The sequence below is a fragment of the Mustela erminea genome, chromosome 1, assembly GCF_009829155.1.
Source record: "Mustela erminea isolate mMusErm1 chromosome 1, mMusErm1.Pri, whole genome shotgun sequence".
In the NCBI taxonomy this organism is placed as follows: domain Eukaryota; kingdom Metazoa; phylum Chordata; class Mammalia; order Carnivora; family Mustelidae; genus Mustela; species Mustela erminea.
Genome location: NC_045614.1, coordinates 5,135,098 through 5,269,514, shown reverse-complemented (window position 1 = coordinate 5,269,514; position 134,417 = coordinate 5,135,098). Strand labels below are relative to the sequence as shown.

The following is a 134,417-nucleotide window of genomic DNA, read 5'->3' as shown; positions in this document are numbered from 1 at the left end:
TTACAGGAGAACAGGCCAGGCTTGAAGGGGGGCGGGCGGGGCAGGACCTCCCTGACCAGACATGGGGCCCGCCCTTGCTGGGCACCCAGCCAGCATCGGGTGTCCCGGTGGGAGCCTCCAGGGGCCCAGCCCCTGCCACCATTTACCCCCACCCCGATGTGATGGGGGTGCCCCACAGAGTAAAGGGGGGGGTCCTTTGAGAGGAGGTTTTGGGCTCCGCCCAGGGGACTATGCTCCCTGGAGGCCAGATGGGTCACCCCTCATTCCCCCACCTGCAGAGATCTACCGCATCGTGTCTCAGAAGCAGATCGCGGACCGCGCAGCCCACGACGAGTCCCCCGGGAACAACGTGGTGGACATCAGCGTGCCGCCCACCACTGACGGACAGAAACCCAGCAAGCTGCAGTGTTGCCAGAACCTGTGAGCGCCCTGCGCCCCGCCCGAGCGCGCCTGCGCGTCCTCATCCTCTGCCCGCCCCGCCCCGCGCTGCGCTCCCCGGCCCCGCCCTCTCCGTCCCTCCGTGACCGTGACCGTCACCGGCTCCTGCCCTCACATCCAGCTCCGCATGGCTGGCGGGGGCCCAGGAAGAACAGGAGTTGAGTGGCACCTGCTCTCCCGCTCGAGGAAAGCCAGACGCCCGGGTCGCCACGCCTGCTTTTCTGGGGTCCCGGTGTGCATCTCGGCGGGCCAGGGAGGGTGGCAGCCTAGAAGGGCCGGTCAGAGGCAAGGAGGAGGGGCGCGCCAAGCGGGCTTCTCCAGCTTTCCACGGCAGACTCCAGGGAGCGATTGCCTCCCTCCCTCTGTGGCCAGTTGGCCCCACCGGTCCCCCGATCCCCATCCAGAACCCCCTTCCGAGCTGATGCTCGAAGAGCAAGGCGCCAGGGGGCCGGGACAGGCGGACACTCTTGGCTCCCGGCCCCCCTGCTCCCCCACGCACAGCCAGCACCGGCACACGCCTTCGACCTCTCCCGTGCGTGCGCGACTCCAGCTCCTGCCTGTAGATTTATGCTGGGGGAAGACCCCTCTCCCCCCTCCCTCTTTTTTTGCACGCAGCGCGCTCTCCAGCCCCTCCCTGTGCCCCTCTCTGTCTTGTCTCCCGTCTGGTCAGGACCCCGTTTGCAAGTGAAGCAATATCTCCGTGTTTTGTATATACAACCGCTCTTGTAGCCTTTGGTTTTTTTGTTATTGTAGAGAAACACAGATTCTTTATACACTTTGTAAGATTGACGCCAAACCCCAGCTCTCCATCTCTTCTTCTCCCTGTAGCCCCCCGCACTGTTGCCCTGATGCCTCATTTCTCCCGCCCGTTACTAAAAATGTATAATCCGACTTCCTGTACAGAAACCTGCCGCTGCGCCTTTGTCTTCATTCTCTCCGCCAGGCGGCCACGTCTGGGCCCCTTGCTCCCCGAGGCACACGTCCTGCTGCGGGCTGCATCCACCTGGCTCAGCCCTGCAGGGAGCTAGAAGACCAGGTCCAAGCACCACCTGGGACAGTGTGGAGGCCCACGAGCTGGGCGCAGGGCCAGCGGGGGAGGGGTGGGTACCCTCTCCTAGCTGACCCTGTGGCTGGGGGATGTATTCAACTTCTTCCCGGAGATGAGGGTGCCCCTTGGCAGGGGCTGAGCTGTACCTACTGCTCCCTGTTCCCAGCCCTGGGATTGGACTGTCCCCGCTTCCGTCTGCTGCCCATGGCCGCTACCTCCTCTGGGGTCCTGCCAAGGACAGGCAAAAGGGGCTCATCCAGGGGACGTTGGTCATGCCGCTGCCACCCCAGCTCACCTGATCCCAGGCTGACCTTTAAGGAGGGCCCAAAGGGAGGATGCTGGTGATGGAGGGGAGGCAGGTGGCCTGGAGTTTCTCTGCCTCTGTCCAGGATCCAGCTTCTCCCCTGGTCCCTGTGGGCAGAGATGGCCTGAGGGCCATTTGTCACTATGGAGGAAGTGTCGCTATGCCCCCCCACCCCGATCCCTGCCCTGACCATGTGACCCAATGTGTCCTCTCCAGAGGACACTCACCAGAGTGCCTGCCCCTGTTCTAGAAGCTCTACCTTCTGGCTGAAGCCACTTATACCCTTGACCCCTAGAAGAACCGGCAGAGACCGGGGTCTCCTCCCTCCCAATGCCAGGCTTTGGCTGTCCTGCCTGGCTAGCTGGGCAAACCCAGGCAGTGTTTCCAGAGGAGCCCTGAGACACAGGGGGCTGTTCTGTAGGGAAGCTGGAGTGACCCAAGGTGTGTGCTCCAGGCCAGGGGACATCCTGAGCCAAGGCCAGCAACAGGACAGCGCGGGATCTGGTAGGCCAAACGCACTCCAGTGGCCATTCACTCAGATCCTGGGGGCGCTGAATCTGGATTTGGGCAGGGTGCGCATGGGAGGGCAGAGAGAGGGCAGAGGCTTCAGGGAGTCCCGGTGAAGTAATGAGGCACCCTGGAAGGTTTCAGGCAGTCCAGAGACTAGATCTTTCCTGCACCTCCGTGGACTGGCCAGGCCCGAGGCACATACAAGGGAACAAGACTGACAGCAGCACTGTCCCCCTGGGGGTCACAGTCCAGCCATGTCATTTCAGTTACTCTGATTTCCGTGATGTAGGAAGCCCAGCATGTCCCTCAGTGCCAGGCCCTGTTCGTAAGTCTTTCCGTAGTGGCAAAATAGACAATATCATATTGGCCATCTTGACCATTTTTCAGTGTACAGCTCAGAGTACATTACATTTTGAGCAACAGCCCCCACCATCCGTCTCTAGAACTCTTTGTCTTGGAAAACTGAGACTCTGGCCCCGTGAAATACCATCTCCCCACACCACCGCCCCCGCCCCATCCCTGGAACCCACCATCTACTTCCTGTCTGTGAATCTGACTCCTCGAGTGGACCTCCTGTAAGTGGAATCATACACCATTGTTCTTTCGTGACCGGCTTATTTCACTTAGTATCATGTTTTCAGGGTTCTTTGGTGTTGCAGTGGATGTTAGGCTTTCCCTTCTAATCAAAGCCTGAACGATCATGCCTTGTACGGATGTCCCACTTCCCATTTATCCATTCATCCATCAGCGGGTATTTGGGTTGCTTCCACTTGCTGGGGGTCGTGCACCATGCTGTGATGAACGCGGGTGTACTATAGGTGCTCAGGTCCCTGGTTTCCATTCTTTTGGGTAGATAGTCAAAAATGAGATCGCTGGGTAACTCTGGGTTTAATTTTTCCATAAACTGTGTTAACCTAAATCTATTATGTCATTTAAAAGTGGAGAGAGGGGCGCCTGGGTGGCTCAGACGGTTAAGCGTCCTTCTTCAGCTTGGGTCATGATCCCAGGATTGTGGGAACCAGTCCCACATCAGGCTCCTCGCTCAGTGGGGAGTCTGCTGCTGCTGCTTCTGCCTGCGGCTCCCCTGGCTTGTGCTCTCATTCTCTCACAAATAAATAAAATCTTAAAAAAAAAAAAAAAAAGTGGAGCGAATGGGGCGCCTGGGTGGCTCAGTCAGTTAAGTGTCTGCCTTCAGCTCAGGTCATGTTCCCAGGGTCCCATGTCGAGCTCCCTGCTCAGTGGGGAGTCTGCTTCTCCCTCTCCCTCTGCCCTTCCCCGCTGCATGATCATTCTCTCTCTGCTTGCTCACTGTCAAATAAATAAAATCTTAAAAAAAAAAAGGCAGAATAGTCTTAAAGATAAGCCCACTACCCAGCTTCAACCAATCTGGCCCATTCTCTTCCTGTGCGCAAATCCCAGACATGATCCCCATCTAAATATTTCTTTTTTTAAAAGATTTTATTTATTGGGGTGCCTGGGTGGCTCAGTGGGTTAGGCCTCTGCCTTTGGCTCGGGTCATGCTCTCAGGGTCCTGTCCAGTCCTGCATCCGGCTCTCTGCACGGCAGGGAGCCTGCTTCCCCCCTCTCTCTGCCTGCTGCTCTGCCTACTTGTGACCTCTGTCTGTCAAATCAATAAATAAAATCTTTTTTTAAAAAGATTTTATTGATTTGACAGAGAGAGAGAACACAAGCAGGGGGAGCAGCAGGCAGAGGGAAAGTGAGAAGCAGGCTTCCTGCTGAGAAAGGAGCCCGATATGGGGCTTGATCCCAGGACCCCTGGATCATGACCCAAACCACGCAGGCACACCATTCATTTTAAAATGCACATCCAGTGGTTTTTAGTACCTGCACAAAGTTGTGCAAACACTACACTTTAATTCAGAATTTTTTTTCACCGCTCCAAAAAGAAACCTCATATCCATTTAGCATTTCCTCCCTATTTCCCTTTCCCTAGGTCCCAGCAACCACCAATCTGCTTTTGGTCTCTATGGACCTATGGTGTTATTTCCCTTGGGCCTTTGTCCCCTGCATTTCCTGTAAATGAACAGCTGGATCTAGAGTTTGATCAGATTTAGGGCTGAGCGCTCCGTAGGAGTTGTGTGCACACATCAGGAGACAGACGATGCCAGCGGGTCTCTTATCTGTGTTGTTTGTAGCGGCTGCAAAACATTACCTAGATTCACAGTCCATTAGGGGTTACAAAACAGTTGTATTCAAAATCTAGCCTTCTGCATTTATTTCTGGAATATATCTATAAAGAGAAGTGTCCCTTCATCTGTGTGGTTAACCTGAGGTCCAGATAGATTGTAAAGGTCAGCATAAATACTTAGTTTGTCCCTTTCTTGTCAATTTCTGAATTTCATAAGTTTCAAGATTTTGAACTGGTTCCCATGAAGGCTTCAAAAGTGACTTTTTTTTTTTTTGAGTTAAAATGCATGGATATACTCCTTCGTTGGGGACAAGCTTTCAAACAGTGTGCCGGATGGGAATGGAATTGGTTAGGAGGTATATGTTTGGGACTGGGTCTTGACTAGTGTGTATCTAGGAGTTAGCTTTCACATGGGGCAGGGGAGTGGAAAATGAGTAAATTTGGGACGCCTGGGTGGCTCAGTCATTGTCTCCCTTCAGGTGGGGCCATGATCCCAGGTCCGGGCTCCTTGCTCAGTGGGAAGCCTGCTTCTCCCTCTCCCACACCCCCTGCCTATGTTCCCTCTCTCAATGTGTCTCTCTCTGTCAAATAAATAAAATCTTAAAAAAAAAAAGAATTAGGGATATTGGTGTGCACTCATGGTTTTAAAGATGGGTGGATGGATGGATGGATGGACAGATGGACACATGGTATATAGGTAGATAAATGTATATATGTAGGTACATACGTACACATGTATTACAATGAGAAAAGTAAGAATTGATAATACAATAGCTGTGAGCACACCAGCACCCAGATCTTGATTTTTAATGGGGAACCAGGGCTTCCTGGAGAAATGGTTGCTTCCAGAGCTGGGACAGGCAAAAATGCAAGAAAAATCCACTTTGGAACACTTTGTTGAGCTAGCATATAAGGAAAAAAAAATCAACATTTGGCAACCATTATCTGATTTAAAAAAAAAAAAAAAAGACAGGCAAGGTAACACGTCCATGCCACTCCCTTCTTCCTGCCTTGACTGAGGATGTGATGCCTGGAACCACAACAGCTGTCTCACTACCATGAGAAAAAGGTTAAGAGCCGGGCGCCTGGGTGGCTCAGTGGGTTAAGCCGCTGCCTTCGGCTCAGGTCATGATCTCAGGTTCCTGGGATCGAGTCCCGCATCGGGCTCTCTGCTCAGCAGGGAGCCTGCTTCCCTCTCTCTCTCTCTGCCTGCCTCTCCATCTACTTGTGATTTCTCTCTGTCAAATAAATAAATAAATAAAATCTTAAAAAAAAAAAAAACCTGAAGAAAGGAAAAAAAAAAAGAAGAAGAAAAAAAAAAAGGTTAAGAGCCTCTCAGACCAAAGCATTTGATCACTCATGTGACCAAATCAGTGCCAGCAGCCATTCTCCTCCAGAATTCTTGTAAGTAAAAATAAAACCCTCTTTGTCTGAAGTAACCAGCACCACAACAAAATTAAAACATTAATTCATTCAAGTGTCATCAACAGTTAATTAACCTACCAGGTGGGGCACCTGGGTGGGCTCCACTTTTGGCTCAGGTCATGATCCCAGGGTCTTGGGATCCCCCACATCCGGCTCTCTGTTCGGCAGGGAGCCTGCTTCCCCCTCTCTCTCTGCCTACTTGTGATCTCTCTCTCTCTCTGTATCAACTAAATAAATAAAATCTTTTAAAAAAATAAAAAATAAACCTACCAGGAGAAGATTTGTTGAGGAACCAGATATCCAATCAATTTCAAAGAATTTTCCCATAAAGCACTATTGACAAGTGCAACATACTATCTCAGGCTGGAGACCGGGCAGACACTTTTTAACCAGGCTGGCGTACTCAGTAATGGAAGAAATCAACATTCTATGCTTCCTAACATCTGCACTGGGAACACTTTATCGCTTCTGCAGTTCCTTTTCCAAATGCACAAATCCTAACAAAATATTAGACAAACATAAACTGAGGAACTTTCTACAAAATAATTAGCTTATACTCTTCAAAACTATCAAGGTCATGAAAGACAAAGATGGAAGAACTATTGCAGCATGAACGACACCGGGCAGTAGAAAGACACAAAGTGTGATCGGGAATGGATGCCGGAGCTTTAAAGGACTCTATTGGAAACTTTGAATGGGCTTTGGGAATTACATGGTAATATGGGATCAATGTTAATTTCCTGGTTTTGAAGGTGGTCCTGTGATGATGTGGACGAGCGTGCTTACACTTGAGAAACCTACACTGAGAAACAAAGAAAAATAGACACTGAAGGGGTGCCTGGCTGGCTTAGTCGGCAGAGCATGCAACTCTGATCTCGGAGTCATGAGTTCAAGCCCCACATGGGGGGGGGGGTAGAGATTACTTAAAGAAATAAAATAAAATAATAAATAAACTTGAGACAATATTAAAAAAATATAAAGGGGGACTCTTGGATGGCTCAGTCAAGTGTCCACCTTCAGCTGAGGTCATGATCCCAGAGTCCTGGGTTGGAGCCCAGTGTCAGGCTCCCTGCTCAATGGGTAGTCTGCTTCTCCCTCTCCCTCTGCCTGCTGCTCTCCCTGCTTGTGCTCACTCTCTTTCTCTGACAAATAAATAAAATCTTTTTTAAAAAAATAAATTAGGGCGCCTGGGTGGCTCAGTGGGTTAAGCCGCTGCCTTCGGCTCAGGTCATGATCTCAGGGTCCTGGGATCGAGTCCCGCATCGGGCTCTCTGCTCAGCAGGGAGCCTGCTTCCTTCTCTCTCTCTCTCTGCCTGCCTCTCAGTGTACTTGTGATTTCTCTCTGTCAAATAAATAAATAAAATCTTAAAAAAAAAAAGGGCATTTATTAAAAAAAAAATAAATAAATAAAATAAATTAAAAAAGGAAAGGATTTGGGATGCCTGGCAGCTCATTCCATAGAGCCTGTGACTCCTGGTCTTAGGGTTGTGAGTTTGAACCCTACATTGGTGTGGAGCCTACTTAAAGATTTTTTTAAATTTTATTTTTACTAAAAATAAAGGATTCAGAAATGCTAACAATTGGGTAATTTGGGCAAAGGGTCTACGAGAGCTCTGTGTATTACTTCTGCAACTTTTATGATGTAAATTTGACATTTTTTTTAAAAAAGTAAGCTCTAGGGGTGGCTCAGTGGGTTAAGCCTCTGCCTTCGGCTCAGGTCATGATCTCAGGGTCCTGGGATCGAGCCCCGCATCGGGCTCTCTGCTCAGTGAGGGGTCTGCTCCCCGCCCCCCGCCTGCCTTTCTGCCTACTTGTGATCTCTCTGTCAGATAAATAAATAAAATCTTTAAAAAATAAATAAATAAAAAGTAACCTCTATGCCCAATGTGGGACTTGAACTCACAACCCAAGATCAAGAGTGACATGTTCTGGGGCGCCTGGGTGGCTCAGTGGGTTAAGCCGCTGCCTTCAGCTCAGGTCATGATCTCAGGGTCCTGGGATCAGCCCCGCATCGGGCTCTCTGCTCAGCGGGGAGCCTGCTTCCCTCTCTCTCTCTGCCTGCCTCTCCATCTACTTGTGATTTCTCTCTGTCAAATAAATACATAAAAAATCTTAAAAAAAAAAAAGAGTGACATGTTCTACTCAGAGTCAGCCAGGCGCCCCAATGTTATTTTAATATATTTTTTAAAGGATTTTATTTATTTGACAGAGAGAAAGACAGAGAGAGAGGGAATACAAGCATGGGGAGTGGGAGAGGAAGAAGCAGGCTCCCCACTGAGTGGGGGGTGGGCAACAGGGGGCTCAATCTCAGGACCCTGGGACCAGGACCAGAACCAAAGGCAGATGCTTAACGACTGAGCCACCAAGGCACCCCAATGTCTTTGGATCTACTGTAGTCATTACTTTTACTGAAGGGCAAATTATTCCACTTGTGGCCAGTGAGAGCTTTTTTTAGTTGACTCCCATTACTAGGTAATAATGTCTTGGAGAACACCTGTGCTTTCTAGTGTATCATATTGTGCCAGGTTCATCTTGTACATTTCCTGCCCCAGACCCAGAACCAGATATTTCCCCAAAGTTCCCTGGTTCATTCAACTGGAAGTGATATTTAGAGACTATGATCTGGGCTTAAGGAGTGCTAATGGCAACAAAGTCAGTCTTTGTTTCAGATCTTTTCGGTGGACAGAGCTAGGAAATGTTTGCTTTTTTGCAAAGATAAAATATACTGTGACACTCCCGATTCAAGTTCAAGGTTACAGGGTTTTTACTAACATAATTGACTGTATATCTGTATCTCCTTCACTCCCTCTTAAAATCCCAGTCTTTGACATCATAAGTACTTCTTTGCTTTTGCTTTATCCCATACTAAATATGAAACACACTCAGGATAACAACTGCAACATCACCATCAACAATACAGTAGTGGTATGTAGGGTCAAACTGTTGTGTTTTGAAATCACTAGGTTCATCTCTCTCTTGTTTCGTCACCAACTGGATACAGAAGTTCCTTTGTTTTATTTTCATTTTTAGGGCTATCTATACATTTTCAACTTTGTTTTATAATGATATACCATATTTTACGTGGTTGTAAAGCCAAATATTAAAACAAGGTACATTTTTACAAGTCTAACTTGTATCTCTGTCCCCTTCCTCTACTTCTGCTAACCTTTTAAGCAATGTTATGATTTATCTTTTCACTTTTGAAAAGTAAAGCTAGTACAACACAACAGAATGTAACTGAGGTAACTGAATTGCTCTATATATTCCATAGAGGGCGGGCAGGAGGGGAGAGGAGTGCTGAGGCAATTCTCCATCCTACCTTGGACTCTGCATGTACCTGAACTCTCTGCCTAGGATTCTTCTACCCTCTTTCTCTCTTAGTTCACCTCTATTCTGTGTCAGTTGTGAGTTCAATTGCTTCATCCTAAAGGAAGTATTTTTGGACTTTCCAAATTATTCCATGATATGTCCTCCCCACACTTAATACAATTTATCATTTTTGTCATTAATAATTAATTACACAATTGGTTAATTCCCTAGATTAAGGCAACAATATTTGTCCTACTCAACCCTGTGTCCCCAGAGCCTAGGACAGTGCCTGCCTCATAACAAGTCTCTCTCTCTCTCTTTTTTTTTAAGATTTTGTTTATTCATCTGACAGGCAGAGATCACAAGCAGGCAGAGAGGCAGGCAGAGAGAGAGGAAGGGAAGCAGGCTCCCTGCCGAGCAGAGAGCCCTATACGGGACTCGATCCCAGGATCCTGAGATCATGACCTGAGCCGAAGGCAGAGGCTTTAACCCAGGCGCCCCCATAACAAGCCTCTTATTGATGTTTACTACACCGAGTGAATGAACTTACTGCATGAATGAATGAGCAAGTGAATGATGAGTGGCGTTAGCTCAGGCTTTTCCACGCCCTCTAACCTCTCTAGACTATCGTTTTTCCCTCTGTAAAGTGTGATCATACGGTTCCTCTCTCTTCCGCTCCCAGAATTAATGAGAAGCATAAGGGAGGTAATGGACACTTACAAATCCCTTAGCTGGGTGTCACGTTCAAGTCTGTAACGGTTAGCTAGCACTGGTCGTCGGCAGGTGGCGCCACCAACCCCGCTCGTGCCCCCTGCCGGGATGGGGCGGGGTCAGGGTTGGGGGTGGAGCCGGATCTGGGGGCGGAGTTAAGACGCGGCGGGGGCGGAGCCAGCAGCTGCGGCGCCGCGGGGCCTGTGCGGCCCAGGACGTCCCTGTCGCCTCCGGCCCCGCCTTCCAGGGCGGGACGTGCACGGTGATTGGCTAGTGCGGGCGAGAGGCAGTAGCCATTGGCCCGTGGCACCGTCGGCTCGGCGGGCGGTGTCCGGACGCAGGTGCCGGCCGGAGCGGAGCTAGCGGCGCTGACGGGACCGGCCGGGCCGGGACCGGGGCCGGGGCTAGAGGAGGGGCCTGCGCGGCCGCCCGGCCCGGCCGCGGGTCAGGTAGGCACGGGCGGGTAGGGGGGAGCGCGGGTCCGCGGGCCGGCCCCGGGTTCGAGGCCCGAACCTGGCTCTCGAGCGGGACGCTCAGGCTCAGACCCTCGGCCTCAGCCTTCCCCGGAACGGGGGATCGCAGTTCCCGTCTCGAGCACGGCCGGAGGTCCCCGAGGCCCGGCACACAGTAGGTGCCTCTCCGAGCCTCGGTTTTCCCTTCTGTGAAACCGGGTCATCCCAGCGCCCACCCGGTGGCGCTTGTTGGGAGAATTCAGAAGGTGGCGGGCGAGGAAAGACCCTCGCACACGGGAGGCTGTCCGGAAGCGCCTTCCCCAACCTCGTTCCCAGCGCGGCTCTGCCGGGAAGATAGTAAATATTACAGGGACCCAGGTACTGTCTACAAAGGACTTGCTTAGCGGACTGCCTGGCTGTTAGTGGGTGCTCAGACCAGGGGAGCCAGAATTTATACGATTCGCTTATTTAGTCTTCTAGGGACCAGAATAGGTGGAAGTACTAGAAATGTTCCCTGTTACACAAATGAAGGAATCGAGACACAGAGGTCTTTTCCCTTGGGGCCATACAGCAAAAGAGGGCAGAGCTGGGCTTCAGCCTGGCCTCCAGCGCAGGGCCATGCAGGGACTGAAGGACACCCAGGAGCCTCTCTCCGGTGAGCGAAGAGGAATGAATGCATTTCACAGGCTCCACATTTCTTCTAAAAATAAGAGCAGCATTTACTGCGCACTTACTGTGTGCCAAGCACTGGCTGTGGCTTGTGTCCTCAAAGCCTCTAATAGCTCTGTAAGCTGATGACAATAACTGTGAAGAAGAGCTAATATTTACTGACTTCTTAGTAATTAGGGGTGAATGAACTGGGTTTTGTTATGACCTCCATTTTACAGATGACAAAACTGAGGCCCAGAGAGTGAAGCCGTTGGCGGGCCTGGGCACCGTTACGGCCCTCTGACTCCTCTCCCTATAGTTTCTTGCTCCGAGGGAAGCGAGGCTGAGCAGGTTGCATTTCCCCAGCGCCCCCCACACCCACCCTCCGTGGGCCTAGACAAGGACAGGCTTTGCTGGGGGAAATGAGCCTCAGGGATCCTTCTCAAGAAGTCCTTCAGCACAGTCCACAAGGTCCATCTTAACTTACTTGACAAAAGAGAAGGATGAGGCCCAGAGAGGCAAAGTGGCTTGTCCCTGGACACACAGCATCAGTGACAGAATCAAGACTTGAAGGAATCCAGGTCTTTGGAGTCCCAGAGCCACTCACTGGACTAAGTTCAGATCTTGCTACAGTCCCTTCTTCATGGTGTGATCTTGGGCAAGTAGCTGCCCCTCTCTGAGCCTCGGTCTCCTCACCCATCAAAAGGGGGTAATTACTAGACTTATGTCATAGATTAGTTGTGAAGACTCAGTGAAATTTATCCTCCAGGCACTGGGCCAAGTTCACTTGAGGCATCGGCTCACTCGCCCAGCCCAGCAGCCTCAGAGCTGAGTCCAGCCTTGAGTCTGGCTCCCTTCAAGCCCCAGCTTCTGTGGTTTGCGCAAACCTCTGGCCTCCAGACATCCCTGATTCCCACCACGGGCCCCGGAAGACCAAGGTGTGGGGGTTAGGAGGGTTCTTCTCCCCCCTTGCTCTTACAGAGAGTAGGGGCTGAGAAAGGAAACGCAACAACTTTGTGCCAGCGACGGCAGAGGGCACGTCCAACTCGGTCCCCCCTTCCCAGAGCTCGTCCCCCCTTCCCAGAGCTCACTGGGGGTGAAGAAATAAGAGCGCTTCAGGGAGGGGCACATTCCATGAACACAATAATGTGGTCACCAATGGCACTTTGGCCAGTGTGGTCATGGAAGAGAGCCTCTCCGGGCAGGTGATCTTTGAAGGGGACACTTAGGGCAAGTGTTTAGAGTTTAGCATTCAGCGAGCTTCTCATACTCAGCCTGCGGTAGTCCTTAACAAACTGTGGTCGCTGTCATAATTCTGGTGATTTTCAGTCCTTGTTTTAGCAGATTTACTGGTGAGTTCCCTCCCCGACTCCCAGGAACAGAAATGGCAGAACTCAATATACAGGAGCTGTGATGATCTTTGGAGCACCCAATGCCCTGCAGTAAGGTTAAGGCTGATGCTTGGGGGGTGGGCAGAATGGAGTCCCCACTTCGTACATTCTATTGGAGAGCCCAGAGGCTTCCCTGTTGACCTCTGAGCCGGAAGTTGCTTGGGAGAGACAGCCGCGTACACAACACGCCAGGCTCCTGCCACTGCTGCCCTGAGGATGTTATCTGGGCCGTGCAGTCTTCCTCCTCGCTTCTCCTGCCTCGGGGCTGATATCTGCTTATCTGGCTGGCAGTGACCCAACTGTGGAGGCTCCGAAGGGCACGGTGGGCCAGGAAGGCTTCTGGCTGAACTGTTCAGACGGTACTGATCATTGCCAGATGATGGCCTTGGTGCAAAGAGTTAGTGAATCACTTAGGCTGGCTATTCCCCCTTCTCTCTTAGGGGTCAGATTTGGCCAGCAGGGGTTGGTAAATCTGCCCAGGGGTGAGTTTGCTGGTGTCTCTGGACTGCAGCTCTTGGAGACAGAGGCTGGAGGATAAGACAGGCTCAGCCCAGGGACCCTGGCTGCAGGTTTGCTGCTGCCTCTGTTACTTCCAGGAAGTTCTCAAGGGAAACACACAAAGTCTTACTGGCTCCTTCTGGGTTGGGGGTGAAGGCTGCCAAGGGTTCCTTTTGGTGGAGCAGACCCTAGGTAGGGGATAGGGGGAAGAATAGTGCTGAGGCCCCCCCACCCAGAGCAGACTTGAGGTTGCTCCCTAAGTCTCTGGTCATCTTCCACTGCTTCTCCACGAGGACATGGGCACGTCTTGGAGCACCTGCTCCATCAGGAACAGAGGCTGCCGAGAGCCCCCCAGCCTGCACCATTTTCCTGATGGCCTGACGAGTCAAGGAGGTATCAGACGATGTCCTGTCCTGGTCTGTTCGGCCAGGTTTCTAGCTCGGTTCTGCCCCACTCCAAGGCAGGCTCACAGGCTCTGAGCCCAGCCCCAGAAATCCAGTCCATGGAGAACAAGTGTCTAGGTTGTTGGCGGGCATGGTTCTAGCCCAGGAAAGCCCCAAGCAGAGGGCCTGGCACACAGCAGGCACTCAGTACCTGTTCGGGGCTCTCACCATGTCTGGAGACGTGGTGCTGGGGGTGGCCTCCAAGCCTTGAGGACTGGACCTGGCTGGCCTTTCTCAGGAGGCCCCCTCCTGTGCATCAGGCCTGGGCTGAGTTGCAAGTAGCATCCCATTGAATCCCCCATTTTACAGATTGGGCAACTGAGGCTCCGAGACCTGGATTCGAATGCCAGTTGGTGTTTGGCTTGATAAACTTGCCCTTAACCTCCCTGCCGGCCTCTCCCCAGGCTCCTGGGACCATGGGCCTCGGGCCCTGAGGATACAGGGCTCCTTGTGGCCATGACGACGGGTGACTGCTGCCACCTCCCTGGCTCGCTGTGTGACTGCTCTGGCAGCCCTGCCTTCTCCAAGGTCGTGGAGGCCACTGGCCTCGGGCCACCCCAGTACGTGGCGCAGGTGACTTCAAGGGATGGCCTGCTCCTCTCAACTGTCATCCGAGCCTTGGATACGTCCAGGTGAGTGGCAACTGAGCAGGGCTCTTTGCTGTCACTCGCTTTACTCCCTGGGCCAAGTGATTTTCTCCCGGTCTGCGGTCAGAAATCCAGTTGTCTAGAGGGTCCAGGGGGGGCAAACAAGCCAGAGAAAGGGGCCTCAGTCTTAACTGCTGCGCAGACACAGAGGCCTGGCTGGCCGGGTCCGGTTCTCCAGGAAAAACAGAAATCCCAGGTTGCTGGGTGAAATCTGGAGATTATACCGTGGGCAGCAGCTCCTAGTTTGGAGAAACATGATAAGGGAGCGATTCACGGTGCAGGCTGCTGATTCACAGCACCAGGGGTCAAATCCTGCCCGGCAGCCCCCTCCTTCTGGGACCCTGGACAAGTTCCTTTACCCTAGTCTCTTGGAGATGGGGACACCTTCCTCATTGCATTGTTCCGAGAGTCCCTTGCCATGTGGTCCACCTCCGGTGTCTGTCCACGGGGTTTGCCACCTCATCTGCCTTTGATAAAAGTAGTTAAGCCCCAGTGTGGGCCTTCCAGACCCCCTGTGAGCTACGCCTGCCTGGTTCGCCAATCTGTCATCACTTCCAAGGAAAAGAGCTTGAAGTAAACCCTTCAAATCTGAATCTGAATCCATTTTAACTCGTTCGGATTTCAGACACAAATCGGAATCCGTTTTCCCTCATTTGGATTTAAAACAGCCACTAGCTTGGCTAAGAGAACGAGACTCTGGGGGATGTCTTTTTCTTTTTAATTTTTCAAGTGTTCTGGTGTTGCCATTAGGTTTATCTGCTGAGATTTCATTCCTAAGTTCTTTTCCAGGTTTTTTGTTTTTTGTGGGTTTTTTTCATTATGGTAAAATATAGATAATCTAAGGTGTGCCGCTGTAACCTCACACTGTTGGGCAACCGCCCCCCACCACCCGTCTCTAGAACTTTCTCGTCTTCCCAAACTGAACCTCTGTCGCCCTGAAGCACGAACTCCCTGCCCCCTCCCCCACCCTGTGCCCACCATCGCCTCTCTGTCTCTGTGAATGGGACTCCTCCAGGGAGCTCCTGGGAGTCCACAGTATTCATCTTTCTGCGACCGGCTTGTTTCACCGAGCTTTGCGTCATCAGGATTCACCCGTGTTGTGGCTTGTGTCAGAATTAAGTCATAAGCTGTTCATTCCAACATCAAAAGAAGCCCCTGGGAGACCTCGGAGTGCTTTGGAGGGAGCTCACTGCCATTCACCCTCCAAGTCTTTGCCGGGCGTCACTTCCTCCAGGAAGCCTCACTCAAGCCCAGATGATATGGCGGGTCTCCTAGGCCTCCTCTGGGGTGTGGGGTTTTATGCCCTCATCCCTGTCAGTGCTCTTGAAGGCAGGACAGCGTCTGTGCCGGGTAAGCCAGGCTGGGAGCGAGGGAACATTTGGTGGGGTAGGGGGCCTGGGAAGAGGCTGACCAAAGCTAGGAGGGTCTCCCTACATGGGGCGTCTGAGGGGCACTAAGTGCCGTCCCCACTTCCCTACCGTCCCTTCTGACACCTGGGAAAACCAAGGCCCAGAGGGAGGCAGATACCTGCTTGTGTCCCTGAGCATTGCTGAGGCTTAAACCTAGGGCTCCTGCTGGGGTTGGAAGTGGGGAAGCTCGTTCAGTCCCACCAACTAGTCTTGCAGTCCTCAGAAACAGGACAAGTGGCAGGGAGCGGAGAGTCCCTCTGTGACCCCACGGATGGTCAGGACAGCCATGCCCCCGAGACCACTAGGCCCTCTCAATCTGCTTCTTGGCCTCTTTGCTCATGGCTCCTCCCCTCTGAATTTTTTTTTTTTTCCCTTTCTTTTTAAAGTCATCTGTCCCCAGCACGGGGCTGGAACTCATGACCCCAAGATCAAGAGTCACAGCCTCTGCAGGCTGAGCCAGCCACGGGCCCCTCCCCTCTGAGTTTTGATCCTGCTCATCCCAAACCGGCTGATGAGGCTGAGGACCCGGGCAGATCCACCCTCCCCGAGAGAAGGCTGCTGTTTGCCCGCTGTGTTCTCATCCTTCAGCCTTTGGCGCTCTGCCCACCAGTGCCAGAGCGAGCCCAGGCCGTCCTCGAAGCTTCCCAGAGCATTTCTGCACCCCTGACCCTTCCCCTGCTGCCTCTTCCACGTGGCTTCTGCCGGCTTCCTTGCCCGCACTCTCCTTTCTCTTGCTCTTGGAGTGTGCCCTGGGCGGCCCCACTGACGCTCCCCACCTCCACCCCTGGCCCATTTCCTTCTCATCTGTGCCGTTTGCGCTATTAACCTGCCAGAATTTCATGAGTGAAGTCCGTTTCTCTTGTTCTGCCTCCTGGAGCAGGCAGCATAGTATAGGCCGTAAGGGGGCCCCAGAGCAAGACATCCTGGGTTCACACCCCGGCTTCGCGGGCTACTAGCAGTGGGAGTTCACGCACACGGGGTCACCCCTTGGTGCCTCAGTTTCCCCATCGGTGAAAGGAGGGCAAAAGAGCACCTTCCTCGCAGGTTCCCTGGGAGAGTAACAGAGTCGTCCACGTGCTGCACTTGGAACAGGGCCCGGTCCTTAACAAGTGCTCCGCAAGAAGTCAGGTTTCATTTTGTCTTGTTTTCTCTGAAGTGGCTTTTCCAAAAAAAGTAGGGTTCCCTGGGACAAACCCCAAACTGACATGGCTCTTCCTCAGAGTTCTCGTCCCTTCCACTTCCCGGGGTTGGCTTCCGGAGCAGGGATTCCTTTCCTGTTAAGTCTGGGTGGGGGCGTTATGGGATCAGGGTGGAGCCCCGTACAGCCTTGGACACGCTGGAGGACAGCAGAAGGTAGCCGGGACGGGTCCGCACGTGGCTTTGGCTTCAAAGCAACCACGCTCTGCCCCACAGCAGGAGACGCTGAGGAGAGGATAGAAAATAGTTTCTGAGGGGAAACTGCTGTTATCTGGGAAGCAGCCCTCCTGGTCTGCCTCCTTTGAGTGTTCCTGCAGTCCACTCTCCGGGAAGAAATGTCTGGAAAACAATGACTCATGTGCTGGACAGCCTCTGAGCCCACCGAGGCCACACCCCCAGCCCTGAGCTGCCCCAGGAAGGACCCGGTATCCCCAGAGACCAGGCTGGGGCTGAGGCTTCCCTGAAGCGGCTTCCTGTGGACATTTGTTATGTCTTCTGAGCCCCCCTAAAACATAAGAGCAGGGGAACTACTCTCCTTGGATGCACAGGTTTCTCAGGTAGCGTGGCCTTCAGGTGCGGCTAGATCCAGAGCCTGTGGTGGTGTCCTTCAGAATCTGTCTTTCCCTGTTGCTTGGCTCTGCTTTTCTCTGTTTGGCACCATTCACAGACTCCACGTGGGGACCAGACGCTGCCATCAGCTCCTGACTTACATCAGCCTTGCTGTCTCTAGTTCTGGAGTTGGAGGGTGTGGGGGTGGGAAGAATTTCAGGAATTAATTCACAGTGACTCCGATTGCTTCGCACATGCCTTTCCCTGAATCAGTCCCGGTGACCAGGGGTGTGTGGTGTTCTAACCGGTCAGGCCTGAGGTCATCAGGGGTGTTGTCAGCTCTGTTCTAGTCCTCAAGGACCGAGAATTGTTGGTTGCCCAGGACAGTTAAGGGAGTATTTCAGGAAAAGGAGGAGCAGACGTTAGATGGGCGGGTATAAGAGGTGCTTACCCTGGGCCAGAAATGGGCCACAGGAACCCAGGGAGGGAGCACATGGCTACAGTTTTGGGAATTTGGGAGAGCTTTACCAAGGAAAGGAGGTCTGGAGCTGGGCGTTGAAGGATGAGTAGGAGTTTGCCAAGTGGCAGCATAGGGGCAATGCTGCGCCTGTGATCCAGTGGGTGGCGGAGCAGGCATAGGCAGGAGGCTTGCTTATTAGTCATGTGCTCTGTCTCTGTGTCTAGCGATGGTCCCTTCTGCCGGATCTGCCACGAGGGAGCAAATGGGGAGAGCCTGCTCTCTCCATGTGGTTGCACTGGCACGCTGGGTGCCGTTCACAAGAGCTGTCTGGAGAGGTGGCTTTCCTCGTCCAACACCAGCTACTGTGAGCTGTGCCACACGGAGTTTGCAGTGGAGAAGAGGCCCCGACCCCTCACAGAGGTATGCTTGGGAGCCCCAGGTTGGAGCGGGCAGAGGGAAGGCAGACAGGCCTAGAGCCGGAGGAGGGGACTGCCCAGGAATATCCTTCTCTATAGAGTCGACCTCCTTCCCCACCACCTCCCGCTATGGTAGTGGGGGTGGGGAACCAGGCCCGAGACCCTGTGCCCCCTCCCTGTTCAGTCACCCCTAAAGTTGAGACCTGAAGAATGAGGAGTCAGTAATGCCAAGGACCCAACCTGGGGAAGGGCTGTCCTGGCAGAGTGCACAAGTGCGAAGACCCTGAGGCCAGGAAGAGTTTAGCATTCCTGTTGAAGTCTGGGTGGCTGGAGTGGAGCGAGTTACCAGAGATGACCGTGGCAGCTACTCCGGGCTTTGTGGGCTCTGCCCAGGAGCTTAGACCTCAGCCTGAGTGGCATGGGTCAGGACTGAGATCAGCATTCTCGGGTGTGGTGGGTGCTGCACTGCCCCCCAGAGCTCTGCTGGCTGCATGGATGCCCTCTGGACTCCTCTGGGCCTGACTTAGAAAGGCCCCTGGCCCGCCCAGGGGGACAGTGGGGGGGCCCTGGGGGTGGGATTTAGGAGAAGAGTGAGGTGTAGGAGAGGCAGCACCCCTCTCCCTTTGCCCTGCCGTCCAGCCACACGGGCCTCCTCCCTGCTGTACTTTGCCCAGGCCACACACTCCCGAATCAGGGCCCCATATTTGCTGCTCTGCTGCCTGGGGTGTCGTCCCCCCCCACACCCCCCGCCCTGTTCTTCATGTGGCTGCTTCTGCTCATTCGGTTCAACTCATGGTCCCCTCCTCAGCAAGGCCATCTCCTCCCCAACCATGCACCCCATTTCATACCTCTTGCACCAGCGCAGGAGCTCCAGAAGGGCAGGGACCCTTCTGTTCTGCTCACCCGAATTACCATCAGTGAAGCCCACTTCTCTCGCCCTTCCTCTGCGGCGGGCTGTGGAGCACAGCATCCACGGGTGCACGGGCCCTGTAGCCAGACCCCCCTGCTCCCCAGCTTGCAGTCCTGGCTCTGTGGGTGACTAGTTGTGTGACTAGTGGTGTAAGCTGGCACAAATGTGTCCGTCCCTCTGTGCGCTCTCAGTTTCCCCCATCTGTACAATGGGGGCACCTAGCAGGGCCGGGGAGCTCATTGTAGGCTCAGTAAGTATGTAAAGGAAGGAGAGGACAGAGGGAAACACCCGGGGTGGGGGGGACGCTGGTCCCGCAGGACCCACCCAGCCCCTTGCCGGGTCTGCAGGCAGAGACGCAAGGCCTGGAGGTCCCGCGCCCCATCCCTAGGCCGGGGGTCTCATGGGAGGGCCATATGAAGCCCACTTCAGCAGCTCCTCCCCGCACCCCCCTGCAGTGGCTGAAGGACCCAGGGCCTCGGACAGAGAAGCGGACGCTGTGCTGTGACATGGTATGCTTCCTGTTCATCACGCCGCTGGCTGCCATCTCGGGCTGGCTGTGCCTGCGCGGCGCCCAGGACCACCTCCGGCTCCACAGCCGGCTCGAGGCTGTGGGGCTCATCGCGCTCACCATTGCCCTGTTTACCATCTATGTCCTCTGGACGCTGGTGAGTGGCTGCCGGCTGGAGGCATCTGGGTGTCTCTGGTTTAGGGCAGGCAGGCCAGGGGTTTGGGCAATGGCTTGGGGGCCTCCCTGCCTCCCTCCGCCTCGCTGCGCCTCTGCCCGGGGCGAAGCAATTCCTGGCATCTCATGGAGCTCCACCTTCTGAGCCCGACCAAGGGCCAGGGAAGCCAGGGGTCAGGTGTGAGCTCGGCTCCTGAAAGATGAGGGCGCCTGACTGGCAGTGTCGAGCATAGGTCTGGCCTTCCACAAGGCCAGCAGGACCAGCTGGGGTCAGGGGACAGGGAGGGCAGGAGGAGGAGAGGAAGAGCGAGCCCAGAAGAGTGGGAGGGAAAGAGCAGGAGAAGCAGAAGGACAGACAGACAGGAAGCGAAAGACGTGAAGAGGGAAGTCCACTGGGTTCGAGAGGGACTGGACTGGCAGCCATTAGGACCTTCGCCCGGAGAGGAGCCCCCAGTCTCCCCTCTTAGGGATAACCACTGTTGTCTAGCTGTGGGAGCGATCCCTGCTCCAAAAGTAGTGGGTATCCATTAACAGTTTTTTTTTTTTTAATGCAAACAGCATGAAACCATACCTACGGCTTCATAGTCTGCTTGCTTTCACTTTGCTAACGTCCTTTAAAAAGAAAAGGCAGTCACCCAACAGTTATTCATGGTCTGGATGTACAGTATTTATTTAACTAATCCCTTTTGATGGACACCGGGATTCTTTCTCATGTTTTCTTCCCCTTCTTTTTTTTTTTTTTTTTTTTTGCTGTTATGAACAGTGCATTGAGCACCACCTGTGCAAATGCCTTCTTGGAACTTGTGATCAAAGACTACGAACCACTGACATTGGTTTAAAAAATATTTTTTTTTATAGACTCTATTGGGTCAGTTTCAGGTTCACAGCGACACTGAGAAGAGGGTACACAGAGTTCTCGTGTACCCCCAACCCCATCCTGTGCCACCCCATCAGTGTGCCACCAGAGGGGCCCCTTTGTTACAACAGAGGGACCTACATTGACACATCACTGTCCTCTAGAGCCCGTGGCTTCCATTACGGTTCATACTTGGTGCTGTACATTCTCTGGGGTTTGGACAGACGGAGGATGAATGTAGCCACATTATGGCATCCTACATAGTAACTCCACTGCCCTAAAAGTCCTCTGGGCTCCATCTGTTCGTCCCTGCCCCCCACCCTCCAGGTCCTGGCACCACTGGTCTTTGTGTCGTCTCCATAGTTTCATCCTTACAGAATGTCACAGAGTTGGAATCAGATAGTGTGTAGCCTTCCAGACTGGGTTCTTTCCCTAGTAACCTGCATCTGAGGTTCTTCCATGTCTTTTCACGGCCAGAGAGCTCATTTCTTTTTAGCACTGGCTAATCTTCGCTTGTCTGGATGTCCCGCGGTTTATCTGTCCATTCATCTCCTGAAGGACTTCTTGCTGGCTTCCGAGTTCGGGCAGTTCTCTGACCCGGTGACATTTAAACCCTTCCAAGAAGCTGTCCCACTTCAGTCCCACTCTAAGACAAACAGAAAGGGAACTCCTTGCTCCGTGCCGCTGGCCCCTGCCCTTTATAGGGTCCCAAATGCCGGTGGGGAGTTTTCCCTGGAGAGTGAACGGGTGTGTGTACGCAGTCCGAATGAGAAATGTATGAATGCAGTCTCTGTTTCTGGAAGCAGGAGCCCGGCCCTGGTTTGGGCCAAAGCAGGTGCCACCTGGGCTCAGCTTCCCTCCCCTGGGGGCGGAGACCAGAGTCTGGCATTCCTTCCCCACTCCCCGCTGCCCTGCAGGTCTCCTTCCGCTACCACTGCCAGCTGTACTCAGAGTGGAGAAGGACCAACCAGAAAGTTCGCCTGAAGATCCGTGATGCAGACGGCTCTGAGGGCACACAGCACTCCTCACTGGCAGCGGGACTCCTGAAGAAGGTGGCAGACGAGACACCAGTGTGAAGGCTGGGCTGCCAGGGCCAGAGGCAGCTGGTGATGCCCTGGTATTTGGAAGGACGAAACTGCCCGACCTTTCCTGCACGGCCGGAATGCTTCTTAGGCCAAGAGACACCAAGCGGAGCTGATTTCTGTGATCCCACATGAAGACATTCTCCAGTTGTTTTGCACACTGTGGTACATGAGAACAGATGGACGTGGTCCTGAGCTTCGGACAGAGCAGGCACCCTGATCTCGTTCTGAGCTCCACCCGGCCCCCTAGGGGCCAGCAGCCACGGCCATAGGTGAACCAGGGCGCCCACGGGGCTGGGAGGTTCCGCAAGCTTCTTGCACTTCTCTGCACCTGGCAGGCTCGCTTTCCTGGCACCCCTTGACTTTATAAAGTTGCACTGCGTTTCAAAAACCCACCCTGAATGAATAAAAGGAGCCCTTGCTGGACAAAATGGACTTGTCAGTTACATTTCTGAGCCGAGGCCTTGAAGGGAGGCACCTGGGACCTACAGGGCGTCAGGTTAAAGAAACAAAATGGACCCTCACTCAGCTGGTTTTGAGGGATCTGTTGTGTACGCCCGGAAGACACAAAGCCGGAGTTTTTGAGCAAAGAGCAGGTGGTGGCAGGGTCATATAATAAATGATTTCAAGTAAATACACGTAAGAAGAACAGTTTCCATCTATTTTGCATCTAGAGCGGGCCAGTTATCATGCCGGGCCCTTTCACACTCCGAATCACTAACGTCTGTACTTAGCGAGGGTGACCCGTGTCTGAGTCTTCATAGGTGTCTTCCCTCTGCCCATCCTCAGCGGCAGGAATGGCTCTTACCCCCATTTTACAGAGAAGACCTAGGCTCAGAGCAGGGAAGCTTTTGTCTGAGGCCCCAAGGCTCTAGGAAGTATAGTTAGGGTTGATCCCCGGGGCCACACAGGTCTAGTGCTGAGCATTCTGCATAAAAGCAGCAGAATACAGTCATGCTAGCAGAGGCATCCACTTTTTGAGCTCTTTCTGAGCTTTCTACATTTGAGGGTTCACTCCATGGAGCCACAGTTATTACTCAGAGCAGATCCAAAAGGTGGGTTCCGGGGCTCTCTTGTGAATCCCATTTGCAGATAAGCAAACAGAGGCTCAGAGCAGTGGGTTACTCACCCAAGGCCACACATCCCTGATGGGCTCAGCACAGTGTCTGGTGTTTTCTCGTTTGCTGCATGACTGACTGTGGGGTCACCCGTAGAGGGAGGAAAACCCTTTCTGCCCTAGGTAGATAATGGGGAAGCCAGTCTGGCCACTGGGCCGGGAGGAACAGCAAAGGGCAAAGGCCTGAAGGCTGGAAACTATGCGGCCCCGGGGGAGGAGACGCAGAGCCACTGAGCCATGCTTGGAGCCCTGTAACTGAGGGGCAGAGGGGCAGGAGAGAGGCAGACGGATAGATGAGTAGGCCTCTGCAGGCTTCTGGGGGCCTGCAAAACAGGTTCATACCCAAGTTCCTCGCTCGGCTGGCAATCAGGGTCCTTCTAACCTTCTGTAGCTTTTTATGCCATGCATTTCTGGCACCCACCTCTCACGGGCTGACTTTGGAATGTGCTGTCCCTGGAGACAGTGCTGAGGCCCCAGGATGTGCCATCATGAAAAAAAGATCCTTTGCAAATCTCTTCTAACACTTTTATTTTTGTTAAAGATGTATTTACTTTTGACGCCTGGGTAGCTCAGTCGGTTAAGCAGCTGCAGTGGGTTCGGGTCATGACTCCAGCGTCCTGGGATCAAGTCCCACATCTGGCTCCCTGCTAAGCAGGGAGCCTGCTTCTCCCTCTGCCTCTGCCTGCCACTCTGCCTGCCTGTGCCCCTTCTTTCTCTCTCTGACAAATAAATAAAATCTTAAAAAAAAGATTTATTTATTTGAGACAGAGAAAGAGAATGCATGCGCACACGAGCTGGGGAGAGGAATGAGGGGGGTCTCATGCAGATTTCCTGCTGAGCAGGGAGCTCGACAGGGGGCTGGATCCCAGGACTCGGAGTTCATGACCTGAGCCAAAACCAAGAGCCGGACACTTGACCACTTAACCATCCGAGCCACCCAGGTGCCCCTCTTCTGATACTTTTAATTATAGTGAGGAGAAAACTGCAGTTTGGTGCTAGGCAGTCTTTTTTTCCTTTTTTTTTTTTAATATTTTATTTTATTTGACAGAGATCATAAGTAGGCAGAGAGGCAGGCAGAGAGAGAGGAGGAAGCAAGCTCCCCCCTGAGCAGAGAATCTGATGTGGGGCTCAATCCCAGGACCCTGAGATCATGACCTGAGCCAAAGGCAGAGGCTTTAACCCACTGAGCCACCCAGACTCCCCTAGGCAGTCTTTAATGACCCTTAACTCTAGCAAAAGAGAGAGCAAGTCTTGGGCTCAGAGCTGTTGGCAGTACCGCATGACTGAATTTGTACTTTATTTTTTTTTTTTAAGATTTTATTTATTCATTTGAGAGAGGGAGCATGAGCAGGGGGAGAGGCAGAGGCAGAGAGAGAAGAAGACACCCCACTGAGCTGGGAGCCCGATGTGGGGCTCCATCCCAGGACCTGGAGATCATGACCTGAGCCGAAGGCAGCCACTCAACTGAGCTACCCAGGCGCCCCTGAATTTGTACTTTAATGGCATCACCCTCTTATTTTTTATAATGAGCTATTTATAGCAAGTTTCCAGTATGCAGTATGATGTAAGGTGACATTTAAAAACATATTTAGGGGGAAAAAGTGTCAATTAAAGGAAAGTATGAACAAAATCATAGTTCAGGAGATGGTAAGACCCAGGAATGTGGGCAGCATTGGGTTAAGTCAACTAGTCCATAGAAACCTAGCCTGGAAGTTTGTCTCCTCAACCAAGGCCTGGCTTATTCCTGATTTCCGATTACACTCACTGCAGGAGAGGGACTGGATAGACAGGTGGCCTCTTGTCCCCGCTGCTTTGCATTTGGACTCTTCTCCCTCATTCTGACAGACTACTGGGGTCTCTTCCATCATCCCTGAGCCTCGCTGAGCAGGCAGATTCAGAGGTTGGTGAGGCTCCATCTGTCCCAGGGATCCCTTGAGTCTAGGAGAGGTCTAAGGGTGAGGAAGGTAAGCTTAGATACCTGTGCAGCCCCGGGAGAAGACCTGGTGTGCACAGGGGAATTTAGTAGAGCAGGGAATTCAGTAGAGCAGTAGAGCGGAATTTAATTTAGCAGAGGTGGGTGTGGGGTGAGGAGATCCTTGAAGATGGTTGATAGAAGGAAATTCTATGAGACAGAGGAGTTTGGGGAGTACGTGGGAATGGGGCCTACCCTCTGTGTCAGGCTGGGCTGTTGGAGTTCGTCTCTGGGCCTGGAATTCTCAGTCTGGGTCAGAATCGCCAGGCCACATTAAGCAGCTAGGATGGTGTGGCAGATGAGATATTCCCCCAGAGCCTGTTAATGCAGCCATTCTGTGAGAGAGGGGGTAAAGAAAACGTAACCTTTGTAAACCTAGAGAGAGTTCGGTGGTTGAATGGGAGCTTCTCCAAGATCCGGTGAAGCATTTCAAAGTTCCAGAGACACTGGGGAGCCAGGTGCTGCGGGGAAAGGGACCTGGAGGCTTCTGAACGTTTTCCCGGGCTCTGGCTTCTTCCCAGGCCAACATGGTTGCCCCAGGACACAACCTTTAGCGCCCTTAAAAACCTGTTTCTGGGCAGAGCCCAGTCTTCAGGACAAAGGGATCCAGGGGCAGGCAGAAAGGAACCACCCTTAAGGTTAATGGGCTCGTCTGGCCAGTGACTAATTTCTTCTATCATGTTGGGATTCTTGCCTATTCATTCACTCAAGAAACATCCATGAGCACACACTAAGTCCTCAGCTACGTGTTTCGGGGTTTGGTTAATGCACTCAGTGAGAGGAACTTAGACCATGAACTCCGCACCCAGGAGCTCCCAACCTGGCAGGGAGACAGTTCGGACAGAGCCCAGGTATTCTTGGTGCAGGATGATACCTGCTTAGGCAGAGAGCATTTTGCACAGCAGTCTTGTCTGGCCCGGCCGGGGTCCTAGGGAACTCCTTTATATTCTAGTAAACAAAACTTTCGCGGCTTCTCTGTGCCAGCTCTGATCAGAGTGGAAGCTGGGAGTGAGTAGGTCCCTGTAGGGAGTTGGGGGGGTGCCTCCCCTCCCCGACTTCGAGACCGGGGGAAGTATCGTAGGTACCTAACGCAAATTGTTTGCGGTAATGAATGAATAACAGCTGCCGGTCCGCGCTTGCGCGTGGCGGAGGCGTGGCCCCGACCAGGGGCGTGGCCCGTGGCGGGAGGGGACGAGGCGGGAGCGGGCCGCGGCGCGCGCAGGCGTTACTGGTCGCGCCGAGTCACGTGAGCGCGCAGGCGCAGCGGCTCGCATCCAGCTCCCTCACACAAAGCCCAGACGCGGAGAAAATGGCGGCAGGGGTCGAAGCGGCGGCCGAGGTGGCGACGACGGAGACCAAAATGGAGGAGGAGAGCGGCGCGCCCGGCGTGCCAAGCGGCAACGGGGCTCCGGGCCCGAAGGGGTGAGTATTCCACGGCTCCCTGTCCCGGGCCCGGCACCTTCGCGGGGGCCGGCGGCTGCTGGCGGCTCCGTTAGGTCTGTTGGTGGCCTCCCACCGGCGCGGCCGCGGCCCGGGCCTTCCTAGCCCGGCCGGCCTGTGGGGGCGGCCTTGGCCGTGAGGAGTGAAGCCGGGCCGCCCCATGAGCGCCTCAAGGATCGCCCTCTCCTCCCAGGACGCGGACCTCGGCTCCGCCGGCCCGTGTAGGCCGGGCCCGACGCCGAGGCCTGAGGCCGGGCCCCTGCGCATGGGGATGATGGCGCGGGTTCGGGAAGCCGGGGAGTCGCGGAGTCCGCCGCCCGCTAGCCTGTCGAGTGACCTTGGGTTGAGTGGTTTCACAACTCCCCTCCCCTACCGCCCCGGGTCTCAGTTTCGCGATCCGTAAAGTGGGGGGAGGGGAGGGCGTGCGCGCGCAGCAGTTCGCGCGCGGTGAGCCCCGGTAAACGGCAGCCGGGGCGAGGCGGTTAGGTTTCGGCAGGCACCGCGAGGCCGGTTCGGGGCGCCACCTCTTCCTTTTCCCCTCCCCCGCCCCGCGGGGAGTTGCCTCGGTCGGAACCGCCGCTAGCCCCATGCTCTGGCCCCGACTCGAGTCCCTCGCGGCGCCCCTCGCGCCTCCCAGGTGCGCAGTAGGTAATTGTAGAGTTCGCATCTGCTGCTCAGGGTTCACCCTTAGAAACAACCAAACAAAGGGTGGGGGCGGCGGGAAGAAAGCTCCTCTTCCGTGTTCCAGGGGTAGATTTTCCCCTCTTTAGGCGGGCTCGCCGACTTGCGAACTTCGTCACCTTTTCTAGTGCAGCGTGGGGCTCTGTCTTGGGGTTCCTGGTTTTTCAAGTTTAATTAAAGATTTAACGCATCATCTTGTGTCCCCGTGAGACCCAGCCATTCCGATAGCAGTCACCTGAAAGACGCGGAGAGACGTGGCTACAACCTACAGCTGGGAGGAGAGGGGACGCCGGGGCGCACAGTTGATTTTCTACAAATTGTTTAAAAATTGTGGTAACACACATAACCTACGATTTACAGCTTTAACCGTTTTTGATCGTGCGATTCAGTGACGTGAAGCGCATTCACAGTGTTGTGCGACTGTCATCCCCTGTCCCCGTCCAGAACTTGATCATCTTCCCAAACTGCAGCGCTTACACATGAACTTACTCTCCCTCTTTCCGCAGCTGCTGGTCACCTCTGTTACAAGTTTGTCTTTTATGAATTTGCCTTCCCACAAAGTTTTAGTGTGCATAACTAGAGTTTGTGGAGATTGAAAGGTTATGCGGTTAAATTGGCTTTTTGTGAATGAGCATTCAGTAAATACTGGCTTTGTTAAACTCTCTCTCCTTAGGTGGGGAGGAGCAAAATACCATGGTTACTGGTCCTGAGAAATCCACAGAAAGGCATCCTGGAAGTATTCCCAACACTTTGCTATTGAAAACTGGGAAGAGATGTGCTTATGTGCACTTTCTTCATCATCTTTTGGGGAGCCTATGGGATTTGAGGGCCATTTTGGGGGGCCTTTAAGATATATTTATTTCCGGTGTTTATTTTTCTTTCAAAGCATTTATTACAGGATGAAGTACTGCTAGAACCGGGTTAGGTGGTAAGTTTGGTTATAGATTATAGCGGCTGGGGTACGTTTTTCAGATTTCCCTTTTTCCACTGTTCATTTTCAGGTAGTCATTTTGTGGCTGATTCACTTAACATGTGCACAGTTAGAAAGAACCGGAAGATTTTAGAGATAAAATAGCCCTTGTTGAAAAGAACCTAGAGCCTAGGACTGCCTAATCCTGGATAATTTGGGAAGATAGTAACATTTAGATCTATTTTGTAGGGCTTATTTGTTGTTGTTGTTGTTGTTGTTGTTGTTTTGTTTTGTTTTGTTTTGGTATGAGGAAGCTCTTTAGAATAAAGCCCTGACCCAGAGAAGGAAGCAATTTACATTTCTGTAGTAGGGTAATTTGGCTGTGATAGAAGTAAAAGGAGTTACTTGGTGGGAAGCCTGGAGGGCCCAGGTCCCTCCAACCTAACCTGCTGGGGGGCCCCGGAGATGTACCTTTGGTTGGAGAGGGATGAAAAAACGAGGATTGGGGAGAGGCTGAGAGGAGAGGGCCCAAAGACAAGGGATTTAAGTATATGCTTTGCATATTTGTAAAAAACTGAAGCTGCTGTGGCACTTAATGCTAAAACACTGGGAGCCCGCTGGTGGGCAATGAATTCCAGGCTAAAGAATCTAGATTTTTATCTTGAAAGCCTTTGAGGGATGGAAATGGAGTGAAACTTAGTTCTTCTGCCCCTTGTGTCCCAGGAGTGGAGCAACGAGCAAGCAGGCTTGATTGAGGACCCCAGATAGGAAAGCTGATTGTTCAGTTCATTTTTTTCTGGGTGCAGAAGGTGGATTTGTTTTATTTTGATGAGAAATCTTCCATCTAAAAGGCAAGTAAGATTCAGAGTTAAGAGTATATTTAGTTAGAGAAGAAGTATTCATTTTAGAGGACTATTCGAGGGTTTAGGTGTGTGTCTGACTGCCCTCCCCGTAAATGTAGGTTGTACCATATATTTAAAATCAGTGACTTAACCTATTCCTTTTCTAGATTAAACTTGTGACCGAATCAGAAAATTGAGAGATGGAGGTTATTTAAAAAAAAAAAAAATTATATTTGGTATAGATTGCCAGGAGGTAACATTGTGATAGCTCTGTTTTAGAACTGAAAAAAATATTTTTAAGCAATCGAGAAAACTTGGGTTAAGGAAATTGACTCAGAAACTAGGGGTGACCATCTAGACTCTTAGGCCCTAGTTGCTTCCACAGTACTATCCTGGTAACCTCTTTAAACACTGTCATTGAAAGTGTTTTATTTAAACCACATTCTCCACTTTGTAATGATCTGAGTGTCTGCTGTTCTTTAAAAAGTGACTGTGTACTTGATACAGGATTTTTGAAGCACAGTAGATTGTGAACTGAACTTCAGAGAGGGTTTTGTATTATTTGAATGAATGCTGCCAGCTCTTGACTTTGACTCTTTGGTTTTATTCATAGCTAGGCAAAGAGATACTAGTCTGCGAAGATTAGGTTGTTTCATGGACTCTCCCATGATCATGTTTTACAGTCACAGAAAGCATTGAATTGCTCCTTTGGGCAGTCCGTAATGAGTACAGTGCCTGAGCCTCCTCAGCCACCACCCTGGTGGGCTTGTTTTAATCACTATGTCAAGGTAGAAGACTAGGAATGGATCAGTTCCCCTCAAGAAAATTACTGGTACAGAGATATATCCGTGCCCCAGTTACTGGGTGCCAAGTTGTCTTTAAACCTGTAGGTGTGGACGGTCCTCTCCTTTTACAGAGGAAGGAGCTGAGGCCCAGCAAAGACCGTGGTGTTGCTGTATAGACCTGGATGTGTGGTGATTAGTCACCTGTAGTGCTTCCCCTTTGGATATTGTGCTGGACATTGACCAGACTGCTTTTTGTTAGGTTGTTTGTTGATTCCCATAGCATCCCTGGGGGCTACCCTGGATTCAGGTTATGCTGGTTTTGCTGGTAAAGAAACAGGTACGGAGCGTGAGTTGCAAGGGTGGTTTAGTGGTGGATCTGGAGCTAGAAGAGTGCCAGGACTAGTGCTCTGTGCGCTAAGTGCATTAGAGAGCTCGGGCCTAACATAAGGGATGATGATTCTCAGGGGACTTGTTGGGGGAGAAGGAGTCTTTGCTCTTGGGACAGGTGATCAGGATTTCAGGGTGTTGGGAGTTGCCATTTCAGACTATACTCTTCATTGAAAAACAGAAAGTGGTGAGAGTATTGAACTCTCTGAAGAGTAAGAGGGGTTAGGGATTCAGCAAATGGAGCAGTTTTTGTGGAGCAGGAACTGTCCTTACAGTTGTGCTGTTTAGGTACAGTATAATTCTCGTTCGGTCGAGCAGTGACGTGAAAAAACGGATTTTCAAAGAATGCAGTCAGTGAGCGAAATAGTTCCCAGGCCGTATTAGATATACTTCATTTTCATGACTCGGAGGTATTTACAGATATTTTAGGCTTGTGTTTTGATGTATCATGAAATAGGTTGATAGACTGTTAGAAAAAATTTTTATTTCTGTTCGGTCTACTTAGACCTTAAGGTGGATGATTGGGTGCCAGAATAGACAGTGTTCATTGGCAGTTGGGAATTGAGAGCCAGTTAGCAAGGAGAGCATCAGTAAGAGATTTAGCTGGCCTAGGTAGGTCTCTTATTGTGGTTTCCGTTGCTTTGAAGGATTCCATATTTGATACTTTATGTTGGAGTTACAAGTAAGTTATTGGGTCAGGTTTGAAATTTAATGAACATAAGTGGAAACTTAAAAAAATGTATTCTTGGCACAATAAGCTGTACATAATGGAAATGTGCAGCACAAGTGTCAATATTGTGAATCCCTCACCGAGTCAAGGTAATAAATGTGTCCATGACCCCCAGCAATTTTTTCTCACTCTGTAATCTTCTCAGTCCTCTGTTTCTCCATCCCCAGGCAGCATTTCTGTCCAGGGGACATTTGGAAGCGTCTTGGAGATATTTTTGATTTTTACCTTCAGGACTGAAGGATTGATTGAGTTGCTACTAAGATCTCTCGGGTAGAAGTCGGGGATGCACGTGGCAGACCCACAGAACAGAGCTGTTGTCCCAGAATGTCCGTAGTGCTGAGGTTGAGAAACCCTGCTGTGGATTAATTTGCCAGATTAGATTTTCTCAAACATAAAATTTTATATGATGGTATCATACTGTATTGTAACCCTTTTGTTTGGTTTCTTTGAGTGTTTCTTGTTGCATGTAGTTGTTAACGTTTTGTTGCTGAGAAGTATTTCAATTTACGGATCTACTACAACTTCATTTTTCATTTACTTGTTTAGTACATAGATAGCTGGGTTTGGGACATTACAAATAGTGTTGCTGTGAACACTTAAGGTTCAAGTTTTTGTATGGATGTACACTTTCTCTTGGAAAAGTATCTAGCTGCAGATGATTGAGTCATATGTTAGGTGTGTGTTTAACCTTTTTAATGTCTATAATTCAATTTGGCGTGTTTGGGATTGAGCAATTTTGTCAGTGTTGTCAAAATCTTAAAAAAATTTACTTCTTGGGGGCACCTGGGTGGCTCAGTGGGTTAAGCCTCTGCCTTCAGCTCAGGTCATGATCTCAGGGTCCTGGGATAGAGTCCCACCTCCGGCTCTCAGTGGGGAGCCTGCGCCCCCCCCCCCCCACTTGTGATCTCTGTTTGTCAAATAAATAAATAAAATCTTGAAACCACATGGAAACAAACCAAAGAAAGCCACGTACTTTTAAAAAGCTTTTGGAGTTAAGTGTTATAAATATCTTGGGGCTAGAGAAGAGTATTCCTGAAATTTTATCCTGAAGACAAATGAGAAAATGGGATTGGATATTTCATTTTATTTTATTTTTTTCAGATTTTTATTTATTTGGCAGAGAGAGAGAGAGAGAGCAGGAGAGGGAATACAGGCAGGGGGAGTAGGAGAGGGAGAAGCAGGCTTCCCATTAAGCAGGGAGCCAGGGGAGCCTAGTGCGGGGCTTGATCCCAGAACCCTGAGATCATGGCCTGAGCTGAAGGCAGATGCATGATGACATTTTTATTTTACTTTAAAAAAAAATTTTTTTTTTTTTTTAAGATTTTATTTATTTGACAGGGATCACAAATAAGCAGAGAGGCAGGTGGGGGTCGGGGGGAGGAGGACCCTGGGATCATGACCTGAGCTGAAGGCAGAGGCTTAACCCACTGAGCCACCCAGGCGCCCCTGGACATTTTAAAAAACTTTTCAAGATACCGCTCTTAGAACTCTGTTAGCTGTATTTGAATATGACATTGAGTGAGATATCTTTGAGGGTGGTTTACAATTCTGTGTTAAGAAGGATTAGTGGTATAGAGATTATTTAAGAAAAAATAAAGTTTTAGAAAGGGGCATTTGGCTGGCCCAGTTGGTAGAACATGTGATTCTTGACCACAGGGTTGTGAGTTCAAGTCCCACATTGGGCATAGAGATTACTTTAAAAAGAAAAAAAAAGAAAAAAGGTTGATGTTGATTGCTGAGTTTATGAAAATGTAAATTTTTTAAGAAGCTGGAAGTGACGAGATAGTTCGCACTCCATTTACTTGGGATGAAACTTCTCAGACAGTGGAAATGATTAGCCAGAGGAGGATTTGGGTAGAGTGCTGTGCTCACATCTTGGACATAATCCATATGAGCTGCTTTCTTGATGGTGAGCCATGTGATGTGGATTAACCCCAAACCAGATACCCAGCTTCGGTGGTTAGACTGGGTAGCTAGCCTATTCTTAGCCATAATTATCTGCAGAATATGGGCTGGACACTTTGTTACCCGCTTTGACTGTAATTAGTTATTTATATATTTTGTAACTGATAGATGAGGTAAGCAGGTGTGTGAAAACATGGACAGGGACTATTACTGTGTCATGGACCTTGTGTCAGAATAATGGTTTTTAATGTAATTATAGAGTCTGTGGGTTTCAAAAGACCAGTTATATTAAAATATGTTTCTATCCACAGACCCTCTCTGGAGGTCCGTGGTTGGTGCTCTGCATTTTATGAATTTTTACTAACACTTGCCTTCTTATCTGCCAGGAGCAAGAGACACGTTGGCAAATATGCTCTGTCTGGCAGACTTCGGTGTGGAGCTTTCATACGGAGTAGACAGGTGGCCTCTGTGATGGTTGAGGGTTTCCTTTGAGATCTGCTTGTGCTGTGCAGCCAGACTGAGGAGGATCTGTTATTAACTTGGGGTAGACAGAGTAGAATTCTAGGAATTTGCGGATTACGGTAGCTCTATCCCTCCATATCTGCTAGCGTCTGTGAAGGAAGTCTGTTTATTGCATGTTGATATGTGTGAAATCATGAGGAAACTGCCTTCCTTACTTTTGCCTAGGAGGATACCTTCACTGGGTTACCACTTGGAACCCTTGTGTTTGGATTGAAGGGACCAACAGGGGAAAAATAAAAACCCCAAAACCTTAGGGCTACAAAAAGTTGCTAACTTTAAAAATTTTCCAAGTGGAGTGGCTGGCTGACTTAGTTGGTAGAGCATGTGACTCAGGGTCCTGAGGTTAAGCCCCACATAGCTTACTTTAAAAAAAAAAATTATTTTTTAGATCCAAGTAAATAATGTTATAAGAACAAAGTCCTCTAGCTGTCATCTCGTATTTGAACATTACCTCTCCCACACAAGGAAGACATATCCTAGAATAAATATCAGCCCTTTAATTAAATAAAGGTAGGCGTATAAATCATTAATAACATAATCTTGGCTTCTTGTTTTTCCATTTTTGTCATGGATCACAAAGTCTCTGCTAGGCTCTGTGGTTTGGGAGTTGCTGGATTTTCACTGGTGGAAAGCATAGGGGTTGTTAAGCAGAAAGTGCAGGGACTTCCTGTGTCTGCCAGATCCCACTTGTTCCTGGTCCCCTCTCACTGATGTCTGCCTGTGGTCACTGCACCTGAGTGGGCAGCTCATGGAGTAGCTTCACTTGGCCCGCCCATGCGTGGTCCGTGGGCCGCGTGCAGTGATCCGTTTCTCTGTGCTGTGGCCTAAGCTTCCAGCCTGACGTCTGGTTCTGTGTTTTTGGAAGTTTGCTTTTCTTCTGAAACTTATGTCCTGTCCTAACTTAAACCGAATTTGTATCTGTGGAGCTTAGAAATGAAGTGTTAGTGTGGAGATGCCGGACACACAAAGGTAAAGAATATTACAGGTAAAGCCATGCTGAAAAAGCAGGCAGCCTTAGCTGAAGGTGGGATCTTTTCCTGGGTGTTGTCTTACCTGTTGGGTCTGTTAGACTTTAGTTTTCCTAGGGTTGTATAGAAAATGGCTTTTTTCTGGTAAAAACAAAACAGAAACTTTCTTATTGTGGTAAAAAGTATAAATATAAAATTTGTCATTTTAACCATTTTAAGTGTCTAGTTTAGTGTCAGTAAGTGCTGTGTTGTGCACTGTACCACTATCCATTTTCAGAGCTTTATCATCCCAAACAGAAACTCTCATCCGTGAAACAGTAACTCCCCATTCCCACCTCCCCTAAGCTTCTGGTAACCTCTCTTCTGTCTCTATGCCTGGCTTATTTTGCTTAGTATAGTGTTTTCAGACTTCATCTGTGTTGCAGCAGCTATCAGCAAGCATTTCATGCCTTTTGTGGCTGGATAATATTCCATTGTATGGCTATACCACATTTTCTTGATTCTTTTCATCTGTTGGTGGGCACTTGGGTTGTTTCCACCTCTTGGCTATTAAGAATGCTGCTGTGTGGCGTACAAGTATCTGCTTCTTCACTTCTTTTGGATCTGTACCGCCGGAGTGGAATTGTTGGGTCATATGGTAATTATGTGTTCTCACTTTTTGAGTGACTGCCCAAATTTTCTGTAGTGGCTACACCGTTTTATATTCCTATTTAAAGAAAAAATTTTTCCCCCAGAACAAAATGATAATTTTCTTTGTGAGGTTAAAATTGGTTGGGCCTATAGGCACCAGCTCATTTCTGTTCCATATAGTCTTGCAAATCTTTCCTTCTCTTTTCCTGTTTCTGGCATGAAGTTAAAGCACTTTGGGCCAGGAGTTGGCCTCTTTTTCCCATCTCTGTTAAAGCCCCTAGGAATGTATGAAGGCGTAGGAGAGCAGTTTCTCGGGAATGGCTTCTTGATAAGTGGGTTTTAAGGAGTGCACTACTGTACCTTTCTGTTCTATGAGCACTTGAGTTTGAATGTGTCAGATCAAAGTCAATATTAGTCTTGTGTTGGATGTAACTGTGTGGAATTGTAAACCTGGCAAATCAAATACTGTCTTTCATATTGTGCTAACATATGGACCCTTTTTTTCCCTTCGAATTCAGTGAAGGAGAGCGACCTACTCAGAATGAGAAGAGGAAGGAGAAAAACATAAAAAGAGGAGGCAATCGCTTTGAGCCATATGCCAATCCAACTAAAAGATACAGAGCCTTCATTACAAACATACCTTTTGATGTGAAATGGCAGTCACTTAAAGACCTGGTTAAAGAAAAAGGTAATGGTACTGGTGGTCGAGTAGGGTAAGAAGGTTGATGTGTCATCTTTTCTGTGGCTAATTCCTTGGTTATTTTTTTGTCAGTGGAAGTTGATCTGGGTAGAGCATGTGTTCTGTCCATGCTTGAGAGTTAAGCCGCTTTACCCACCCTACTTTTTTGTGTGGTCATGCACCCGTGTGTCAAACAGGGTGGTTTGTATGGTCCTTTGGCCTACAAATGATTTTACTGGCTTAATATGGTTAATAGGGCTTTGATTAAGCTTGAGGGGAACCTCTTTGTGTTGAGGAAATTTTTTGATTTCTTCATATTAGGTGGGAGAGGTTTTTCCTTTAAAAATTTTTTTTAAAGCTTTTCAATTCTGGAGGGAAGGTAGTTTGTTTAAATTTTGTGGATGTCTTCCTGGGATCAAAATTTGGTAGTTGGAACTTGTGCTGCTCAGATTCTAAATTCTAAACCATTAGCTTGTATTTAAACTGTTAGGCTTTTTCCCTGGGCAGAAACCTGGGTTAGATCGGCAATCGGAGAGCTCCAGATAAGGCATCTGCTACATGATGCTTTGCTTTCAGGTGCACTTCGTTAGTGGCCCAGTGTCCAGATTCTGGCCTCGGGCAGGGGAAGCAACTGAAGCTCTGCTGCCACCAGGAGGTCCTAGGAGGCTGGTTGTCCCCGTGGTCCTCTGCCTCACCCCCTGTGCACACCATGTGTATCCTCTTTCTTTCCACATTCTTGTTCTGTGCTTTTGTCTTCCTTTCTTTCCTGATTCTTGGCCCTGCTGGTGGCACTCAGGGCTAAAGAGATTGCTCAGCCCTGGTTTAGACAAAACTACTGATAGAGAACAATGTGTCTGATGCCTTGAGGTCTCCAAGGGAAACCTAGAATCAAATTACCCTTAAATGGAGTCTTTTTGAAGGACTGAAAGGTATTGGTTTTCTGGAGCATTCATAATGAAAAGAGATTCAAGCTTGAATTGTCAAATGATTAACATTCAGTGGCAGAGATGCCACTTGGATAGGCCATTTTGGTATGTGTACTGGTGCTCCCAGCATTGGGTTTTGAAATTACGACTGGCCCATTGCCATCATTGTCCCATCACTTAATTTGACCATGACATGCCAGAAGTACTAGGCACCGTGAACTTCTCTGTACATTCATGTAGGCTGCTCCCATGTAGTAGTTTTCCAGATAACATGGATGGAAAAACGTTTGGTGTGAGATTTGTTTTCCTGCCTTGATCAGCCAAATCATTCCTGCCAATGCTCCTAGGGCAAGAGTGAAGTTTCTTCTTTTCGTCTGAAGGGCGTGTCATGTGGCATCCCAGATGCAGTGTTCTTGGTTTTTGGGACTGCTGCTTCAATACAAGCTTAGAATTTCTGTACAGTACAGTTGGGTCTCATTCGAATTAGTTTTGGAATAACCCCCAAATTTGTGTTCTCGTGATTTGGTTGAACCGCTGAATTGATACTTCCATTGATAATAAGGTATAGTAGTTCCAAGAACCAGGAATGTGGCTTTGAAAACGCAATTGTTAGAATTTTGTACGAGATTGCAGGCCAAATTATTTTTTTATTTTTAGGAGTGTGTGAACCAGTTTTGGGACATGATGGATAAAGTAGGTGACATTTTTACTGCTTTACCATTCAGTAATTCAGTTTTGGAAGCCTTAAAGCTGGTAGCAGCAGCAGCCATGACGTTTCTGGATGTAGAAGCAGTTCACCTCAATTTCCTATTAAGTGTGGGGCCAGCCTGGTGGTTTATTTGGATCCTTCCAAACTGGTTCTCATATTCCCCGGCATACTGCTACGAATGCCCTGGCTCAGCCCTTTCAGTGTATTTTTTGGTGGTGTAATTTAGAATTACAGGTGTGCAGTAAATAAGTTATTTTAAACAATCTTAAAATGTTCTTGTTTAGAGCTCCCCTTTTTAGGTTAAATTAATTATTTTTGTTTAAATTACTTGTATTGTGGGTGAAAGAGTTTCATAAGAGAATTTTTTTACGGTAATGCTTCTGTTCAGCACGTGAGGTCTGAAGAAATTTACTGTTCACATACACAGGTCTCTTCAAAAATGTCCTCCTTTTTTTGTTAGGTTTAAAATTGCATTTATTCATGTCTTGGCATACAGATAATATGTTTAGTTGGTTATCGGAAATCTGAAGTATTTACTTGAATCCTGTTGTAAGTTTTCGTTTTTTGAAGACTTGTTACTGCAGCTGGGGGCACTTAGCACCCTAAAAGTCTCAAGGTCACCTCCAGAGTGGGCCAGCTATGGATACCTGACTTACTACAACTCTGCCACTTTATTGGTCTGCATCTTAAGAGTTCTGTTATTTCAGGAAACCAGCGGAATAAGCTAGAATTAGTTGTCTTCAACTTAAAGGTCTAGAAGGTGTCTGTTAATGCCACACTGTCTAACTGCTGCCTCTCAGAAGTGGACTAGTAGCTTCCAAGTGGCAAGACAGGAGCTTTTCTAAGGCTAACCATGCCTAAGATGCCTCATGGACCCCTTCCTAATTCCTGATCTTTCCCCCCTTCTTGGCCACCGAGTGTATATACTCTGTTTTAAATTTGAACATTTAGCAACATTCTAGGAGATCCTATTAATGCTATAGTGATTGTGTGAATTGGTCACTTTATTTTTTCTCCTGGATGGGATCACAGAGCTTGTCTGGGGCCCACCTGTTTGGTGGCAGTATCATGAAATTAGCACTGATGAATTTAAAGAGAAAAATAAAAAATAAGTATTGAGAACTTTGTTCTGTTCTGAGCCAGACTACCTCTGCCCCCCCTTTTTTTTTTGGCTCATGCACTGCCCCCTCCCTCCCCTGGCAAGTTTTGGATGTGGATTAAACAGCTTTCATAGCTTGTAGAATCACGTGAGCTTTGCCCTTCCTGCCCTAAGTGTCCTCATGGAACAGAGGAAGGGTTTCTGTTGGCCTTCCTTTTGATCATGCTGATTTTTTAACGGAGATAGTACATGGGACAAATGGTTGCTGTGAACACCACAGAGTTGCTAAATTGAAAAAAAAAAAGTTGAGAGCCAGTGTAATTGGAGATCAGGATTGGAGATTGTCACGTCAAGTTTGCAGATGCTTTCACAGTCTCACAGCCTCCCTGATTTTCATCACTGGAGACAGATTGGGATCACATGAAAAGTGTTTGACCTTAAGGACTAGGTGAAAAAGGTGACCTTGGGAATTTTAAACTTAAATCATGTTGTGCTGCATTACTGCAAAGTCTTCTGTGGGTGAAGAAAGCTCATTATTGGGCTGCTTATTCTCCTGACCTAGCCAGGGAGTTGGCACCATGGAGGTGGGGCATTTGTAAAGAGACAGGCCTGAGCTGGACCTGCAGTGAGTAAACATGGGAGCACCATGTGAGGAATAAAGGAACATCAGTGATGGAGTTTGCTCTCAATCCCAAGTTGACCAGCAGTCAGTTTAACTTGTGTAAGCAAAGATTTCTTTAAGCACTTAATCCTCTGTCTTCATTTAATAGATCGCCTTTTTTTTTTTTTTTTAAAGATATATTTATTTCGAGAGTGCGCAAGAGAGAGTGCGTGTGCTGGGCAGAGGCAGTGGGGGAGAGAGTCTTGGATGGACTCCACATGCGGAGTGTGGAATACTAATGTGGGGCCTGGTCCCTTGGCCCTGTGATCATGACCTGAGCCAAAACCAAGAGTTGGACACTTAACCCACTGAGCCCCCTGGGGGCCCCTGATGGGATTGTTTTAAGTAAATTTCAAATTCCAGCTGATTAGGAAACTGAGGCTCAGAGAGCAACCGTAGTCCAAAAGAAAGTGTCTGTTGGCTCTTGAAGACAACCTACATTGTGGGGTTGTGGAGCTAAAGTTTCTTTTCTTTCTTTTTTTTTTTTTTTTTGGAAAGATTTTATTTATTTATTTGAGTGAGAGAGAGCTAGCGCATGAGCAGGGAGAGGGTGGGAGGGAGAAGCAGACTCCCCGCAGAGCTGGGAGCCCAACGCAGGACTTGATCCTGGACTCCAGGACCATGACCTGAGCCAAAGGCAGAGGCTCAACCAACAGGCGCCCTAAACTTTATTTATTTTTTATTTAGTAAAAATCCGTATCCAGTCTCTTTGTTCCTTCATATTTTCCTTTTTTTGAAAATTCAGCCTGCATTTTGTGAAGACCTGTTAACGCTAACACATTTGTGTCTGTGGGCAACTTGGGTTGTCCCTGCCCCACCAACCTAGTAGTGAGTGCTCTTCTGTCACTGTGGAAGCAGGAGCAGGAATGGGCTCACTAATTTTCTAACTCGTCCATAAATCAAGTAGTCCTTCTGTAGAGTAATTATTTTGCCAGGTTTCAGGTTGTCTGTATTAAAGACACAAGCTTTCCAAATTAAAATAAGCATCTGTTCTGTGCACCCCTCTAAGCGTGGCCACCTAAGGGGTGTGTTTGATAACGTGCCCTGCTCTGTGCAGCCTTCCGCCTCCACCCTCGCCTTTTCACATATGAATTCTCTTCAGTGAAGCTTTGTCCTCTGTCCTCCCTCTCTTTTTTTTTTGGTCCATTTCAAAGGAAATGAGAATACAGACACAAGTAGTGTTTGTTACAAAAATATGTGCAGGTGTGTTAAATCACAGTAGCTCCGAGTGACCGCCTGACTCTTTTTGGGTTACTTGTTCATTCTGCTTATCCTCTTGATGTGTTTTATGCTTGAGGCGGTGTTTTTAATCATGTAAATATTGGTTAAAGGTGATTTGTTGAAGCATTTTAAAATCAAGGTAGGTGAAAACATTGGGCATTAGATTTTACAGTTTTAGTTCTTTCATTTAGATGTTTTGATATTCAAAGCTGCAGTAGAATTTCCTAGAGCCTTCTTTTGGAAGATCCCATCCATGTCTAGGAAGGGAGAGGAGCAACAGTAGTTTTCCATCAATAACCTGAGAGTTCCATTTGGGCGAGACTGTTGCTGCTACCAGTTTATTAACTGCCTCTCAGTCCTAACTCGTGTGCTCTGGTTGATTTGGTCTTTTAAACTTCCTTTCTTTGGATATGACCAGACTAGGTGGCAAATTTCACCTTCAGTGTTTTGTTGCCAGTTGTACTGACTACACTAAACAGGTCTTTTGTTTTAATATTGTAGAACTAACAGAGAGGTGGTCTGCTAGTATCTTCCTACAGGGAAGTATGAACTAGCACTTCCTGCAGGTCCTGTAACCCTGATTTGCTTACATCTCTGAATTGATGTGGACTCTCAGGGTAGCGGTTGGGAATGTATGAGGGACCTGGTTATTATTGATACTCCCTTGGGAGCACTACTACTCCAGCTAGAGCCACAGCAGCTGCCCAACCTGTGGCTAACCTGATAGGATGGAGGGGTTTTTAAATGTAAATTTGTTGTTTTTACCAAACAACGATGCCATGTGGGGAAACACAAAAAGGGATATTTTAAGCAAAGTTTTGGTGCAGAGGATTGAAGTTGGATGTGTGCCATCACTAGAATGTTAGATGGAAAAAGTTCCAATTTCTAAACCTAGCTTTTTGGAAAAAAAAGTTTGGTTTGGACTTGCTTGGTGTCTAGGTTGCAGTCAGTGACAGCTTTATGGACACAGACTAGAAATTTAAAAATGCAACAGTATTTGAATTCGACAACATAGTTACAGTTGTTTTGAGTTAGATATTGTGATGATTCATTTTTAAGGTTCCTAGATGGTATTTAACAGCTTGTAGAAAATAAATTTGAGGTCTCTTCACTGTATTGACACTATTTGGCATTTTATCAAAGTGGAGATAAGGCTGTTGGTCCTCTAATGGCTGCTGCTGTTGAAATGAATGGCTTTTTAAAAACATGGCCTCAGGAATGACTGCACCTTTTTTGGAATCGCTTTACTTTTGTAAGAGTAAAATAAAGCCAATTTGTATGTCTGTCCCTTGGCTATAATCATTTTCTTTTTGCCCAACTGGAGTGCATCCTCCAAAAGTTAAATTATACCAGTCCCTATTTCTTTTTTTTCCCATTTCTTTGCACTGATTCTCTCTCCTTCCTGTTTTGTGCAAAGTGCTGGTTTGGTTCTGTAACAGTCCAAGAAAGGACAAGGGGAGGTGACTTTGAACACTTGTCCTTCATGTTGTCAACTGCAGTGCAGATATATTAGTAATAAATAATGCCCTTAAAATTGTTAATTTTATTTTAAAAGTAATTTTATCTTACATTTAAATCTTCCCTTCCTATTGTTTTAAAATCCTCATAATTCGAATTCCTTTGAGCAAAGGAATTAGAATAGTTGCGACTTGAGGCCATTAGGAAGTTTAGTTTTACCCTTGTACTGTTGAACCAAACTTGAATACAGAATTGGAGAAGGCATTACTACTATAAAAATAATCCTTAAAAAAAAAAAAAGGGATATTCCTGAGGACAGAAGCACTTTCTTGACTCTGGAGAGCCTGCTTAAGGGATTTTCTCCAAGTTAACACTAAATCTCTGTTCTTTTTGTGCCATCTTCAAGTTCAGCAGCCATTTTGGTGGTTGTCTTCTTGATGGGTTCTAACATCTGGTCATGGTGGTCATGAATTGGCAATCCAAACCTTGAGGAAAATCTGCAAAATCTTTTGAAATTCTTTATTTTCTGCTCCTCTCCCCCTTATGTAGTTCAGAATTACGTGAATCTTAACTTGTCTAGTTGCAAACTGAGCTCTACATTTGCATTTATCTGTGTCTCTCAATGGGGAGGTTGAGAAAGCAGGAAGAAAAAAGCCTGGCTTATTAATTCACTGAAGAGAATCCAGATGCTGCTCTGGTTTATGATCAGATACTGGAACTTCTAACTTCTGGCAGTTCTGGAGCTTGGGGCCGTGTGCTGGACCCGCGACAGATTTTGTGGAGCCTCATGTAAAATGAAAATGGGAGGCCTCTTGTTAAAATATTAAGGATTTCAAGATTAACATCAGAGGATTAAACCAAGTGCGTGGCCCTCCTCTAAGTGCAGGGCCATGTGCAGTCGCACGGGTTGTACCTGTGTGGCTGGCCACACCATGTGGCGCCTTTGAGCATATACACGCTTGAACGGCCTTGTAGTTAGTATCTGAGCTCAGTTCAGTGGCTTTGCAGCTTGTGTGCTGCTTACCTGCTTTCACCATGGAAGTATATTGTGTAAAATGTTTGCCTCCCTTCCTCAAAAAAAGTGAAGCACGCAGACTTCTTTCCTGTAGATTTGGATTGCCTCTAGTCATGAGTGAGTATTTCAGACAGGGAAGGTGATATGGAAATCTGTGGTAATAGCTTGTTTGTGGTGGGAGGAAAATCAAGGACATAATTGTTAACGAGTCTCACCTACTTTTACTGCACACCTGTAATGCCTAGTTTGGTGGTTTAGAGAATATGGAGTGTTTCTGGGCTTTCTTATAAGGCAGAGGCTCCATACAAGGTTGCTGATGATTGTTCTAAATTCCCATTGTTTTCTTGGCTTTTCTCCCTTGGTTTATGTGTCGTCTGGAAACTGATTTGTAGTTGGTGAGGTAACATACGTGGAGCTCTTAATGGACGCTGAAGGAAAGTCAAGGGTAAGTGTCTGAGAGAATTTCTTCTGTGGATTTACTACTTGAAAAATGTAACTGTATGGTGGCGTGGAATCGAATGAAATCAGGAAGGCAGTGAGTGCTCACGTTACAGTAGCTATGTTTGACTTTGCCAAACATTTGAGTGGGGTGGGGAGGGGATTTGCAAACGGGAGTCCCGCTTCTCCAAATGGCTGGCCAAAGAGCTTTTTGGTATTCTGTTTGGATGCCCAATTTGGATAACTGGGGACCAATAGCAGCATTGTCTCTTTGTTAACAGAGGAATTGGCTGTGTGTGAATTATGCATGGAATTTTAGCGGTGGTATATTAATGTAAAACGTGTGTTTTTGTCTAGAAAATGTTACTCTTGGTCGTTTGCTGAATTTGAAAGTTGTGTGAACCAAAGATTCCGAAAAGTCGCCTTTGTGCCAGTAAATTGTAAAACAAATATTAAAACCTGAACGTTTAAAATTGGCCTAGTTTAAAGAGAAAATAAATTATTTTGTTGTGCAATAGAATGGCTTAGAACAATCAAAGGATGAGCTTTAATTTATGGAAGGGATGGATTTAGGAGGAGTATGATAAGGAATTGATTTGAGTACAGAGAAGCAGATCTAAAGTTTGTGTGATTTCTTGGAGAACCTGAATTTAGGTCTGCTTATTACAACTTCAGTAACTATAGTGCAATGCTGGTAATGTGCAGGCAGAGGAGATAATGAGGAGTCCAGCTTTTAATGAGGAAGGCGAGGCAAGACATTTCCTGTGAGCTTCCCCTTAGAAGGGTTAATTTAAAAACTAACTTTGTTACATAAATCATATTTGTAATTTATGTAACTGTCATTGATATTTACTATGTTTTTCTTTTCTTTTTTCCCCCCTTTCCTTGCTCTTCTGACTGGTCTGTGGCTTCCTCCAAAGGGATGTGCGTAAGTATTGTCTAGTTACTTACTGGCAATTGAGCCTCCTAAATTGTAGGACTGGTTTCACTCATCTCCTTTTGACTCTTCATAGCGTTGTTGAATTCAAGATGGAAGAAAGCATGAAAAAAGCTGCCGAAGTTCTAAACAAGCATAGTCTGAGTGGAAGACCACTGAAAGTCAAAGAAGTAAGCTCTTGAAACAATGTGGATACCATTTATAATTGTCGAGTTGTCCCTGTTTGGAATTAGGAAAAGACAGAAATATGCCTTGACTACATTTTATGGAGCAGACCAGCTTGTTATTTTTAATGAAGAGGGTCAGTCACAGGCTGCGGTAGTCACTCCTGTAAGAACTTTGGAATAGTGGCCGAGCACATCCTCAGCGACCGCTTACTGCCTTCCTAACGTCTCATTTGTCTTAGAGCAGCCTGCCTTGTTTTTTTTTCAGGGGTGCTCAGACCGAGCCCATGGGGTGTGTGTATGCGTGTTAAGGGATTCTGTGCCTCCAGTTTTACCCATCCTGAACCCTGCTCTTACTTAGCCAATCTTTTTTCTTCTCTAAAGTGAATTTATCATTAATCTACTTTGATATCTAATCCAAGCCAGATTATCTTTTCTCCCTTGAGGGAGAGGGAAGTTTTTGTTGATTAGAGCGCTCCCTGACTTAATGTTGACATCTTAAAGGAAGATGAGTATATTCAGAACTCAGGAGAGCGTGATAGGGTTTAAGGTTTCTGTGTGTTGAAGAGACACATGAAAGGGCAAAAAGTTGAAGACTAGTGCCAATGCCAGAGTTTCATAAACCTGTTGAGACCTTAACACGAGTCAAACGCCTGAAAAACGTGAAGGACCGGAGTACCTCGGTGATGTAGAACTGCGTTTTCAAACTTTTGGAAAAAAAATCACTGATGGGGTTATCAGAAATTACAAAATCCCATTGAAAATTAGTGAGATTCAACTATACCAAGCCTGTGAAGATCTTATTTCCATCTGGAAGTGTTCTATGTTCTACCAACTAATTCTGTCATCAAACCACTCCCTTCGCCCCCCCCCCCCCTTTTTTTTTTTTAGTTAAGTTGAGAGCTAAATTTTACACATTTCTTTCTTCCTATTCCTTTGGCTGGAACTCTTCCTAGCCTGCTGGTTGAGTTCTTTTGGATTTCTTGTTATAGATTTCGAGACTTGCTTTCCACCGACTTCTCAATCTCTGGAGTTTTGGGAATATCACTTTTTGTGAGATCATGGTCTTAGTTATCACTGGGTCAGTTGAATCTAACACTTCTGTGCTTGTTTTAGGATCCTGATGGTGAACATGCCAGGAGAGCAATGCAAAAGGTGATGGCTACGACCGGTGGGATGGGTATGGGACCAGGTGGCCCAGGAATGATTAATATCCCACCCAGTATCCTAAATAATCCTAACATCCCAAATGAGATTATCCATGCATTGCAGGCTGGAAGACTTGGAAGCACAGTATTTGTAGCAAATGTAAGTAAATGGAAATACTGTCTAAACTAGAAAATCAGAACTCTATGAAATCATCTTGTCAATATGTTGTGAAAGTCGTTCTTCTGTTTGAGAGGAAAAAATTTTTAAAAAGAGGGTTATGCTTGGGGTGCCTGGGTGGCTTGGTTAGGCATCTGACTTTGGACTGCCGCTCAGGTCATGATCTCTGAAGGCCTTGGGATTGAGCTCTGCGTTGGGCTCCTTTCTTAGCGGGGAGTCTGCTTCTCTCTTTCTCTCTCTCTCGCTCTTGTTCACTGTGCTCTCCCTCCCCCAACTCTCCTAAGTAAATAAATAAAATCTTAAGGAAAAAGGGTTATGTTCTCTTCTTGATCTGTTAAAATTAGCTTTGAGGTTAGACTTTGTCCCATAGTGACCACTGCAGTGATACGTCACAGGCCCAACCATGGTCCTTTTGGGCCCATGTTTACTGAATTTGCTGGTTACAGAAGTGGCAGCTGAGTCTGCATTCCCTGTGGGTTTATTTAGGTGCCGGTCAAAAAAGTACATGAGCAAGGCTGACATTTCCCTCCCTCTTGTGTCTGGGGTGAAAGGTGATATCCTTGCCATTTGCAAGGGGAACTAAAGGAAAGTGAGTTGGGGAGGATGATGGTAAACCAAAAAAAGAAAAAAAATTTTTTTTAGGGGCGCCTGGGTGGCTCAGTAGTTAAGCCTCTGCCTTTTGCTCAGGTCGTGATCCTAGGGTCCTGGGACTGAGTCCCGCTTTGGGCTCTCTGCTCAGCAGGAATGCTGCTTCTCCCTCTGTCACTCCCCCTGCTTATATTACCCTCTCGCGCGCTCTGTCAAATAAGGTCTTAAAAAAAATTAAAAGTTTTTTTTTAATGTTTCACAAAGTAAGCATTAATTTGAAAAGTGTGAGGTGAGTTGACCTGTTCTTTTAGAGAAAAGAGACAGTGAATAGCAGTTAAGACCAGGCTTCATAATCCTGTCTAAAAAATTGTACTGTAGGTGATAAGTTTTTGTGACATTTTATTTATTTATTTAGATTTTATTTGTTCACGAGAGTGTGATTTCCGGGTGGGAGGGCAGAAGGACAGGGATAAGCAGGCTCCCTGCTGAGCGGAGAGCCTGATGTGAGGCTCGATCCCAGGATCCTGAGATTCGACCTGAGTGGAAGGCAGTTGCTTAACCAACTGAGGCACTGAGGCTCCCCTATTTACTTATTTTTATTTACTTATTATATATTATTACCTTTATTAAGTACACTCTACACCCAGCATGAGGCTTGAACTCATGCCGCCCAAGAGTAAGAGCCGCATGCTTTGTTGGCTAAGCCTGTGCCCGGTGTAATAAAAATAACGTGTTATTTTTAGATGTTTGTTTCCAACCAAAGCATATTGTGCTTATACAGTGGAAATGTTTTTTTCTAAAGATGTCTGTATTGAGGATTTTCTCTCCTTTCTCTTGATCAGCTGGATTATAAAGTTGGCTGGAAGAAACTGAAGGAAGTATTTAGTATGGCTGGTGTGGTGGTCCGAGCAGACATTCTTGAGGATAAAGATGGAAAGAGTCGTGGAATAGGCACTGTTACTTTTGAACAGTCCATTGAAGCTGTGCAGGCTATATGTATCCTTTTATCAGAATTCAGCTCTTCGGTGAACAATTTGGCCTAAATGTTGTATTAACAATATAGGTTTTTGGGGGGAAGGTGGTCACTTTATGTATTAATATTTCCTGAGTGGCTGGAGGGAATGCGTTACTGTGGAGTTTAAAAGTTCTTGTGATGGAATTGATGCAGTCAGTATCGCATAGAGAGAAAAGAGGCGCATGTCCATTAGTGATCTTTTCCAGTGTTCTCTTTTAGAGAAGTTTGGTTTGAAGGGAGATGTCTATAAAGAATGTGCCTCTGGAGAGAAATTCCATTGTTATTTCATGTATAAGTCCTAGGCCCTATTTCTCCAATGAGTTGACCTCATTCTAGAGGCAGCATTTCTCTCTGACCCTAGAGTTACATCTTTGTAGTTACAGCGGAAAATGTCACACGTGAACACAGTCACTAAACTCAGATAAGGCTGTTACTGTGTATCTTACCCAGAAAACATGGTAGTTCAAGAAAGGGTGGGGTATATGGCCCAGTGGACTCCTCCAGAAAACTCATGCCAATACTGAAGAGGATGGCCCGGTGAGAAGTTCAGGTTATGCAAACAAAGCTCTGCACCTGAGGCATAAGCTGACATTTACTCCCCTGCCCAGCCCTGAGTTCTGTTTATTGTTGCATTTATGCTTATTATAGAAACAGATATTTTGTAAGTATAATGAAAAATCAGAACTCATAAGTTCACTGTTTAGAGGGGCTATTAGCAGTTGGAGTATTTTTTCCTTCTGTATTTCTCTCTTGCTGCGCATGTTTTTAGAATTGCAAGAAATAACCTTAATTGTAATATCAGCTATGTTTAATGGTCAACTGCTATTTGATAGACCAATGCACGTGAAAATGGTAAGTTACTAGGGTCTCCTCCTGCACAACATATTCAGACAAGTCTAGCAAAAATACAAGATAACTTAGAGCAGACACAGGCCTCCTGCAGTAGTTGTGGATCAGTCTGCTCTAAATAGGGTGTACGGTATGATGAGCAAATTCATGAACACTTTTTGCTCACTTGTGCAGCTCTTGGGATGTTTATCCTTTGTGCACTTGCCTCTTTTTGGCATGGGCAGGTTGAGTGTCCTGCTTTAAGCAAGTGATTGGTTTCAAAGGACGGTTTGTACGTTCACTTCTACTCTCGTAGTATTGCATTAGGACGTTGAGCCAGTGTCATGTGTATTGTGACCGTACTCAGTCTAATTCAGACAGCCTTTGAGCTGCCTTTGAAGCACTTCAGTGATCACTTTTAGCCCTGCCGTGGCTGTGCCGTGGGGCATAATGAATTCATACAAGCATGACTGGAACATGCTGAGGACTGTCTAGGTAGGGCTCAAATTCACAAAGAAAAAAGGAACTGTAAAGAGGTAATTGTAGTTACCTTAAACATCAGTTTGGTTTTTTGAGTATATAATTGCTTTATATGACCCAAAAGTCAAAAAGCATGAAAGGGATCCAGTGTGAGAGTCTTGCCCTTCCATTGTACCCAGTTCCTAGTCATTCCCCATAGAAACGTGGGTGTATATTTTTATCCTTCCCTCCTTTACACAAAAGGTATTTCTCTATAATTTTCTTTTTTATGCTTCCATGTTATTCCATGGCATAGGTGGACCATAATTTTCTAGCTGTTTCTCTCTTGTTGGGAATTGTTTCCATCTTTTGCTCTTGCAAAGCTATACTTCAAGGAATACTAACATTCATTACCTTTCTTTTCAGGATGAGAGGGCCTTACCAAAGGGAGATTTTTTCCCTCCTGAGCGTCCACAGCAACTTCCCCGTAAGTAGTCTCAGTGTGGCTTAGGTTTTGAATTTGATTAGTATCAGCCAGAAAGGGACACCCGAGTGGCTCAGTAGGTTAAGCATCTGCCTTCAGCTCAGGTCCAGGAGGAACCCTGCACCAGGCTTCCTGCTCAGAGGGGGAGCTGCTGCTTCTCCCTACTTGTGCTATTTTTTGCTATCTCAAATAAATAAAATTTTAAAAAAAGCAAAAAACAAAAAAACCAAACCCAGAAAATTACATTTACCCTCGAGCTTGTACAATGTTATTCTGTAGTTCTCTTGATGATTCTTGAGGGAAAGCTTCAAAAAGGGTTTGGTTTTTGTTTTTCTATAGATTTCTCAGGGTACAAAATGAACAGAGTCACAGCTTAGGAAAGGTTGTTAGGAATACTTTGTGGTAAGGCAGACAACATCCTAGAGGGTGTAGTTGGGCGTTTTTAAAGTGTTCTGTGGAAGGAAGAACCAGGAACTTCAAAGGAAATTAAAACCAAATTGTACTTGGGCTCAGAAGAGATTGGTTATACTTTATGGCCCAACAGTGCCATTCTTAGGTATACGCCAGAGACCTGAAAACTGCAGCCCCAGAGAGCCTGACATCCAGGTGTTTCTAGCAGCGTGATTGCAGGTGGTCAGTGAGTAAGTGGTAAATTTATAGAACGGGGTGTTAGTCCTACAGAGGAACGAAGTACTAGAGATCGCCAGAGCGTGGCTGGACCTGGACCCCATCTGCAGGAAATCCTCAGGGTGGGTGAATCCGTGGACAGAAAGTAGGTTAGTGGTGCCTGGGGAGAAGGGTAACTGGAGACTTGTTTTCGAGGCGATGACAGTGTTTCAGAACGAGGTGGTGGCGATAGTTGTATGCAACTCCAACTAAACTAGACCCCGCCAGCTGCACACCTCGGATGCATCTTACGGTATGGGAAGTACAACAGACTAGGTTTTTATACAGGGTCACTCGAAACATGCAGGGGAAAATCTTCAACAGGGAAGACTAGGTGACTGGTCACCTCACAGATGGAGATGGTGCATGTTAGTGAAGCCTTAGGCACGTTTTCTGGCAAGCCCACAGGGCTGAGTGAAACCCGAGCATAGGCAAGCGGCGAGAGTGAGTGCTTCTAGCAGCGAGTGTGGGGGACTCAGGACGAAGCCTGGCGGTTAAGTGGCAGGAGAGGAGGGCTTGCTTATGCTGTATTGGGAGAACTTCTTCCAGGTGGGGCAGTTGGGGTGGATCTGTTTGGGGGCCAGGGACTGTTTCTGGTCTGGAGAGGGACTCAACGCTTAAGGCCCAGATCAGATAGAATTGGATGGGAGCCTAGACTAGAACACTGACAAGAATCCCTTTGTCGGCGGTCCCGGGGTGGGGCGGAGGGAGAGCGGGCCGTGCCTGCCTGGCTCAGTGGGTTGAGCCTCTGCCTTTGGGTCAGGCTCGGGGTCCTGGGATCGAGCCCCGCATCGGGCTCTCTGCTGGGCGGGAAGCCTGCTTCCCCCTCTCTGCCTGCCTGTCTGCCTGCTTGTGATCTCTCTCTGTCAAATAACATCTTAAAAAAATAAACAAAAACCGAGTGCCTTTGTAGTTTACCATTACGGAAGCATAATGGAGGTGGGTTTTGAGGGGATGTCAGTGGCTTCAAGAGTAAAAGGTTGAAATTTTCTGTTGAAGATTAACATTTTTTAGAGAAGGAACACCTTTCTTTCTCCTAATTAGTGTGGCCATTTGGCAATGATCACCCAAGGATCAAGGTGATGGTTCTTGTTGACTTTTATGCCTAGAGGAGGTGGGACGAGGGCTCTTTGGGAGCCTGGGCTGGCGTACCCTGGGCCCCAGGGAGCCTATTATCCATGACTTTTGGTCTCCTAGCACATTTCAGAGATTGCTTTGGGGAGTAAGTAACCTTGGTGATCTCTCTGATCCCTTGCTGCTGTTTCTATGCATTTGAAAAACAGAGCTGTTAAATAGATTTTCTGGGAACTGGTATCAGGATTTTTTGTGGGTTTTTTTTTTTTTTTTTTTTAATGAACTTGGTTTCCGTTTAAAAATATCTCACCCAGTAGTGTTTTAAGCCTTTGACCAAGGTGCAGGTGTCTTACACTATCAGGTTTTATTGGCTGTTTAGATACTGGTCTGTATTCTTGCTTGCTGGCTTGTTTGTGGAGCGTGGAGTTGAGGGTGGGCGGGGTATTGAGCCACAGGTTAGGAAACTTTCTGGGCAGAAGAGAACACTAGGCTTCACTCTTAAGAAAATGGCCCATGGCCACAGGGCGCCTGGGTGGCTCAGTGGTTTTAGCCTCTGCCTAAGATGATCTGGGGATCAAGCCCCACATCCAGCTCTCTGCTCAGCAGGGAACCTGCTTCCCCCTCTCTCTGCCTGCCTCTCTTGTCTACTTGCAACCTCTTTCTCTCTCTCTGTGTGTCAAATAAATAAATGAAATCTTTAAAAAAAAAAAAAAGAAAGAAAACGGCCGACAGTGGAGTCAGAGAATGGTATATGACCAGTACGTTAATTGGCTGGCTTATAGCTTTGTTTTTTCTTGGGAAAGTCCTTCAGGCTCCAGGTTGAGAGGTGGAGATTGGGCACATTTGTGCTGCTGGCCACCCGATGTCCTTAATTGCCTTTTAAATTTTATTTTATTTTTTTAAGATTTTATTTATTTGACAGAGATCACAAGTAGGCAGAGAGGCAGAGAGGGAGAGGGGGAAGCAGACTCCCCGCCTAGTAGAGAGCCCGATGCGGGGCTCGATCTCAGGACTCTGGGATCATGACCTGAGCCGAAGGCAGAGGCTTAACCCACTGAGCCACCTAGGTGCCCCTTAATTTTATTTTTAAAAGATTTTATTTATTTGTTTGCCAGAGTGAGAGAGCATGAGCACAAGCAGAAGCAGGTTCCTTGCTCGGCAAGGAGCCTGATATGGGACTTGAACCTACCTAGAGCCGAAGGCAGATGCTTAACCGACTGAGCCATCTATCTAGGCAGCGCTTTAATAGCCTTTTTTAATCAAGCGTTTCTCATTTCGAGATTTAGGGAAACAAATAAGTATACGTGATTCCTACGTTTGGGTTGTTCATTATTCTCTGTAATTTTCAAGTAACTGATTTTCACTTGTCCTTGTTTTATACATACCACAAACTCCAGTCTGCATATGAGAAGTTCTGTCTTGGAAGGGATAGCTCCCAAGTATGAATTAGGTCCTGGGTTTGCTTGTGGAGGTGGGAGGTTGGGAACGGAGTGTGACATTTACAACACAGTAGAAGACTTTTTCCCTTGGAAGGTTACGGTTTTTTAAGTGGACTCTACAATTAGAACTTTCTCTTTTCTTTTCAGATGGACTTGGTGGTATTGGCATGGGGTTAGGCCCAGGAGGACAGCCTATTGATGCCAATCACCTGAATAAAGGCATTGGCATGGGAAACATAGGACCCGCAGGTGAGAACGACAGTGTGCTTTGGAGGTGTCTGGGCAAGTTAGTTAACTCAAGTGAACTGTTGGGATAATTGGACATTGAGTACTTCAAATGGAATAAAGATTTCATTGGGGCAGAAGTCCCTCCTTATTTATCTGATTCATTTTGATAGAAGAGGTATTTTGTATTTTTACTGAATTGAATCCTTTTTTCTAAAGTTATTTATATGTTGCAATTTAGCCATTCATGACCTTCGGAGCCGAGGTAGTTAAGCTGTTTGGTAAGAGGAGACAAGCCAGAGAGTTGGTCTTGCTCAAGGTCACACCATCAGTTAGTGACAGACACTATAGGTGTCTGACCATGGGACCACAGCACTGCCAGTCTGTTACGTTACGCAGTCACCCCTTGGGCTCTTGCCTGGTGTGGATACAGCTTCTAGACTATGGTAGGGGCATTGATGGATATAAAAAGGTGTGGAGGGCCTCATTACGAGACAGCATAGCTGTCATAGGCTGCAGAGGCATGGTGTTCAGTGTTGTCTTTGTTCAAGAAGGTGAGCAATAATTGGTGAATGAAAGCTCTGTGAGAATAGGCTTTAAATTCTGTTTAGCATTTTCATTCTGTGCAATGAGGCATTTATATACTATTAAGAATTATTTCATTTTTATGACCACAGCCTTAGGTCTCTCTTGAAATCCTTTGAGTTGCAGGATGGATGTCCCTTCACCCTGCTACTGTTCTGCTATCCCTTGTCTCCCTCCCAGGTTAAACTCTGGGCTTACCTCAGCACCCTGGACCATCATCTCACATGGCCCTGAGTGTGTCTCTCCCCCCCCCCCCCCCCCCCCCCCCCGGCCCCCACCCCTGAGCCCTGACTAATGCCTAAGAAGAAAGGGATGGTGGGGAGGGAAGCCTCAGTGTCTTTAGGAACTGCTTTTTATTTAGGGAATTTTATCTTTAAAAAAAGATTTTTAAACTTAACGTTCCCTAAAATAAACTTCTCAAAAAGTGAGTGTTCAGTTTGTGATTATATATCATGTTTAAAGTGGTCTGACTTGGTTATTTATTAAAACTGTATGTGGGCCCTAAAGAATTTTGAGTCATGTGGTGATTATTTTGTTAAAGTCTTTTGTTAAAGACATAGTTTCTTGGAACATGATAGTTTGACAGGTGACATGGTAGACCCCCTTCCGTCCCCCTTTTCCTTGACAGTTAAAATATATTCATAACCAGGGTATTTTTTGTTCATTTGCTGATTTGGAATTTCTTGTGCTTTTTAAGTTCAAACGTTACTGCTTTGACATAATTTTAGTTTGCATTGACTTTTTCTTTTTAAGGAATGGGAATGGAAGGCATAGGATTTGGAATAAATAAAATGGGAGGTAAGAGATTTAAAATGAAGTACAAATGTAATCACTTTTAGGTATGGTTTTCTCTCACCTTTCTCTTTTCCCTTAGCCTTGCATGAATTCTCTGTTTTCCAAAAAGTCTGAGCCTAGAAATACCCATCAGTCTTTCCAGTGGGTATCTTGGCCTTTGGTTCTGGCTTTCTCACTAACTAGCTCTGTGACCTTGGGCAAATCACTCCATCTCTCTGGGCCTCTCTCTGCTTGTCTGTTAAAGGGGTTGGATCAGATTAGCTTTTTGATGATGGCGATTTTCAGGCAAGGGACTAGCATTTTTTCCCCAAAAGCCCTTAGACTACGTAAGGAAATTCCTGGCAGGAAATGCTCAAGGTGAAACTTGTGAAACATCTTTCTTCTCCTGGTGAGTGTAAGCGGTGTCATTGGAATGGTACTCAAATGGGAATGTCTCTTGCAGGCATGGAGGGACCTTTTGGTGGTGGTATGGAAAACATGGGTCGATTTGGATCAGGGATGAACATGGGCAGAATAAATGGTAAGTGTCCTGCTTCCACCTGCCCCTGCTCGCAGTTGGCTCTTGGGTTTCCTTGAGGCAGCACACCCATTTTTAATGAATAATTGCCCCATTCATTTTTCTATTGAATTAGATGTCTCTGAATTGCTTTAAGTGTTATTAAAATCACAAGTTTGTATTTCAGAAGCCAGACTTCCTAGGAGGTAAGTGTTAATCCCGTTAGTCACTAAACTGTGTGTCCTGTGTTCCGAACCTCCCCAATAATTACCCAGTAAAATAGTAAAGCTTTTCTCTTGTCTCCAGCACTAGCAAGCATCCTGTAGATACCTGTGGTTATGTTTTGCTCACTTTAAAATTGTCTTCAAGTGTAAGGTATTAGTTTTAGTTTCTTTGGGGTTTTTGAGCAGATTACTGTCTTTCCCAGAGTGCTGGATGGCGTCAGCTCTTGATTATCGGCTCTGATAACTCTTGAGTTGTGAGCAGATACATTGATTTAATTCAGCAGTTACGTAGTGCACATTTTGGTGTACTGTCCTTCGCATCTAACAGAGCTTTCGACTTAGAAATATATTATCATAGTAACTGGTTTTTCATTTTGTCCTTGCAAGAACCACATGATTTGTAGGTACTTTTATCACCATTTCATCAGAAACTGAGGCCCAGAGAGTGACTTGCCTAAGGTCACATGGCTAGTAATAATGGGATTTATGTGGATCCCGGCTCTCTGGCTCCAGAGCCTGGCTCTTAGTCCCACTGTGATCCTGCCGTTTCAGGACTGCCTCCAGCATGGACGTCAGCCCCTTCTCAGCGGGGCTGGAGAGTGTGCCTTGAGAAACCCTGCAGACTGTGTTTCTGAAATCCTTTGGGGTTTGGCTGACTCTTTGACCCCACCCCCCCCAACCTCTGGGGATGTTGCTTAAACTTCCTTAAGGATCCTTAAACTTCCCTGGGATCGAAAGTCCTTAATGTTTTGCATTTAAATGTTTCTTTGCTGACCTGCGGTATCCTTTAATGTGAAGACAGAGAGCAAGGGAGCATTTATCTGCCTAGGATAGACTGGAACTGTCAGACTGGAAAGAAAAAATTCCGATGATTAAACTGCCCTTCATGGGTTTGCCTGGTTCTAGATGTTGATAAAAAGAAGTAGGGAAGTCCTCACCATTAGGAATGGAGGACAAAGGTCTGCATTTCCAGTGTACTTTCAGGCTAGCCTGTAGCTCATAATGTGTACAGGAATTCTAATAAAAAGTGAGAGTTGGAGGAGTCTGACTTGGTAAAGTGTTTACTCAAAACAGATGAGTCATTAGGAGGTGGGGTTAATGCTCAGAGGAGTGGAGTGATGTGATTAGATGTGGATGGGGGTGGGGGTCGGTTGGGGCTGTGCTGAGCCCGTGGGCAAAGTCCCCCGTAACCTGGCAGGTGGAATGCCACAGTCACAGTTCTCGGCTTGGTGATCAAAGGTTCAAAGAGCTGATTCCCTTGGAGAGCCACACTGAGAGGATGTGTTTTGATGCCTTGTTCTTAGATGTTCTCAGATACAGGTACTCTGAGTCCTTCTTCATTACCCTCTGCAATAGACAACAGGGACTTCTTTTGCTTGAGCTGTGTTCTGAGCTTTGAGTGTAATCAACTTTATCGGAGGAAAAGTTGATAAGATGTTTTGGATTTAATGTTTAATTGGTGACCAAAACGTATCTACCACGGTGGTAGGTGTTGACATCAGACTAATTAGAAATCATTCTCAGGGCCAATCATCAGTAGAGGTCAAGTCCTGATAGAATGCATGTTAAAAATTGCAAATTAAAAAGTCATTGAGCGCCAGACAGTGATAGGACACAATATTTGACTAGGAGAACTCTCTTTCTGGGTAGTTCGTTGGACTTCACAGAGGGTTCCCTGTATTGTAGAGCCTGTTAACAGTTGGGAAGACAAGTTCTGTTTAGTTTTCTTTTTTGTTTGGGAAGATGAGTTCTGAGGCGTTTGCTGACAAATGGATACCTACATGTGACTTCCTTATCTCAAGGGGGCAGAGTGCTGCCTTCTTTTTTTTTTTTTTTTTTAAAGATTTTATTTATTTATTTGACAGAGAGAGATCACAAATAGGCAAAGAGGCAGGCAGAGAGAGAGAGAGGAGGAAGCAGGCTCCCTGCCGAGCAGAGAGCCCGATGCGGGACTCGATCCCAGGACCCCGAAATCATGACCTGAGCCGAAGGCAGCGGCTTAACCCACTGAGCCACCCAGGCGCCCCAGAGTGCTGCCTTCTTTATGATAAGGAATTAAAGGAGTAGAGCAGAGCATTGTCCGTTAAGAGTGCCACTCTGGGATTTCCCTTCTGCGGACTGACCACATGCAAGCTTCTGCAAGGTGGTTATGTTTTCGGCAGATGGCATGGCACCAACCTTCGAGGTTCTGTTGGGTCGATTCAGACTGTGATAGCAAGTTCATCATTGCAAGTGCACCGTTGTTTTTTTTTTTGTTGTTGTTGTTTTAAGATTTTTACTTTTATTATTAGGGTGAGCACGAATGGTGAAGTGCAGAGGCAGACAGGGAGAAACAGAGTCCCTGATGAGCAGGGAGCCTGATGTAGGCCTTGATTCCAGGACCCCAAGATCATGACCTGAGCCGAAGGCAGACGCTTAAGAGACTGAGCCATCCAGGTGCCCCTCTGCTGTGTAATTCGTGGTGGCTAGCCTGCTTCCTCCCCATTGGTAGACACGTTCACTTTGAAAGTGTAGGGACTTGAGCTGCATGTAGCCATTTTTGGTAGTTGTGCAATAAAAGGTGGTCATTATATAGCACTTGTTTACGTGATTTCTAAGGAGCAACAGTAATTAACTAGATTTTTCAAGGACCTCTCAGTGTGGGAGGGGGAGACACAGTAAGATACACATCTTGTCTTGATTTAGAGGAAAGAAGTAGCCAATGATGGGATCATCAAAGGCTTTCTCCAGCAGGTGACAGCTGTGGTAAGGCTTTCCCCACAGAAGCTAAAAGACCTTTGTTTTTATTTATTTACTTATTTTAAAGATTTAACTTATTTTTTTGACAGAGAGAGCACATGCAGGGGGGGCAGCAGGTGGAAGGAGAGGGAGAGGCAGAAGCAGGCTCCCTGCTTGGGGAGCCCAGGACCGCAGGGCAGACACTTAACCCACTGAGCCACCCAGGCGCCCCAAGACCTTTTTTTTTTTTTTTTTTTTTTTTTTTTTAATTTAAGATTTTATTTATTTATTTGACAGAGATCATAGGTAGGCAGAGAAGCAGGCAGAGAAAGAGAGAGGAGGAGGCAGGCTCCCTATCAAGCAGAGAGCCCGATGCAGGACTTGATCCCAGGACCCTGAGATATGAGCTGGAGGCAGAGGCTTAACCCACTGAGCCACCCAGGCGCCCAAGACCTTTGTTTTTAAGAGACTTTTGCAACACATAAGTGTTGATTTCAGTGTAGAAAAAAGTAATGAGGTTCCTACCAACAGCTGTGTGTAGATGACCCCACCTCTGTTAGAGAAGGCCCAGTACATGCAGGCGTGTTTCTGTGTTCTGTGTGGATGTGCCTGTGTCAGTAGAGCGTGGATTTTTGCCAGCTTTTTCCTCCCCCCTTCACCAGGCATGTGGCCTTAGACAAGTTACTAAGGCATTTGAGCTGCTTTTTTTGTGAAGGGGCATGATGTTGCGGGCTGGTGTGAAGATTCCGTGCACTCCTCGCACCGTGGAGAGCCCAGGGTGGGGCGGGCCTGGGGGAAGTACCCGCAAGTGCGGGCATCCGCAGCCTGCCTTGGACGCCCGTGCGCCCGTGTGGCGTGGTGTGGGAGCAGGTGCTTGGTGTGCCTTCTGCGCTGGTGGAAGTTGTTAGCTAGTCCTTCATGGATTAAAGGTAGGTAGTTTTCAGGGATTCACTTCAGGTGACTTTTAAGGAAAAGAGGGCGGATGATGGTTTCTCTATAGGAAGAGCGAACATCCAGACTTGGTGGTGGCCGTCGCGTACCTGTAGTGAATTTGTCATGTCGAACACGGTGGTATTCCTGGCAAGGCCTAGGGTACTGTTTTTCTCCACAGAGATGGAGCGTGTCATGGGTGGAGGATTTGAGAGAGACTTTGCCAGAAACAAGATGGGAATGTCTCGAAGCTTTGGCGAGCCCCTTGGCAGAGGAATGGGTAAGAAGGCCTCATGTGGGCGGGGTCATCCCCGGGGGCGCAGGCTCACGCTCAGGTCAGAGGTTCTTTTTAGGCAAAGTCAGCTGTTTTTCCATAGTCTTAAAAAAATCGAACGTGTTCTAGACCTAGGTAAAAAGTTTTGGTCTTTGAATTTTTTTACTGGGATCAGTAGCACCGTTTTCCAAGGGGTTTCTGTGGCTGCATTGGTGTGAGGTGTTTGCTTGCTGTGGGAGCTAAAACCGCTGCGTTTCCATGGCACTGGCTCTCTGGAGTGGTAGAGGTTTCCGAGACCCTGCTGAGTGGGGTGTGAGTTCCCTTGTCCAGGGCACTGTGGTCTAGTTATCAGACGGCATGGTGTGCTTGCCGGTGCCTTTAAAAGAGGCTTCAGGGAACTGAGGGAGTTTTCTGATGCTAGCAGGCCTCAGTGTAGCACTGGGCCGTAGTGAAGCTTCTAGGGGATTGCCTCAGAGTGCTCAGCCTCTGTTTTTGGGAGACCCATTGAGTTAGGTGTGCAGATTTTAAGCCCTTTTGTGTAAATTTGTATTAGATATATTCTTAGAATTTATGAAGGTCCTAGAAAGATTCGTCATCCAGCTCATCAGTGAGACCAGATTCTTCTGCAGATTATTTCTAAGACTCCCATCTTCCTTGTGTTGTGTTCTCCAAGAAAATCAGGAACTATTGGAGACTGTTTCCCTCAGATTAGAGTTAAACAGTTGTTCGGTGGAGACTTGTTTCTCTTTTTCCCTGCTGGCAGTTAGGTAGCTGGAAGGATTTTCTTGTGTCTTACTAGGCTGGTAAGGAAGATTACCCTTTTTTTCCTCCTTGTACTTGTCTCATATGACTGACTGATTCTGCTTTAGATTATTCCAAAGCTTTAGAATTTTGGGGATGAGCTATGTGACTGGGTCAGCCAAAAGTTTCTAATTGTCTATGATTGATTTTGTTTTTGTGTCCTGCAGCAGCAGGATATTTTTAAAAATATTTAAAAACTTGTCATTTGGCTGCAGGTAACAAATTGTGGATAACGAGGGTGAGATGAACAAGATGGCACATGACTTTGCTTTCACAGGCATTTCTTCCTGCTTTAGGCCTTTAATCCTTTACCGCTCTGCGTGCCTCTCAACCTCTGTGAGGAGGCTGGTGGCCTTGTCCTGGTTCGTGGAAAAGGGGTAGATCTGGTGAGGTCATTTCTCATGGCAACAGGAAACTCCCGGTCCCGACCTGAATAGAAATGTCATCTGTAGGCCGTGCTATCTCCCCCTACTTTGCCACCTTCTCTCTGATTGAGACTGTCTTGGGTTTTTGTGTGTGTGTGTGTGTGTGTGTGTGTGTGTGTGTGTCTTGAGACCTCCCAAAGTGCAGGAGCAAAGGACTTTGTTCTGGAAGTCCCTGCTGCTCCTTGTGATCACGCCCAATTTAGTAAAAGGTGTCTGAATTTAAGTTGGGGTTTCGGACCAGTTGGCCTGGATGGGTGTTTTATTTTGTTTATTCATTGATTGATCTCTCTCTCACTGGGTTTTTTCACTTGAAAGTTGAATCGTTTTGGTGCTGCCTTCTGTAGTGTCTCCCCATTCAGTGTCCCTGCTCTACTATCAGGGCAGTAGATCTTTGCCCGTGTTTCTGTAAACCGCTGTTCTTGGCGGTGCAGGGATGTAGATCTGGGATCCTTCATCTTGAAGGAGATGGTGCAGCTGAGGAGATGGTGCTTAGTGACTCAGGGCAGCACCCTAAGTCCGTACGTAGAAGTGGCTTAGTGAGGGTGCCAATGAAAGTGTTGGTTCCCAGGCCCTTGGCCGCCAAGGTGAGGAACACACAAAAGGGATCATTTTCTACGGATTTGATAGAAGTGTTCTGCTGAGAGCAGTCCGAGCAGGAGTGTGGGACTGGGTGGGAGATGAGAGTTTAAGCTAGAGGTGGCTGGGTGTGAGAGGGCTCAGTTTAACTAGAGGGTGTACTGGCAGATGGAGAGGACTGACAGCATCATGTGCAGAGGCTTGGAGGTGAGGGTCTACTTGGGGTAGGAAGAACAGATTCAAGTTCAGAGTCAGAGCAGGGAGGTCTGAATGGCCATGAAAAGAATTTTTTCTTTCTCTTCAAATCAGTGGTGTGCCAGTTGTGGAGCTTTTGCAAGGAATCTTTTGATCTCAGTGCCAATTTAGGAATGTGAAGCTGGGCCTGGGCATGCTGAGCAAGATTGCAGGGGTCACCGAGTCAGTAAGCTCTGCTCGCTCGCAGGCCGGAGGTCTGTTTTTCTTGGTATGTGTTCCCGTGTCCTTCCTGTCACAGGTAGTTGTAGCACCAGAAACATCTGTGGGATTAGGGTTAATCTCTGTGGTCTCGGTCATAATGTGAGATGTGCTTTGTGGCTATCGGTCCACATTGCTGAGCACACTTTGGGACCAGAGAAGGGGGTGGGCACATGTTTCCTGACACAGGGAAAGGCCGAGAGGAATCTTTTTAAAGCTAGCACACTAACCATATAGCGTTAGACTTTGAAGAGGTTTGGATGAATTGTTGGCAAACAAGCAACAGTGTTTTCTGCTTTGGACAAGGTGTTGAACGTGTTTTGGATGAGTTTGGGTTTTTATTTTCCTGAAGCTTTTTCTGTCACGTAGTCATCATCACACCCAGCACCTTCCAGGTGGGGCCGGAGGGCTCAGCTTGCTGGAGTCTTTCCAGGCACGACTTGGTAATGAGGTCATATACTAAAGCACTGCGTGTAGTTGCTGGTTTTCAGGGTTTTGGCAGTAAGTATAGCCACAGCTTTAGCTTGCTGGAGGGTAACTGAGGTGTTGATTGGATCTGGTGGGGGAGTGCAGGCTTCAGCCTGAGTACTGAGGGTCTGGACCAGCTTTAGAAAACTGTGCTGCTGGCCCCATTCTTGCTCTGATTTTCTAATAAATTCACTTCATTGGTGCACACTGGCTCTTACTTAGCTCTGCTGGGCACATTCCCAGATGGTCTTGCCAACTGGGCCTCAGACTCTGGAGCTACATGGGATCCTGGTATCATAACCCGTCATCAAGGACTCTTAACTCTAGTAAAATGATCTGTCTGTGTATGTGTATTTCTTAACCCCTTCCCCCTTTCCTTGTTTTATTTTTAAATTAGTAATATTCTTACTCTGGAATCTGTAATAAACAAATTTCTGTTACCATAGAGAAATTTGGCTAATTTTTTTTTCTTCCTGATTTCCTTAGAAATCCTAAGTAATGCACTGAAGAGAGGAGAGATCATTGCAAAGCAGGGAGGAGGTAGGAAACGCTTAGTTTTGATGTTTTGATTTTTAGAATAGGCTGTTATTACCGGGGATAGTAGAGTGTAGTGGTGGAAAGCGTGGGCTCTAAAATAGACTGCCTGGGTGGGAACCAGCCCTGTCTCTTCCTAGCTGTGTGACATTTGGCAAGTTACTGAACCTCTCTGTTTTCCATACTGTCAATGGGGATATAATGGTACCTACCTCATAGGGTTGTTGTGCAGAGTAAATGAGTTAATGCATAGAAAAGGGTACCCACATAAGCGCTGTGTAAGTGCTAGCCATTGTCGTCATAATAATATCCATGCAATTTGGGGGCTTTGTTGTTTTTAAATACTGTAAAATTGCGAATTCCTAAAAGTAAATACTGGATTATGAAAGTATACTAGTTCCATCCCTAACAAGTGCTCACCAAAGTGTATATGTGTACTGATAAATATTCAGAAAATTATGCGGAAAGTAAATATCTGCAGTCACACTGCCCAGTGATGAGCGCTGTAAACATTTTGGAATGTACCCTTCCCTTAATACACGTTTTTTTATGGGTACTTAAAACTAAATGCACTTTTCTCAGTTTGACCCCACCCCCCACCCCCCAGTGGCTCTGAGTGTCTTGGCATTTCCTTGGTAACTCTGCTTGCTGGTTATTTCTGTGGTGCTCTCAATCTAAAACTCCACATGGGCACCGTTTCCCCTTGTTCTCTGCTGCTTTTGGCATCCAGGCAGTCAGCCCGACCTCTGATGTTCTTGAGCATGCTATCTGCCCTTTCTAGTTATCTTGCCTTTTTTTTAAAAAAACAGTTTCTGAGAAATTTTGCTCTGAAAGTCGTAATATTCTTAAAATTGTGTTTCTGTTTTGCCACTTGGTGTGCTGTTCTTTAGCATGACTAAGGAAATAGTCATGGAGAAGTGGAGGGGTATGTGAGGTCAATCAGAGACTCAGAAACTTTTGAGTTTACCTCTTGGACGGGCTGCTTGGGTCAGTAGTGGGCTGGCTGTGGGCTTCAGGTGACCTTTTTCAGAGGCAGGTGGCAGTGGCAGTAGTGGCGGTGGTGAAGCTCGAGTGAGAAGGACCCTCATGCTCCGCATATGGAGAGGTGGCGGGCGGTGGCCTTGGGGGTGGAGCCAGACCCTCCTCCCGAGTTAGCAGGATCACAGGGTCATTGCAGTGCTGGTGTGCCGGCATGGGTCCGGCTCAGCCGTGGCATTGAGAACTGATTTTAGGCCTCTTCTAGGATCTGCTCTGCAGTGCATCGACTTCTTTTTCTCCAGAGCCCGCACAGTTATACACAAGTCATTTGGGGGTTTTCCTTACAGAGTGAGGCTCCTTGGGAGCGGCTCTCTGTCCCTCTACACATAGAGGATCTGTGTTGCTGTTTGTCTTCTTTATCTCCTCTTCATTACGTGGCTATAAACTAGCTGCTTTAAGCTTGGAGGAGCTAAGGAAATGCAGCCAGACTGGCCGTCAGCAGGGACAGGCTGGGAGAGGTAGAGGTTGTGAGTGACTTGAATTGTCACACATAATCCATGTCATCCGTCACGCAGGCTGACCCGCTCAGGGTGGGGTTTCCAAGCCTCCTTCATGGAGAGCGTTTCTCAGTTAGATTTGGTGGGGAGACCTCAGAGTTTTGGGGAATTGACAACCGTGGCTCACAAAGCAAGCTAGTTACAAGTACTAGGTGCTTCCAGAGTAACTCGGGATACATGTGGACACAAGTCCTCCAGAGTGGGTTTTCTTTTTCTTAAATTTTACTATGGAAATTTCAGCTGTGTCACAGAAATAGGAAGATGATGTCCTCACTGTCCCGCCTTAATAGTTGTTGACATTTGAGGGATGTCTGATGGTAACTTGTTGGGGGAGTTCATTCCTGAACTGTGGTTGAGCTTGTGAAGTGCCTAAGCCTCTGCACCCAGGTCACCCTCCTGGCATGGTGTGCACCCAAGTGTGCAAGTCCCTGATACCTGCCTGTGTTTTGTGTCCCTCTTACAGGTGGAGGTGGAGGCAGTGTCCCTGGGATCGAGAGGATGGGCCCTGGCATCGACCGCATTGGGGGTGCCGGCATGGAGCGCATGGGCGCAGGCCTGGGCCATGGCATGGATCGTGTGGGCTCTGAGATCGAGCGTATGGGCCTGGTCATGGACCGCATGGGCTCCGTTGAGCGCATGGGCTCCGGCATCGAGCGCATGGGTCCACTGGGCCTCGACCACATGGCCTCCAGCATCGAGCGCATGGGCCAGACCATGGAGCGCATCGGGTCTGGCGTGGAGCGCATGGGTGCCGGCATGGGCTTCGGCCTTGAGCGCATGGCCGCGCCTATCGACCGCGTAGGCCAAACCATTGAGCGCATGGGCTCTGGTGTGGAGCGAATGGGCCCTGCCATCGAGCGGATGGGCCTGAGCATGGAGCGCATGGTGCCCGCAGGCATGGGGGCTGGCCTGGAGCGCATGGGCCCTGTGATGGATCGCATGGCCACCGGCCTGGAGCGCATGGGCGCCAACAACCTGGAGCGCATGGGCCTGGAGCGAATGGGCGCCAACAGCCTGGAGCGCATGGGCCTGGAGCGAATGGGCGCCAACAGCCTGGAGCGCATGGGTCCTGCCATGGGTCCAGCCCTAGGCGCCGGCATTGAGCGCATGGGCCTGGCCATGGGTGGCGGTGGCGGTGCCAGCTTTGACCGCGCCATCGAGATGGAGCGTGGCAACTTTGGAGGAAGCTTCGCAGGTTCCTTTGGCGGAGCTGGAGGCCATGCTCCTGGGGTGGCCAGGAAGGCCTGCCAGATATTTGTGAGAAATGTAAGTGGCTCTTCAGTACCTTGGTGGTGCTGGTGGTAGGCACAGAGGGAGGAGGGGAGCAGGTTGGAGTCAGTTGGTGCCCTCGGTAGGGAAGCAGAGTAGCAGCACATAAGGCCACTTTGCTGCTGTCTCCAGAGTCTGGTGCTGGTAAGATAAGGAGGGAGTGGGAGAGCGTAAGGAACTCTGTGCGGCAGGAGCCCCGGGTTCTCGGACTGCTAGGTGGAAACCAGCAGTGAGCTCAGAAACCCTAGCTTCTTGATTCCCTTGGCTTGAAGAGCTGCTGCACCTGGGCGGGACAGAGGGCTGTATCTGCAGTATCTTTATACCAGCGTGATCACCTTCAGTTACTACTGAATGGTCTGTAGGCCACTTACCGTAGGTCACTGTCCTCTGCATGATTCTCCCTTAGACCGTTAACGCCACAAGGGAGTACGCTTCGTTTTGAATCTCATTCCAGACAGTCGTGTTTTGCTCTCTGCTGATCATCTCTGTTTGAAGGGCACCTTGTTTCTTGGCGCAACAAGTCCTGAAAGTTCCCTCAGAGAGACCCTGGTGTTTATGCATTAGGACATCAGGGTTTGGTTGTATCACTCATCAGGTTCTTCTTTTCCCTTTAGCTCCCATTTGATTTTACATGGAAGATGTTAAAAGACAAATTCAACGAATGTGGTAAGTGTTTGAGAAAGTCTTTCTAGGTGCTTCCATGTGTTGTGGCTTCAGAAATCTTAGCTTGTTAGTGATGCGTTTGAGAGGTGCGGTGAATCTCCCATCCTGGTCTTCACAGCCACTTGCCATGACTCGAGGACCAGTGGGACTTGCCATTTTTCTGCCTGTGCAAATATTCAAGCCAGTTGAGTCTCCTCTTATGTGTCAGACACTTCTCATCTGTGTTCTCAGCTTCAACCCCATCCTTCTCCTTTTATGGTTTTTGAAAGGCAGCAGTGTCCCCATTTTGCAGATGAGACAGGCAGAGTCACTTTCTCCAGGTCACATGGCTTCTGCGTGACAATGCTGAATAAAAACATCTGAGATGAGGTTGCTTTCTGCCACCACACTCTTGGTTCATACCTCAAAGAGCACTTGCCCAGAAGTTCCCAGGGGTGAGCTTATGTGTGAATGAGGTTGAGGGGCTCTGGTTGTGGTTTCCTGGCACCTGGGCCACCATTCTGAAAGGCTCCCCGTGTGGCTGAAAGGAAGTGAAGTTGTCCCAGGGTAAATCCCTGCCCCTCCCTCCCACCACCTCTGTTCTTTTAACTGTGTCATGTGGGAGCCTGGAATCTAAGCCAGAAGTCCGGGTGGCTTGCTGGTCAAGGCCGCCTCGGTGTTTCTCATTTCCTGTTTCACTGGGAGCTCAGATTGCACCACTTCGCTGCTTCTCCTGGTTCTCTTGGGGCAGCTGTTGAGCCATAGTGTGCCTTCTTGCCCTCTCCCCACTCCTTAGTCTCTGCGTTGTAGTAGGTATTCTGCAAAGTCAGGTTGGATCAGGCTACTGCCCTGTCTCAGACGCCTGGAGGTGCCTGTCTGCCAGTGAGAGAAATTCACTCGTCTCTTTGTACCTCAGCCCTTCCTCTTTCATCTCCCTCCTGTCCCGGAACCCTGAGTTGCAAGTGCCATTCTCCAGAATGGAGCTGTTAGAGCAAGAGTCTCCTTCTGGTGAACTTAAGTATTTCAGAAGTGTCCCGTGAGGAGCCCTCTAGATGTTCACCTTCCCTTGGGCTGAGTTAATGGCTTTAGAACCAAGGGCCCCCTAGCGTAGGCTACACGGTCACCTTCTTAGCTCTTCTCCTATAGACTTGTTCCGTGGTGGTGCTTGACACATACCTGGACGCTTACTCAGTGCTTGAATGAATATGTGAAGCCCACTGGGAAGACAGGACGCAGCCTGTGGCCCAGTGCACAGTGCGGAAGCGTCTGTTATATCATGACGGCCTCGTAACTGCTGTCATGTGGGGTCTGGAAGGTGAAGCCTCTGTAAAACTCGCCTGTAAGGTTGGCTTCACACAGCCCCCGTTACAACTTTCTTGAGTGAACGGGTGCGCATTTGAAGCTGCCAGGGAGGCTAATCACAGGTCAGATTGTTGTCCTGTTGGCAGAAGAATGGCAACATGGCTGAGGACTGTAGTCGCCGGATTCCGGCTGTCGTGTTCTGAGCATTTGTGTGCCAGGGCCGCTCTCCCTTTGACTCTGTCCACCGAACTCCAACAGGTGATCGGGACTGAGCGGAGCCCAGACTGAGGCTGAGCTCTGGGTTTGCCTGATGAGTTGTGGTCTCTTCTTCCCTCCCTGTGCCCAGGCCACGTGCTGTATGCCGACATCAAGATGGAGAACGGGAAGTCCAAGGGGTGCGGTGTGGTTAAGTTTGAGTCGCCAGAGGTGGCTGAGAGAGCCTGCCGGATGATGAATGGGATGAAGCTGAGTGGCCGAGAGATTGATGTTCGAATCGATAGAAATGCTTAAGCAGTTGCCTTTTTTAAACATCGATACCAGACCTCTGAATTTGTATTTTTTCTTGTTAACCATTTTAATTTGTTGGCTGGATGTATAAAGATGTTTAAAAAATTCAGTTGCTTTTTGGGGTAATTTGAATTACTTTTTTAATGACTGGGGTTCCATTTGACTGTTTGCATTGAGATTGCAATGTGCGCAATTTTTTTTGTAGTTGTGGCATCTTGTTGACATCGAATATGACTTTGATAATAAATACCAGTTCCTGAAAAGATGCTTGCTTTTTGCGTGTGTGTTGTGGGGCACCCACCTGCGGTTTGGGGAGCTAGAGCCAGTCGTCGTCTTACCTCAGAGCTGTGACCACTGGTGGGGGGGTTCACCCCTACTCTTGCTTAGTCTGTGGACCCTTGGGGGTGGAGGACATGGACCTTGGCCACCTGAGAGCTCTTACTGGAATCTGAGTCCCGAGTGACGTGGATTCTCCAGCGCCGGCATCAGAGCACTTGGGGGTTAGTGGTCCTGAGAGCAGCTCTTGCTCCCTCCTGTACGTTTGCTCTCTGGGGTACACTGTTAGGCTCATTTCCAGTTTGGCTTCTGTCATAATAGTCTTTGGCTGCTATAACAAAAATACCATAATTGGGCACCTTATAAACAACAAAAAAGAATTTCTCACAGTTCTGGAGGCTGGGATGTCCAAGATTCCGTGTCTGGTGAGGGAACCTGATCTTGGTTCGTAGATTGTACTTTCTGCAATCGCACATGGTGGAAGTGGCAGGGGAACTTTCTCGTGCCTCTTTTACGTAGACACAGTCACCCCCAGATAGCATCACACTGGGCAGTAGGCTTTCGGCAGAGGAATTGTGTGTGCTTGCGGGGCAGTGCGGGGGTGTGGTCTGTTCCTTGCCGCAGTAGCAGATGAGTGGGGTGCGGGTTACTGAGTGCATTTAGTCCTGTAGCCGTTGAGGCTGAGCGTGATACCTGAGCTCAGTCAGAACTGGGTCACCCCTCCCCCAAGATTTGATCTCATACCTAGGTCCCCGTGGGCTGGACAGCTGTTTGCAGCCTGTGTGGAGCCGCAGCCACTGCTTGTCATGTCTGGTCATGGTGCCCTACCCTTGTCACCTTCTCCCTGCCACACTTTTCCCCCCTGCTGTTTACTCCAGAAGGGTAAGACCCCCAGCTCTTTGATTGGGACTCCCACTGTGTGTCAGTCAGGCTGGAGAGAAAAGACAAGAAGCAGGAATTGCTTTAAATAGGAGCTTTATGTGCTTCATGTATGTAGGCAGGTGGGAGCCTGGGTGGTTCTGTGACTGCCAATCTGGGATCCAAGACTCCTGTGTTAATGGGTGGCTGGGCTGGCCGGTGGTCCTGGGTGTCCACACTGGTGGGCCTTACTGTTCCTGGGGTGATGGTTGGCTCTCCAGAGGGTCTGCTGAGGAAGGGTGATTTGCAGTGACTCTTCTCCCCATAAACGGATGATGAGCCGCCCCCGGGGAAATGGGGTGGGCGTTTTACCTCCTTCCAGGCACTGTGGTCCCTTCTAGCCTACCCAGAGCATCTACATACCCCAGAAGCCAACATCGTCATACACCTCCGTTTCCCTAGCAGAGAGCACAGTTTGGTCAGTAAGACTCACCTTGGCCCACTCACCAACCCACCCTCCCTGTCACCCCCAGTCAGGGCCAGCACTCACAGGGGCAGTAGAGCTGTTCTGGGCACGTAGCCGTCTGCAAAGAGAGTGGGATAGGTAAGCTCCCAGCCCTGGTGGTGGCCTGTTTCCTGGGACTTTCTGGCCTGGCTGACTTACATTTGCCCTTGGTGTCCCGGCACAGCATCTCATCCTTGTTGGTGAACTCGATCACCTCCAGGATCTCCCCACGCCGGATGCCCAGGTACTTGCCACCCCCACGGCGTGTCTTGGCGTTGGGATCGATCATCATCCTTGTGTGAATCACTATCTCCCCCTCAAACTGGGAAGGGGTATGTTAGAACCTTTGAAACATGTAGCACCCCAGGAACCCCATCTTCTAAGGATGGAATTTCTGGGGCCTTGGTCAACTGGGGCTGTGCCCAGAACCCCCAGGGCTCCTGTTCGGAGGATTCTGGTGTGCACACCTTGAACTTTTTCCGGAACTCCCTCTCGGCTTTCTCTGCCTTCCGGATCTGCTTCAGGGTCTTCAGGTCTGCGGGCGGCAAGTGCTGTGGCTGGGGGGCCTTCTCCCTCCTGAGGAATTGGATGCTGCTGAGGAAGATGTGCTCCTCGGGGCCCCCTTCCTGTCCTCCCAGAGCTCAGCCCCTCCGCGTTCCGTGCCCTTTGCCCTGTGGTACCTGAGTTCCGGGTTCTGTGTTGGCCTGGGGGGTTGCTGGGTAGATGGCACTTCATCTGGAAGCCGTCACAGCAGTGAGTTAGGGTCAGGACTGTTGGCTCAGCCTCCCTCTCGACACTGCTGGCTTGATCTTGAATAAGCCTTCCCTCTCAGTTCTCAGGACATCCACCCCCTCCCAACCCCCACCCAACCCACCTGTCCATCTGCTCCCCAGGCCTGCCTCCTGGGTTGTGAATTCTAACGGATTGCCTCTTGCTTTCTGGACTCCTCCTGCATGGAGGAACGGCAGAAACTGTTTACTGTAGTAACTCATTTCAGCCCTCACAACCACCTTACTACTTAGGATAGTAGGCAGTACTGTCATTCCCGGCTTGCTGATGAGGGAAATAAAGGCTCTGAGGGGTAAAGTAATCCTGCTCCAAGGTCATCTGGCTGGAAATGATAAAGGCAGGATTTATTTGCAGGCTTTTGAGGCCATTTCATGTCTGTCGGCTAAAAGTAGGTTGGCTTCTGGGAATTGTCATGGGATCTGGGTCAAAAATAAGGCAAAAGCATTTCCTAGAGCAAATGAAGTGGGCTTCTGAGAAGGGGGTGACGAGGGGGGTGTTCCTGGACTGGCCTGGCTGCTGCTGAGACCACATTGTGAGGGTCCCCCCTGCTGCCCACCCCACCCCCCACACCCCAGGGAGGGCTGACTTCTGGCAAACTGCCAGCCTTCCAGAGAGGAGCCTGCTGGCCAGGGGTTTGGCTTGTGGCAAGAGCCTCATGAATACCAGTTGAGTGAAGAAGGATCCAGAATTTGAAGCCCCCAGCTTTTTGCTCCAGACTCCAGCCTTGGCCTAGTGCTCAGATGATGAAGCCATCTATAGTCTTACCCAGGACACTACCTCCTGCTGCTCCCCGTTCTCCCAGAGGCATCCCAGGGCCCTCGCAAAACCAGCACAGTGCAGAGCACGGCCCCGGGTGCCGCGGTGCAGTGCAGACTTGGCACATCCGCAGCCCAGACTTCCTGGCAGTGTGACTGATCAGGTCACGCCAATAAGGCAGGCTCTGAGGGGGACCTGTTGAGATCCTGGGAAAGAGCTAGGTCTGCGGGCCCCAGGGTCTCCAGGGCAGCCCCCAGCGGAGTGAGGAACCCCTGCAGTGGGCCTGCTATTACTCCAAAGTGGAGCCGAATGGGTGGCTAGACTTGGTAAGGGCAAAGTAGCCTTTGGACAATCTATACTACCAGCGAGGGCCCACACGTAGTGTTTCAAGAAGGGAGAGATTTGAGAGGTGTAATTGATTGGAGTCTTGCAGAATGACCAGCATGGGATGGGGAGATGATTGTCCACAGGCAGGGACAGTGAGCAGAGGTGGGGTTCCTGGTCTGTTTGGGACTGGGGAAGGGGTGGGCCATGCCTGCTAGGCTGCTGGAAGAAGAATGGCCAGTTACTCCCTTTCCCCATGTCTGTGACCCCTAGAGCGGCCCCCAGACCCCAGCCACAAGAGCCTCACCAGAGCGGAAGCAGGAGGAGCCCTGTCAGGAAGCTGTGCTAACGGAGGGTGTTGCAAGTAGCCCTTGAGGAAGGCCCAGGAGAAGCAGAAGGGGCTCAGGGAAGAGTAGTAGAGGCAGCACACCTGGTGCAGGAGGGGAGGGGGGAAGGGGGAGCATCCCAAGGCACCCTTAATAATTAAGGTTCTCCTGTAGGAAGCCCTTCCAGAGAGAGGGCAGGAAACAGTCTGGGAGCACAGGGCCTGGGCTCCCTTGTGCTGGCGGTATGGACTGGGGCAGGATGCTTCTGGGGTCCTCAGGCTTTCGCTTTGTCTGTAGAGCATGCTGTCACTGCGGGGGCGGGTGGTTGTGCGTGTTCAGTGACCGTCACCTATAGGGCTTGCATGCAAGTCCCTTTTTTTCCCCCATTCAAAATTGGTGAAGGCATTAACCCTGGAGCTGGGCTGGAGACCTGTCTGCTTTGCCATTGCCCCGCTCTCCAGGAGAAGACGCTGGGAAGAGGGGAGAAGGCTCCTTAGGAACCCCAGAGCACAGACTGTGTAGGCCTGCAGGCTCAGGGGTCTCTGGCTCCAGGCCACGCCTGAGTTCAGGCCCAAGTCTGTGCTGGATGTCCAGCTGGCACCTCCAGCACTATAGGTCTGTGGAATCTGACCCTTTGTCCCCTGCTGACGGATACCTCCACTCTGCGCCCAGGCATCGGGGTGAAACTGGGGCCTCATCCATGTCACGAGCTCGCTTGCTCCCACTCACCCCTGCATCACTTGGCCACCAAGTCCTCTGGTTCTTCTCTTCCACTGCTCTTTCACAACTTCTCTCCCACCACCCTGGGCCACCCCCCTACCCTGGCCACACCATGCTTACTGGCTGTTGGCCTCTGGGCTGCCCTGCCTCCCTGTTCTGTCCATCAGGAGCTGGTCTGACTTTCCTGAAAGGTCCTTCCTGCCCTCTACTTTGTCCCCGGGCACTGCCAGGAAGATGGGTTGTCCCTTGGCTTCACACTCGCTTCATGGCAGAATATGCTCTTGCAATGAATGGTGCCCAGATGCCTGGGCAGGATGGTCTGGCTGAGGGCTCGGCCCCACCAACAAACCTCTGCCCTTGTGGCCGGGGCTGGAGTTGTCCATGGGCTCCACATCGTCATACAGCTCATAAGCCTCTTCCTGGTCCCTGGAGGAATACCTGAAATCAGGGCCTCTTTCAAGCCTTCGACCTGCGCCAGGGCCCGTGGACTCCCCACACTCACTGTAGGATGTCTTCAGTCTGTTGGGCCTGGAGGATCCCAGCAGAACCGGTCCTCCTCAGAGCTGTGGAGGGATGAGAGCGGGAGGGAGGCAGGCCCTGCCAGGGAGCCTCTTCCCCAGCTCTCTGCCTGGGTTGCTGTGACCCACCTGTGGCTGTGGCTGTGGCTTTCCAGAAGCTCTGGACATCCCTGAGGCCAGGGGGCAGCGGGGGCTTGGCTGGAGGGGGTCCCAGGCTGCTGACTGAGGGCAGAGGCCTCCGCCGGGGTGGGTAGCCGGATTTGAGGCCCAGCCTCGACCCTCCACTGTGAGAGCGAGCTCCTGATCTCTGCTTCCTGGCTCCCAAGCCAGGGCTGAGGGGGAGCCTGGGGCGGGAGCCTATGACCGCACTGGGGAGTGAGCTCTCTGAAACAGAGCTGGGGATGGGGGGCTTTTTAGGGAGACCACCAGAGAACTCATTGTGCAGGTACTTCTTGGGCAAAGCGCTGGACTCAGGCTGCGAGAACTTTCGGGGGGCGGCCTGGCACTCAGGCTGCAGAAACTTTCTGGGGAGCAGGCCAAACTCGGGCTCTGAGGACACCCTGGGGAGGATCCCCAGCTCTGGCTTCTTGGAGGGAGCTTTGCATTCAGGCTGCCGTGGCCGCTTGGGAAACACACTGACTTCAGGCTCTGAGGACCTCCTGGTGAGGTCACCAAAATCAGGATGCAGGAGTTTCTTGGGGAAGTCATTCAGCTGAGGGGCTGGGATCTTTTGGGGAAATGTATTGAAATCGGGTTTTGAGGGGTGGGGGTGGAGTTCACTGGACTCGGGCTTCCAGGGGGGCGTCTTAGGGACCTCACTGGTCTCAGGCTGTGGCAGGGATTTCTTTGGAAGGCCACCGACCTGAGGCTGCGGGGGCTTTCTGGGGTGCACACTGAACTCGGGCTGCGGGGGCTTCTTGGGAAGGGTACTGAGGTCTGGCTGTGAGGAGGAGGGGTGGGGCTCTTTGGGCTCAGGCTTCCAGGGGGGCGTCTGAGGGGCCTCACTGGTCTCAGGCTGTGGCAGGGGTTTCTTAGGGAGGCCACCGACCTGAGACTGCGGGGGCTTTCTGGGGTGCACACTGAACTCGGGCTGCGGGGGCTTCTTGAGAAGGGTACTGAGGTCTGGCTGTGAAGGGTCTGGGGTGGCTTCATTGGGCTCAGGCTGCTGGAGCTTCTTGGGGAGGGCACTGGGTTTGGGCTCTGTCGGGGGCCTGGCTGGATGGCCAGGCTCAGGCTGCAAAGCTTTCTGAGGGGCGTTGAGCTGTGGGAACTTCTTGGAGGGCTCCTTTGGCTCAGGTTTGGCGGGCTTCGGAGGCAGATCGTTACAGCTGGGCTGCAGGGGCTTCTTGGGATGCTCGCTTGGCTCAGGTGGTGGAAACTTCTTTAGAAGTTTGTTGAACTCAGGCTTTGGGGGTTTTTTGGGGTGTTCACTGGTCTCCAGCTGAGAGGCCTGGAACTTGGCTTGAAGGCTCCGGAAGTCCTGATGGCTCCCCTAAGGGACATGGAGCCAGTCAGGCGGGGGTTCACACAAGGGTTTCTCCTAGGCCCTCTTGGCCATCCTTTGTCCTTGGCTTGCTCTCCTGTTGGCCAGGGCCTCCCACGTTTGTTTCCAGGCGCCCCGGAGTCCCGAGATCTCCTCTGAGGCACTGCATATGCCCTCAACCTCGCCCCCATAACTCAGCCTCCCGATGCTCCACCATAGCCTGCTGCTCCCATAGCCCTCCCCGTCGGTTGGTGATGTCTTCTAAGTGTCCTTGAGATGTCCTGTGCTTCCGCGCTCCGCGTCCCTAGTGCCTTCTGTTCTAATTTCAAAACACATTCAGAATCCAGCCATTTCTCACTGCCCGTGCCACTGTCGTGCCGGCTGGAGGAACACAGGCTCCTCCCTGGTCTCCAGCCTCCATTCTGCCCCCCGCACCCCCATCTCTGGCCAGGCCCCTCTCCCACAGCAGCCGGAAGAACAGCCTCTGCTCCAAATCTGGCCGCGCTGCATCCTTTCCCCACGGTAAAAGCTAAAGACCTCCTGAAGGCCCTAAACTGGCGATCCGTCTCCCTTACCAGGTTACCTCCGCCTGCCCGCCTCGCCCCTGCTCCCTTCCCCCCCCAGCCCCAAGCCCTCTTCTGGGGCCTTTGTCCTGCCCCTTGCCTGGGACACTTCTCCCCATAGTCTGCTTCTTGCCTTTTCCACCTCCAGGTTTCTGCGGATGTTTTCTTACTGGAGGCGCCTTCCTCACAGACCACCCTCATTTAAAAAAATCGATTTCCCCTTTGGAGAACTCTCCATTCTCCCCGACCTACGTTTTTCTCTCAGTGCCTGCCACTGTGTATCATACGGTTTTATTTTACGTTGTTTCACTGGTGTGCCTTGGCTTTTTTGTTTTGGTTCTCTCTGCCCCTCAGCCCCCGTGGAAGGCCAGCGACTGGGCTCCCTCGTTGCTGTCCTCCAGAGCACGGCGCGCTGCTGGTGCTCAGTAGGTGCCCACTGAAATACGCAGGGTACACAGGCGCACACTCAGCCACGCCGAGTCTGATCGCCACAGACTCGTGCAGAGAGATGTGGAGAGACAAGAGACCTGGAAGCACGTGGGGTCAGACTCTGACAGCCCCAGATGCCCTCTGTTGGTGGTCGGGCCACTCACAGTGGACGGCACCCAGAAGCAGCAGCAGGCCGGCCCAAGCAGCGGCCCGCTCGGGCCGTGCCCCATCGGCGGCACACGTCATGTCCCAGACACCGTCTCCACCAGCCCCATGCTCTCCGTCCCAGACACAGGTGGGGTATACAGGTAGGCCAGGCCTGCTCTGACCAGAGGGGGCCCCGCTGCAGGCCTCCAGGCCTGGCTTCACCTGGACCCTAGGAGACTGGGGTGTGGGTGGTTAGGGCAGAACCATGGAGACTGCTCCTGGCCGTGCCTCACTTTCCCCATCCGGAGAACAAGGAAAGGTAGCGATTCCCACCTCGGGCCTGAAATGCGTCTACTAAAGCCCCCTCTCCAGGTGGGTTGGGGGAAGAATTCCCAGGTCACGCAAGGGACTAGAGAAATCAGGGTCAGCAGCTTAGGTCTCGGGTGACTGCTGGAGCGGGTGTGGGCGGCAGGTGCACGACCCAGTTCGTCACCTGCAGGAAGCCCCTCTGTTCACCGTGGCCCGTGCCCAGCTTGCTGTTCATGCTGACCTGGGAGAAGAGTCGTCTGGGCTGTCTGCCTGTTCCCCTATTCAAGTCCCAGCCCCAGCCCCAGCCCCAGCCTGGGCCACAGGCCCCTTGGGGCCCCAGCTGTCCCAGTGGTACATCCTGGCTGCTTCCCACCTCTGGGTCTTTGTGATGGTCTCTGCCGTTTCCCGGGGTGGGGTGGGGTCGCCTAGGGTTGGGGGTTCACTCACCATGGCTGCAGGCGGGTGATGGGCCACAGGGCAAGTGGGACCTGAGCTGGGCTGCTGCCTTCAGGAAGTGACTGTGGCTTCTGCTCCACGGGCCCCATGGGGGTGGGGGATGCTGGCCACGTTGGGAGGGCAGAGGAAGGAAAGGAGGCGGAGACAGCCTCTGCCTGTCCCCAGATCCTGCCTGGCGCTTGGGTTCCTGTCCTGCCTGCTGCTGTCTCTGTGGTCTCCGTGCTTCGTGTACTGGCTGTCAGCCCATGCCCAACACGGTCACCAGTTGCTTGACTCTGGTTCTGGGGGCTGGCAGACTTGTGGTCTCCAGGGAGGACTCCGTGCGTGGCCTTGAGGGCCTCCTTGGGAGGGGGAGCTCTGGGCCGGGAGACTCGGGAGTTGAGAGAGCGTGATGGGTGGGCCCTCCTGCCGCCTCTTGTTGCCTCATCCTCCTGCCTCATTTCCACACTTCCCCACTGCTGGATTCTCAGCTCTGAGCGGGACTTCCCTATTAGAGCTGCACATGTCACATGGGTCGTGGACGGTTGTGGGGGGCAGAGGGCCCAGCTGGGGTGGCAGATTTGGGGGGTGGGTGGCCTGCGTGTGTTTTAGCTAAGGCCTTGTCCCCTTGGGGAGGGAGGGAGACTGAGGGCAGGGAGAACAGGCAGCAGGGAAAGCAGTGAAGGGGGCGGAAGGAGTGGGCAAAGCTAGCCCTATGGGGGTGTGCGGCCCAGCCGGCCAGAGGCGACCCCTCTCCACAGGGCTTGGTCTGCTGGAGGTCAGGGACTTTGGACACACAGACAAAGGGAGAGTGCAGAGCCCTGATTCTCAAGTTTAGCTCTACATGGACATAGCTTTAGGAGTTTACAAAGAGATAGAAGGAAGCTCCTGGAGATTCTGACTTAATTGGCCTGAGCCTGGGGATTTCTTTCTTTAAAAGCTTATTTAAGTGACCCTCTAGACCCAACTTGGGCCTTGAACTTACAACCTCGAGGTCAAGACTCACACTCCTCTGACTGAGCCAGCCAAGAGCCCTGAGCCTGGGGATTTCTTCAACACTGAGGGTTGATTCTCCTGTGTCCACGAGTCACCTTACGACCCCATTAAAGTGCAGGTTTTGCCTCAGGCCCACGGTGGAGCCTCAGATTTCTAGACATCCCAGGTGATGCCCAGGAGTAGTGAGGGTGTAGAAGGATCCAGTCTGTCTAGAGGACAGTGCATTCCCAGCCGGACCCATCCGTTACCTCCATGCCGAGGAAGCCACAGGCCGTGCCATCGGAAAGGACTTTGCCTGTCTGTGTCCACTTTTAAGATGCACAGCTTGGGGGTCCTGGAGCCTCAGTGCCTGCCCATCACCATCCCCGTACTGGTAGGCATGCACCCTGGGTCGCCTTCCCAGAGGTGGGTCCTCCTTGGAACAGGGGTCCTGGGAGACCAGGGATGATAAGAATGGGTTCTGGGGTCTCTGGGACCAGCCAGCACAGGCTGGTCGCAGGCTGTGTGACCCTCCCAGTGTTCAGTGAGTGATGGAAATGCATGAAACAGGCAATTATTGGCCAGGAGCATACAACAGGTGCCCAATCAAGACAAGCTAAAGGACTGAACGCTAGTGACAAGCTGGTGACTTCCTAGGCTCCAAAGCCAGGCCCCCACCATGTGCATACCCACGGCCTGGAACTCGCAGTTTGGAGGGTCCCGCCCTGGCAAACCCTATTCCCCCATGGCCCCCAGGAGGTGTTTTCCCCTCACTCCCCTTTGTGTTTGGAGCTTTCCAGGTGGCTCTGGTCTGGTCTACAAAGCACTGCCATGAACTGGGACAGGAGGCTCCACAGATGGAGTTGAGGAAGCTGAAGCTCGAAGTGACCGCGGCCCAGGATCTGCTCCCGATTTCAGTGGTGGGGGTGGGGGGTCGGGCATGGGAAGGTGTTGGCTCGGTAAGCCTGTGGAACTCTGGGCTCAGGTGGGGTCCCTGGGTTCGGAAATGGGGGTGGGGAGCCAGAGCAGGCGTGTCGAATCCTTGCGCAAGAGCAGGGTCATGCACCTGGCTGCCCTGGTGGTGGTCCTGGGACAGACACGATGGTGGTCTCCACGTTCAGCCACATGTGGTCCAAGTGCACGCAGTCAAGGAGGACTGAGCACGTGGGCAGCCAATCCTGGGGGCTGAGGGGCACACGGAGGAGCTGGGGGCCTGGGATGGGGGTGCTCGAATCCAGGTCCAAGGCAGGGCTCTAGGACACATACTCAGGAACCTTACTCCCCTCCCCCAATCTGGTGGTGATGGGGCTGGTGCTGGACGCCTGCCAGCCAGTGCACAGGCACCTGGCCAGACTGACGGAAGCTGCCTGGAGAGGCTCACTCTTCAGTGTAAACCCGCAGTCTCTTATCAACCTACCCCCCCCACCGCCCCAGCCTGGCCAGGTGGAGGACTGCCCTCGCCTTCCATCTCCCTTCAAGACCGGCGCTCCAGGGCGCCCTCTGCTGGGCAGAGCTGGGGCCGTAAGAAGGCAACTCCGGCGGGTGGGGAGGGCCCTCCCAGGGCCAGTTTGCCAGAGGGAGGGCAGGGGCTCTGGAAGCCCAGGAGAGACACTGGGAGATTTCCCAGTTGAGCTGAAAAAGTTGGACAGGAGCTGGGAGGGGGCAAGGGTAGGAAGTTGCTTTTGAAGTGAGCAGGGTGCACAGGCCACGTCAGGATCCAGCTCCCTAGGCCTCTGGGCACTCAGTGTAGGGTGCTGTGGGGTCGGGGAACACTATCCCCAGTGGGGGTGGGTACTGGGACCAAGATACTGGCCTTGGGACTGTCTGGAAATGTCCTGAGAGACTGAGAAGTGGCACTGCCTGGATTTGGGGGTGGCTGAATGGCAGGGCCTGATAGGGGAAGGGACGCTGATGCCTTGAGACAGATTGGGGTCCTGGGGGAGAGGGAACCCTGAACCTTGTCCCTGGAGACGTGGGAAAAGGGGAAGGAGCCCTTTGGACCTCACTCCCTGGGTTTTCTTACAGACACCATCTTATGGGAACCGTCTTCAACTCCTAGGGTGGTACAGAATCAGTAAGGGAACTGAACTGGGCCTGGCTCCGTCATCTTACCCTCCAAGCCTCACCTTCTCTAGCTGCAAAATGGGCCCCTTGACCCCACCTCCCTCCCTTCCCGGTTCTCCGTTGGGGGTCCTAGGCAGCCATGGGTTTGGTAGCCATAGGGATGTGAATCACAAACATTTCCCAAGCCCCCTCCTCCCTCCTCAGTCCCTGTTGGAATCTTCCCAAGGACTCCAGAGGGTAAGAAGCATCCTGACACCCATCTTAAGGACTAGCAAAGTGAGGTGCAGGGAGGTTGTGTCTTCCCCAGGGTCACAAAGTCCTGGCTCCAAAGCTTCCAACTGGGAAAAGGAGAGCTCACGGGGCTAAAGCCCCAAGGTTCCCTGATGGCCCAGCTGGTCCCACAGCAGGTGCCGAGTGATACTTGCCTCAGCGTGGGCCCGAAGTGCTGGCAGAACAGACACCTGGCCTGAGCCCGCTGAGTCTCCGCTACAACCCCATCAATGACCCCGCAGCCCTGAAGCCCAACCCAAACACAGGCGGGGGGGCAGGCAGGCCCCTGGGTGTAGGTGGGCTGATCCTAAGGGCACTCAGATCAGCGCCCCCCTTCAGGAGAAGCAGAATGGCCTCTAGGGCTTGGAGCTGTTTAACTGCAGGGTTAGCGAGTTCCTGCTCACAGAAGGTCTATGTTCCCCAGGAAGAGGATGATGCGGAAGAGGAGAGGGAAGAGGAGTGGTGGGGAGATTCCGGATGGAACCTGCGGGTTATTAGAACAAGGCCTTCACCCAGAGAGCCACGGGGAGCCGCTGAAGGCTACCAGGCAGGCATGAGAAGAAACCTGTTTTCAGTGGTGTTCAGACTTGGGCGAGGGGGAAGGACAGGAGAGGTTGCTTCAGGTACTGGGGGTGGGGGACGAGGGTCAGGGGCCTAAGCCAAAGGACCCCGGGCTGGACAGGAGCAAGATGCAGGAGGTAAAACAGGCTTCTGAGGGGCGGCTGCCAACAGCATGCGTAAGACTTCCACACTCAGGAGGCTTGGCTCGCTGGGTTTTGGTGACCACAGGGTTGGGACAGCAGTGTGGCCCCAGAATTTGAAGCTTGACCCAGGACTGATTTCCCATGAAGGGAAGGGCGATCCTAGTGGCTGGAAGGCAGAGAGGGGAGGGGTGAGGAGGGAGGAAGTCCAGGATCCCTCGGGCCGCTTTGACCCACCCTCTTCCTCAGAGCTGACACAGGGGCAGAAGTGAAAGCAGGCAGCCAAGAGGAGGGTTTGGAGGACAGGGACGAAGACCAAACCAGAGCCCCCAGGCTGGCAGTGCCCACACCTGGGGACCCTGGCACCATCACCTCAACCTTGTCAGCTGTGAGTCTGAACTGGCTTCAGGAATGCGGGTGGGGGGCGGCTCCGGCAGGACCAGCCGCAGTACTTTCTCAGGACCAAGCTCCCAGCCTGTCCTGGGACGGAGGAAAAGCGAGGTTTCCATCCCATCTGGTTTCCGGAAATGGTGGGACAAGACAAGGGCACCGGCAGTCCCAGCTACAGCTGGAGAGGGTGGCACTGAACTGGAGACCTGGGTCCCAGTGTCAAGGTGAGGGGTAACAGTGAGGTTGAAGGGAGGCTTGTCGCCTCTCGGGGTGTGCGCACCCCATGACTGCTAGACTGGCCGGCTATGCATCGGAGGGGCAAGGGACCCAGACACAGCACAGGCTGGCTCATCGAGCATCCTTTATTGTTCCCTCTCCCCTGCCCCGTTAATTACAAAACTACCCCCATCCTACAGTCCGACTCCCCTCTCCCCACCGCGGCGGGATTCAGAACGGCGAGAAAACCGGACACTCCCCCTCTGACAGCAGCGGAGACACCTTGGGTGCAAGCGGGACCGGGTCTGGGTGGGGCAGAGGAGGGGTCGCCTGAGCCTCGGCCCCGCCCCTCGCCTCGGGCGCCCCGCCCTCCCCACTCGAGCGCTCCTCCGCCTTACCCGCCCGCGCGTCAGGGCGCGGCTGCCCGGGCCCCGGGGCCGCGGGGGCGATGGGGCGGTGGTCCTCCAGATGCAGTGTCATGGCGGGCCGCGAGGCCGTGGAGAAGGCGCACTGCATGCACGAGTAGCGGCCGCGCGTGTGCTCCCACACGATGCGGCTCGGGGCCGCGTGCCCTGCGGGCAGGCGGGACCCCGTCAGTCCTGGCCACCCCCAAGGATGGTAGACGTGGACGAGTGCGGGTCAGACCTTTCCCCGCCTCCCCATCAGCTCCCGGGCACCTGGCTGGTCTGGCCTGGCTGATCCATTGCTCCCGAGCGTGTTCCCTCCTGTAATTGTGGGGGGGGGGCACTAAACTTGACTTATCCGAATCCCCCACTCCCATCCCTGCAACCACCGCAGGGCGAAGGACTTGTGAAGCGGGCGCGGGTTTTACACGGAAACGCCGGCGCAGATGAAGGCTCAGGAGCTGATTTTTAAGGCAAAAATTTTGTATTTCGGGGGTGCCAGCTCTGGCCACTTGGGAAGGGGCGGGCAACGCTGCTTCCCAGCATCCCCTGGGCCCGCAGGGCGCAGAACAGAAAAATCCCCTCCACCCCTCCCTGGTGGTCACCTGCACGCACCTGAGGGCGCGTCGGAGCCGCCCTGGGGTCTTCGCGGGCTGCCGCCGGCACCTGAGATAAACGGGCGGATCAAGGTCAGAAGTCTGGGTGAGCCCAGCTCACCCTTCAGGCGGCGCTGTTCCCACACTCACCTTGGCTCTTTTTCCAGACTGCGGCGCTGGAGGCGGGCGGCCCGGGCGCCGCGGCCAGGAAAGGGCGCAGGCGTGGGGGGCTTAGGCCAAAGGGCGCGGGGTTCAAGTAGGGCAGGAAGGGCCCGGTGGGGGCAGGGGCGGGGGTCGTGAAGGGCTCGAGCAGCGGGAACTGCAGGCCGGGCGCCGACGCAGTGTCGGACTCCGGGGGACGCTCAGGCGCCGGTGGCTCCTTGTCCAAGGCGGGGGGTGGCGGCGGGGCTGGGCTCTGCGCATGCTCGGCGCAAACATGCAGGTGCTTGAAGAGCGAGCGGTGCGTGCGGAAGCGCAGGAGGCAGTTCTCACACCTGGGGGCAGGCATAGGACTGGGCTGGGTCTCCTGGGGGGCGAGGGCAGGGCCTATTCGATGCTACCTGGGGAGCCGCCGCACGAGGGTGGTAAGGGAGCCCAAGGCCCAAATCACAGAACGCAAGAAGCTTGCTCTAAGCGCCCCCCAATGTGGCCGCGACCCTTCCGGACCCCTCCGGGTCCTTGCCCTGGGAAAACGAGGAAGGAAGTCTGAATTTGGACTCAAGTGGCCAGTTTTCTTCTAGGAAGGTCAGGAGGGACGGGAGGGAGACACCCACGACATGCCCCGCCCTTTCCGAGCTCCGCCCTTCGAGGGTCTGGGACCCGCTCCAGTAACCAGTCTCTTTCGGGCAGGTAAGGGCCCGAGGCCACACCCACATCCCCGACTAGGAAGGGAGAAAGGCCTGGAACCCAGGTAGTGGCAATCAAATCAGGGGTGGGAGGAGCTGCCAGGCGCCTGATCACCAGGCACCAGGGGAAGTCGGGATAGTCAGTGTCTCACTTGAAGTAGCGGTTGGGTTTGTAGTGCAGTTTGCCATGTGCCACCAGTTCCTGCATGCTGGGGAAGGTCTCGGTGCAGCTCAGGGCGGAACAGCGGAAGAGCTTGCCTGGCAGGGATGAAGGACAGAGGAGTGGAAAGGAATGGCCAAGGCCGGCCTGAAGGCTCTGCCTGCCTCCCACCCCCTACTCTGGCCCTACCTTCCAGGGACTGTGTGGGTGGGCAGTGGGTACGCAGATGCTGTGCCAGGTCTCGAACACTGGGGAAGCTGAGACAGCAGCCAGGGCTGGAGCAGGGTATCTGCTTCCCTGCAGGATGCACAGAAAGGGGGGTGTCACCCACTCTTCCCCAGGCCACATGTCGAGTTCTGCCCCAGAGAGGCATATATGAGGCTGGAATTACCCTACTGGTTTCTTACCGGGGCCTTTACCATCTGTTTCCCCCACCAGGTGGAGCTGCCAGAGGGCAGGGGCTGGGTTGGCTGGCTCATCATTGTAGCCACAGCCTCAGTAAATGTGACTCCCTCTAGATGGGGCCCAAGTCTGGAGATAATCTGTATTCATCTCAATTGTTCCAAGGCCTGTGAGCCCCCAGAAGGCTCCATCACAGATCACCTGGTTGTTGGCGTCGTCTGGGAGGCCTCAGGTCCTCGCTGGTCCCAGGGACTGTGCTGGTCGGGCCAAGGCTGGATCCAGGACCAGGCTGAACACTGTCTGGGGCTGAGGGGGCACCCTGCTGGGTCCCCCCAGGCCCTCCTCGATCCCACGCTGGGGGTGTGGATGCCCGTTCAGGGCCTGGCTCCTCCCCCATGGAAGAGGAAGTGGCTGCTGCCGCCGCAACTGGGGACAACACCTCCTTGTCAGTCTCACTGAAGCTGGGCTCTGCAGAGGCCGGCATGTCCGGGCTGGGCCCCGAGGGTTCCTCCTCCTAGTGGAAGGAAAAGGCAGGGAGAACCCCTCTGGGCCCAGGTTGGCCTGGGCCAGCCATGGGAACCCCTCCCACCCCGCCAAGACCTGTGGACGTTCCTGAAGCAGCAAACGCCCTTGAGAAATCACCCCATCAGCCCCAATCCTAAGGAGTCACCATCAGGGGCGGGTAGAGGATAAGGGTGGACTGAACCTCCTGTGTTCCACCCTCTGGGAGGGAGCTGGGAGGTGTCCCAGCTGCAGAAGGGCGTATCTGTCAGGAATTACTCCTGTGAAGGCAGCAGTCCCTAGTCCCTAACTTGGGGGCAGGGCCGTGGCCTACGGGGTGCGGGCAGGGCGCAGGTTACAAAGACCAGGCTCCGAACAGGGCGCCGCTAGAACACCGTGGAGAGGCCAGAAGGGATCAAGCGCACTGTCCCCGAACGGAAACACACACACCCACCCGGCTGCAGCTGGGCAGCCAAACCCGGAGGTGCTAGGGGCCCGGAAGCATAGGGAACAGGGGCGGAGACTGAGTCCTGTAGGCGTGGCCCAGTCGAAGCGGGGCCAGGAAGCCGGGGGTGGGGTGTTCCCCAAGTGACAGCCAGCGACGGACGAGGGCCCGGATGTGGGGGCGGGGTCGGCCGGGCGGTGCGCTTGCGACAGGGCCGCGCCCCGCCAGCACCCGCTGGTTCCCCGCGCCCGCACCCGCGACGCCGCGCTCACCATCCTCGACCCGGCTCAGCCTCTTGTTCCTGCGGCTCCTGCGGCTCCGGCTGAGGCTGCGGCGACTCCCTGGGCGGCCGCGGGCTCGTGCTCACGTCGACGCCATTTTCCGCCTCCCAGCTCTCGCGAGAGCGTGGGCGGGGCTTGCGCAGAGCGCCCCTGGGGGGGCGGGGCCTGAGGGCTAGGTCCTCCTGTAGGAGGCGGTGCTGCGGGTTTGCAAGCACAGCCTTTAAAGACCCTGTGCTCAGAGATCTTGTTGAAAAATCCTTACGGGCCCTTGTTGTCATCTGCAAAATGGGTATCCCGTCCCGTCCCCAGCTCTTAGCTGCTCTCCTTTTTGAAGAGGGAGTGTTGATTGGGCCGCCTCCAGAGAAAGTGGCAGTGATCGTGAAAATTTGCAGTGCACTGAGTTCCGAAGTTGGAATGGGCTCCCTGTGATAGCCAGGGGCAGGAAGCAAAGTGCTTGTCCTCCGGACAGGTGTAGCCTAAGGGGAGACCCCTGGGTGGACAGGCGTGGAATAACTCACTTATCCATCCTACATTCCTTGAGCGCCTACTGTGTGCCAGGCGTTGGGGACTCAGAGGACAGCCCCTCAGGGGCTTGCTCACATTTTAAAATGGGGAAACAGACAATGAGTCAACAAATCCAGAAAACCACCTTAGTGTTTACTGCTACAAAGGAAAACACACACACACACACACACACACACACACACACAGGCACACACAGGAAGGAGGGAAGTCTTTCTGTGAGTTGACTTTTGAGCTGGTCAGGAAGATGTGAGCAAATGGAAGGTCAGGCGACTCTGGGAAGTGGATAGCTGTACAGATGTCCGGAAGTGGGGAGGGACAAGCTCGTCTTTCTCAAGGACCAGTAAGGAGATCAGCTCACTGCTGGAACAGAGTGAAGGCAGAGTGTGGAGGTCAGAAAGTGAACTTGGTGCAGGGAGGGTCACACAGGACCTCATGAACCATAGAGAGAAATGTGGTTTCTATTCTTACCATTGATGTATTTTTAGCAGGGGGAGGTCCACCATCTGATTCCTGGTTGTTGTTGGGAGGATGGGCAGTTGAGGGGGATGGGAAAGTGAATCTTTGATCTCAGGTCTCTGTAACACATTATTTAAGTTCAACAGGTATCTTGCGTTCTGGCAAGCGTAGACTTTATGTGCAGTGTATTTCCATCTGTGTACAGAAGAGGTACCCATGTGCCTTTATATGTGGAGAATACCATTAGAGGGAGCCATTAAAAAAGTGGGGAGGGGAACAGATTTTTTAAGTGAGGGAGAGACAGTCTTTTCATACTTTGTGCTGTTTGAATTTTTTTTTTAATGTGGTTTTGATGATAATGAATATAGAGAAAAACTCAGTAATCTAAAAAACAAAAACAAAAACAAAACAGATCATTTGACACAGGGTGGAGGTGTGTTTGTGTGTGGAGAGGAGGTTGGTGCAACCTGGGGAAGGGTGGGGTGAGGCCTCAGAAGGACACGGACCCAAGGAAGGGAGAGGAGAGGCCAGGCTTAAGAAATTCTCTAAGTCAACAGGATGTGGGGCTGTGGAGTGGGCAGGGCCAAGGTGATTGAGGTTTGCAGTCTGAAGATGCTGTAACCCAGATGTGAGGCCCAGAAGGCCCTACTTCCTGTAAATGGGGTGACCGCCATGGCGGTGGGGCCCGAGGGCTGTACCCCAAAATGTCAGGGCAGGCAGACTGCATGGTGAGTGCACGGAGAGAGTAGGGAGGTGGAAGAGGATGCCCCAGTTCCTCTTCAGCCCCAGAGAATGTCCAGCTGATGAGGTTGGTGGCACCCGCCCTTTCTCCCCAGCCTGTTCTAACATCTAAGTGTTGCAGAGAGAGGCATACACAGTGGGGGGGTTGGGCAGTGGAGGGACGAAAATCAGAGATGGAGGAAACCAGGGACATTCAGGGGACTGGGTAAGTGCTTCTGTATAATGATTGGTGAATAAAAGAGCTGTTGAGACCCAGTGGCAACCTTGGGATTTTTTTTCTTTTTCTTTTTTCAGCCACACTCAGCTTCCCAAGGTAGGGACAGAAGAGAGAGGGTTCAGATCCTGCAGAAGGGGCTACTGGCCAGTCTTTCTCTGATAGCCTGTCTCCCATCTCCCCTGGCTGGGTAGGCGTCCTCTGCCTGAGTTGTCTGTCACAGCCTGGATCGTCGTATGTGGCGTTTGCCATCAAGATCTGCAGACCCCAAACTCTTCCTTCTTGCCTCCTCCAGCAATGCCCACTCTCTCTCTTTGCATCCTCTTCCCCTGCCCCAGCCTCTGTCCCTTCTCTGACCCAGTCCTGACCCCACTGGCTTGGCTCCATCTCTCCCAGACTGACTGCTCCTTGAGAGTTGAGCCCAGAGTGGGTGTCCGTTTGGAAAGTCGGGATGCTTAGGCTCCGCCCATGGCAGGATCCCCAAAGGCTCAGACTCCATCACTGGCTTGGAAGCATCTGGGGAGACCAGTAGTGAGGCTGACCCCCTAAATCCATGGCAGTAGGTGCAGAAAGCCAGGGCCCTTGCATATCAGAACCGGTCCTGACCCCAGGTAAGGGAGGGCTAAGAAGGCACAGACCTGGGGCTGGGGTGTGGGGTGTGGGGTGGGGTGGGGGCAGGTGCAGGGGCCAGGGTTGGCCCAGACTGGATGGTGATGGGCCATGTGGGACCTTCCTCCTTCCTCAGGGTCCAATCAGGCCCTGGATGGCTTTGGAGCCTGCTGATTCAAGGCTGACAGGACCCCCCCAGGCTATTTTCTACAGGAAGGCTGGGATGCAAAAGGCCCAGAGCGGGCAGGTGGGACAAACTTCGCCTTTGGGAGAGATGGGGTGGGGGGTATACACGAGTTCAAGCCTTGGTTCTGAGGGATCTCGGGCAAGTGACAAAACTTCTCCCGGCTCCCAGTTTTGGAGTATTTGCAACTTCTCCCTCAGCCTTGTGAGAAGGTAGTTCTGGTTAGCGCCTGGCAAATTAATTCACACTTTCACCTGGCATATGTTTATTGCCTTAGTGATGACAGAAGAAGGGGAGTCTTGCTTGTCAAGGTGTCCCCAACTGTGCTTGGCACTTTGCCGACAGGACGTTACTCATTTATACTCACAAGGCAGCTGGGAGGTAGATTCATGCTGTTAGCCCTGTTTGACACAGGAGGCAACGTGTGTGACATGGGGGAGGCCGGGGCCCTGGGGGGGCTGCGGTGGTGACCCCCAGACCCAGGGCCTGCGTTAGGCTGGGCTGGAGGCCACTGGGCAGGACCTTCTGGCTAATGCAGCCAAGGAAAGTGAGGCCCTGGCCGGCGGGGCCTGGTTCCCCGGCAGAAAGGCGGGCAGGCAGGAGGCAGAATCTGGGCCCCCTCTCAGATCTTCTCCACGTAGTTTCCTGGGAAGAGGCCCTCCTGGCCGTGCAGCCGGCCCTTCCACCAGCCTGAGGCATCTGTGGGTGAGAAGGGGGCGTAAGGCGGTGTCCCGCCCACCTAGGAGAAAGCCTTCATGCTGGCTCGCTGCCTGTTTTCGTCATCGCCACTGGTGTGGCAGAAGGCAGACGTTGAAAAGAGAACGGGCAACAGATGGGAAGGGGGGAGGGACGGACGGACAAGTGGTTTTTCTTGCTGCCGCCTCCCACTCTGTCATGTTCTAGGCCATTCTCTTGTTCGTCCCTCATCTCTTTCTACAGGTGCCTGCCCTCACTCCCCATGATGGACCAGTGAGTGACCCCTTTGGGGCACCCCATTTACCCACAGAGGATGCTGCTGAGTCCCAAGCCCCTCTGGGTGGGGGGCAGCCCAGTGGACTAAGGTAGGAAGGGGGCCTGGCCCAGCCAGACAAGGGGGGAGGTAGCTTCTGCGATGAGCACTGTGCTCGACAGGAGAGAAAAATGAAGCCCCAGGGACTGGCCGTGCTGCTGGGAGGCCAGGCCCCCAGTGTCTTAGGAGGGAAACTTCAGACCCAAGGCCTTCTAGCCTATGCAGTCACCGGCTCGGAAGAGCACATCTTTAGTGGGCGCTGGTTGTTTCTGTTCTCCTTGGGAAGCGTGTGCAGGAATGGGGTGTTGCCTGGCTGAGTCAGGGTTCTGACTCCTCCCCTCTGTGGCCTGGGACACACACCTTCCATGAGGATCTCGATAACCTCGTTCACGTTGAAGCTCAGCTCGTCCACATCTTGGCCCACGTACTGATACAGTGCCCGGCACCGCGGGCCATGCATCCGAGGTTGGGGCTTGGGTCGGCCAACGCCCGGCTCAGGTCGCTGCCCCACGCTGCGCTTTCTCTGCATGCTGTGGGCACAGGGAGGCATCATCACAGCCCAGACACTCCCCGCCCCCCCCCCCACCTCCTGGGGCTCTCCTCTTAACTCACTTACCCTGCCACACCCTGGTCAGGCACGTTAAGGAATTCTGTGTTGTGTTCCGAGGGGGGCCGTGCCCGGGGGCGTCTACTGGCCCTCAGGGCTGAGGATGGAGGGCCCCGGAACGGCTGCTGGGAGCCCCTTCCAGATGTGATCTCCACGGGCAGGGGCCTACTTCTGGCAGAAGGAGGCACCCCATTGTGGCCCAGGCCTGTTGCAGGAGGAAGAGTGGGAGCACTTATCAGGGTGAAGGTAGCATTTGGGGAGGACTTAGCTCCCAAGATCCCAGGCTGAGGGAGGAGGCAACCAGTCACATGCTTAACGCAGCATGGTAAGAACTGGTCCAGAGGGAGGCTCTGCAGGGGTAAGATTTCCCCCATCCTCTTCTGTAGGTGGGCTTTTGTGGGTGGGTCTTGGAGGATGAGTGGGAGCTCAAGCTAAGTGAAAACGTGCGACACCAGAGGAGTAAACAGCCCAAGCAAAGGCTTGGAGATAAGAACAAATTTGTTAAACCGACAGAGTAAGATGTAGCTCGAGAGACAGGAGTATACGATGAGAGGAGAGAAAGGCTGGTGGTTAGCTGGGTTTGGCTTCTGAAGGGCTCTAGATCCGACTACGCTTAGTCTGTACTCTGTGGAAGAGGGGGAGCTGTGGGGAGTTCTAGGCAGAGAACAGAGTGGTCCGCTCTATCTGTGGACAGCTGGCGTGGCTTGGGTCTTGGAGCACACAAGAGGCAAGGGAAGACACGTCGCCTCACCTCTGGGAGGCCCCGGTGCTGCCCGGGTAGGGGCCTGCGCTGACCTTCGAGGTCTTCCCTGGGCCATTCCCTTCCGTGTAGGCTCTGAAAGAGGAAAGGATTTGGGAATTTGAGTGAGGACCAGACCACAGCAGGCTCTTGGCCCCGCCCACAAGTCCGGTCCACTCTGTGGCTCCGCCCCAGACTCCCCTCCCGCCGGTTCCCTGGCTGTCCCATCGACCCCGCCCCGCAGTTACTGAGAGGACTCTGCCCAGTAAGTGGCTCAGCCCCCCAAGACCCACCTCTCTTTGGCCCGGATCTCTAGGTCCGCCCACTGCTGGGAGGGGTTATTAGTATGGCCACGCCCCCTCAACGTTTCTCTCCCATTCATTGCTTACCTCGCCGACCCTGCCCTCTCTGTAGCTGCGTCTTTCTCTACCCACCCCTCCCGGCCCCTCACCCACTCCGGGCTGACCTCAGTGGTTCCGCCCCCACAGCCTTAGCCCCCTCGCTGGCCCCGCCTCCTCAGGCTCCGCCTCTTTGGCTCCGCCCCCAGTTCTGCGCAGACTCACTGGAGCTTTTGGGCAACCCGTCGCCCACGCTGACTGTGAGGGTCCGGCCGCTAGCCTTGAGTATCGCCAAGTCGCCGGAGCCACGGGAGAAAGTGACACTGCGGGTGCCACCTCCGCCCCAGCCCTCCTTCTTCACCCGGAACTGTAGTCTGTGGGGAGAGGAGGAAGCTGCGGGGACGCCCACTCCCCAAGCTGGCCGGGGCCGCGGGGCGGGAGAGGGGGCGCTGTGCCCAGCCCAGCCCCGGGACGGGGCCGGGGCCGGGGGCGGGGGCGTACGTGTCGCTGAAGGTGAGGGGCAGCGCCCTCCGCGCCGCCTCCTCGAAGCGCTTGCTCAGGAGGCTGACGAACTCGGTCTTGAAGACGGTCTCCAGGAAGCTGTCGGCGGCGTCTTCTTGGAGGATGAAGAAGTCGTCCTGCCTCGTGCTGGGGGAGGGGTGGGCGGGAAGGCAGGTGAGGGGGGCAGGAGTGACATGTGAGGGGCGACGGGGACGGTCGGGTGAAGGGAGGTGAGGGCTGACGCAGGCGGGGGAAAGGCGAGGGGTGGCGGCGAGGAGCTGGGAAGGGGGTTCCAGAGAAGCGTCAGGTGAGGGGACAGGTGCCCTTGGCACATGAGGATGAGTGTGGGGGCAGGGGAAGGTGGCAGGTAGGGCCAAGAGACGGTTACGGGCATAGCCGTAGGTTAGATGGTCGGGGGGACCGACGGGGTGAGAAGTGTGAGGGCAGAGGAGGGCGACTGGGGCGGGGGAGGACCTGGCCTCACCTGAGGGAAACTCCCCGGAGGGCCTGGATCTCCAGCTTCTTCTTCAGGACCTCACGCACCTGGCCCTTCTCTGGTCCCTTCTTCACCTTCTCCCGTCCGATTATATACACACACTTGGGCGTCAGGATCAAGTCCCTTTTGATGGGCTGTGAGGATGCAGGAGCAGAGCTGGTGGCCAGAGCTCCGGGCATGGGCCACCTGGCTCCAGGGGATCAACCTCAGGCAGGGGAAGGACAGGTCAGCTGAGTGTTTCCCTCCCCGTGAAGGTATATGAGGAGTTGCATTATATAAGAGATACATTAAGTATGGGTATATTGGCTAGGGAGGGATTCCCGGGCCAGGGAACGTACAGGAGAGGCGGACGCATAGCTGCTGGGCATGGATGCCCAGGCCAGATGAGAGTGTACCTGGGCACAGGTGTATCTGGGCCAGATGAAGATACATCTAATTGACATACCTATCTAGACTGGCTGAGCGTATACCTAGTGGACAGGTGCGTCCAGGGCGAATGGGGATGGCCCCACGGTCAGGGCTTCCGGGCGAGGGAAGTGTATAATTGCAGACAGCTGTGTCTGGCCAGGTGATGGTGTATGGGATGGACAGGTGTGTCTGGGCTCCATGAGGGCCTGCTTAATAGATGTATCTATGCTAGTTGCGTGCACGGGTGTCTGGCCCAGCTGAGGGTGTATCTGTGACGGGGTCGGTGTATCTAGGCTAGGTGAATATATACCAGTGGACAGGTGTGTCTGGGCCAGCTGAGGGGGCGCCTCTGGTGCGGGTGCCAGGCTGGGGCCAGGATCCCAGACGCACCCACCTGTTAGAGCCTCACCTTGAAGCGGCGGTCATACTTGGTGACCGAGTCGGCGAAGTCCACGCGTTCCCTCTTGGCCAGGAACTGACGCAGCTCCGGCCGCTCCTCAAGCCCCAGGTAGTCCCCGACGAAGTTCCGATTAATGCTGTTCCGTCTCCGCTCCTTCTTGTTCAGCAGGATGTTGGAAGCTGTGGGAAAACCGGGTCGGGGGCAGAGGTTGTGGCCCGGCTCCTCCAAGTCCACCTGTCCCCACCCTGAGCCTCCCACCTGCGGCCTCTCACCTTCCTCCCGCATCTCCTCGTACTTCCGGACTGCCACATGGCGCCTCCAGGCCTTCTGGATGGTGCGGGCAAAGCCATCGAACTTGCGCTCTCGCATCTCCTCCAGAAGGAAGAGCTGGGCGAGAGGGAGGGTTGGTGGGTCTTTCTCTAGCCCCACGCCGCCCACTGCTTTTGCTTACCAGCACCTGCACACATGCTCACACACTATGGCAAATACTTTTTTTCTTCCCAATGACTCAACCCAGGGTTTCCTCCCAATATGGAGCACAAGCCCCCGCATTGTGGGCCGGTCTTGCAGGGTTCAAATCCCAGCTCTGCCTCTTCCTAGCTGTGTCTTGCCTGAAGTGGTGTAACATCACTGTTTCTCACACTGCTAATCAAGTTATGGCATGCCATCCATGTGAGGTGCACCTCTATTTCAGAGACGTTAGAAACGTGAACCAATGTGCATCTTAGAACCCAACAAAATACTGTAAATATGAAAATCTGGCACATAGAACTGTGATGTACCAGGAGACCAGGTAGTTGTATAGTGCACAACCTGCACAGCCGTACCTGGTGGCCCTGGAAAAGAAGCTTTTGCAGAGAGCAGACTTTTGAGTCCAGAGGGGTCTTAGGGTATAAACTCTATTAGAGCAAGTCAGAGTTGAAATGCCATGAAGGATGTCCCTTCACTTAGAATAAACCGTGAACATATCAAGGAAAGGAGCCTACTGGATATGAAAACTTGTAAGTCTATAGTAATAAGAACAATGGGGTGCTGACTGCGGAATAGAACAACCTAGTGGAGGGGCGCCTTGGTGGCTCAGTGGGTTAAAGCCTTTGCCTTTGGCTCAGATCATGATCTCAGGGGCCTGGGATCGAGCCCCGCATCAGGCTCTCTGCTCAGTGGGGAGCCTGCTTCCTCCTCTGTCTGTCTCTGCCTGCCTCTGCCTACTTGTGATCTCGGTCTGTCAAATAAATAAATAAAATCTTTAAGAAAAAAAAAAAGAACAACCTAGTGGAATGGGACAGATGACTGGGGAATGTTATAATTCAAACCAATTTAGTGATAAAAGGGACAGCATTGTCAATCAGGGATATATCGGAATGGGAAATACTGTAAATAAAATGAGTCTTTAGGAAAATAATTAGCACTTCACCCAGAGGGATTTGTTAAATACACAAATATCACATGACTGCTAAAAGCCTGCCTGGCTGCTTCGCTGACACCAAGATGGTTGATGTTTCCCAGAAACCCCAGGGTTCCCTGCGAGGACTAAAGTAATTCTGTAGATACTTGGTTCAAATGCACTTTAAAAAGTACGTTTGGAGGTGCACCTGGGTGGCTTGGTTGAGCGTCCAACTTTTGATTTTGGGCTCAGGTCATGATCTCAGAGTTGTGAGACTGAGCCCCCATGGGGGGGTGGGTCTGTCCTCAGCAGGGAGTCGCTTCTCTTTTTCTCTCCCTCTCTCCCTCTCCTTCTGTCCCTCCCCCCACTCATGCTCACTCTCTCTTCCTCTCCTTCTGCCCCTTCCCCTGCCCATTCTCTCTCTAAAATAAATTAATCTTTATTTATCTTTGAGAACATTTAAAGCTGTGGGTGTTTATAAGTGTTCACGAAAGGTGGGGATCTTTTCACCAGGAAGGAATCCTAACCCCACCGAGATTAAAGCTTCACGGCCTGCAGGGAATCAAGTGGAGTTTCCATATCCCCTTTGTTTCTTAGACCGATATTCTCTGGGTCGGTGTGTCTGTGTGCAAGTTATGCCCAAGTAATGCCTCATATAGAGTGTCTGGAGGACACATAAGTACATTCTGCACTTTGCCGAGAGGACGTCAAGTATGAATAAAGAACTTGCAGAAGTGGGGGTCAACCAGGAGTCCTCTCTGCCTTAGCTGTTTAGGGCAGATGGGATGAGTGTCCTGCAACCTTGTTAATTCTGCTCAGGAAGGGAAATCATTTTCAATTTGGGAAGGAATCTTCCTGTCTACAGAGTTTAAAATTTATCTCCTTCTGGGGCGTCTGGGCGGCTCGGTCAATTAAATGACTGACTTTGGCTCAGGTCATGAACCTGGGGTCCTGGTATCAAGCCCCATATTGGGCTCCCTGATCAGTGGGGAGTCTGCTTGTCCTTCTCGCTCTGCCCCTCCCCCGCTTCTGCACTCTCTCTCAAATATATAAACAAAATCTTAAAAAAAAAAAATAAAATTCATCTCCTTCAGGGCACCTGGGTGGCTCAGTCAGTTAAGTGTCTGCCTTTGGCTCTGGTCATGATCCCAGGGTCTGGGGATTGAGCCCTGAGTCAGGGTCCTAGCTCAGCAGGGAGTCTGCTTCTCTCTGCCTCTCTCCCGGCTCGTACTCTCTTTCTCTCTCTCCCTCTCTCTCAAATAAATAAAATCTTTTTAAAAATAAAATTCACCTCCTTCATGTGCTGAGGGCAGAGTTGCGTGTGGTTAAGGTGTGTGAGATGGGCCCCAGATCTGAGGTTATCTTGGTGTACTGGCTTGAATAGTGTTTCTCCCCACCCCCAAATTCATGTCCACTGGGAAGCTGTGAGTGTGACCTTGACTGGAAGGAGGGTCTTTGCAGATGTAATCAAGTTAAAATGAGGTCATACTGGAGTAGGGTGGGCCCTCAGTCCAGTGTGACTGCTGTCCTTCCAAGAGGGACATTTGGACCCAGACACAGAGGAGGAGGCCATGTGATGACCGAGGCAGAGACCAGGGTGATCAGGAATGGCAAGGACAGTGGGCGACCACCAGATGTTAGGGACAGTCAAAGATCTTCCCTGGAGACTTCAGCGGGAGCACGGCCCTGTTGACACCTTGATTTTGGATTTCTAGCCTTCAGAAACATGAGGACATTAATTTCTGTTGACTTCAGCTATCCAGTTGGTGGCACTTGTTACAGTAGCCACCGGAAATGAACACGCCCGGCGTGATGGGCAGTGAAGGCCAGCACGTGTGCAAAACATCAAGGATATTTTGAGTCCATGTTTACAAGACTCAGATTCCAAGTCAGAATCATCCTGGGTAAGTGCATTGGTGGTTGAGCAAGTCCCCAACTCCATTAGGGTAAGTTGATTTGATCAATTTTGATGCAGCCCAGTTATGAACAGTCATAAAACTGTTCCCATGTATGTTTCTTCTGTTTTCATTTTACTAAAATGATTCTCATTGGGATCAGTTTTGTCCCGTGCAAATTTTCAGCCTTTCTTTTTTCCTTACAAAATGTTTCTACCAAGTTTTTCCCTTTGCAAAGGTCATTATTTCCAGCCAGTTCATCTTCCTCACCTCAAAGTGTGCAGACTGCATTTTTGGATCAGAGTTTGATTTTACCTTATATAGTCTTAGCTAGCGCTAGCTTTGTCTATTTGCTTTTTTCAGGGTCAATTTAAAAAAATTTAAAAAAGGTCTATTTGAGAGAGAATGAGAGCGATGGGGGGAAGGGCCGAGGCGAGAGGAAGAGAGTCTTCCGTGGACACCGGGCTGAGCTCAGAGCCCGACACCGGGCTCCATCTCACGACCCTGAGATCATGACCTGAGCCAAAACCAAGATTCGGGTGCTGAACTGACTGCGCCCCCCACGTGTCCCAAAGACTGTTCTTATTTCTTGGAGCAAATGCATCTATAGGGAGAAGGTCTAGAAGTAGGTACAGACCAGTTTGGGGGACCAAGAAGAGCCTGAGCACCCAAGACAATTTTCTTCTTTCTCTTTTTTCCTTCCTTCCTTCCCTTCCTTTTTCCTCTCTCTCTCATTCCTTTCTTCCCCTCGCTCCCTCCTCTCTCTTTCTCTTTCTCCTTCTTTCCTCTGTTTCTCTTTCTTTTCTTTCTTTCCTCTATGCCCATCGTGAGGTTTGAACGCATGACCCTGAGACCAAGAGTCACACGCTCTACTAACGGAACCAACCAGTAGCCCCAGCAGTTTTTGTAGCAGTGACATCTCCAGAGTCTCCTCTCCCCTGTGTGATGTGTCTGGTTTGATGAGGGAACACTCACTTGTAAGTTACAGTAATGTCAAGGGGGATCATCTAGACAATCCAGTTACTTTCAAGTCCCTGAGGGGCTGGTAGGGCAGGCGCTCGGACCGTGCAGGCGAAGAGGCACCTAGCCAGCCCGGGGCAGGTGGCAGCCCTTTCCCCAGGGCTCCAGCTTGGCCCAGGCTGGGGGACACAAGATTTGCATGGGAGTGTGGTGAGCTAGCACATCTCATCCCGACGGCCAGCTCCCGGTTTGCTCTCCGGTGCGCGTATAGAAGCAGGTGGCCAGGCAGGCCACCCAAGGGGATTCCTTGCCCTGCCTTTTTATTTATTTATTTTTTAAGATTTTATTTTTAAGTAATCTCTACACCTAACGTGGGGGCTTAAACGTCCAACCCTGAGACCAAGAGTTGCATGCTCCACGGACAGCCAGCCGGGCGCGCCACCTCCGCTTTGGCCCTGATTTTTGTTCTCCTTGTCATTGTTGTTGTTTAAAAGACTCCTCAACCCGGGTTAATTGAGATATAACTGACATACAACATTGTGTAAATTTAAGGTGGGCAGGCCTTGATTTGATACATGTATCTGTTGCAGAATGATGGCCTCCTAGGCTAGCTAGCTCGGACGGTTACCATTTCTTTTTTTGTGGTGTGAGAACGGGGGAGATCTGCTCGGAGCAAGTTCCCGGTCTGTTACACAGCACTGTCAGCGACAGTCACCATGCATACAGTAGGTCCCCAGAACAGATGTGTCATTGTGACTTCGTTTTCTTCCTGCAAGCAGACGCAGCTTGGCGTTCGTGGCCTACCCAGACTTTTGCTAAAAGGCTTAGAGCCGGTGCGGGGCAGGAGGGATGGTTTGTGTGTGGAGAATGCGGAGTCAGGTTTGTCTGCGGTAGCTCAGGGCCTGGGGCAGGTCTTGGGATCAGCCAACCACCGCTTTGACAAGAGTCTCAGACCCAGGGACTCAGTGTGCTCACGAAGGAAGGAAGGAGGAAAGAAAACATAGGAGAGGAGAAAGCACAGAAGGACGTTAGGGAAAAAAAGGAAGAAAGCCGAAAGAAGAGACAAGTGACGTTCTGGAGAAGCTGTGAGTTCTTGCCCCTCGTGCGTTACGTGTTTCCCCATCGGCGTCCTGGCCCCTGTGCCTGTCCGGCTAACTCAGGTTTTTCTGAGCACTCGCTACCTGCCACACACTGCCTCGCGGACGTCCTGTGTTGTCTGAGCCTCACCCCCATCCTGCAGGGGGCTACTACTCCCCCCACTTTCCAGATGGAGAAACAGAGGCTCCAAGGGGGTAAGGCAACAGGCCCGAGGCGTCAAGGGGCCTGAAGAGCCGGACCCGCGCCCGTGCGGGGATGCAGGTGTTTCTCACACTCACCGACTCGGGGTTCTTGACAAAGACCTTGGTGCTCCCCATCTGGTACTGGTCCGGCTCCATGTTGACCGCCCGGAGCAGGTGCTGGACCCCCCGACGTTCATCCCCGCGCCACTGGGGCCACGTCTCAGGGGTCAGGATGGCGTACCTGGAGGCAGAGGGTGTGGGAGGGTTTGGGGTGCATGTCCGTGCTGGCGGTTCCTCTGCGGACTGGCGGTGGGGGCCGGGGGCAGGCGGGGGAGCCTCACCTCTGCAGAAACTTGGAGAACTGGCGGCGGTAGGCGAAGCCAGCCCGGCGCACCCTGATGTTCTCCTTTAGGCCTAGGTACTCCACCTGGTGCTTGACCCTGAGGGGGAGGCAGTGTGAGTCTCCTGCACTCCCTGGTCGGGAGCGGGGCGGCGGGGGGGGGGCTGCTGCCGAGCTGGGCCGGGAAAGACAGCTGTGAGGCCAGGGGCTCTGGATTCGTGCTGGGGACAGTTTGGGTGGGGGAGGGGGTGACTTCAGTGGTCCAGGAGTCATTTGGGTGGGGTGGGGGCCTTCCTTCTAGGGGGAGGGGTCCGTGTGAGTTCTGTGGTCAGTTCCAGGGTTAATTCTAGGGGTGTGTCCTAGGGTTTGGGGACAGAGGGGACTATGCTAGTCCCTGCGTCACTCTACCCTCGGTTCTGCTCATCCCGGGAGTCCAGGGGTCTTGGTCGGTGCCAGGTAGAACCCCGGGCCCCCTGAGGAGATTTGCGCTGGTCCCAGGGGTCAGCCTCGCTCAGGCTTAGAAGGGTCCCGTGACTCTGGGCGGGCTCTGGGAGGTGAGTCGGTCTGGGGGGACAGGCTGGGTGCATTGGCACCCCTGGTGCTCACCTGCCCTCCTCCCAGTCACGGGGCTTCTTGGTCTCGTTGGGCTTGATGCAGCGGATGTAGTGGGGGGTGCATCTCTTCAGCGTGCCCACCAGGTCATTGGCTTGTTTCTGAGGTGGAGGAGAAGGAGGGCATGGGTGCACAGATGTGACCCTTGGACCCTCTCTCCTCCCACCCCGAACACAGGCCCAGGAGACAGAGGCACATCGGGTTGGCTCGCAGGGAGCCACGGGGCCCAGCATCCCTGGTCTGGGCATTCTTCCATTAGTGCACACCATGGGGACTTGATATTGTGGGTCTGCCTGATCCTTGGCAGGAGACCAGGAGCTCTCCTGTCTGCAGCACCCACCACTTAATCTGGCGCCTAGCAAGTGCTCAGCAAACGTTTTGTTTGTTGATGGAGTAGCAGAGCTCTCAGGAGAGCATGTCGCATTGAACATTCCTGCCTGTCCTTTGGGGGGACTACTTCTTTGGAAGTAGCGAATCATGTGAATCATGTGTGTGTGTGTGTGTGCCTTGGGTTGTGCATTTTAGTCCCTTGGAAGAGACTAGAAAGGACATTGTTCCAGGTCGGGAGACTGGAGAGGGTGGCCCGAAAGACCTTGGTGTGGACTGTGGCTCTGCTGTGTGATCCGGGCCAGTGACTGCGGCTCTGAGCCTTGGTCTCCCTAAGCCCCGGGTGGGGCTAGTCCCTTGTCTGTAAAGTGTCCCACGTTGGCTGCCTGCACTGGTGAGTGCCCAGTGCGGGGTTATGAAGAGATTTTTAGAATGGGACACCCAGTTGACAGCAACATTATTCACCATAGGGAAAAGGTGAAAACAACCCGAGTGTCCACCCATGGAGGAATGGATGGGACAGATGAGGTCCATTCATAACTGCAAGATTTCAGCCTTCGAAAGGAAGGACGTCCTGATACCTGCTTCAACATGGACAAACTTTGCGGACATTTTACTGAGTGGGGTAAGCCAGCCACAGAAGGACACATCCCGCAGGACCCCACTCCCAGGAGGTCCCCGGAGGAGTTCCTGTCCACAGAGACAGAGGGGAGAGGGTGGGAGCTAGGGTTGGGGCAGGGGGTGGGGAGTCCGTGCTTCATGGGGACAGAGTCTCAGTGTGGAGAGATGGAAAGTTCTGGAGAAAGTTCTGGAGACAGTTTGGGGAGCTGGAAAGTTCTGGAGATGGAGGGTGGGGTGGTGTGCTTCATGCCGCCGGGCTGTGCACTTAGCGATGGTTGAGATGGTTGAATGGTACATTTTCTGTAACTTTGACCACAATTCAAATTAAAGTGGCAAAGAACCAAAAGACCAAAACATTATTAAGATGATGGTTCACTTTTGGATTTAGAGAGTTGGGGGGACGCCAAGGAAACTGGTCCAGCCCCCTACTAACCCCAGAGCTGGAAGAAAATCCTGCTGCACAGAGGGTGCCGGGGGCGGGGGGCCAGGATGCATGAGAGACAGACGGCAGAACGGGTAGAGAACAGTCCCCAGCTCCCCCCCCCCCCCAGCCCCAGCTCCTCCTCTTCTCCTCTTCTCCCCAGGCCCACCTTGATCTTGGAGCCAGCTGTGCTGGGGCGGCCCTTCTTGTCCACATCCAGCTTCTCAGGAAAGAGCATCCGGAGGAAGGCCCTGGGCGGGGCGGGGGCGGGGGAGACAGGAGGAGTCAGAGGTACAGCTGAACCTCGGGTGCCCTCTCCCAGGGGAGCACAGTTCTCCCTGAATATGGGGGTGTGATGGTGAGAACCGGAGAGACGCTTTTGTCCTTCTGGTTCCTGGACCTATTTGCACTGTTCCTCCTGCCTCTCCGGCCCGGCACGACTTGGGGAGCACGTGAAATAGAACACAGTTCGGCTCAGTAGGAACATGTCTCGCGTGCTGCAGCGTCTCAGCATCTCGGGCTACAGGGGCAGGTCCCCGTGTAGGAACGATCCCACACGCACAGGCTCCCACGCGTGGGCAGAGATACAGACGAGGGGGCTCGCTGCCCGCAGTAGTCCTAGAGGGGCTCAGTCTAACTGTCCGTCACCAGGGGATTGCTTCCACACGCTTTCTCTATTCACTATTCCCTCCCTCATCGACTGAATGGGGTCTTCCCTGACTGCCGCAACCACCAGGAGAGCTTGTGAGAACAGGGATGGCCGGGCCCCTACCCAGTTCCTCTTGAGTTTCTCATTCACACGTCTGGGCTGGGGCTCAGTCATCTCTAACAGGTTCCCAGGTGATACTGCCGCCGCTGGTCCAGGAACCCTACTCTGAGAACCATGGCTCTGTGCTTTCCAATATGGCGGCCCCTGGTCCTACTGGGTTATCGAGGCCCTTGAGACTTGGCCTGTCCAAATCATGGTGCGCTGGGAGTGTTAAAATGCATACCAGGTTTCAAAGACTACCACAGCATGGGGCAAGAGTATGTGGTTCATTCCTTCATAATTCATTCGTTCGTTTGTAATTTTTATATGATGTAATTTTTATATGATACCTGAAATGATATTTCGGGTTTATTGGGTGTAAGAAAACACTTTTTAATGTCACCTATTCACCTTTTTACTTTTTTTTAAAGTTTATTTATTTAAGCTATCTCTACCCCCCCCCGCAAGGTGGGGCTCAAACTCACGAACCCAAGATGAAGAGTTACCTGCTTTTTACGTTTTTAACTGTGCTTATTAGAAAATTTAAAATTACACGCTGGGACACCTGGGTGGCTCAGTTGGTTGAGTGTCTGCCTTTGGCTCAGGTCATGATTCCCAGGTGCTGGGATCAAGTCCCACATCGGGCTCCCTGCTCAGCGGGGAGTCTGCTTCTCCCCTGACTGCTGCTCCCCCTGCTTGTGCTCTCTCTCTCTCTCTGATAAATAAATAAAATATTCAAAAAAGAAAATATAAAATTACACATGTAATGGGAGTAGGGATCGGCTGCAACTTGGCACGAGGCCTCTTTTGGGTGTGATGAAAATGGTCCCAGTTGGGTAGTGGTCATGGTTGCACAGCTCTATTCATTTAAAAAAAAAAAAAAAAGACTTCTGAAGTTGGGTGTGTTTCATGGCACGCAAGTTGTACCCGAAGAAGGCGGTTTTCAAGGCGTGATGTGCATAGCTTGGATTCTACGTGGATGTGGAATGTAACAGACCGCGTGCTCTAGACCGCAGGATCTCAAACTCAGATGTGCCCCGGGGTCTGGAGGAGGCGCCGGGGATGCTCCTTCCAGGGCAGACCCTGATGTCCCAGGTCCAGGGCCGAGGGCATTTGTACCCAGCTCAGAGGACTCTCCTGTTCTTGGCCCAGGAGTCAGATTTCAGCCTTTTACCGACCGCAGTCTTATGCCTTTCGTGTGATGCCATATTACTATCTGCCCTTTTTCCTGGTTCCATGCCTGCTCCCCACTTGGCTCTCCACTCAATGAGGGCCCCTGTGTTCTCTGACCTGTTCAGTCTCCATCCCCACCGGTCCCAGGAAATGGTGCCCAGCACATGGCAGAGCTTGAATTACATTTGGAGGTTAAAAAGGCAAAAAGTGGAACCCGGTGTGCAGCTGTGGTCAGGGAGATGGGTCCATATGCGTCAATATCGGAAGAAGGCCAGGTACGGTGTGTTCTCACGGTGCACCAGGGGACACTGTCTACACCCCGCATCAGCTGGGCTTGCACAGGGGAGGCCTGGACGGGCCATAAGGAACTGCCCCTAGGGTTCTCCTTACTTCTTCCTGTGGACCTCAGTCAGGCTGCTGTTGAATCAGAACCTGTCACTAGAAACACTGTCCCTGCAGACAGACACCCACACAAAGCATGATGGTAGCTCCCGGGAAGATGGAGAGGGTCCTGGCCTCCCCCCGCTCCGCCCCACTGCCCCAGCTTTGTGCCCAGAGGCCACTCACTGCTCACTGGTCTGCATCAGCTCTATGAGGTCAGAGAAGAGAACGTCCCGGTTCCGCTCACAGAAACCGTTAACATCATAGGAGACCTGGAGGGAGACAGTGTTGGGAGGAATGAGGGGCTGAAGCCTGGGAGGAATGAGGGGCTGAAGCCTGGGGTGCTGCTTACATCCCAGGTGGCCAGGGGTCCCGCCAGGGCCTGCCCTGAGCTGACCGAATGGGGGTGAATGGGGGTGGTACCTATGGTTCCTAATAAGGGGCGAGGGGCTTAGGGGCGCCTGGGTGGCTCAGTGGGTTAAGCCTCTGCCTTTGGCTCAGGTCATGATCTCAGGATCCTGGGATGGAGCCCCGCATGGGGCTCTCTGCTCAGCAGGCAGCCTGCTTCTCCACCCCCATGCCTGCCTCTCTGCCTACTTGTGATCTGTCAAATCAATAAATAAAATCTTTAAAAAAGGGGGGGCCAGGGGGCTACTGCATGGGCTTGGGGTCCATGGAGGTCTGATGTTCAAGTGCGGGTTGGAGGGCTGGGGCTGCAGCCTGGACACAGGGTCCTTGCGGGGTCTGCTGTTTAATCAGAGCTCAGAAGGTCAGATTGAGTATGTTGTGGTCAGTCGAGGGGTGGGGGTTGGTGTCAGGAGGGTTCCAGCACTGGCTGGGATCCACGGGGGTCTTCCATCAGGCTTGTGGGCTGGGTCTGCATCGAAGGTGGGGCTCTCCCTAGTCCTGGGAGCTGCTATTCCTTGGCTGAAGGAACCCAGGAGCTCTAGCCCAGTTTGGGGGCCAGGAGATCCCTGGGGACGTCTGCTGCCACTTGAGGTCAGTGGGAGAGTCTACAGTCCTGTCAGTGGGGGAGGAGGACGGTGGCCAGGGTCAGAGGCCAGCGGATTTCTACAGTCTTTGGTGGGAGTCTGCAGGGGGCTCCGGCCCATTTTGGAGGGCGGTGGCTCACAGCTTGGGCCTGGGGTCTTTGAGTCTGGGTTAGAAGGCCGTGTCCTGAGTCAGGGGGTGAGTGGGGTTTGCAGCGCAGATCGGGGTGTGGGGGTCTGCTGCCCAATGTGGGGTCATGGGAGGGAGTTCTGTCCTTTTAGGCGGAGCTGTTCTGTTATTAGGGAGAGCTGTGACCTCGGTGGGGGCGGCAGTGGGGGTTTCCGCAGCCCCAGCTGAAGGACCATGGTGGGGGGGGGCGCAGGCCAGTTCCTGGGGGTCGGTGGGAGGGCTGGGGCGAGGGGTCGTGGAGTCCTGCGGCTCTGGCTGCGGGAGGTTGGGAGGCCGCGCCCAGGTGGGACGCGCGGGGGGCGGGGCACGGGCGCACCTTGCCGGCGTAGTGGTGGATGACGAAGCCGGAGCTCCAGCTGTTGAAGTGCTCGTGGGTGCCCACGGCCGCCTGCAGCTTCTGCAGCAGGGTCTGGTCGGCGCCGCCGCCGGTGGCATGCATGGTGGCGCACACGTCGTCCAGGACGCTCATGATGCCCGGGGGGCTCTGCGGGCGGGGGAGCGGGGCCGCGGCTCAGCCAGGCCGGGCCCCGCCCCTATCCCCGAACTGGGAAGGTGTGGAGGCGGCGGGGCAAGCGAGGGGGCGAGATCCAAATACAAGAGCAAAAGTGGGGGTGCTGGCGGTGTGGGGGGCTGTGGTGGAAGCCTGCTGGGGGGCGGAGCGGGGCGAGGAGCCCCTGAAGGACCCGTGCTCCTTTCGGTTCCCCAGACGGGGACGACCTGGTGCGGGACCTCCCAGGACTGACGCCTCTGTCCTTGACAGGCCGAGCTGGGGAAGGTTCGCTGAGCGGACAACACAAGCGGTGGGCCGAGAGGGTGGATGAGGTGGCCGTCGGGGTGTTTCTGGGTGCTCCCGGCGCGGAGCCGGGTGGGGAAGGGGCGCTAACCCACCGCGTCCTCTCCCAAGCCCAGCTCCAGACCCAGCAGAACGCGCGCGGAGCCGGGCAGGGCCTCACCAGCTTGTTTTCAATGAGGTCGCAGACCACTTTGTTGTTGAAGTACTGGATGGGGGTCCAGCGGATGCCCTCTTGGACGTACTCCTCCTGGGGGCGGCAAAGCGGCCGGGGTGGGGGTGGGGGTCTGGGCAAGGACGCAAGGGTTTCTAGAATGCATGCTTCGCAAGGGTGGGTGAGGGAGGTGTGCTGGGTGTCTCCCCATATCTCCCCATCTCATCGCCCTCATCATCAGTGGGGCAGACTGGAACAGCCGCCCCGGTCTGCCCTTGACCACAGACAGACAGGAGCCAGTGCGTAAATATCCTGGCTCCGTTCCTTCTGGGGTGGGCTAACCCTGAGTTCCCTGCTAGAGTGTCCCCCAGGGCTCAGCGGAGATTGGCCCCAATTGCCTGCAGCATAACCTGCTCATCAATACACCCTATTCTGGCCTTTAAATTTTTTTTTTTTATTTTTTAATTTAAAAGATTCATTTATTGGGATGCCTGGATGGCTTAGTTGCTTAAGCAACTGCCTTTGGCTCAGGTCATGGTCCCAGGGTCCTGGGTGAGTCCTGGCATTGGGCTCCTTGCTCAGTGGGGGGCCTGCTTCTCCCTCTGCCTACTGCAGAGGGAAAGGCAGAGGGAGAGACAGAGAGAGTCCCAAACAGATGCCCGATGTGGAGCTCGATCCTAGGATGCTGAGATCCTGACTTGAGCTGAGATCAGGAGTTGGAAGTTTAACCGTCTGAGCCACCCAGGCGCTCACCTCCCTATTTTTTTTTTTTAATGTGTCTCGCACTTCCTCACTCTTCTCCTGATATTTGTGCTGAATCCTTGCCTCAGGCTCTGTTTTTGCGGAATGGGTTGGATGAAAACAGCAGGAATTTTCATTCCTCTCTTGCATGGCAGTCTCCCCAGCACTGCCTGGCAAACAGCAGGTGCTCAATAAATAATCATTGGTGGAATGACACAGGAGGCTGTGCCCTAGCCCTTGTCAAAGCTTTAGAGGCAGGGAACTGCTTCCATAGGAAATTTCCCGGTGGGGCCTGGACAGGTCAGCAGAGAGAGGTGAGGCTGGGAGGCTGGGCGGAGGTTCCCCTGGGGGCTCAGCAGACTTCCTGGTCCTGCCCCCACCTCCAGTGTCCCTGTGCTCCTGGCTCCCCCTGCCTACCTGCTCAGCTTTCAGGGTGAGTTCGATAAAGATTTGCTGCAGCTTCTCATTGACGAAGTTGATGCAGAACTGCTCAAAGCCGTTTTTCTGTCAAGGGAGGCCAAGGGTGTTGCCATCAGTGGGCTGATGCTGGAGGCTCCTGGGGCCACGGGGCCACCCCAGGAGGCTCAGGGAGGCACCTGGTGTGGGCTGGGGAACAGAGGCCGTACCTGGAAGATCTCAAAGCCATAGATGTCGAGCACACCGATACTGTACTCCTCCTGGGGCTTCTGCATAGCGCGGTTGATGGCCTGCAGTGTGGACGGGGATTCACTGAGTTTGGGAAAATGCGTCACCAAAGTCTCACCAGGTGGGTGAGCGCCAGCGTGTCCCCCTCTGTGTGTGCTCTTAACCACGTTCCCAGGCTGTGTCCTCTGATGCCCGCTCCTCTCTTGCCTTCTCCAACTCTCTGCACACCCCCCCCCGCCCCCAGTCACCCGTATGAGAATCCCAGGTGTTAGAACATCTGGGTTCCTACCTCGGGAGCTCGCTTGGCCTCTTAAATGTTCTGCAGCTCTATATTCCCATCTTTAAATGGGGGTAATGGTGGCATCTACTCTGTAGGACTTTATAAAGCTTTAAACTGACGCATGTAAAACATTTACAACAGTAGTTGGTGGAGGCCAAGTGTTCTGCAATGTTGGCTTCTACAATATTGTCATGGTGCTTGACCTTGACACGTCCCGTGCCTGCCTTCCCCACCTGGCTGGTCCAAGCCCAGGGCGCTCTGGGGCAGGGCCTCTCCTGCTCCCTGGCCCAGGCCCCGGCCCCTCTCACCTCCACAAGAAAGTCAAAGAGACGGGCATAGAGCCCCTTGGCTAGGGCGTCGCGGGTGTAGGCTGCCTGCTCCACATTGAGGGTCACGTCGATGGACTCGCTGCGTCCACCCCAGCGGCTGTCCATCTTACGGCTGGTGAGCTTCTCCTGCAGCCGCCCACTGTCGATGCCCAGCAGGTAGGCGGGAAAGGCCAGCACTGCCAGGGTTGGGGGGAAAGAGGGCGGCCAGTTAGGCTCTGGGGCCCCCTGTGGTGCTTCCATCCCTCCCCTTTGTGCCCAGTGACGGAGATACTGTCCTCGTGGGTGCTTACCCTCCTGGGGCCCCACGCGGAGGAAGCAGTTTGGACACACCCATCCACCCCGCCGTCCCCAGCACCCACACTCACGGTCCACACTCTCTACCCGGGCGTAATTCCCATCCTCACAGAAGCTGATGTTTCCCAAGTGCAAGATTCCCGCCACCAGCTGCAGGACCAGCTGCTGGACGTTGGGCGGGATCCCGATGACCTGCATGGCATTCTGCAGGCACAACAGGGGCAGAACCTGTACCACGGATCGCCACCTCCGTCCTGCCCTCCAGAGTTAGGCTCTGGGACTGCAGCACGGACGCAGGGAGTCAGGACACCCGGAGCCCTGTCTTGCCTGTTTCACCCACTGGCTGTGTGACCCGAGGCAAATTCCAGCCCCTCTCCGGGCCTTGGCTTTCTGGAGTAGGGATCACGGCTCACCAAAGTCTCGTTGAAGTCACTCCGGTCGTCGGTGCCATCCACCTTGTAGGTGTCCGATTGGAGGTAGTAATAGTAGTCGGGGGTCATGAGTCCCAGGTTTTGTCGCTGCTCCTGGGAGGCTCCTTCCAGCAGCTGGAGGGCGAGCAATGCTCATGCATCTGGCGTTGGACCGGCATCGCCCCTGGGACCCCCCAGTCCTCACTGTCCTAGCCTCCTGGACACTCACCCTCCCACCGTCTCCCCTTGGCTCTCCCTCGGCCCCAGCCTCACGGCCCTTTCCTTGCACCTGATAGTAGATGTGGAAGTTCCTCTCGTTTTCGTTCTGCATGACCACCCGGGATTTCTCTAGCAGGAAGTTGGAGATCTTGCCCCCGTCCGGCTCCCCGCCACGACTGAACTGGATCTCAAAGTACTTGCCCTGAAGCCGAGAGAGCCAGGTGAGGCGCCCAGGGTCCCCGGGGGTGCAGTGGCGGTGGGGGGATTGAGGATGGGTCTTAGGAGCCCGGCCTCTTTCCCCGTCTTGCCTACGTGACCCCAACTCTTATTTATTTATTTATTTATTTATTTATTTATTTATTTGTCAGAGAGAGAGCGAGCGAGAGTGAGCACAGGCAGACAGAGTGGAAGGCAGAGTCAGAGGGTGAAGCAGGCTCCCTGCGGAGCAAGGATCCCGATGTGGGACTCGATCCCAGGACGCTGGGATCATGACCTGAGCCGAAGGCAGCTGCTTAACCAACTGAGCCACCCAGGCGTCCCCAACTCTTTTTTATTGACCACTTTCCTGGTCCTTTGACCACAACACAGAGACCTCCGTGTCTCTGCAGACTGTTGCTGGTTTTAGTGATCCTGGCTGTCTCTCACAGGTTGTCCCTAAGCCCACAGCGAGAGCTTTGGGCTCTGACAATATGTGGGTTCTACTCTGGCTAGAGTTTGGAGGGCAGAGAAGCCCCCTTACTTGTTCCTTTTTGCCACTGTTATGCAATGACAATACACATTACATCATCCCACTACACAGACACCTGTAATACAAGACCTACACTTGTCTCTGGTATAATAAAATAGTATAAAACATTATGTTTTGGAGGTTCATCCACGTTTTTGTGTGTATATCAGTAGTTTGAAAACATATACTGTGTGAATCCATTTATATAAAGTTCTAGAACAGCTGAAACTAATCTATGGTGGAAAAAAAAAGAAACGATTCAGAGGAGTGCTTGCTTCTGGGGTGAGGTGGGATTAGAGATTGACTTAAAAGGGAGGGAAATTTCTGGAGAGAGGGTGATGGTCTGTGTATTGATAGGGCTTTGGTAGCACAGACGCATTTTCCCAAACTCAGTGAATGGTTTACTTGAGATTTACGTGTTTTGCTATATGCAAATTTTACTTTAAAAGAAATGAAAGAGCAATGAAAATTTATATTGGATTTTAATTAAGGATCCACATGCCAAGGTGATGGTGAGGCAGAAAGTAAGGTGTCTGCAATTTACTCTCTAGTGCATCAAAAAAAAAAAAAAAAAAAGATGGGTAGGGGCGTCTGCTGGCTCAGTTGGTGGAACATGTGACACTTAAATCTCAGGGTTGTGAGTTCAAGCCCCACAGTTGGTGTGGAGCTTACTTTAAAAAATGAACAGATGGAGATATGATAAAGCAAGTAGAGCAAAATGTTAATGATAAACTCTTGGAGATGGGCAGCAGGTGTTCACTATATCATTCTCCCAATTTTTCTGTGTTTTAATTATTTTTTTAAAAGTAGGCTCCACATCCAATATGGAGCCCAAGAAAGGGCCCAGACTCATGAATCTGAAATCAAGAGTCGATTACCCAACTGACTGAGTCTTCCAGGTGTCCCATTACATTTTTAAGAATAAAGTTTTGAGGAAATACTTAAAATATAATTACTTGATCAATATGTTAGAAATAAAAATATAATTAATAATATTTAGGGGAATAAAACATCTTATTGGTGTATGGAATTTATTAAATCATTTCATATGTAGGTTCCATACTGGAATTACTGAGGTCTGCGAGATGGGTATTAACATCATCCCTATTTTATGGATAAGAAAACAGGAGCCTCAGGAGGTTCAAGCTGCTGAAACATTCTTTTTTTTTTTTTTTTTTGGTCCAAGCTACAAATCTAAATTGTGACAGAATCAGACTGTAAATCCAGATCTGGTGACCTATTCTGTCTCCATTAGGCTCAGCACTAACACCTGACACAAAGAAGGAGCCCAAGAACAATTTGTTGAAGAAAAGAATGGAAGAGAGAATAAATTGGGAACTGAACTGTGAACAGGAACGGACGTAGCATGGTTGCAGCCAGGAAAACATTTAAGAATGTTACACAGACAAGTCAAGGCTTCTACAGATCAGCTGATGGGGGGAATCTTTTTCAGAAGGACCATAAGCAGGAAGTGAGTCTCCCACAAGCAGGAAGTGAGTCTCCCACCAAGGAGCAGGAAGTTCCTATGCTACTGGGAACACAGGTGTTTGTGTTTGTGTGTGGGGCTGCAGACTCACAAAGCGGCTGGAATTGTTGTTGCGCACGGTCTTGGCGTTGCCGAAGGCCTCCAGCAGTGGGTTTGATTGCAGGATGATATCCTTCACATGCTGGGGGGCAGAGGCAGGTGGGGGTGGGAAGAGGTCAGGGCGAGGTAGGTGGTTGTGGGGGTTAATTACCGTGCTGCTGGGGGGACCCAGCCCATCCTTCTGCTCTCCTCTCACCTGGACCTTCTCGCCCCCGCCAGACACCTTGGAGATGTAGCCCATGATGTATTTGGCTGCCACGGTCTTCCCAGCTCCACTCTCTCCACTGGGGGTGAATGAAGGAAAGAATGATCAGCAGCCAGCAGGGAGGGAGGGCTGGGGGGAGGGTAAGCGCCCTTTCTAGTGCCTGATCATTCATTCATTCATTCATTCATCCTTCCTTCCTTCTTTCCTTCATTGACTGCCATACCAGGTTCTAGGGAAACAATAGCGAACAAGACAAAGATCCCTGCCATCTCCGAGTGGACATTTGGAATGGACAGACGGACAATAATAGAATGGATGAATAAATATATCATGGGTCAGGGGCTGACAAGGAAAGTAAAGCAGGGCCAGGGGCAGAGAGGGAGAGTAAGGCTCTGTTTGGGGCAGGAACTCTGAGCAAAGCTCCCTAGGCTGGTGAGGCTGTTGCGGGGCCTGGGCAGGAGGGCGTGGGGCCCTCTCCATACCTGATGATAACACACTGGTTCTCACAGTCGATGAGCATGTTGCGATACATGTTGTCCGTGAGGGCGTAGATGTGCGGGGGATTCTCGTACTGAGCCTGGTGGGGAAGGTCAGCTCTTAGCGCAGGGCTGGAGGCTGGGGGTCCCGGGGCCATGCCTCCCACCTGGCCCCGGTCTTACCGCGCCCTGGTAGAGGTCGATCTCGCGGTCAGTGAAGTAAGGCATCTGCTTGAAGGGGTTTACGGAGATGAGCACGGAGCCAATGTAGGTCTGGGGTGCCGTTAAGGGCTGTGCGGTGTTTTGGCTGGCTTTGTTCCTCATGGGCCCCTGTCCCCTAAATCCTAATCCCCCGGGACCTCCAGGGCCCCATTGCTCAGAGCAAGAGATGGAGATGCTCAGATGTGCTGGGGAAAACACAGGGCTGGGTCCAGAAAGGAGAGATGGTACGTACTGTGGCTGAGCTACCCAGGACAGAGGGAGCAGGGAGGACCCCAGCCCCCCCAGAGCAGAGCCCTGCTGCCCCTCCATCTCCCCCTCCTCCCGGCTGGTGCTCGCACTGCCCATCCCTCCCTCTGCGCCTTTGTTCAGGCCTGTCTCCCCCTTCCGCGCTGCAGTCCCTCCCCCGCCCTTCCCTGCGTTCATCCCCGAGCTGTCCCTCCCTCCACGGGTCGGTCACGCTCCTGTCCCTGTCTCCATCACTCTGCCCGCGGCCCGGGGTACAAAGATGTAGTCGTCCATGAAGCGTTTGCGCAGGTTGCCCACGATGGCATCCTCGGTGATCTGGGGCAGCAGCACCATGTCGTCCACGCCGCTCTGCTTCACGTTGTGGCTCTGCCAGTGGAAGCGCTCCTTGCTGCCCTGGGGTGGGGGTGGCCAGGTGGGAGTAAGCTGCTTTGGGGGGGGGGTGGGGCTGGGCTGATGCCTCAGCCCCCCCCAGCCTGGCTCACCTCCATCACTGCCTTCCGATTCTGCCTCCCCTCAGCCACCTGCCAGCCTCCTTCTCCGATATGGGGACACCAGGAGAGGTGGGCGCACTGGAGTCTGGGCTCCCTGCCCCAGAGGAGGGGGCTCTGTCCTCCCAACCCTCCACCTAGTGTCCCACTGTCACGCAGGAGTCCGTGATGCCAGGTCCAGGGGGACAGAGTGTGCCTGGGGCTCTGGTGGCTGTGGGAGGGGAGAAGGGGGTCGGGGGGAGGCTAGTTTGGGGGTGGACTCACCCTTCTTCTCACTTCTCTTTCGGACTCTGCGCCCCCCACTTCTCCAGCCCCCTCTCCCTGCACAGGCTCCTGCCGCGTCCCTGATTTCTCCATGGCACTTGACCTGCCACCCACCTTTCCACCCCTTGGTGGTCTCCTTCCTCCTCCTCTCTTCCTCCCTCAGGGTCGCGCATCCGAGCCTGTCCTGGCTGTGACCTCTGTGCTCTGTGCGGTTACCCCGCTCCTCTGCCCCCGCCACTTTCCCTTCTCATTTTCTCCCTCAGTTTTTTTTTTTTTTTTTTTTCTCTTAAATCAGGTTAGACTTTCCTTAGGCCCCTGGGAGAAGACTCAGACACAGGCTCCTCCCCCAAAAGACCCCTCCTCCAGGAAGCCTGCCTGGAATGTTTTCTCTTTTCAGCCTTACTTTTCAGCTCATCCGGTGCCTCGGACACTTAAACAGACTGGCTGCCTCAAGCGCTCTCAGTTCGGTGTACTCCTGCCATGGAGGAGTCTGAGGCCCCGAGCTTGCCTGGCAGGCGTGCTCCTGCCTACATACAACGTGCCACCTCCAGGAAGCCCATCATTCTCAGACCTGGAGCTCTTGGAGGGCAGGGACTGGGACTGAGTCCTTTCTCAGCTCTAGAAGGGATGACCTGATGGATGGATGAGGAACAGGGGCAAAGAAAGAAACCCAGCTTCGGGGGACACCCCCAGAGCAAAGGATGCTGGGAATCAGAGGACAGTCCCGAGAACTGACCAGTGTCTGCCATGCAGATTCCAGGGACGGTGAGCTGGGCAGAGAGGACGCAGGCAGGCATGGGGCAGGAGGGGCAGCGTGGGACAGAGGCAGGAGGACAGGTCAGTCTTTCCTGGGGCCCCTGGGCAATTCCAGAGCGGGGTTCATTGAGGAATGCCCACAGACATTAAATGAGGCCAGTTTTTGGTGAGGCTTAGCTCTGGCTTCCAATCTAGGTGGCGTGATCCAACACAGCTCTGAGCCTCAGTGGTCTCATCTGTACAATGGGAGAAGCAGCCTCCCTTTCCGGAGTTAATGGGAAGGAGTAAACTGCTCTGGGGCACAAACTCCAAAATGAGTGAGGGTCCTGCGCCCCTTTCCAGCCCAGGGAGTTGGGAGGTTGGGCCCCAGGCGGAGCGGCCCTGGACAGAATTAACATTCACCAAGTGCCTACGACACGTGCTTGGAGTCGGGGGGCCAGGGGTGAAGGTCGTATCACCAGCAGTCCTTACAGCGGCTCAGGGACATTTAGGGACAGAAGCGGAGGCTCCAGCAGGGTTTGACGCTTGACTACAGACCCAGCTCTGTTGTCTCTGAGGGTGTGGGATTCGCGTCTGACAGCCAAGGCCAGGCTCTTCCGTCCACACCCGCAAGTGGCCGGGACCCACGGGGTGTTTGGGCTGGGACTCGAAAGCCAAGAAGGGCTTCGGTCGAGAGCCGGGAGAAGAGGCGCGCCAGGCAGCGTGGAGGTGCAGAAGCAGGAGCCGAGAGCAGACGAGGGAGCGTGTAGGGGGGTGAGGGCTCGGCCCCCCTCAACGTGCTTCCAGCCTGAGCTGTCACAGGCAGTTTTTTCATGTGGCAAATCTGGTCTCGTCGCTCTGGGGCTGAGAAGCCGTCTGTGGCTTCCTGTCACGTTACCCCCCATCCATTCCACCAAAGGTTTTTCCCGGGTGCTGCTAACTTCGGCCCCCAGGGAGACACTGTGTCAGTCCCTGCCCCCGGCGCCCCCGTGATTGCCGGTGCTCAGGTCTCGGCTCGGAACACCCTGCCTGCCTGGTCCCTGCCAGTCTGGCCTTCGCACTTGGCTCAGGTGACACTTCCTGTAGGAAGTCCTCCCCTGCCCGGGCCAGAAGGAGATTTCCTCTGGACCCTCACAGCCCCCGGGACCCTGCACCGCCGCCCTGTCCACGTGCTGGGCACCCTGCTCGTCGGCTGCGTCTTGGGTGTGCAAGGTCCCGAGGGCAGGGGGTCGGGCAGGGCCCGGCTGCACATTTGAATGACCAAGTGGGCTAGTGGGATGGCCCGTGAATGAATGGAGCGGAGGTCAACCTGGGCCAGGTCCCTAAGGGCCTTGAATGTCGAGCAAAGGAACTCAGGCTTGACTGTCAGCAGCTTGGGGAATTCTCAGCGGGGCTCCTGGGGACACTCTAAGAATTGTGGCAGCGTTTTCGGTTGTCTGGGGACGGGGACTGGCTGGCATTTCAAGCGGGCTGCAGGTGCCAGATTGGTCCATACATGATCACCCTGACCGCAGCCCCCACTCCACCCCACCAGCTGCTTATGTAAGTGACAAAACTGTTTATAATCGCTGGAACCTAAGATCAAATTCTATTTTAGGTCTATACAGAAAAACAGTATGTTTTGCACGGCTGACACCCACTCCATGTTCCAGACTACCCAAGAGAGTTTTTAGTGTTACTAAGATTGTACTGAGACTCGTTCGGCATTTTGGAAGCTCGCGCTGCTCATGGTAGTAGCGTGGTTGATGCCTCTGTCACTCGGCATCAACCCCCTGAGATGCTCCCGTGTCCCGGCGTGAGCACCTGGGGGCTCCGGTGGGCGTTCGTGGGCCACTGGCCTGAGCACTTTCATCTTTATGTGCCTATTTTCTTCCAAGTGACTTTCTCCTCCGCATTACAGGAGATCGCATTATTTTTGAAACAATGGGAGTTGGTGTGTTTCACCGTCTGTGAATTTCAGTTTGGGGGTTCCAGGGGGCCTGCCAAGGGGTCTGTTACAAGAAGGGGGTGCTGGGTGGGATGCACCAAGAACCCCAGGGTGCGGTGGGAGGGGGGTTGGGGAGGGCAAAGCTGTGGGAGCAGCACGGTGCAGGGGTTGGAGAGGATGTCCAAGGTAGAGGCTGAGCAGGGCGTCAGCTGGGAAGTTGGAGGCAGCCAGGAGCCGTGAGACCCGGACATGACAGGGGCCACTTGGGAGAGGCAGGGAGCCATCGACCGGATCCCCGAGCTACTGAAGGTGTCCGGCTCCCCGGAGGCTCAGAGGGACCCCTGGAGAGAGCCCTGGCGACCTCATCCAGAAGTCAGTCTGGGAGGTCAGGAGGTGTAGACAGGGCGGGAGGATGGCTTTCAGATGGTCTAGCTGAGAAGGCGAAGAGGGAAAGATGCTGTGCGGAGAGCAGGGTCCAGGGAGCAGGTTTCCTGTTCTTAAGATGGGGAGACCAGAGCGTGTTGGTGAGAACAGAGGATGGAATCTGGGAGAGGAGTGATACCCTTCAGGGGCTGCAGGCGGGGGGTCTGCTCTTTCTCGGAGTCAACAGCGGGTGGGGAAGTGGGGGCTGCTGATGGGGGGGCAGGAAGTGGATCCTCTCTCTGAAGACCTCTGAGGTGCTGGGCTTCCCATGGTAACTATGGTAACCAACACCCATCATAACAATAGGTAGCAGCCCCCTGGCAGGGACCGTGTGCCACACTGCGGTCTCCGCTTCTTCTGCGACTGACCTCACTGATCATGCTGAGGTCAGTACTGTGACTAGGTCCACTTTGTGGAAGAGAACACTACAGCACAGAGAGGTTCTTTGTCCTCTCCAAGGTCGCACAGCAGGAAGGGAGGACCTGGGAGAGGATGGTAGAGACCGTCGCCCTTAGCCCTGCCCAGGTCAGAGGGGGCTGGGGTTGGTGCTTCAGATCAGACGAAGGTGGGGCAGAGACAAGGTTGGTCTGTCTAGAGTTTCCCCGGGGGTCAGTCCAGTCTCTACGCTCCTGGGCCCGTCAAGCTGGGCCGAAGCTCAAGGCCACTTCCTTTCTCTGAGGTCAGAGGTCCCAAAGCTGGCTGCGTCTCGCTGGTTCTCTTGGCCCCAAGGACTTGGTTCCTCTTCTTGTCCCTTTCCGCTTCCCCCAGCCAGCTGAGTGGCCCTCTGCCCCTGGCTGCCCCCGCCATTCTGTCTCTCTGTGTCCTGCCAGCGGGGGACCTGGAACTTCCAGATCCACTCCTAGCCCCTTGTGAGGACAAAAACCATGCGTTGTTTGTGGTAGAGAGAGAGAGAGAGGGTGTTGCTCAAGGGAGTACAGAGTATGGAAGGACAGGCAAGAATTTCGGCATGGGAGCAGCTGGGTGTGAGGCTCGGCTTGACAGTTGACTGACTCTGTGGTCTTGGGGAGGCCGCCTCACTTCTCCAAGCCTCTCTTTTCCCATCTGTAAAATGGATTCCATAATAAGCCTCCTCCACTCGTTCTCTGAGAGGAGTCAGGGAGCTGGTGCGGAGAGGAGGTGAGCTGGAAGCCTCAGGAAATGGCAGCTGGTGGCCCCAAGAGCATTTAGTGGAGGTGACCGGTGACAGAAGATATAGGAGCTGGCGGACGGGTGGTTGTTGAGGGAGTGAAGGACTGAATGCGCTACCACGGGGACGAGACTGCCGTCTCCTGTCCTGTATCACGAGTACCCATCTCCCTGCGACTCCCAAGTCTCCTAGATCAAGCTGAAACTGAATTTCTGAGTCCCTTTCTTAGGGGCGGGGGGTGCAATGAAGATGTTGTGGTCACAGTTGACCACAAGCCAAGTATGACTCAACCTGATGGGGCTCTTGTGAAAGAGAGTCAGGGCTAGAGTGGGAGGTGGGAGGTAGCTTCTAACTTTGACTCTTCAGAGAGACCCCCCCCCCGCCCCAGTCTAAGGCAGAAGGCAGGGGGAGGGGAGCTTCCTGTTTCTTTGGGGGTGGAGATTCCAGATCCAAATGAGGCTGGAAGGATGGGCAGCCTGGGGCATGTGGGGGTCAGCACCCCCTATCCCCCTTGGCCCCTCATCTTGTAGGGAGGATCGGGAGGTTGCAGGTCAAGGTGGCTGATGAAAGCATGACCTTAGGGGTCACTGAGTTGACATCCTCTGCCACTTTTGGGCTTTACAGCAGCTCACGGACCCTCCCTGGAAGGGAAGGTTATTTCCTCATCTGGAAACAGTGATGGCTATTTCCTCATTGGGAAAATGGGGACACTGAGGGCTGTAGGCCTCCTGGGGCAGCTAGCCGTGCAGCTCCAACAAGGTCAGGCTTGGGAAGCAGAAGCGGAGCCATCCTCGCCATGCCCAGCAGCAGTAGCCTTAAGCTGGTTGGTCCCACGGGTCAGCGGGCAAGGCCAGGGGGAGGGGCTGGAAGCGGGAGCTTTTGCAATTTGCCCTAGCTGCTCTGGCCCTCTGCTCCTGGGTGCCGATGAGAAGAGCCCCAGACTGGAGAGAACAACGAAACAGCCACTTCCTTCCTCGTTGGGGTCCCGCAAGCTGTGGTCACAAGCACGGAGCAGATGTGAAGCTGCCCTGGCAGCCAGTGCTAGGGCTGGCCCCCAGCTCCTGCCCCCCAGCCCCCACGCTGGTGTGTCCCTGCAGCCTTGGTCCTGTCCTCCCCCATCTCAGTGGGGTTCTGGGGCTGCACCCTGCATCCCTGCACTGTGCAAACAGCATCCTTGCCTCCAAAGGCTCTTGAAGTCCCCCCTCTCTTGGGGAAAGAGTTTTGGCCTGACTAGAGGGGACAGGTGGGGACCCCCGTCCTTCTAGAGTCCGCCCCAACTCTCTCTTGGCCAACAGCCTTCTCTGTCCATCCCCACGGCTGCTGGCTGCGGACCAAGCAGCCACATCAAAGGTCTCCCTGCTTTTTTGGTCTGTAGTTTATAAACAGTCACCCTTAACCTCACCCCCCCGCCCCCACCAACCGCCATTGTTCTGCGGATCCACCCTGACAATGACCCACCACCGACCGCAAACATTCCGCACTAGCTGGCTCCGAAAGCAGCCATCACCACCACCGGCAAATCCCCGAGAAACACGGTCACCGCCAACTTGCAACAACAGATGCCCGTGAATACCGTCACCATCAGCAGCACCAACAGCCCAAGAGCCATCACTGTTCAGCGGTGACCGAGAATGAGTCACCTCTGCCCAGCGCCATTGCAAACTCCAGCAATGAATGAGCGTCACCCACGGTGATGGGGACTGTAGAGGGGCTCCATAAAGCGCTTTAGGAACATCGTTCCGTTGAATCTTCCCACGCTCTTCCTGGCACTGGTCGGCATCCCTCCAGGAAGCAAGGATTAGCCTCGTGGATGGGGTCTGCTCCTTTCCCCCCTCCGTGGTCCTCTTGGGGGAGAATCTCCCCTCCTACAGCCCATCAGCTGAGCAAAACATTGACTAAGCAGTCCGCATGGCTTCCTGGGGAGGGGCTGCTTTTCTTTCAAGTAACAGATCATTTCCTGTGTTCTTTTGATCCAAGTCTGCCCATCTGAGCTCCTGAGCACCTCGGGCTTGGCTCCTTCTTCGAAGAATTCCCATCCCAAGCCTGGAGCTCTAGAGGATGGTCTGCTTTGTGAGTTACCCAGCGAGGTCCTTGGCCAGCGATGCCCAGCTTGTCTGGGCTTTCCGAAGTCAGGAGAGGTTCTCTCTCAGCCTAACCCGATCCCTGCCTCTTGGTCTAGCTCCTGCCTCCTCCACCTCGGCCAGCTGCCTGCCGCAACTGCCGGGAGCACTGCAATTGTCACCACGGGCTCTGTGACTGTCCCAGCCACATGCTGTCCTTGACAGACTGACGAAAAATGAAAGCTGAAGTGGCTTACAGATGCACGGAGCAGTGGGTGCAAATTTTCGAGCCCGCCCGGGCTCTCTCTTAATGTGGGTGTCACATTAATGTGGATGCTTCTGGGTCTAGACCCATGGCAGTGACAGTCTCCTGACCCTTTTCACCGTAATCATCATCAGATCTCAGCCTCACCCGGGGCAGGGGGGACACCTTTGGCCACAGAGTATCCCTTCCCATACTTGCTCGGAAGGGTACCAGTGCCCGTGCTGGGTCTCACCGTGCCCCGTTTCTGTGATTGCTACGACCAGACCACCCCTACACAGGCATGATGTCGCGACACGATCGCTGCCCCCCATTGCCCATTCGACCCAGCCTCGGCTCCCAGCTGTGGACTCAGAGCGGCAGAACCCACAGGCTCTCTGAAGTTCTGAGAGTTTCCCCGAACACCTTCTACATCTCAGCTGACTTCCAAATACGACATATGTGGGAACTGAGGCCCAGAGAGGGGAAGTGACTTGCCCAAGGCCACACGGGAGGATGAGGGACCCCAGCTGGGCTGGAAACGGGTTCCCGAAGCCCTGAGAAGGGAGTCTGTCCTTGTGCCTGCAGATGCCGTGTGACCCCGCACGGTCATCCTCTGTCCTTGGTCCCTGCTCCATCCTTGGTCCCCCATCATCATTCCCGCATCCTGGTGCTGCCAGATGTGAGCTTGGTCCTTGCTGAAGGGTGCTAGAGGCGCCTGAAGCTGTAGTGAGGGACCCCCATGGGTCCTCTGGGCCCCTCCCCACCTCCCCACCTTCTGGTTGGTGGTGTCCAGGGCACCCCAACCTTGGGCTGGCGCCCCACCCCCACTCTTGCACTGCAGGGCCCGCCCTTCAAGGACTTACCATGGTGGGGGGGGGTGTCCTGTCAGGCCTCTGGGGAGGGACTGGATGGGTCGTGGCGGGGGTAGAGGCTCAGGGTGCTCCGGGGGGCGGCTCGGGCATGGCCCTGGTCCTGCTCCTGCACCAGACTCCCAGCCCTAGTTCCTCTTAGAACAGCCCCCGTCCCACTTCCTTTAGCGGGAGGGGCCACTGCTACAAGGGAGGGAAGCCAGGCCAGGGGCGGGGAGAGGGCTCCAGCCGGCAGTGGCGGGGCTGAGGGCGCTGGCTGTTTGGGGCTCTGAGCCTGCCTGAAGGGAGAGGTTGAGGACTGATGGCAGCAGCCGCCAGGCCCCGGAAAGGCCCTTTCTCCAACTGCCTGGACAGGGGCTGCGGCACACAGCACCCAGGTCAGGCGGCTGCGGGGAAGCATTTGGGCTGCTCAGGTCTCTTCAAAACCACTTCAGATGTGCGTCTGCTCAGGCGTCCCTAAGCAAACCCCCTCTTCCAGAGCCGCCTCTGCCATCTGCCGGTCTTCTCCCTAGAAAGGCCAGTGGGGAGCCACGTGGGTCCGTCATGGGAGGCAGGTGGGGGGGACACATCACGAGTGGAAGTTCCCAGGAAGCAGGGACAGCCGTTACCTCCCAGACATGGGGTGTCAGCTCGGGATTTAATGCCCCCCAGCTCTGCTACTTCTGGGACCCCACGTTCTTATAAAATGGGGTGCGGGCCCTCTCCGCAGTGCCCGGCTCCCATAGGATTCATCAAGTGTTGGTCCGTGTCCTGGTCTCCCCCGGACGTTTAGGAAGTGGCATTTCGGACAGGTTGTCACCTGCCGCGCCACATAGCGCGGAGGAGGCCGAGGCCCACCCCGGGAGGCTGGCAGGGAGGCCCCAGGACCCGGGTATCCCTGCGCCCCGGCGGGACGCGGCATCGCGCCTGGAGGCTGGCGAGGCGCGGCGCCCCCTAGTGGCCACGTGCGGGGAGGAGCGCGTCGGTCCCGGAATCTCCCGCGCGCGTTTGCTCCCGGGCGTGGCGCCTGCAGACGGCGGCGGAGCCTCCAGGCACCCGCGAGTGAGCGAGCGGCGGGAGGACCTTCTCCTGGTCGGAGGCTTCCGAGGGGGCTTCTGCACGGAGGGGACCCTGGCTGCAGGGTGAGCTGGAGTTAACCGGGTGGAAAGGGGAGGGGAGGGTACCCCTGGCAGAGGAAGCAGCTCCCGCAAAGGCCCCCCGAGATGGGAAGATGGCGGGAAATTGAGGAACTTCCGCGGGGCCCGGGAGGCCCGGGCGGCTGGACCGAGCCGAGGGCCGGGGGGTGCGGTGGGCGGGAAGGCCGGGGCCAGACCCGGAGGCTTGAGACCCTCCTTAGAAGCTGTAGTATCACTGGGCTCTGTCCCGGCTGGTGAAAGGCCCCTTTGGACTGATGGGAACCACCTGTGGCGGGAGCGGGGTGGGCGGGTGGGGCGGGGGGCACGGCCCCTTCCATTCGGTGGCGGGGACTGCGTGTGACTCAGACTCACTGACGCTGTCACAAATCAACACTCGGAAAGCTACACAAGACAGAACTTTATTGATGGAGGGCTTCCTGGCGAGGGGTGTGTGGGCCCCAGGGCAGGGTCTGTAGCACCATGATGGGGGCGCCTGGATGTCGGGGTCCCCCTGGGGCAGGGAGGGCAGAGGTTGTGGTGGATCTTGCCAGCTCTGCCTCAGCCTTGTAGCTAGTCTGGTCAGGGGGAGGGTGTCAGGGAGGTGGTGCTAATCCCCCTCCCCCAGAGCGGACATAGACCCTCCCCCTCCCCCGCCCCCAGCTCAGAGTGGAGGGATAGGGCAGTGTGGGGGGCAGGACACAGGCAGACCCCCTCCCCACCCCCACTCTTCACAGTACATATTCCGGTCAAAGGGGGGCAGTATTAGGGGCTCCCTAGGAGTGGGTGAAAAGGGCTCTAGGGCGAACAGTTAGTTGTTCCCTCCTCAAACCCACCCTGGAGGGGGTCTCACTCTGAACTGGGAGAGGGGATGAGGAGGGGTCCTGGGGTGGGTAGCCCCTCTCCATCCCCCAGCCAGGGGCCCTTTAGGGGTTCCCAATAAATAACTTCCGGCTTCGTCTCACCCTTTACTCCCAGCTCCCGCCCCCTCGGGCTCCTTCAGGCTGGCCAGCGGCGGGCCGGGTCCCCTCCAGCGGGCGCCCAGCGTTAGCTCTGGGGGCCGCGCGCCCCCTAGCGGCCATGGCAGGTTTTGCAGCACATCTGGCGGAAGTAGGCTCTGCTGCAGAACTGAAATTTGAGCACCAGGGGGCAGTAGGCGACCTTGTTCACGTCTTTGCACTCTAGAGGGGGAGGCAGAGATCAGAGCTCAGGGCCGGTTCCCTTAGGAGCACATCTGAAGGCTTCACAGAGCTTCCTAACTTCTCTGCCTCAGTTTCCTCGCCTCTCAAAGGGAGCTTATAACTGTAACTCAAAGTTGGGGGGAGGGTGCAAGGGGCGCCTGGGTGGTTCAGTCAGTTAAGTGTCTGCCTTCCGCTCAGGTCATGATCCCCGGGTTCTGGGATCGAGCCCCACATCTGGCTCCCTGCTCGGTGGGAAGCCTGCTTCTCCCTCTCTTGCTCCCCTTGCTTGTGTTCTCTCTCTAGCTGTCACCCTCTATCAAATAAATAAATAAAATCTTTTTTAAAAAAGTGTGTGGAAGAGGCTTGTAAATACGTCATTAGACGGTTGGTGGACTTTGGGAGAGACAGTGCTGAGTCTGGGACTCAGACTCAGTATCCAATTACGACAAAAGCACTCCCTTTCGGTTATCCTTTTGGTCCATTTGGGGCTGTAATCCTTGCTGGTTTCCCTTTGTGACCGACGGAGGACCTTGAGGTCCAGAGAGGTCGCTCCTTCTCAGGGTATTTGAGTATTTTGTGTTCGTGGTCATCGACCGTCCGTTTGCGACAGTGATGCGGGCTCCCACTTGGCCAGTGAGGTAGGACAGGGCCTGGTGCCTAATAAAGGGCCTCGTGGGTTGTTTTAGTCCATCTCTCTCACGCAGCTCCCGGGCTAGTGAGTATATCATTATCCGCCTGCCCCATTAGAAGGCGCAGCGGAGGGAACCCAATCCAGGCAGTCTGGTTCCAGTGCCCGGGTAAGTTATCTATTGCCCTGTATGGAGAATAAATTCTTAGGTAGAAAAAAAAAGGACATATTCTCTTTCTAGGGAAAGTGATTTTGTCCCCCAGGGAACATATGGCCAGATCTGGAGACATTTCTGCTCGTCACCACTGGGGGGCAGGAGCGCTGCTGGCATCTTGCAGACACAAGTCAGGACCGCTATTGAAGATCCTACAGGGCCCAGGGCAGCGCCCCCCTCCCCGCCCCCGCCCTGCCAAGAATGATGCGGTTCAAAACATCAATAGTGGCAGAGGTTGAGAAACTCTGAATTAAAGGAAAACACTCGGCAGTTCACGGTTCGGATGGAGAAGAATGGGATGAAGGTCGCGGAGGTGGCTGCGGGAATGACCCGAGTTTTGGGTGCCTGGAAGGATCAAGCGCCTAATATGCTTGGTATACAGTGGCACTAAATACATGCCTGCAGGGAGAGGCAGTGAAGTGCCTGGAGGGGACAGAGAAAGACGCTGCGGTGGTTGGAGATGCTCCAGGCCAATGGTCAGGACTCCCACGCTCTGGACAGGGCCCCCGTGGAGCCCTTTGGCCCCGCGCCGCACATACCTTCGGGGCCGTCCCCGGGGGGCGCGCTCTCGCACTTGGCTTCGCACTGCTGTGTGGACGGGGGCCGCAGAGCCTCTGCGCACTCGCGCGACGGCTGGCCGGTGTGGCTGGAGCATCGCACCGCGCGCTGTTGCTGCCCGATCCCACACTGTGCGGAGCACTGCGGGGAGTCGCTGCTGAGCCTCAGCGGGGCGCCCCTTCCCTCCGCCCCCGTCCCCAGGGCGCCGGCCTACCTCGCCCCACTCGCCTGTCACCCAGCGGGCCGGGGGACAGCGGCGCAAGTTGCAGCGCATGGTGGCTGGCGGCTTGGCTGCGGGCGGGCAGTGCGCAGGGGGCAGCGTGGCGCGGTGGTCGGAGCTCTTGCACAGGACGACGCGGTGGCGGAGGCCTGGCCCGCAGCTGGGGGTGCACTGCAGTCGGAGAGGGGGTTTCATGCTCCTGGGTGCTCCAGTCCCCCCACGCCAGGGACAGGGAGGGGCAGATGGTGGTCCAAAGGGCGACAAGGAGAGGTCAGCTAACCCTGGACCGGTTTGGGGGGCACTAGGTCGAGCAGGAGGGCCTTGTGACTGCCCAGAGGTGCCTTGGTGGGAACCCATTAAGGGCATCCCAGCATCCCCCACCCCCACAGGGAGCAGTATGGGCTGACCTCTGACCAGTCCAGGGCAGCCCACTCCGGCGGGCAAGCGGGGCCTTGGCAGGCCTCCAGAACCGGTGGGCGCGGCTGCGGGCACGCGCTGTCATCCAGCGCCTTCTCCTCGGCGGCTGACACCCGGCGCTGGCACACCACGGAGCGGCTGCGCACCCCCGCATCGCAGCTGCGGCTGCAGCGGGACCAGTTCCCTACAACCCAGCTGCGGGGAGGGGGCAGGTCTGAGAGAGTGTGCAGGGGAGGGCCGTCCCTCGGGCTGGGGTCCCGGCATATCCTCCTCCTCCCCAGGAGCCAGCATCTTGGCAGAATCCCGCACAGGGCTGCTTCTGCAGGGAGCACCCCAGCACACCCCTGGGACATCCCCACCCTGCACCCACACTGGGGGTGGGAGGTGCGTCACGCTGAGGGAGAGCCTCCACCCCACCCCGGGGAGCACTGTCACCCTGATCCTGGGAGCACTGCCCACTCTGGCTCTTGTCACCCCGAGCCTGCAGCCTCGGCGGGCACTCACTCTGGCGGGCAAGGCTCCGTGTTGCAGGCGCGCTGCCTCTTGGGGAGCTTGCTGTGGGCGCTGCAATGGTGGGGGGCCACCGCTGAGCTGTCCAGCTGATTGCGGCACTCCACGGCCTGCACCTGGCTGCCTGGGGGGTGGCCGGGAGACCCGCTCAGCCCCACCGGGACCAGCAGCAGAGCCCAGGGGACCAGTGCCTACCCCCGACCACACCCCAACCTCACCGCCGGCACACTGGGCTGAGCACTTGGTCCAGGGCGCATAGTGCCAGGAGTAGGGAGGCAGCGCGTCTCGGGCAATGGGCGCATTGAAGCGGTAGCGGAGGGCAGCCAGCTCTGTCCGGGCCAGTACCTGGGGTAGGGGAGGAGGCCATCAAGTAGAAGCCAAGCTCCAGTCCCCACAAGGAGGCTGCTGTCTTCCGGCATCTTGCTCCCACTATTGTTACCATGACGATGAGAGATGCGTTTATGGGTCCCAGGGCTTCTAGGCTCTGCGTCTGATCTGGCCCCTGCCGCAGCTGAAAGGTGGTCCCAGCCAGGGGTAGGCGGTGGGGCTGGGGGGTCCCAGGCAGCCCCTCCAGCAGCAGGGACTCCTGGTCCCCCTTCAGGGCTAGGAGGACAGCATAGGGGTCAGAACCCCAGCTGCACTGACCCCCCGCTGACCCCCAGTCCTCATCCCACCATCTCCAGCTCACCCAGGTGACTGAGGGAGAGGTTCAGGTCCTGGATGAAGATGTGGACGGAGCCTTTGGGAATCCAGACGACTTCCTCATATCCTGGATGGTGGAACTCAGATGTCGCCCAATTGGCCCTTCCCCTACACCAGCCTACCCGCCCCACCCCCTCCATTCCTGGCCCTCGATGACAACAGCGAACCATTACTGCAGTAAGTGCTTACAAGGCCATCCTCTGTAGCACCAGGTCTGGCTCTGTGAAGTAGATGGGTTGTCACACCCATTTTACAGATGACAAGACTGAGGCTCAGGAAGCTGAACAACTCGCTCAGGTTTGACAGCTAGGAAGTGGCGGGGCTGGGGTTGGAACCCCAACTTTCCTGCCTCTCTGACCACCACAGTGGTGTGGTCCGCTTCCTACCCCCCAGCGCAGAGGGATGGAGACACTGTGGAGGCCCCAACGCACATGGTGACATGGTAAGTTCAGTAGTGGGAGCTCCACCACTTCCAACCCGGGTCCCTTCCCGTCCCCTGAACCCCACACGGGGGCCTCACTGTGTGTGTCGGCTCCCCCGAGCCACCCCAGACTCCCTGGGGTCGCTGTCCTTCAGCCCAAGGTTGGAAGGCAGGCTCAAGTTCACCATACCCTACAGATATCCCTCCCCCCCGTAAGACTTTTCCTCCAGCACAGAGTCTCTCAAGCCCCTGGTTCAGACCATGGAGAGTGGTCAACCCCTCTGCCCCCAACCCAGGGCCAGCCTCCCAGGGTGGTGGCGGGGAAAGGTTTAGGTCCCCAGACCTAAACCTTGCCAAGGTTTAGACGCCAGAGCCCAAGCTAGTCCCTGATCTTGAGCTGGGGCATTGCTGTGCCCCGGGACTTCTTGGGGTCCCCACCGGGCCCCTGGGTCTGAGTAGCTGACGCTGGCTACTGTGATGGGGCCCGTCCTGCCCTCAGTCACCAAGCGGCCAGAGGGAGAAGGAATGGGGTTCTCTCACCAGCTGCGGGCGAGGCTGGGCTGAAGACCCCCTCAATGGTTTCACAGGCGCTGCCGTCACCACCGCAAACCCGACACTTGTCCTCCCTCAGGTCGGAGCCCAGGACCCGGTCGCAGCCCACATGCTGGGGAGGTGGGGAGGGTGGGGGGGGGCGTCAGTGAGCCCCCTCCCTGCCTTCACTCCCCTATTCCTTGCCCTCTGTCTGGGAGTCCCCTTCACCTTGCACTCGCCACTGACGCAAATGTCCACTGTGTCAGGGCGACAGGGCGTCCCGTCCACCACGGCGGCCGCTCTCTCCGTGTAGAAGTTGAAGCCTTCGGCCAGGCATGTGAGTGAGCAGGCCTTCACGCCCCCTGGGGGGGCACGGCCCCGTCAGACGGAGGGCCAGGCCACCCGGGACGCCCTGCTCGTTCCTGAGGATGGGGGTAGGGGAGGCAAAGAGGGAGACCCCAGCCCCAGCGTGGCTAGGCAGGTTGCGCAGAGGGAGTCGGGATTCCCGGTGTCCAGTCAAGGAACTGTTGAGCCACATCCTGGGCTCTTTGGCCCTTTGGGTGAGGGGGCGCTCAGGGCAGACCCCACGACGCTGCATCCACCTGCTGCCGCCCTCCAGTACCCCGTGGCCTCCTGGGTCCCTCACTCACCTCCTCGGTATGTCTTCCACGTGTAGAATTTTCCACGGAAAGGGATGCTGTCAAATTCGGAGCATTGCATCTCCCGGAAGTCCTGGGAGCCCGGGGGACAGTCCTGGGGGCAAGAGAGGGACAGGGAGGGAAGCCATGTGTTGGGGGGTGGAGTTGCTCAGAGCAGGGTTGGGTTGGAGGGGGGAAGCTGAAGGCAAGAGGCCAGGAGGAAGCTGTGGGGGGCCAGGTGAGACTGGCTGGTGGCGTGGGCCAGGGCCAGGCGGTGGGGCTGGAGGGACGGGTACTTCAGAGATGGAGCAGATGGCCCATGAGAGTTTGGGGCGAGCTGGGGTGCTGGCTGGGTTTCTGGCTTCAGACCATGAGGCCTTTCTTGAGAACAGGCCTAGAAAGGAGCCAGGGGCACTCATTATGGGGGATGGGGCGTGTGTGGACTCCCTGGAGACAGGAGCCACTCCAGGTGGGGCTGGGAAGACCACTCACCCCGCGGCCCCCCAAGCGCTCCCCGCCCTCTGAACACCCCCAGCTGCAGTAAGCCTTGTGCTTACTGGGTGTGTCCACAGAAGACTCGCTCACAGTCAGAAGCCCCAACCAGCCATGGGGAACCCCGGCATTTAAAGAAGGGACAGCAGTGGAGACGAGAAAACAGGTCTGTGGGGAGGAGCTGGGAGCACAGGGCAGGGGTGATGGCAGCACGGGGGGCGGGAGTGGGGTAGGGAGTTGTGGACGGACGCCATGGTTCCTGGGCAGAATGGAGGACAAAGGGAGAACCCAAACTGGGTCCTCAGTGGCTACTGGGTTTGGTGGCAGCTTGGAGATGGCTTTGGGGTGGGGTTGGGGAAGTTTGGGGAACCCGGCTTTGCAGGGAGGAGGGATGCAGTGCACTGTAGCTGGAGGAGGATGCGGAGGTCATACAAGTTCAAGGTCGGGGAGTCATCTGAGAATGGGAAGGAACCAGACGCTTGCAGGGGAGCCCCCGGGCAGGTGTCTGGAGGGCAGGGCAGGACAGCGGATCCCAGCCTGGGGTCCTGGGGAAACTCACATCGGTGTTGCAGGAGCGGTGCCGCCGTCTCTCACCCAGGCAGTACTTGCCCCCGATTGTTGGCCTGGAAGGGTTGGGGTGGGGAGACAGAACAGATGTGGGGCGGGAGGGAGGCTGTTAGACAGAGGGGGACCCCGCCCCCGCCCCCGCCCCGCTCTCTTTACAGAGGGTCCTGAGAGCTGACCTGGGGCTGTCGCAGTGACGGCTGGAGGAGGACACGCCGCCGCCGCACGTCCGGCTGCAGTCGCCCCACGGGGTCCACGGGCCCCAGGCCCCGTCCACGCCCTCCGGCCGCGACCCGAAGGGGACGCACACGCGCTTGTAGCACCACTACGGCAGGTGTTGGGGAGAGGAAGCGGGGTGAGTCCGGCTCCGCGGACTCCCGGGATCCCCGCGCTCTTTCCTGCCCCGCCCCTCCCCCAGCTACAGGTCTCCGCATCCCTGGGATGGGACCGAAGGGGCGAGGGTGGAAGTGGGGTCTGGGGACCCAGACACAGGCAAGATGGGGGCGTGGCCCAAGCCTACGGTCACCGCCGGGAGGTGAAATTCGCCCTGGGTCTAGCACTGCTGGAGTAAGGGCAGCGGGTGGCCTCAGGCCATGGGCGGGACCTCTGGACAGTGGGCGTGGCCAGAGCCGACGGAAACCCGCACGGAGGCGCGGTGGGCGTGGCTCAAGGAAGGGGGCGTGGCCAGAGCCGACGGAAAACCCCCACAGCCGCGCGGTGGGCTTGGTTCAAGGGCAGGGGGCGGGGCCCGGCTGGCTGCCCGGGCCGGCGCTCACCCCCTTGTCGATGGTGTGCGTCTGGCACAGCGTGCCCTCGGCGGCAGGAATGCTGTTGGTGATGCACCGGTTGCTCTTGCTCAGACACCACAGCTCGCTGCAGACCTCCTGCGGGCCAAGGCGCCTGCTCAGGCTCGCCCCCCGCCCTCCTCCCTCGGGCAGCCCGCCCGCCGGGGGCGGCGACCCGCTCGCTGCCGCCTTGCGGTGGGGCCCCAGCGCTCCTCCGCTGGGTCTCCAGGAGCCTTCTGGAGTCTTCCTGTGGGGCATGGCCTGAGACCTCCCCTCTGCCTTATGGGCTGCACTTAACCAACGTCCGTGTGTGTGGCAAGCCCCCTTAGGCATCACTACCCCCGTTTCACTGTGAGAAAACCAAGGCTTAGACAGGTAAAGTCACTTGCTAGCGACCACACAGCTTCGGAGGGGCAGCCTTGGCTCTAACCCGGGCCTTTGATAGACCACTCTGTGATCTCATCACTCTGGTGCCTCTTGAGTCTCCAAACCTGCTGAGGAACGAAGATGATTCAGCATTCCTTGTTGGGATGGGTTAAGCGGCCCCTGGGAGAACAGTAATTCTGAAAACCCTGGCCTGGAAGATGGCTCAGGTCAAAGGCCTCATCTCTAATTTTTTCCATCTGGTGGTCTTCTTTATTGCCCTCCCCCACCGCCCCGCAAACTGTGGAAGCTCCTGGAACTTTTACTCTATGGGAGACTCGGCCTGAACAAAGCCAGGCTGGATCTGGTTGGGATGCGTCTTTGCTCACTGAAAACTCAGCCCACCTTCCTGTCGGAATCCTGCTTGGGCTGGACCAGTCCCAGGAAGTCACTCTGACCCTTCAGGTTAATATCGCTGGACAAACCCCCTGGGTTCAGGGGTGTCCAAATCTCTGACCCTCTAGCATACATCTGCCCCACCTCCCAGGGCCTTCCCCAACCCTGGGAAATGGAGAGCCTACATTCTCCTTTTTATAACCATGTGCCATTTCCTCTTTGAACCTAATCCTTTCAAGTTTTAATATTCTGGGACGGGGCCAATCAATGGCTGTAGGAAGGGGCAGCCTCTGAGAGACATCTGCACACACATGAGAAGTTCCGGAAAGTTGTTTTCAAGTCCGCTCCCTCAACCGTCCTCCAGAGTCCCTGTCTTGTGCTCCTTCAGAGGCTACATCTCAGTTAAAAACTCAGCCTGGTTTTCTGGCTTCACTTGGCTTGTGTGCTCCCGGCCATTTGTAAATATTACGGGCCCTCATCCCACTTTTGACACCTCTTAAGGAGAACTGGCTATTCCAGTCCTGCTTTTCCTTCTCTCCACAAGGAGGCGCTGTGGTGCATGTGAACGGGCTCTGAGCCAGTCGGGGAGACTTCAGCCCCGCTGGGGAATTGCCACCCCCCCTCCCTGTTTTCTCATCTAAGAGATAGGCCTTGCCTACATAAAAGGCTGAGAGGCATGTGACAGAGTAGATCTGAAAGAGATTGCACAAACTCCCCGTTATTGTGTAACAATGACCACAGCTATCTCTGGGTTAGGCACTGGGCCCAGCTCTTTACACGCGTTAGCCAAGTTATATGTAGTCAATAAATTCCCCCTTTGCCAGGGGTTCCGGGAAGATGTTCCTTGGAGAAATAAAAGAAAGAATCAATTCAACATACAGCCAGTACCGGTCCAAGCTCCTTATTCCGGCACTTCCTCCCCTCCCCCACCTCATTATAAATTTGGAGTCACAGTGAGACCTTCGAGTCCCAGCTCTGACATGTTCTTGAACTGTGATATTGGGCAAGGCACCCTCCCTATGCCTCAGTCACTTCACCTGTAATGTGGAAATATAGCAGGATTGTCAAGAGTTTAAACAAGATGAAACATATCACATGCTTAGCACATAGTGGGCGCTCAGTAAATGTCAGCCACTGTCATCATGGTTAGGATACCAGGGACACAGCAGATGCTCCAGATTCTTTAGAAATTCGTTAAGGGTGCTACAGTTACCAGTCAGGCTAGGGAGGGTGGGCAAGAGCAGGTTAAGTAGAAATGATGCCAGGGTTTGTCTCCTTGTCTTGCCCTGGGATGAAGTGAGGGCATTAGAACAGCTGCCTTTTCCTGTGTTGAATTGACATGGCCTCAGCTTGGACGTGGCCATCTAAACTCTGATCTCTGGAGTCTTGAGGAAGCCGGCGGGCCTCCAGCTTCCTTGGGGGCAGCTGGGAGTGGGACCCCCAGCTTGCTTCTCTACAGAAGGATGGGGCTTTGGGAAATCAATGCAAACCTCACCAAGAGGGAGAGGTGGCCCGGAGGCTCAGAGCTCGTCCAGCCAAGCATCAGGGCCAGGCGATCTTGTGAACCAGTTGGTGGGGGATGTGGGGAATGAAGACAGGGTGTCCCTGGAAGGCTCTGCCCAGTTCTTTGCCGAGTGGGAAAGATGGTCCGTCCCCAGGGAACTATTTCCACTCCATTTGGAATATTTGGTGAAAAACTGCCCAGTTAGGGGGTTTGGGACTTTAGCCCTGCAGCAGCCCACCAGTGGCCTGACAGGCTGGACAGAGGGGGTGCCCAAGGTCTCCCCAGACCAGCCCCCCAAATCAGGGGTCTGGAGGGCCAGGATATCCCACCCTCCCAGTCACTGAGTGCGCGTGACGTCTATACACCTGTGCACCTCTTTCCCCCTGGCCCCCACGGGGGCTCACCCCCTTCCCGACGCTCCCACCCCCTGCGGCCCCTCCCCTCCCAGGAAGGAAAGCAGGAAGGCTCTCTCTACCCCGTATTTACACTGACGCGATTTGACTCCATGTTGGAAGCGGCACTGTTCGTCTGCGTCGTAGGCCTGGCCGGGTGCCACCGTGGGGTACACGAAGTCCTGTCTGGGGGGCCGGTTGTTCAGGCACAGCCCCAGGCCTGAGCTGGGACAAGAAAAAGGAGCTGTGACGTCAGGGGGCTGCAGGCGAAGAGCCCAGGGGGCCCGGGGGGAGGTGTGGGTCATAGGGTGCAGCCCTATGTAGGGAACAGGACCCCTCCCGGAGGCAGCTCCGGTTTCCAGACCCCACTCCCCCGCGCCCCCTCCCACCCCCGTTCCGAGCCAAGGTGAGCGGGAGCGGGGGTGGGGGGGGCACGCGGGCATGTCCTCACTCCAGAAAGCTGGTGATGTAGTCGCGGCTGCAGGACGACCACACAAAAGGGTTGGTCTTCATGGTGATGTGGGCAGCCATGAGCTTGGCCGGGTCCTGGCCACGGGCCCCACAGCTGTTCCCTACACCGTCGTGGTTCATGCCAAACCTGGGGAGAGCGGCGTCGGCTCCACCACCCGCGCCGAGGAACCTGCCGTCCGGCCCGTCCCCGTCCCCCACGCCCCGCGGTGTCCCCTGCCTCACGTGTGTCCGATCTCGTGGGCGATGGTGAAGGCGGTGGCCAGACCGATGTCCTCGTTGACGCTACAGCTCCTCTCGCGCTCGCACATGCCGCCCACGGGGGCCAGGCCTGGGGGATGGGCGCGTGGGGCAGGGCTGGGCTCGGGTTGGGAGGGCTGGCCCAGGCAGGTGTCACCATCCCGCCAGGGCCGGGGCGGGGGGAACCCATCCGCTGCCTCCACGGGTGCCTGAAGCCTACGGGGGTTAAGTACCTAGTGTGCCACAGGGCTTGTTCCTATAGATGCAGATGTCATAGCTGTGGAAGGAGAGGGGGGCAGTCAGGCGCTGGGCTGCCTCCCTAATCCCTGCCGGGGCCACCGTAACCGGTTTCGGAGGCTCCCTTCGGCCTCTCGCCTGGAGCCCCGTGCTCTGCCTACAGTGGACCTCGGGGATGCTGGGGGTGCATAAGTGACCGACTGCATCAATGAGACAGCGAGGGAACGAGACTGTCTGCGCCCAACTGTCCCTGCCTCCCCTCCCCCCCCTCGTCCTCCTGAACCAAGGCTCTCAGGCTCCCAGCAGCCCCTCCCCAGTGGCCGCAGTTTCCCAGCCTCTCCCATCTCCCAGCAGAAGTGAGTCCTGCTTGGACCTGGAGGGTCCCCGGGACCACGCGTTCCCCCGGCCCATGTCCTGGAGTCCTCCCCGCCCCTCACCGCGTGATGAGCACTGCTGTGTCGTGGTTGGCCACACCGTTCTCCGGAATGGCATTGCCATGGCCACTGCGATTCACGATGGATTTCTGCCACTTGCAGAAGCTGTCCAGGGACTTCCCGGCATGGTGGGTGATCTCCAGGGTCGGCTGCAGACAGACAGGGGGGCATGGGGGCCAGCCACCCCTTGGGAGGGGGTTGGGCAGGGGGAGGGGGAGACAGGCAGCGCTGGTGTGTGTGTGGGGGGGCAGGTGCGGGGGCAGGTGCGGGGAAGGGGCCCTCGCACCTGGTCCTCCGTGAGCAGGATGAGGCGTGTCACCAGGATATTAACGATGTTTCCCAGACTTGAGTCCTGGAAAAGTTTGGCAACCTGACCTCCAAGAAACAAGAGAGACCGAGTCTTAAGAGGGGCCCAGAGCAGGAGACAAAAGGCAAAACGGCAGTAGCCCTCCTTCCCCAAGTAAGTCCTGCGGGCCAGGCTCGGGCTCCGCCTGCTGCGCAGGTAGGGACGATGGTCATTCCCATTTTACAGAGGGGCAGACCGACACACAGAGAGGTCAGAACCCACAGCGGATAGGTGCCACAAGGGGGCTTCATGTCTGGGTTGCTCCCTGGTACCTTCCTTTCTGACTCACCCCCATTCAGCTTGTCTGTCTGTCCTCCATCCCTACCCATCCCCGCAGTGGCCCCAAGTGTCTCTGCCCAGAGGTGGCCCGAGGAAAGTGCACATTTGTTCTCATTCCACGGCTGTCTAAAGGTACCAATTTGGGGGCGCCTGGGTGACTCAGTTGGTCAGCATCTGCCTTCAGCTCTAGTCAGGATCCCGGGGTCCTGGGATTGAACCCCATGGCCCCATGACTCCTCCTTGGTGAGGAGCCTGCTTCTCCCTCTCCCTCTCCTCTGCTTGTGCTCTCTCTCTCTCGCTCTCAGGTCAGTACTTAAAATCTTAAAAAAAAAAAAATAAAGGTATCAATTTGAGCATCACCATAAGAAAGTGGAAGAGTCGGGGGCAGGAAGCTCTGGAGACAGGGGCGAGGGAGGAGGAGGAAGAGCCTGGGGTCAGGGGGGTGGTCGCCACCTGATCTCGGAGCCTGGGGCATCACTGTCCCACGTGGAGAGCCATAGAAGCTCTGGCAGGTTCTAGACAACTTTTTTTTTTTTTTAAATTTTATTTATTTATTTGACAGAGAGAGAGATCACAGGTAGGCAGAGAGGCAGGCAGAAAGAGAGGGGGGGAAGCAGGTTCCCTGCTGGGCAGAGAGCCTAATGCAGGACTAGATCTAAGGACCCTGAGCTCATGACCTGAGCCAAAGGCAGAGTCTTAATCTATTGAGCCACCCAGGTGCCCAGGTTCTAGACAACTTTGAAAGCCCAAGGGAGGGAAGCAGGGCTAGGGCATAAGTGCGGTGCTACGTCAACATTTTGGGCCACCTCTCTGTCTGCTGACCTTTTTGCATCTGTGAAACAATAGCACCCCTTGTCAGGCTCTCACTGCATGCCAAATGCTCTGTCTGGCTCCCCCTGCCCCCCTCCCCGCCCGGACTCTTTCCTCCTGGGGTAGATACTATGACAACAGTGTCGTACAAACGTGGAAACTGAGGCTCAGAGAGATCCGGAGTCTCGACAGACAGCTGGTATGGGCCCTGGGGACATCTGAGTGTGGGTGAGCGAGGTCACCACGTGAAGTGGTGGGCAGGTGCCTGCGGGAGGATTCAGGTGACCCCCTGTGTACTGCTGGCCTCAAGTTCAAGCTGCATCCTTGTTTTATACAGCAGGTGCCTGCGCAGCCTCAACCGCGTGCCCGGGGCTCTTTGGAACGCTATCCCGACTCACTGCGACTGCCTGAGCCTTCCGGAGGAGGTACTATTCCTACCCCCATTTCAAAGGGTGGGTAAACTGAGGCACGGTGGGGGGGGGGAGGACTGGTCCAAGGGCACATAGCTAAAAAGCAGCAGAGCTGAGTCTATGCTCCTGGCCACCCAGCGAGGCTGCTTCTCCTTATTCCTTGCCCAACCGGCCTCCTTTCTTACTCTGCCCCCTCTGCGTGGGTTCCCTGATCTCAGGGCTCCATGGCCAGGGAGGGGGAGGCACTTACAATGTTCATGATGGCCAGCACGTACTGTTCCACGTCTCGGCGCCCGTGGTAGGCCACCATCATCTTGTCAGCCACCACCAGGGTCTCCACATAGCGCTCGCGGCTGACGGAGCGCTTCAGGCCTGGTTGGCCACGCTCTGTCTCATTCCCCAGGGGCCTGGCGGGGGGTGGCTTCAGGGTACGGAGCCACCATGGCCGCCCCTTCCATGGCTTCTCATCTGGATGGACAATTTCTGGTCATTCTGCTGCCTGCTCATAGGTCTGTGACCCTGTCTGATGGCGCATTGGCCCCACGGGCCGGCAGACCCCTTGGTCTTTGGCTACTGGGTGTCCTAGGTGTCCAATGTCTGGCTCTACTATGGTCCACTACCCAGAGGATGGGCTCTACGCTGTCACATTGGTTGGTGGCACCGACAGCTGGGCCCCACAACAACCAGAGTGACCACGCCACTTCCTGAAAATTCCACTGCCCAAACATAGGCATGGAGCCGCCTGCCTCGGCATGGGCACTGTGCACCATGTCCGTCTGATCACAGAGGGTTTATGCCTGAGCACCTGTCTCACTCACGGCAGGGCCGTCACACACTGCTTCCTCCCTCTGCCCGCCCCCACAAAGACAGATGTACCTCTCACTCCACAGGCTGTGTCCAGGTGGGGGTGACGCAGAGAGGAGCGCTTGTACACCACATGGGGGCCACTGTCCTCTGAGCCCTGGGCCCGTTTGGGCCCACCTTTTAGGGGCTCGATCAAATATTCTTCTTCATCTGCCACAATCAGGCCATGCTGGGGGTTGGGGAGCAGGTGGAGGGCTTGGATCAGGCTTTGGTTCCAGGGCCCATGGGACCCTACCTATGTCTTTACGATTCCATTCTTTCTGTCTTACTGGGTTTATGTTGCTTTTCTTTGTTACCATCCTGAGGAGGAAGTTTGATTGGTTTCCTTTGCAGCCTGACCTTATGGCTACACATTTTCCTCAAAGTTCTGCTTTAGCTATGTCCTAGAATAACTAATCCTTATGACTAGCTCAAAATACTTAAAAAAAACCATCCATCTGGATTCCTTCTCTGGCCTACACGGAGAAGTGTTTTTCATATCTCCCAAGCTGGTGGGCATGTCCCCCTGCTTCCCGGAACCCACTGCTCACCAGGCCCCCGCAGGTGCTGATGGCCACATGGGAGCTGCCAGCCTGACCCTGCAGGTGGCCGGCGTAGAGGCAGTGGGGCCGGGCAGCCCTCTGCCAGGCCAGGCCCTCCCGTGTCCAGTACTCCACGGAGACGTGCCCTGCTAGAAGGCGGGGGCTGCGGGTCAGGTTCAGCAGGAAGTGGGTGCTGGGTGCGGCCACCTTGTAGTAGAGGCGGGACTCTGGGGCTGGCCCTGTGCCCCGACGCTGCCTCCGGGGCGTGGGGGGCGAGAAGGCCAGCAGGGCCCCATTGTGGTCCACTCGCGTGGGGAATGCAATCTCATAGCTCTCCAGACTGGACAGGAACTCATCTGTGGGCGAGGGTCAGAGGCTTGGGGTGAGCCATAGGAGCGATCTGGGTCTTCGTGGCTTGGCTATGGGGCCAGTGATGCTGGCCTCACTGACCCCAGGGCCCTTCCCCAAGTGACTGCCATCCCAGCCCCACTGACCCTTCCTCGGCTCCTCGTTCCCTCCCCATGCTGCCCTGGGACGCCCCTACCTTGAGACTGGAAGGCGTGTATGACTTCGAATGTGAGGCCCAGCCCCAGGGTAAGGGCCCAGCGGAGGATCTGGTAGGCAGGAGCCATAGAGGCCACGTGTCCACATGTCTCTCTCCAGCCCCGGCTGCCGGCAGCCCCCACAGCACCGCCTCCCCTGTTCACAGCCTGGGCAGCATCACTGGGCTCCTGGGAGGGAGGAGTTGGGTCGGGGGGGCGGGTGCCTTGTCCTGCTGCCCAGTGTGGCCAGTGCTGAAGCCCATTCCTCCCAGCTCCCAGGATGCCCCTGGCATTTCCTCTCCCTGTCCCCCCGCCCCATCCTCCCTATGCTACAAGGATACACAGGGGATCGGGACTCGGTGGGTACCTACTACGTGCCAGCCACCGGCCTGAGTGTTTTCACACCATTTCATTTCATTTCCACAATAATCCTGAGGACTCGTTCATGGCTAACAATAGGCACGGCAGAGATGCCGTCTCTGCCCACCGAGGGGCCATCTCCTGGGAGTGAGCGAACCAGAGGAGTTCAGATTGTGACAAGTTCTCTAGAAATA

The 134,417-nt window shown here is 53.3% G+C and overlaps 7 protein-coding genes and 2 long non-coding RNA genes across 52 annotated transcripts in view; 5 read left to right on the top strand and 4 right to left on the bottom strand.

The window, feature by feature from the left end:
- RAB11B (RAB11B, member RAS oncogene family) overlaps positions 1-1,344 on the top strand; it is a 9,974-nt gene extending 8,630 nt beyond the window's left edge. Inside the window, exon 5 of the mRNA XM_032308956.1 lies at positions 279-1,344. Coding sequence (XP_032164847.1) covers positions 279-424 — 146 coding nt within the window. The 3' untranslated portion in view covers positions 425-1,344. The remainder of the gene's footprint in view (positions 1-278) is intronic.
- Positions 1,345-10,214: 8,870 nt separating this feature from the next.
- On the top strand, positions 10,215-22,034 carry MARCHF2 (membrane associated ring-CH-type finger 2). 3 transcript variants are annotated; one of them, XM_032308931.1, is made up of 5 exons: positions 10,215-10,343; positions 13,731-13,958; positions 17,813-18,008; positions 19,370-19,579; positions 21,370-22,034. In XM_032308931.1, exons 2-5 carry the CDS (start codon positions 13,783-13,785, stop codon positions 21,526-21,528), a joined length of 741 nt encoding a protein of 246 aa, XP_032164822.1. In that variant the 5' UTR covers positions 10,215-10,343; positions 13,731-13,782; the 3' UTR covers positions 21,529-22,034. The 3 variants fall into 3 exon arrangements, with proteins under 3 accessions (XP_032164822.1, XP_032164827.1, XP_032164837.1); XM_032308936.1 differs by lacking the exon at positions 10,215-10,343 and adding an exon at positions 10,364-10,703; XM_032308946.1 differs by lacking the exon at positions 10,215-10,343 and adding an exon at positions 10,364-10,703 and having other exon boundaries at positions 13,719-13,958.
- A 3,837-nt stretch (positions 22,035-25,871) lies between these two features.
- HNRNPM (heterogeneous nuclear ribonucleoprotein M) lies at positions 25,872-66,633 on the top strand. Of its 10 annotated transcripts, XM_032308700.1 has the most exons (18): positions 25,873-26,045; positions 34,942-35,111; positions 42,584-42,636; positions 43,550-43,557; positions 43,643-43,736; positions 44,847-44,885; positions 45,003-45,038; positions 46,487-46,640; positions 47,462-47,511; positions 48,373-48,433; positions 51,757-51,858; positions 53,173-53,217; positions 53,657-53,734; positions 57,764-57,862; positions 61,066-61,119; positions 63,112-63,914; positions 64,532-64,583; positions 66,208-66,633. In XM_032308700.1, the coding sequence occupies exons 1-18, from the start codon at positions 25,933-25,935 to the stop codon at positions 66,369-66,371; spliced, it is 2,175 nt and encodes a 724-aa protein (XP_032164591.1). In that variant the 5' UTR covers positions 25,873-25,932; the 3' UTR covers positions 66,372-66,633. The 10 variants fall into 10 exon arrangements, with proteins under 10 accessions (XP_032164630.1, XP_032164591.1, XP_032164635.1 ...); XM_032308739.1 differs by having other exon boundaries at positions 25,872-26,045; positions 44,847-45,038; XM_032308744.1 differs by lacking the exon at positions 57,764-57,862.
- Positions 66,634-67,602: 969 nt separating this feature from the next.
- Positions 67,603-74,902, bottom strand: PRAM1 (PML-RARA regulated adaptor molecule 1). Of its 12 annotated transcripts, none has more exons than XM_032308752.1 (11): positions 74,819-74,902; positions 71,570-72,932; positions 71,425-71,485; positions 71,272-71,360; positions 68,882-68,956; positions 68,688-68,742; positions 68,475-68,583; positions 68,167-68,329; positions 68,053-68,086; positions 67,926-67,960; positions 67,603-67,791 (listed from the first exon to the last, which is right to left on the bottom strand). In XM_032308752.1, exons 1-11 carry the CDS (start codon positions 74,819-74,821, stop codon positions 67,751-67,753), a joined length of 2,028 nt encoding a protein of 675 aa, XP_032164643.1. In that variant the 5' UTR covers positions 74,822-74,902; the 3' UTR covers positions 67,603-67,750. The 12 variants fall into 12 exon arrangements, with proteins under 12 accessions (XP_032164643.1, XP_032164652.1, XP_032164661.1 ...); XM_032308761.1 differs by having other exon boundaries at positions 67,603-67,788; XM_032308770.1 differs by having other exon boundaries at positions 71,272-71,348.
- Positions 74,903-79,547: 4,645 nt separating this feature from the next.
- ZNF414 (zinc finger protein 414) lies at positions 79,548-83,177 on the bottom strand. Of its 4 annotated transcripts, XM_032308871.1 has the most exons (9): positions 83,048-83,177; positions 82,031-82,343; positions 81,617-81,724; positions 81,420-81,525; positions 80,573-80,916; positions 80,442-80,492; positions 80,100-80,147; positions 79,821-79,994; positions 79,548-79,727 (listed from the first exon to the last, which is right to left on the bottom strand). In XM_032308871.1, exons 1-9 carry the CDS (start codon positions 83,048-83,050, stop codon positions 79,654-79,656), a joined length of 1,221 nt encoding a protein of 406 aa, XP_032164762.1. In that variant the 5' UTR covers positions 83,051-83,177; the 3' UTR covers positions 79,548-79,653. The 4 variants fall into 4 exon arrangements, with proteins under 4 accessions (XP_032164762.1, XP_032164744.1, XP_032164770.1 ...); XM_032308853.1 differs by having other exon boundaries at positions 79,548-79,994; XM_032308879.1 differs by lacking the exon at positions 80,100-80,147.
- A 9-nt stretch (positions 83,178-83,186) lies between these two features.
- LOC116571115 lies at positions 83,187-108,494 on the top strand. 8 transcript variants are annotated; one of them, XR_004277725.1, is made up of 6 exons: positions 84,423-84,845; positions 85,073-85,848; positions 86,725-86,846; positions 97,552-97,706; positions 105,603-105,687; positions 107,449-107,772. It is a non-coding gene; the product is annotated as an uncharacterized LOC116571115 (long non-coding RNA). The 8 variants fall into 8 exon arrangements; XR_004277721.1 differs by adding an exon at positions 108,210-108,494 and having other exon boundaries at positions 84,431-84,845; positions 85,073-86,846; positions 107,449-107,686; XR_004277726.1 differs by having other exon boundaries at positions 84,431-84,845; positions 85,073-86,846; positions 107,449-107,554; positions 107,647-107,772.
- Positions 86,034-117,257, bottom strand: MYO1F (myosin IF). Of its 3 annotated transcripts, none has more exons than XM_032308651.1 (29): positions 117,079-117,257; positions 109,410-109,626; positions 109,183-109,320; positions 108,643-108,732; positions 108,466-108,560; positions 107,975-108,062; positions 107,771-107,860; positions 105,477-105,668; positions 105,251-105,382; positions 104,909-105,041; positions 104,523-104,719; positions 103,916-103,996; positions 103,707-103,793; positions 102,558-102,644; positions 101,921-102,088; positions 100,612-100,697; positions 98,293-98,374; positions 96,749-96,855; positions 96,144-96,242; positions 95,899-96,043; positions 90,556-90,670; positions 90,293-90,462; positions 89,464-89,609; positions 88,980-89,126; positions 88,704-88,852; positions 88,153-88,236; positions 87,411-87,606; positions 87,155-87,324; positions 86,034-86,484 (listed from the first exon to the last, which is right to left on the bottom strand). In XM_032308651.1, exons 2-29 carry the CDS (start codon positions 109,413-109,415, stop codon positions 86,408-86,410), a joined length of 3,357 nt encoding a protein of 1,118 aa, XP_032164542.1. In that variant the 5' UTR covers positions 109,416-109,626; positions 117,079-117,257; the 3' UTR covers positions 86,034-86,407. The 3 variants fall into 3 exon arrangements, with proteins under 3 accessions (XP_032164542.1, XP_032164558.1, XP_032164548.1); XM_032308667.1 differs by having other exon boundaries at positions 105,537-105,668; positions 117,079-117,255; XM_032308657.1 differs by lacking the exon at positions 109,410-109,626.
- Positions 117,258-118,602: 1,345 nt separating this feature from the next.
- ADAMTS10 (ADAM metallopeptidase with thrombospondin type 1 motif 10) overlaps positions 118,603-134,417 on the bottom strand; it is a 19,252-nt gene continuing 3,437 nt past the window's right edge. For 3 of the 10 annotated variants that reach the window (XM_032308632.1, XM_032308637.1, XM_032308623.1), the window contains exons 2-25: positions 133,866-134,052; positions 133,331-133,677; positions 132,813-132,969; positions 132,187-132,404; positions 130,378-130,461; positions 130,095-130,240; positions 129,654-129,697; positions 129,406-129,511; positions 129,164-129,310; positions 128,796-128,937; positions 126,049-126,156; positions 125,452-125,597; positions 125,268-125,331; positions 124,229-124,331; positions 123,807-123,940; positions 123,588-123,711; positions 122,613-122,693; positions 122,364-122,527; positions 122,143-122,269; positions 121,919-122,048; positions 121,405-121,609; positions 120,992-121,168; positions 120,759-120,918; positions 118,603-119,377 (exon numbers count right to left, since the gene is read on the bottom strand). In XM_032308632.1, coding sequence (XP_032164523.1) covers positions 119,268-119,377; positions 120,759-120,918; positions 120,992-121,168; positions 121,405-121,609; positions 121,919-122,048; positions 122,143-122,269; positions 122,364-122,527; positions 122,613-122,693; positions 123,588-123,711; positions 123,807-123,940; positions 124,229-124,331; positions 125,268-125,331; positions 125,452-125,597; positions 126,049-126,156; positions 128,796-128,937; positions 129,164-129,310; positions 129,406-129,511; positions 129,654-129,697; positions 130,095-130,240; positions 130,378-130,461; positions 132,187-132,404; positions 132,813-132,969; positions 133,331-133,677; positions 133,866-133,953 — 3,312 coding nt within the window. In that variant the 5' untranslated portion in view covers positions 133,954-134,052 and the 3' untranslated portion in view covers positions 118,603-119,267. Of the gene's footprint in view, positions 119,378-120,758; positions 120,919-120,991; positions 121,169-121,404; positions 121,610-121,918; positions 122,049-122,142; positions 122,270-122,363; positions 122,528-122,612; positions 122,694-123,587; positions 123,712-123,806; positions 123,941-124,228; positions 124,332-125,267; positions 125,332-125,451; positions 125,598-126,048; positions 126,157-128,795; positions 128,938-129,163; positions 129,311-129,405; positions 129,512-129,653; positions 129,698-130,094; positions 130,241-130,377; positions 130,462-132,186; positions 132,405-132,812; positions 132,970-133,330; positions 133,678-133,865; positions 134,053-134,230 lie in introns of those variants that run through there. The other 7 variants (XM_032308588.1, XM_032308593.1, XM_032308618.1 and 4 more) reach the window with 6 other exon arrangements.
- LOC116571131 overlaps positions 122,689-134,417 on the top strand; it is a 12,924-nt gene continuing 1,195 nt past the window's right edge. The window contains exons 1-4 of the long non-coding RNA XR_004277729.1: positions 122,689-122,803; positions 125,434-125,627; positions 130,012-130,551; positions 131,864-131,951. This is a non-coding gene — a long non-coding RNA (uncharacterized LOC116571131). The remainder of the gene's footprint in view (positions 122,804-125,433; positions 125,628-130,011; positions 130,552-131,863; positions 131,952-134,417) is intronic.

Excerpts from the sequence above, each read along its gene's own strand:
- MARCHF2 (XM_032308931.1), top strand. The coding sequence starts at position 13,783 with ATGACGACGGGTGACTGCTGCCACCTCCCTGGCTCGCTGTGTGACTGC. Across the intron at positions 13,959-17,812 it reads CGAGCCTTGGATACGTCCAG|CGATGGTCCCTTCTGCCGGA; the intron begins GTGAGTGGCAAC and ends CTCTGTGTCTAG. Across the intron at positions 18,009-19,369 it reads GGCCCCGACCCCTCACAGAG|TGGCTGAAGGACCCAGGGCC; the intron begins GTATGCTTGGGA and ends ACCCCCCTGCAG.
- PRAM1 (XM_032308752.1), bottom strand. Across the intron at positions 71,486-71,569 it reads AGCCACAGCCACAGCCACAG|CTCTGAGGAGGACCGGTTCT; the intron begins GTGGGTCACAGC and ends ATCCCTCCACAG. Across the intron at positions 71,361-71,424 it reads CAGACTGAAGACATCCTACA|GTATTCCTCCAGGGACCAGG; the intron begins GTGAGTGTGGGG and ends CCCTGATTTCAG.
- ZNF414 (XM_032308853.1), bottom strand. Across the intron at positions 81,526-81,616 it reads ACCCACACAGTCCCTGGAAG|GCAAGCTCTTCCGCTGTTCC; the intron begins GTAGGGCCAGAG and ends CATCCCTGCCAG. Across the intron at positions 80,148-80,441 it reads CGGCTCCGACGCGCCCTCAG|GAGGGAACACGCTCGGGAGC; the intron begins GTGCGTGCAGGT and ends CCACAATTACAG.
- MYO1F (XM_032308651.1), bottom strand. Across the intron at positions 96,044-96,143 it reads TTCTCCAAGTTTCTGCAGAG|GTACGCCATCCTGACCCCTG; the intron begins GTGAGGCTCCCC and ends CTCTGCCTCCAG. Across the intron at positions 90,671-95,898 it reads TTGTCAAGAACCCCGAGTCG|CTCTTCCTTCTGGAGGAGAT; the intron begins GTGAGTGTGAGA and ends CCTCTCGCCCAG.
- HNRNPM (XM_032308739.1), top strand. The coding sequence starts at position 25,933 with ATGGCGGCAGGGGTCGAAGCGGCGGCCGAGGTGGCGACGACGGAGACC. Across the intron at positions 35,112-42,583 it reads AGACCTGGTTAAAGAAAAAG|TTGGTGAGGTAACATACGTG; the intron begins GTAATGGTACTG and ends ACTGATTTGTAG. Across the intron at positions 45,039-46,486 it reads GCACAGTATTTGTAGCAAAT|CTGGATTATAAAGTTGGCTG; the intron begins GTAAGTAAATGG and ends TCTCTTGATCAG.